Below are 121,896 nucleotides of genomic sequence, written 5' to 3' on the forward strand. Positions count from 1 at the left end.
CGAATTCCACGAGTTTGTCCACACTCCCCCTTTAGCATGACAGTGCCGGACCACACGAGTGCTGCGATGTCTGCAACAACCTGACACCTTCAGTTCACTGTCATTGATTATCCTCCATGGAGTCTCGATTTGGCCCTATCAGATTTTCAGCTTTTCCCGAAACTTAAAAGAACGCCTTTGAGGATTTAACTTTCGTAGTGTTGAAGGAGTGCAAACTGATGTGAGGTTGTGGGTCCGTCAATAATGTCTAATGTTCTACAGTGGCTGTATCAACAAATTGGTCTCTCACTACGAAAAATATGTTCGTCGCCAGGGTGACTATGTAGAGAAGTAAATATGCATACATGAAGCATAATGATGTACATTATTAATAAAGTTTGCTTTATTTGAAGAGCATTAAGAGTTTTCGCGTTAAAAATTCGAAGCCATTACTTTTCAGTGCGCCCTCTTAATTGAATTCCCCAGTTAGTATTTCATTTTATGACCACTTCCACTATCATTTTTAAAATGCCTTTATAACGAAGAACTTAATAAAAACTTCACCTTCGATGTGTCCTCCCCACAAAATTTTTGAACTGACGATCAATAAATGTCGGATTAATTTCCACTGTACCCGATCTAGCATAATGACCATTCTAATAAGATTTACTGCACTTATGCGTGAACATCAACGGCGGTACAGTGCACCAAAACAATATGTTTACCACACTTACTCATTTTGATCCTCTCAATAAACGTTTGTATGCATTTTTTCCTAAAATTTTAGATCCTGGAACGCATCTCTTCAACCATACAAACACCCCCCCCCCCCTTCCTCCCGAGGCTTTAAGATAAAAAATTTCAATTTTTTCAAACTTGTGAAAAAACTTACAATGAAAAATCATTTTTTACAAAATATTTTCTGAAATTTTGATTTTTAAAATAATTTCTTATAATCAAAGCAATAAAACTGCAAGATTTCATATAAACAACAGACGTTAACGTAGACTACGGTAGTTTTCCCAGTAGGCTTAGTCAGTTGAAGTGTTAACAGCGTTACCTGTACATCAGGTGTGCTGCATACCTAGCTTTTCCATCCCTTCGTCTAAGTATGCAAACAGCGTCTAAGTAGATCCCCTAGATACCAGAAGAGGTGAACCATCAACAAAATGAGCGATGATACATAAACGGCTGTGTAATCTCCGGAACATTTTTTGTTACATATAGTTGTCCTGTCTTGTTACTTAAACATAAAAAGAATGGTATCTATAGCAAAATTGAAATTCTCAATATTTGATTCAGGTTTTATTCGAAAACTGTTGATTAAAACCTTAAACAGAGAGATGTAGTAAAAATTTAAAAAACAGATTTACCATATAGCGTTAAAAAACACAATTCCATGCAAAAAAGATAATTAAAAAAGAAAAAAGAAAATTTAAAAAAACGCAAAACAAAAGCATAAAATATCGCTTCAAAACTTCGTCGAGTTTTTTATGTTATCCATAAACAACTTTCTTACTTATCAATAATAATAATAATAAACTGTAGCCTTTGATCAAGATGAAAGTTCTACTGAGGACAAAAAAACAATTACATAGATTTTTTTTATATTTGTGCATTTAAACTGTACTTGCGTCACAAGTAATTACATTGGTTACATAAGATCGCAAAAGTCACGTGATCAACTAATTTTTATTACTTACAAAATACAATTTACATTTTGTAAGGAAATAAAACACACAAGTGACTAACGCTGAAAGACGTGCGGTTCTAATCGTGTGCAAAGCAAACGAACAAAAACAAAGAGAAGTAGTTGTCTCTGTGGCCGAGCGGTTCTAGGCGCTTCAGTCCTGAACCGCGCTGCTGCTACGGTCGCGGGTTCGATTCCTGCCTCGGGAATGGATGTGTGTGATGTCCTTAGGTTAGTTAGGTTTAATTAGTTCTAAGTCTAGAGGACTGATGACGTCAGATGTTAAGTCTCATAGTGCTTAGAGCCATCTGAAGTCGTAGGCACACGTTTGCTCTCTTATCCAGTCATATTTTCTTTATTTGCCAATCCTGCCGGTACTGTAATCCTAATATTTAGTACATCATTTATGTACGTTACCACAACTACTGAACCGTAGTTATGGTGGAGCGTAACTCAACTCCCTAGTTCTACTCGACACACATCGGCAACAGTCGGTAGTCTTCATGACTATGACGTCATGTTTTTAAATTGCTGCCAGCTGCAACAATCAGAGTCAAAATAGTCGCGTTGTTGCTTCTCTGTTAACGTTTGAGTATTAATCCTAAAAAAAATTTAAAAAATACAAAATTCGTTAACTGTTGTTAACTTATATTAATAATATACTTTTTAAAGAGGTGCTGATGTTGAAGTAAAGTGAGGAACCTGAAATTGTCTTACCACACTCACAAGGGAACCTCCCCATCACACCCCCTTCAGATTTAGTTATAAGTTGGCACAGTGGATAGGCCTTGAAAAACTGAACACAGATCAATCGAGAAAACAGGAAGAAGTTGTGTGGAACTATGAAAAAAATTAGTAAAATATACAAACTGAGTAGTCCATGCGCAACATAGGCAACATCAAGGAGAATCTGAGCTCAGGAGCACCGTGGTCCTGTGGTTAACGTGAGTAGCTGCCAAACGAGAGGTCCTTGGTACAAGTCTTCCCTTGACTGAAAATTTTACTTACTTTATTTTCGCAAAGTTATGATCTGTCCATTTGTTCATTGACGTCTCTGTTCACTGTAATAAGTTTAGTGTATGTGTTTTGCGACTGCACTGCAAAACTGTGCGATTACTAGATGAAAGGACGTGCCTCTCCAATGGGAACCGAATAAATTTGATCGCAAGGTCATGGGTCAACCGATTCCTCCACAGGAAAACACATCTGATATATTCTATACGACACTGGTGACGGCATGTGCGTCACATGACAGGAATATGATGTCGACCCACCTAACTTGTACACTTAGCGAATGGGTAAAAAGATTCTTCTACCTTGCCCGATTTAGGTTTTCTTGTGGATGTGATAATCACTCCCAAAAAAGTGATGAAAACATAAGAGTTTGTCACATAAACTGAAAATAAAAAATTAAACTTTTCACTCGAGGGAAGACTTGAACCTAGGACCTCTCGTTCCATAGCTGCTCTCGCTAACCACGGGACCACGGCGCTCCTTGGCTCCCATTGTCCTTGATGTTGCCTATCTTCGCATGGACTACTCAGTTTGTATATTTTACTAATTTGTTTCATAGTTCCACACAACTTCTTCCTGTTTTCTCGATTGATCTGTGTTCAGTTTTTCAAGGCCTATCCACTGTGCCAACTTATAACTAAATCTGAGAGGGGTGCGATGGGGAGGTTCCCTTGTCAGCACTACAAACGCATTTTCAATAACATGTACTACTAAGCCGGGAGTACCTTTCGACTATCACAAAAAAATTTAAAAATGCGAATTTCGTGACTTTCTCTCACAATATACTTTTTAAAGAGATATTGATGCATAAACAAAAGTCTGAACCTGAAAATATTGGCTATGACACTCATTCTGAAAAGTGACATCTAGTAATAAGACTTAAAACTTTTGGGTTAAATTTAACTGAAAAATTTAAAACATTTATGGAATCTGGTAGAAGAATACATTAAAAAGAATATTTTTTTCACAGTTTTAAAATATATACAGTAAAAGACTAGATTCCAATACTTTCAAAAGGCGGGCATACAGTACATTACTGCCCCCCCCTCCCCCCCACCCTTTGGTACTGCAAGGGTTAATTAATGCCAGATTTAGTGGTGATCAGCAAAAGACTCGAAGGAAAGGACACGTTTTCACAGTGGAGCAACAAAATCCAGAGAATGATTGTACTGATAAATAAAACAACAAGGGTGAATATTGCAAACAACCACTGAATGGGTACCCAAAAATTGACTTTAATCAACCATAAGATTTCCACAAAACTAGTAAATTTTGATGTTTACTAACCCACTGGGTTTTCCAACACCTTTTTGGCTTATTGAAAACATTTCTATGCTCTACAACTTTTCTTCTAGAAATTTTTTCATCAAATTGGTGAATATTCAGACACTGCACTTTTATTGCAACGAAACAAGTTTTTATCAAAATGTGAGAAACAAGCATTTTCTGATGTTTCATGGAAATAACATTGTTTCATGAAAGCAAATTATAGATACATTCAAATGTTGTGCTTATTTGCAGTAGTGAGGATGAAATTAATTCTGTTGTAATACAACTATCCAGTTGATTTTCAAAGGGCAGGGACCTCATACAGAACACAAACAGCATGATGACTTCCAACTTCTGGCGACAAGCAGAGATCAGCAAAAGGGGATGAAACTACCAACAAAACTTTTACAAGCTATAGTTGAAATCAGTCGTTCTATGTGTCGGAAAGAGCTGGAAAACTTGGTGCAGTAGCCGTCCTTTGCCAACATTAGCACTCTAACATTATTACAACAAATCAAAAAGTTTCCGATCGAAGGCTACTAACCCCTTGCATACATATCAGTGCTTATTTTAGGTCTTCTGTGATTGCCTAGCCAACACTAGGCGAATGCGAGGATGGTTCCTTGCAAAGGCCAAGCAGCTTTCTTCTCCTCCAGTAATACAAAATCTTCCCCTGCTCACTAACTACTTATTTGTTAATTTTTTTAATTACAAAAATCTTTTAATGCCTAGATCTCATTTATGTAAGGAAACTGAATGACATCTACCTACTTTCAATTGCAAGTAACAACCATCTTCACACCATGATCATATTAAATGCAGATTGAACATAAACTGGATGTACCAGTAATAATCATCATGCAGTGACATGAATTTGTAAAGAAAGCAATATGAATAAGAGATTTGGTGCTAACAGCAGCAACAAAACTAAAGCTGCCTGTACACCATAATAGTATGAGACTCAGATTGAGCAAACTGATTATATCAGCACAAATCACATGAATTATTAACTTCCAATTGTATGACTTGCAAGTTCAGCAAAAAAACTTCATACAATTGCAAGCTAATGAATGATGTGATTTTCAATGGTACAAACAGTTTGTTCAACCTGAGTCCAATATGAGGCTCAGTTTTGTTATTACTGTTAGCACTAAATTTCTTATTCATGTTGTTTTCTATACAAACGCTTCACACTGCATTAATATTTTTACTGGTACATCCAGTTTGTGATCAACCAGCATTTAATATGATCATGATCTGAAGATGGTTGTTACTTACAACCAAAACTAGCTAGTCATCATATTTTAATTTCATGCATGCATGTCCAGAAGAACATTGCATCAAACTTTACTGACACTGTCAAATACAGGCACTGTACTAATGTATTTCATGCCAAAGGCAAGCAAGGCAATTTGGAGAGAAACTAAATAAGCCTCTGCCCATCTGGGAATCACGTAACTGTGTGAGCACTGGGGGGTAGCAGGCACTGGGACATATGGAAGTGTATGTCAAGCCTGTTTAGATAGCCAAAGCAGTTAAGGTGACTGCTTGCGTAATGCAGGTTAAGTCCAGGTCCAGCACAAATTTCCATTTGTTTCAAGTAAATTAAATAGCTGTGGTTGTACAATATTTGCAGTTTGTGAACATTTTCATGTGTGAGTACTGCTATAAATCATTAGCAGCATTTGTTCCTGCATGTATGTCTGTAGGAACATTGTATCAAACTTTACAGACACTGTCAAATACAAGCAATACCCAAATGTGTTCCTCAAAGAGATTATGCAAAAAATTGGATGTGGTTTGCTCACAAGTCTCTCAACATCTTAAAGCTACTATTACTGGAGGGACATTGTAGCATTGATACTGACCCAATGTGTTCTTTCACAATGCCAAAAGATGTCTCCACATAATTTTTCCTACATCAACTATCAGAGGTGGACAATGTTGATCTGTTGTGGAAAGAAAACAGATTGACTTAGTGGTTCCTTGTACACAGTTCTCACTCTGTCAAAGAATCCTCACCATCAAACATCATTGGAGACGTATGCCATGGCATTAAGCTTCTCAAGTCTGCTTTTTTGCCTGCAGATTTCCCTCTATGTGAGACAGTGGATGGAGTTAAGATGGAGAAATGTTCCCTGGTTTCATTTTTTGGCCTGAATTCATGAGCTTAGTGTCAATGTGCACTGCTGGTTTGGCAGCCTTAGCAATTACAACTGTAATGGTACCTTTACAGGAACTGTTTCTGGTGTAAATAGATGTACTAACATCTACACAGGGCCTTTGCATTTTTGGATTGAGAACATTCAAGTTTGTGTAGCCTTCAAAGCCTATGTTGCCTCCATGTAAGATAACAGTTGCACTACTCAAATCTGTTGAATCTTTTATTCTTCATGTAGACTGGGAATTCCTTACACCATATTGGATGTTTTCATGAACAGTAATGGAAGAAAGCAATGAAGTGCACAATGTGCCTGGATCATGAGCATCCAGGTCATATTTACCACATGTTAGCTTCCTCTTTGATGCAAGTGGTGTGTACATATCTTTGACACTGAAAACAGAGCATTGGATTCAGGCTGTATGGACAAACTATTATTAGATGTGTGAACCAAACTTTTATGTTAATTAATTGGTTGTAATGTGTGTCCCATATCCATATTTTATGTATTGGGTTGGGTTGTTTGGGGGGAGAAACCAAACAGCGAGGTCATCGGTCTCATCGGATTAGGGAAGGACGGGGAAGGAAGTCAGCCGTGCCCTTTCAAAGGAACCATCCCGGCATTTGCCTGGAGCGATTTAGGGAAATCACGGAAAACCTAAATCAGGATGGCTGGACGCGGGATTGATTTTATGTATTCACGCAATGAGTGCGATTTAAAAGTCAGTATTAAGACAAATTTTCCCAAATTTGCTGTTTATTCACGTCATAATGTTATTCATCTGCCACTCATTATTTGCCACTTTCTTTAAGTTTTTGAGATCTAAATTTTTAATTTTTACCACTTTAACACAGTTGAGTGTGTGGTGCATTTCAAAAACAATATGATATTCCTCAATCTTTTTAATCCCAGAAGTTTGGGTATTTGGCTGTATTAGCAACATACCATAATGTAACTTTTAATTGATTATATATTTACAGCAATTCCTTCCATGCCCTTTTGTATATAAAATGGGACATTATCTTGAATGAACACTCTTATGCTTCATCAAAAGTAATTATACACTGGCATTGCTCTGATACAACTACTTAGTTTCAAAGACTTTTCAGGAGGACTGTCTGCTTGAGGCCTCCTTGTAAAGTGGTAGTTAGAGCCCTGCTCTGGTCCACCCATGTTGAGAGCCTTTCCACTCTCACAAAATACTAGTGTTATAAAAGTCAACTGAGACAGAGCCCCACGTACGTGAACAAGCCTAATACAACTGTGGTGTGTTAGGTGCCACAGAGACTGCCCACTAATGAATTTCCCCATCAATGAATTTCCCCATCTCTTAAGGTTGAAGCGTTAAATAATGTACAGAGATTCGTATCATGACTTGGACTGTTAAGACAATATCTCTGTTGTTCATGAGACACAATATTTGATCATGGCACTTTGGAGTCACTGAAACATATCCAAAGATTATGGTAATAGCATCTGGTGGCACTAGCAGCTACCAGCTCAGGAACACTGAGTTTGCCAAACTTTAACTTGAAACTTTAACTTGATCTCTGAAGACTGATCTCCATAAGGTGCTCATCATTTAGCACCACTTCAGAAAATGTGTAGCTTATGGAATGACATGGCAGGGTGGCCACCCTACTGGCTGATTTAATTTTCCTGATTGTTCCATGAGTTTTCCAGAGCATAATTATATTTTTCCCAAACAGTCTTTTAGGGTGGAAGCTGAATGGGCTTGCTGGTTTTATGTGTTAATGCATAAATGAAAATATTTAACATATGCAAATTGACATTTCATTCTAGTACCAAATGGCAAAGTGAATTGCAATACACTGGATGAAGCACAACATATCAGACAAGAAATATGCCAGATATGAAGAGCACACATTTTTAATTGATCCCTAAAATAAGATTAAATTAGCTATGTGACCACCAAAAATTTAGATAGAAACAGAAACTAACAACGTGCCATTTTAAGTTTAACTAATGACCTCCTACTTAACCTTCAACTGGGTGTGATTTTGAAACTCACACAAGTGCGCCTGTGCAGCACTGACTGCTGCCTCCAGAAAATCGGCTTTTCCGCTCATGTAGCAGCCCTGTTTTTGATGTAAGGTAGGTAAAACCATTAGAAACAAATCATGACACCAAACTGAATAATGCATTCTTTCAATGTAAACTAGAAATCGTTCCTCAATAAATTATAAAATATCAAACTCAAGTAACTAAATTGAAAATATATTTCGTTATTGGTGGTAACATAACCTTTTGAAAGAAAGAACATACACCTTTTGAATACAGCCAATTTCACAAGACTACAAACCAAACCTATAATAAAATATAACGAGAATTTGACAGCCAAAATAGTACGTAGCTGCTTACACTGAGAACATTATCAGAATAAACAACATTGAGCAAGAGTACAGTAACTGAATAGACCACTACCTGTCTGAACATAATTCGTAAGTTCATAAGGTTCTCTTTCGAAAACAGAGATAAATAGAAAGCATTAGAATACATGATTTTCAAACATATCACAATCTTTACAAATGCAATATGGCGTGAGTGTTTCTTACAAACAAATTGTTTTCAATCATTACATGTGATAATTGTATGATTGAACTTTTTTCCTCCACATAGAGGACATAGCCCCTTTCTTTTTGCAGCATCTGGGGCTGCAATTGGTTGGTGTAACTCACAGTATTTTACAAGAAACAGTCGGATATCTTTTGGAAGTGTGCACATCTGATCCCTTATTCTCATATGAGCCTCTAAAAGTTTGAGCGCTAATTCACTGAGAAAGTTGTGACGGCGTATTGTGGACTCGGGGTTATTATGGAGAAACAAGAGGCCATCTTGTTGCTGTGCAGTTGAGTAAGCATTTTATCGGCTTTATTGACACCTCCCTTGGTGGAATTATAATCAGTGTTGATAATTTCTTTAGCCATCATTTCATCAGTAACTTTGCAGTCATGCATAGTAAATAGGAGGAGTACACATTTCCTTCGCTTGGTCGGGATTGAAACAAGTGTTTTATAGTACTGAAACACATGAAGACACGAACCGATTTCCTGTGATTTTTAGATAAATTCAGGGGGGATCTCTCTCTTATTGGCTTTGTGGGCACCAATGACAGTCAATCCTTTCTCAAGAAGGATATCAGCTAATGGCACACAAGTGTAGTAGCTGTCCATCATAACGTTCCTGTTGGAATGTTGAATATCTTGAAAAAGTCTTTGAACTATATTGTGGGGTTTATTTGAAACATCCCTAGGGCCTGGCCTCTGCTTTCCACAGTACATATCGAAATTTGATGTATAACATGTTTTACTGTCACATGTTGCATAATATTTCAGTCCATATTTGGCCGGTTTGCTAGGTACATATGGACAAAACCACATCTACCTCTAAATGTGAACAGCATCTCGTTGATTGTTGTGAATTCACCACAACTGTAATTATTCCCACAGTTGGCCAAAAATCTGTCATATACTACAGATGGCTGCGAGCCTGTCAGTCTTTTCTCTCTCCTCTCTTGTACACAGATAATCAAACCTCATTGATCGAAGCAATAACAGGAAGTTCTTGTAAATGCATGTCACCCTTGTGATCACCATACCTGTTCCATCACCTTTCTATTGCTCTCTGCAGTTCACATGATTCCCATGCTTCATTCCAACTAGGAATAAGAACCCAAATTACCCATAATCTCATCCTGTGTAGGGTCCTTACAGTCCCGATCTCTTGAGTATTTTACTTTGTCCCTTTTGTTAGCAATAAAAGTTTTGGTACAGTCTACAATTGTATCAATAATGTCAAGGCCGATAAATTTGAGAAATGCATCAATGGGTTTCAGAGTATCCCTGAAAATCCGCTTTGCGCTGGGAAAAATCTTGATAGTATTCTTCGTTGGTACTCTTGAAGCAGCTTTCACTGGGGGTTTGCTGCACAAAATAGTTTCTTTGTCTTTTCTGATGTAAAAAAAGAAATCCTCACCAGTATCATCAATCTCCATCTCATCTGCTTCCTCTTCAGAAACCTCTGAACTGCTGTCATGCTCATTTAATTCCACGGCCTCCTCTTCATCCTCTATATCTGAGCTGTCTATGTCTTCTTCACTATTTTGTGTCCCTTCTTGAACCTGCGTATTCTTGTCAGCGTCCAACTACTCAACAAGTTGCCTGAACTCCTCATCTGAAGTGCCACGTTTTGCCCTAGGTACAGCATACGACAGTGAAGACTAATAGACATAGATAGGTAAATATAAATAGTAGGTGCAATCATCATAAGATAGGTAGGTAGTCTATATACATATCTGTATTACACTGCTGATATGAATGTAACAATATATGGATAGATGAAATAGGTAACCCATCATATCATAAAATATTGCATGAAAAACATTGATCTACATACATACATCTACTAAATGATTCATGGTAAAAATGTTATACAACAATAAAAAACAATGAGAGCCAAAGTCTCTCACAAAACAATAACCCCTCACCAACATTCGAAAAGCAAATTTATGTGCATGAATGGTCACACACAGCATGGAGTGCTACCATAGTGGAGTACTCACGTTCAACTTTGGCTGTTGACTGCTAAAAGGAAGGAAAATGATATCTGGCGCATGGATTGTTTGACAGTGTAGCTGACTGCAGGTACTGTATGTCCCTAGATGATTCAAACACCTTTACTACCACTTATCACATACACTTCAACGTGGCAGCACAGAGTGCTGCCATGCACCCACCTGAGGGTTAAATAAAAAATACCAGCAAAATACAATTTAATGTAACTGTGGGACAAATACCTTCCTTCACATGCTGTCACCTTGTTGCAAGGCTCACATGTATAGAATTTTTTCATCTGCCACTCGACAAAACCTATCTTAGTGAGCTGTGTAATGTGAACTGTTTGTCACACTGACCACTCTTAGTGCATTTCAAACATTTTAGCATCTTTTACGTAAGATCTGTACGGCATTACAGGAGCACACAATTTTTAAAGCTATGAACTAAAATTCTACGAATATGTGACAAATCCCTGATTTTTCCTGGATCTTTACAATTCCCTGATATTTTCTGGTTTCCATGTTGAGTGGCCACCCTGCATGGACAGGGAAACAAACACTAACCCCACCCACATAGATATGCATTATGTATAGACATCTGTCATATGTTGACCCTTGTTATGCTGCATAGCTAGCATCCTTGTAGTATTATCAGTTGGTATATACCGTACTTATTACTGAACCTGTATTCATCTCATCACTCAACCTTCCAAAGCTATATCAACGTTTGTTATTTTGTATGTCGAGACTACGCTCTAAATACTAAAGCTGTTGCAGCTGTTGAGAGCCTGTACGTGTAACTGTTCACAAAATTAGAGCTTCAGCCCACTGTAATTAGTCCTTTATCAAACACACACAAATAATTTCACCCTCCAAATAGTATAGGTGTCGAGTCATCAACAGTCACATAAACAAGACTGAAAACTTTATGTGCCTGTTGAAAACTCAAGATCTCTACTATTCAGTGAGTTGTTACCTGTACTTCTAAATTATTTACATTCAGCCACAACTTTTTGTTGTATTCATCATGACCTTATGATGCCCAACATCACAAAAAGCAATGAAACGTCCAGCAACAGATATTTAATTGTTGAGCAAGATGGTTGGCCCACACACTTAACAACTTTATGTAAACATAGGGCTCTAAAACACACGAGATGGGGAACACAAAATGAATCAAATAACATACATTTATTAAGTTTATGTAGAAAGTAATTATCAGTTTTGAGCATTGACAGATGCACAGCTCAGTATTCGAAAAAGTCCAACATACTGAGTAGCCTAACACTTTGAAGATAACTATATCATCTAAAAATGTTTAGCAGAACTGCTATTTTTGACAGTACTCTCTGTGGTCTCTCACTAATGACCTCACTAAACAGTTGATGTTGAACAGTCTGGAGAATACTCCTAAGTAGTGGCTTGCTGCCCAGTGGAACTGTAGAACTGTGGGCACACAGACTTTAACTTTGTGCAAACTGTGCTGGAGTTAACTGCTATGTGAATTGCAACTGTGAAGAGAACTCCTGTGAACTGAATGAAAGTGGCCATCATATCACTATTTATCCTGTGATTGGCAGAATAATCTAGCATTCATAAAGAGGAGAATAGTGCCACACATCAATGACCCCTGTGACAGCTAATAACACTATCTGCAGATGAATTTGACAGTCTTACAGCAGAAGCGGAAGTCAGTCCCTTATTGTGAGTAACATCTACACAGCAAAAGATTGGAAGTTGAGGTGGTACCATGACTGGAGTGCCTGGATGGTGGCACCCTGCTGTGCAATATCACTGTGTAGCAGTGACTAATGAGCACACAGCACTTTCCATACCATATCAATTTTATCCTCTATCACTTACAATTACTCCCTGTCTACAGATTGATTAGCATCTCTGGTCACACTACAGTATTGTACACTGATTTGTCATTAAATTAGTGGATAGAATTTTGCAGTGTATTCCACATTTCTGACATTACTCTATTTTCAGGATTGAAAAATGCCATTCATGCCTCACCTGTTGTCACAATCTATGAAAAAAAAATCCCATTCATGTTATCACATGTCAGCATAGCCTAGCAAGATACTACGCGCACAGTGATGTGGTTGTTTGTCAGCATTCGTGGCACCCATCTGGAGGAGACTTTTTGCATTTTCTGGCCTAGATGCAAAATTGTATTACACAGCTCACAGAAATGTCAACTTTGGAGATGATGTGTTCCACTCTCCTCCAGCTATCCTCCAAAACAACTTTCTCCACTTGCTCAATCATGTCATCAGACCAGTTGGTGTGAGGCCAAGATGTCTCTTTTTTGTTGCCACATGATGTTCCGCCTTCTCTGAACTGTTGCACTCACGAATACACATTAGGCACATCCATGACACCACCAAGACATGTCTCACTCAACTGGCAATGAATTTGGTTCGTATCACACCATGCAAATAGAGAGAAAGAATTAGTGCATACTGTTCTTGTAACATTCTACAGTGCTGCTATCTCTGTCGCACATTCACAAGTGCATGCGTATTTTAAAGTGAGCCCTATGTTTCTATCTGTTTCCAATCCTGGATGGGGGGAGGAGATCAGAGGTGTTATAACTTTAATGTACCTCATAGTATGCCAATTTGTTTCAATCCTGCCAGATGAGTACAATGTGTGTAACAAAAGGCTGCATTTTCGATTAATCCTGAGCTTTTCTCCAGAAATAAAGAATGTGTTAGATTTTGAATGACATTATTGTTTATATGCCACACAACTTTTCTTCATATCACTTGAGTTGTTGTAGAACTGCCAAATCTATCACTCCAGTTCCTCAAATTAAAATAGCTAATATGGAAATCTATGTGACTAATGTTTGTCAAAAAGAATCTAGAACATTTATCATAGAATTTATAGTGGGACTGTCATGACTCATGAGGTATATGTCAACAATGGAATACTTACAGGTTGGTATAGATACTTTACCTAACAATTTTAATGGTGTTATAGAATCTCAAATAAAACTCTGGTATCAACTTTAATTGTATAACAATATATTTACTGAGTTTCACAGTGGTGTCAGGCACAAAACAATATCAACAAGTTTCAGCAATTATAAAAAGAAAAAATATTTAAAAGTCCAAACAACAACAAAAATTAGACTAAAAATTTCGTGTCAATGGATGTACAGGAAAATATCCTTTATTTTCAAAAATTTTTTCTGCAACCTTGGAATAATTAGAGTCATTTGTTGCTACTGGCCCAAGTTCAATTTCTTTGACAGCAGATTTGACTCTCAACAGCGCATCCTTGCAGAATGTTCCTGCAATCAGCACCTAAAAATAAACCAAGATCTACATAATTTATTGGACCTGCATCCATTTACCTCTAACCACTTTTCTTAAATAATGTATCTGTCTGAAATTTTATTTAAAAATCAACAATACTGTATTCCTGCAAATAGTTGTGATTATAATTAAAGTTCCAGTTTCAATGCACTGCAAGTAAAGAGCTGCTGCTCATAATGTCAAATTTGATTGGAACATTACCAAAGAAGGGGGAAACAAAAATTTTCCTAATACATGGCATTGTGAGTGTCATAATGTAAATGGGTTCAGCTACAAATGACAGCTGACTGACAATAAGACAGCTAGGGTCGAGCTGCACATTAAACCAACTGTACTGTGCATGACAGCACAAGTTTTGGATTCAACAGTTGTGGCATTGTTTGTTAAGTATGCCCATCCACCATGGCAAGCTCATACTACAGCAGATGGGAAAAATCAGTTTTTAATTGTCCTTAGGCCTACATAAAAATCTACAGTAAAATTGGTTTTTAATTGTCGTGTGACTGGCGCAAGATATGTTCAATATGCTGCCCACTGCTTTCTGCCACAAGTTGAAATCGAGGAACAGCATGTTCCACAATAGATTGAAGTGTATCAGGAATCAAATACAAATAAATCTTGTGCAATGCATGCCTTCAATTCAGCTACATTTGCAATCGGAGCACTGACCATGGCATCTTTCAAATAACCCACAGACAGAAGTCTGGATTAAGATCAGGTGATATAGATGGCCAGTCTGTAGTGAAATGATGGCTGATAATTTAAGCATTTCTGAAATGCCTCTGCAGCATCTGCTTCACTGGCTATGCAATGTGGAGAGGAGTGCCATCTTGTGTAAAAATGATCAAACCCACACATCCATACTGTTGAAGGATTGTAATGATATTAGTGTACAAAAGACTCTCATAGCATTTACCAATGGTGACAAATGACGCTACAGATCGCAGAACCCGCAGGACCTATGTCTTCAAAAGAATATGGCCCTGTGATAAATGATGCCATCAACCTGCACCAGACATTTACCTTTGCAGAATGAAGTGTTACCAGTGGATGTACCAGAGATTTTCCATTGCCCATACTCTGCAATTCTGTTAATTAACACATCCTTAGAGATAAAAATTCTGTCCACAGAATTTTCCATGGCCATCTATTGTCCACTTCCATGCGAGCCAGAAATTCTGTAACAAATGTTTGACTTACTGGCACGTCAGCATGAAGCAATTCCTGAACATGGGTAACTTTGTATGGATAGCAATGCTGGATGTTTTGTACAATTTTATGCACCGTGCTCACAGGCATGTCTGAAGTTCGGGCAATTCCCCATGCAATGCATGCTTGTACACCACCTCTCAACCCTTCCGGCAATCCTGTGACAACTTTTACTGAAGTCAGATCAATTTTTCCTCCCTCTGCCACACTGCACTTCAAAAGTACCTGTCTCTTCAAATTTCAAAATCATTTTCTCCAGACCCTTGGAAGACATTGGGCCAATGTTCGTTTTCATATTAGAGTGTCTGGAACTTCTGCAGAGCTACTGGCATGCAGCCACCATTCTTGTAAAACAGCTTTACCAGCTGCACATGTTCCTGTATTGAGTCAGTCATGCCAAGCATCTCAGGGGCAACCTGAGGAACAGTTGTGTAACCTGCATCTTTTATTTTGCATATTCTGTAGCTTACAGCACAATCCAGTGGTAAAATTTTTGTTATTTTTTTTCTTTCCATAACATTTCCCACTTCATCAATAATATTCCATTCAAATTTGACATCATTCTAAGAACTGGTTTTTCTTTCTTTTTTTTCTTTTTTTTTTTTAAGCATTTTGAAACTCAAACTTTAATTATATTATTTACGCAAAAAAAACTGCATGATAAACATTGACTTTGAGGTGCATTCTATGAATGTAAGTACATGGAAATGCTGTATAGACGCTTTACTGTTATGAAGAATATTTAAAAAGAACGGAACCAGAACACAGATATACTACCAACAATGAAAGGCATTACTAGACCTACAGTAGCAAGTGCTGAATAGTTACAGATAGTAAACAGTTTGAGAACAGTATGCAGTAAAATACACTGGCATTTCTGTAACACAAATAAGAATTTTATAAGAACAGCGTATATTCCAACCTTACCTCACTTTCTGCATGCTGCAGACCAATACAATAAGAGCGTGATGCCCTCCCCAGTACAGCTGTCATGGCAAATATATCAATAACAATATCGGCTATTCTACGGAGTTCCATTTGATGATCAACTATCTTCTGACCATGCCGGGACAAAACAACTTCAACAGCATATGGCAACCGAAGAACACAGTACTCCAACATCTGTGCTGGCACCTAAAATAAACAATTAAATCATATGGTTTGAAGATTTTCTGCAATTAGAAGATATGCTATTTAGAGTAAACTGTTTTTCTGTGTAGCTTTCATAGAACTATAATAAAGAGCTGTTACACAAAACTGGAGCTAACTGTCTTCCCAATAATGAGAATGAATATGTACACCTTTATTAGAAAATCTGTTATTCTGTCAAAAATTTCCATGGTGAGACCACGTTGACATTGTGAGACTGTGGCTGCGTGAAAATGCACCCACATTAATAGTAGCTGGCTGCTGTTTTCACTTTACTGGAAGAAGCTGTAGAATTGCAAATTACTTGATGATTCCCTGAAGCTGTATTTTGACTTCCACCTATACACACACTAAATATGTAAAGAGACCAATGTCCACAAACCAGTCCCATTTGCACAGAGTCCTTTGAAGTAGTTCTCATGTTGCATTCTTGATGAATGTAGTAACATGCCTTCTCAATTCCAGCACTGTTACTGAGAATGGATGGATATAAACTTTCTCCTTGACAAAACCTTAGAAATAGGAATATTTAAATATCAGGCAATTGGTGTGGCCATATTGAGCAAGTGATGGTTGTGACTTATGTATGACCAATCCATTAATAGGGCACGTGTCACAAACATTCATATGCTAATACGATGAGGTCCTGTCTTGTTATAGATTGGACTTCTGTTCCCCTTTCACAACTCAGAGAAATGTCCTATGATCATCCTCTACACAAAGAACAATGTGAGATGACACAAAGAGAAATATGTCACTCAGTTATTCTTAATGATGCACCCTGGCACACACATCTACTTCAACAATGCCCATAAAATTCTCACAATATGCCTTCCATGTTGTGGGATAATTAGGCCATGAGGGATTATTATAACACTACAATGCTTTTTTTGGAGAATTATATTTGTAGTGAAAAATTTATGAAAAATATAATGCATCATGAGAAAGTGATAAAAGAATGTTAAATTAGACACTAGTTTCATGTAATTCACAAAGAACAAAGCTGATTGCTGGAGTTGGTACTGTAAAATCACACACTGGATTTTCAGGTTCCCGCACCATGTTCATAGCAATACAAACCTTTATTCAGAAATTCACACTAAAAATAATTGTTTTGCTACCTCATTTTTATTCCAGGCTACACTTGGCTTATAAAACAAAACATAAGATAATGAGCACATTTGTTTCACTACTTCTGATAGCACATGTACCTGCAGGGAAGGATGAAGATAACCCTCCAAACCCAAGATCAATTTTGGATCATCCATTTGCTGACGTCTTCTTTCCCATAATTTTGACAAAATAAAACCAGGATTCATTGCTGGGTTTCTAATTTTCCTTACAGTTTCACTTAACTGGATGCCTGCATGCTGAAGTCCTATGAAGAAAACAAACTTTAAGGTGTGCAAATTAACTTTATAAGCATACTAAACATTATTTAAAATATTAGATATACGGAATGTAACAAAATGCTATGGCGAAACTTTCAGGAAACATTCCTCACATACAGAGGAACGCTTTATTTCCATGTTAGAATCCGGTTTTGTACTTCTCTTCATAATCTTATTAATAATGGGAAACACACAGAAATAGAATGTACTAGCATAACATGAAACATTTTCTCACACGAAATCTTTCAATACCATCTTAGTTACATTTGGTTAGAATGTGCAGTACGTCTTAATTCTTGTGTTCAGTGACAGTGTTTGTTTTCCATTGGAACGAAGGTAATATTGAGATGCGACAGACTTCATTGCTCTACAAGTATCAAGCATGTAGCATCAACTGTTTAGTGTTCATAATGGATTGTGCAAGCATGTAGCATCAACCGTAGTTTTCACCACGGGCTTGGTTTCCAGTACAATGCAATAGAAATGTACTGAACTGCAGAGTTGGTAGATGCCCATCTTTGTACATTTTAGCAGATGGTGACGGTCATAGTGCTCAATGTTTTTATTTGGAGGGCTTTCCAGAACAACAGTGCCTCAACAGGGGGGCACTGGAAGCAAACAATCATTGTCTTAGGGAGCACGGGGCATTTAAGCCTACTACTTGTGACTGGGGCAGGCCTAGAAGGACGAGGACACCTTAATTGGAGGAAGAAGTACTACTTGCAGTTGGTGACAACCTAAAATGTCAGAGGAAGGCAATTAGCTGCAACAGGTAATGTTGACCACATGACTGACTGGAGAGTGCTACATGATAACCTGCTGTGTATGTACCATGTACAGCATGTGCAGGTAATATCAGTGGCTTATTTTCCTGCATGGGTACACTTTGTGCGAAAGGTTCATCTGACAGTGTCTCCATCACTAGGGCAAATGTGATATTCACAGACAAGGCCTTGTTTCAAAGTGGACTGTTAATGTGTGCAGAATGTTTCCTTTTTAAGTTGAGCATAACTTTTTTTATACCTCTACAATGATAATTCTGTGTATACAAAGAACTAAACAGATTTCTCACATTTTACTTGCAGATATAAACGCTGCAGATGATATATTATGGAAGTTCAATGACTGAGGATATTAGTTTCATTATAAACAGACACTAATTGATTGTTATATTTTGTACACAAGGAAAACTTCTCACACTCATATCACTATTCATGGGCAATAACTGTTAAGGTAGACTTCTTTATTTCATGTTCTGTGTATGAAATAATAAAATTTTCACTTGTGATCTTCTGTTAGTAGATAAACGGAATGTGCTAACACTTACTGAAAATGTTGCTGATGACTTGAGTTGTCATGCTAATTCATATGACTTTTCCACCAACACTATCTAAATATGAGGGAGACGAGGACTATTTAAAGTGTACCGGTACATTAACTTGGAAATTAACAGCATTTGCTGAAACTCACATTGTACTGTTTGTCTTTTAAGAACCTCAATGAGAACATAAAACAATTTGCTATACTACTTTATGAAGCTTCTGCAAGTTTCTGTAAAACATGACAGCATAGCATATTACACCACTGTAGTGAACATCAAAGCAAGGCTATTGATATAAACCAGACTGGTATTATTATTATTATTATTATTATTATTATTATTATTAACAGATAACATGAAATATCAAAAGGGATACGTTTACATCTCTCTCTTACAAGAATAATCACAAATTAGGTAAATAATTTTAGCTTCTAGAAATTAACAAGCAAAAACTGAAGGTTAAACATCAAAGAAATAAAGACAAATGTAACTAAAAATATTAAAAGAAAATACATGTTATTTTAAAGCAAACTGTGGAAGAGGTAAGAAGAGAAGGCATAAATCAAGGCAACATGGATGGCCGAGGTCAACTGAGTACTACACTCTCTTCCTCCTATTTTTTAAATTAGTACTATTATTTTTAATTTAGGTAATTATTTACATTATCTTGCTATTAAGATCTGATTTTCTTTGCGCTTCTTTTATAATTTTTAATTACTTTATATATCTACATGATACATGATAAATACTTTATTATTGTCTTCGTGTATAACTCTATACCATGTATCTGGAGGGGATTGTCATTTCCATATATCCCATTAAATGTGGATGCCAGAGACTGGCACAAACAGGTAAGCTCAAGGTAGACACCAGTTTGCAGTGATAAGATATTGAGTACAGTGGCCAAATACTACATATCAGATAGAAAATGGAACAGCCTAGTAATAAATTATGAATCAGGAGTGCTAACAAGTGGATTAAAGAATACATAAATAAATAAGCAGATCATATTACAAGTAAAAAATACAACAAAAACTACAATAATGCTATTTTTTTAAAAAAGCTCATTAGGTCCACAGAGGAGGATCTGGAGCGACAATTAAAGCAAACATATTACAGGGTTATAACAATTAAGGATTTATGAGACAATATTCTAATACATGAATTAAGAAGAATGCTTTCATGGTCTTGTGATTCTATTTGCATATTGTGATTAACTCACAGGTTTTTCTATATTGATCAGCCAGAACATTACGATCACCACTCTACCACGCACAACAAAGTCGTGTGGGTGAGCTATGGCACAGAAGGTACATAACACAATAACCATGTAAATTGCAAGGTTTATCAAAAATTTACATACAACTTCTGTTAAATATCTAGAGGAAGGGAATGAGTTGTAGTGAAAATATTAACAGTTGACAAAGTCAGTAAAGGTTAAGTATTTACCTCAAAACCTGAATATTGAAGAATTGTCCACTCTGTAAAGTAAAAGGTGGCAGTCCTGGTGGTGAAATTTATTAGGAATGAGAATGTGAATATTTTAAAAATGCACTGTCCAGAAGGGAGTGCCACTAGACAATTTCAGAGAAAAAGGTAAGTGGCCAAAAGAGAAGTGAGTGGACAACAAGCCAAACAACTCCGAAAGAACATTTCCTCATTGTCTATGGCGCCAGATGGTCTTGCCAACTCATGCAATGACCATGCCACCAGTGGAGCAGCTGTGGAACCGTACAACTCTGAATGGCCAACACTGGTGCATACACCACGATATCAATGTGTAAATCCATTGACAAGGCCAAATCCCTTCCACCTTTAATAAGCACGCAGGGTCAGAAATGACCAGACGTGTGCTTCAACCACCGGGGCGAGGGGGAGCCAGTGACTCCAACAGCATCTCAGTTTCCGGTGTTTCCATTTTTTGCCACATCTTGTTCAGTGAATGACTGGTCCATTTGGGGCTGCAGCTGTTGCTGAGACATTGAGTCTGTCAGTGAATGCAATGTTGGAAGAAGTGACTCAACCTCCATGGGTTGCCAGTCATGTGCCAGTTCGGTCATCTGCTGCCGCTGATGATGATGGTATGGGCATAGGTTGTAACGGCACTATGGCTGTGTCCTGGATGCAAACCAGGAGCACTGGCAGTCTGCAGGGGTGGCCTTAAAGTGTGGTTGCTGAGAGGGGTGGGACTGGAAATTGCCTGCAGTGGCTTAAGGAGTGGGCATGGCTCCTGCGCAGCTGCAACTGGTTTCAGTGACAGATCAGATGCTCCTGCCCAGCCATGACAAGGAACATTTGGCATTCCTTGTGGCTGAGAATGATGCACTGTGCCCAATCCATCTTTTGGTCAAATAGGCAAGCTAACAGTGGCATCCTGGTGGTAGTGGGGTGTGTAACTAGAGCTCAGGGTTTGTGGGGTAGGACACAGCAAATCTAGGAGCCTGCACAGTGTGCGCCAACGTAGTACCTCAGCTGGGCTTCATTCATTGACTGGGGTGGAGCAGTAGGTAACAAGAAGTGTATTAAGGCCTCATCAGTGCGCACTGATGCCAGTGCCTACCTCATTTGCGACTTCAATGTTCTGACATGCCACTCGGTTTTGAAGTTCGATGCTAGGTCTAAAAGGGTGGTGATCAGGTGCTGTATGCAGTGTCATTGGCAGAATACCTAAAATTCACTGAAACAAACTGAGGTCCATTGTCAGATACTAAGGTGTGGGCGACTCCCTCTATGGCAAAAATTGTAGCAAGCACTCTGTTTGTAATATGTGCAGTTGTAGCGACTGAAGGATGTGACCACAGAGTGCAGGTGGAACAACCATGTGACGTTCAGCATCCTCTGTAGACAATAATACTACTCCCTGAACAACATTCAGTCAATGTTTCATAGCAAAATAATAGCTCTACACCAGGTCTGATCTTTTTGGGATGTTCTCTGGCCAATCACTTTGCACTATTCACACAACTCTACATGGGAGGGGTTCCTAGTAGCCACTAGTATTTGTGCAATGTCTCATCTAGAGCAAAAAACCACTTCCAGATGCTCAAACTCAGTTCTGGGGTCAATGGAGAGGCAAGATAATGCATTGGCATTTGTATGCTTAGCAGCTGGCCAAAATGAATGTCATTATGGTAACTGATCAAAAATTAAGCTCAACATAGCAAACACTGTGCCATTTTGTCTGGAAGGTGAGAACGTCGCTCAAAGAGAGAAATGAGGGGTTGGTGGTCTGTAAGTAACTGGAACTTATTCCCATGTAGGAAAATGTGGAGTTTATTAATGCCATACACAATAGCCAATGTCTTCTTCTCAATTTGTGAATAATTTTGTTGCACCTGCAGAGTGTCTTAGACACAAAATCAGTTTGGTTGCTCTGTACTGCCGGTATTCTTATGTGTGAGAATGACCTCAATCCTGTATTGTGACAGGTTGAATGCAAATGTCAAGAGCTGGCCTGTAGTGAAGATCACTAAGTGAGGCAGCAACTTCAGGTGCATTTCCAACTGCAAGAATTGTTTGTGGCACTTGGGAGACCAAATAAAGTGAATGCCTTTTTTCCTCAGATGGTTCATACATTCCAAAAGGCTTAATTAGTAACAGGATTTTCTGCGTGTCTGTATCTAGAAATAATTTCAAGTATGCATCCTTCAAATCAGTCTTTAGGAAACATGGTCATCCTGCTAACTTTGCTACAAGTTCCTATGGTGGAGAGATTGGGTAAATGTCGATCTCATTTTGTGTGTTAATCATGGTTTTAAAATAACAGCAAATTGTAATGGATCCATTTGCTTTTTTCATGATGGCCATAGGAGTTGCCCACTGACTAGCTGAGATTGGTGCAATGACCCCCAGTTACTGTAACCAGTCTAAATCAGCCTTTGCTGCATCACACATTGTGAAAAGAACTGGCTGTGCACGACGAAATTTAGACACAGCATACTACTTGAGTGAAATATGCTTCACATTCTTTGGCCCAAGCCAACAATGGCTGGAATAACTGCTTACAATTCTCTGTAAACTATGGAACAGTACTGAACTGGATACCAGGTTTACCTCATCCAATTCCTGAAACCCATGTGCAGCAAATGCATCTAAGCCAAAAATATTTACAGCGGATGGTGAACTTAAGACCAACAAAATAATTTACCATTCCAAGTTCTTGTATTTTACTCTCACAAAGGGTTTTTTTTTTTTTTTTTTTTTTTTTTTTTTTTTTTTTTTTTTTTTTTAAAAATGTCTGTATGAGATAACTTGCCCCTATGGCAGCTGCAGACAGGGGATGCCCAAACACTGATAGGTTTCCTGGTTGATCAGGGAAATTACAACCCCCACATCCACCTGGAATTTGGTCGTAATACCACTAACATTCAACTCAATCAGGAGTTTATTAGGCATTTGGTCAGGTTCTGCCAAGACTGGAGTTAGAGCTAAAACTGGTGCCCGATCAGGTCCTGTGATCACAGTGTAGTGGCTAACACTGGTACATCGGCCTGTGTTGCTACTTTCAAACACAGGCACACTGCTGCCAAGTGCCCTGGCTTATGACAGGCATAATGTGTCAGAAAAATGTGGACACTGGCAATACTCATGGTGTGTCCAACAGTCTGGACAAGATTTAAGCATCAGTGGGGACCAATCCGACACAGGGGGGGAACTTTTCTTATTATCTCAAGAACATGATCTATGTCCAGATGCCTGACTCGGTTGCATGTGTTTACTAAGTCCATTGATATCTCCTTGTGAGCAAGAAGCATTTCCTTGCATAGGACTTACACCATGCTCATCATCTGGGGGATTTTCTTGGCAGCATGGGGCAGAGAGCTGAGCTACTTTCCAACTGACTGAAAATGCACTTTGAGCTGCTGCCAACACCTCATACATTTCAGCAATATTTTTTCAGTTGTGTTTAATTTGGTGTCTGACAATTCCAAAGCTATAGACTGGACCTTCTGATCCAGTGCTAACCTGACCACTATGTCTCAAATTATAGAATCAGCATGAGAGACCCCACAATTTGTACATTTAAACTTGCATTTGTGAGCTAGGCCTTGCAGATCGGCTATCCAGCATGCATATGACTGAGCACTATGTTTCCTGTATTTGTTGCATTGTAATCACACTGCCACAATATAAATCTGTAGCAGAAATGCTCACTCAGTAGTTTGCACAGTTTAGTAAATTTTAATGTCTCAGGGTCTGTGTGCGAATGCAGCTTTTGCACAATTGTATGAAGACTGTTGCTACTCCAAAGTAACAGAGTGCTCTGGACTATGGGATCTGATAAGTTTCTTAATGCACAACATCACATAAATCTACACAGTTTTCCCACCTCTCAACAGTGTCATCAAACACACAAAATGGCACTCGATCAGCAGGCTGCATGCCCACAGCTCAGATCAGCTCCACATTCTGCTTTATCAGCTCCTGCATCTGCTCCTGCTGTAGCTGTTGCTGCACCATCATTTGTTCCTGAAGCTGTTCATGCAGTGTTATTTGACAGTGCCAAAGCTCCTTTGATCCCCCGTTATGAGCTATTTTGCACACGAGAGTCGGCTTCATAGCCCCTTTAATAACACACTATGTAGACAGGGGTGGTTTCAGAGACAATGATAAGCTGCCAAAAAGAACCTTGCGTACAATGGCAAACTGAACACAAATCCGAGAGGACAAGGCCACAAGGAATTCAAAACATAAGACCTAGAATCGTCAACAGCATATGAACAAAACCTTAATACCAAAACCACAGAAATAAACAAGAACAAGCGTGTCACTGCATGTGAACAGCACAGTTGGCAACCACATAGTGTCAGATACGTAAACACGAATGGACAAGGAATGTGCACTTATTGCTCTCATTGCCTACACTGCCACAGGGTCTCACCAACTTGTGTGGTGTCCACACCACCTGCAGTGTGGCTGTGAAACCACGCAACTCTGAATGGGCAATGCTGGTTCATCCATTTTGATATCAATGTCTGAATCTGGCGCCAATACTAAAAACCTGGAGGAAAATCAGAAAAAAGTGGCACCAACAATTTGAGGAAAAAAAAGTCTTTCGGGAGATTGTATCATCAACCAGTGTCAACAATTTGGTGGAAACAATGTATTCAGTGATTCATACTTGTGGAGCATCAAATAACTGTGTCTGATAGTGGAGCTGAGGTAAAAATAAATGTTAGCAGTACAATTCTGGAACGTGTTTGCAGGATGAGTTCCAAATAAGCTCATATTTGGTCACAGGCTAACACGCAAAGCAGTTTAAGAATATATTGTAAATGGATTCCTTTGCCAAAAGTGGCACTATGCTTCAAATAATTGTGGGTGACATTTTAAGTGAGATACAAATGAAGATTGGCATGTTGTTCCTGAACAAAGTGTGCACTAAACTGGTTACAAATAAACCCATGTTTGGTCAAAGCTATCTGAGAACAGAATTTAAAATGGATTCCTTGCCAAAAGTGACACTATGTTTCAAGCAATGGTCACTCAATGGTATTATTTTATCCCTGGGGTTAAACAAAGCTGTATAGAGTGGCATTAAAATGTTCTGCACCATATTACAGCTGTCTTTTGGAAGTTATTGGAAGCAGTATCCTAAAACAGTAAGTTTCCATAAACACGCTTTTTCTGTCAAGAAATAACAGTTAAGACTAAATATTATTCCACAACATAGAAGAATGTTTAACAGAAAACACTTGGAATATTACGTGGAAAAGTGTTTTTCATGATAATGGCTGCCAACTCTGTGCGGTATTGCATTGCAAGCCTTGGCTCTCACCCTCCTTACACTCAAGATATCATCCCAGGGACTTGACACTTGTTTAGGACCCCTTAAAATGCATCTGAGGGAGAGAATTCAAGATGTGTGAAACACTTCAGATTGATGTCTGCTTATACCAACAGACACCTTCCCACACCATATGAACCATGGGACTCCCAGAAATTTTTTAGTGATAATTAGACATTAATTTTTAAAGTATCACATCGTTCAGTGAGTTTAACTCTTTCTATTTCTTAGTTATAGATAAGAGTCTCAGTCAACTTCAAATGATTCTTGGTATTGAGATGGATGAAGTAAACAGTGAAATGTAGTGTTTTAAACACAAAGTGATAATTTTTAATGGGCTTTTAAGGCACAAAACATCTAAGGTCATAAGCACCCAGTAAAGAACCAGAGAATGCAGGGACCACGAGGGGAAAAAACAGTTGCAAGGTCCAATACAATGAAGTAATAAATGGCACACACAAATCAACAAAACAAAAAGTAACTAAAGCAGTCAATTTAAGACTAGTTAACATGCAAAAGGTGAGTAATTTAAACTGAATTCATATTTGTATGTAGCAGCAACTGTGGAATGAGAATAATGTTCTCTTAAACTCATGTCTTAATGTACAAACAAAATATCAGGACTCTATACATATTGTGAAATTATGCAGAACAACATGACACAAGACAATGTTTGAAAAGCAACACTAAAAAAACAGTGCACATTATTGAACATTCTGTAATTAAGTTCTGCTACGACATAGATCATAGCAAGACTTAATAGCAGCTCACATAATTCACAGCACTGTTCTTGGTAAATAAGACCCTCATTTATGCCATGCTATCTTCAGCTGTAACATGTATGTGGTGTGAATGTGTCACTAGAATCCACATTCCCTTAAATTGTTGTCAAAAAGGAATCCAAAATTTAATAGTGAGTGTAAGAGCCAGTCCAGTAATTTGTTTGGCTAGTTGCCCCTACAACCTTTAGCACCACATTGAACTGACCATTAATGTGCGCCATTACAAATATGTAAAACAAATGTGTGTCACATTTGCCAACAATTTTCCACTAACACATGGTACTAACTGTTGACATCACAATTAAATGCCATCTTACCTCTTCATCTACACACTTTAACTCTGTCAGTAGTAGGATGTCATTATAACCAGTAAAAGAAAGAATTTCGCGATAATTATGTTACTATAAAGTGCAATACATAACTGTACAGGATTGTTTCTTTCTAAGAGCTGTTAAAATGTTGACCACCTGATCACATAAGATTTGCACAATAGTGCATCCGACTGTCTTATATTCTCAAATATCCTTGGATATTGGTGTACAACTTCAGTGGTTGTGACAGTCCTGGCAACCAGGTACAAATGAAATTAAGGTGAGTCACACACATCCTTTTCAAAGGAAATACCCATTTATATACCTTATTCAATTTAGAGAAACTGCTTGATCTTAAATGTGAGTCTAATGCCTTAATCACTGTCCCAATTTGCTAGGTACAATACAAAAGAAAACTTAAATATCACAAATCCCTCCTACCACTATAGTATAACTGGTCTCTAGAGGGGTAACATTTAGCAGGCTTGATGAGCTGGGAAGTACATAATGTTAGGATGAATTACATGTTTAACAGACCATGCTGGAATGATTCCTCATAAAAAAAAGATTGTAACACAGAAGAAGACACAAAAACAAAATTCAAAACAAAGTGCCCTATAAAACTTTCTCACTAACCAGACGAGTTCTTCAAAACAATAATAGTTGCATCACAACAGAGCCACCTCCACGACCAGGTTACAAGAGTGGGACCAGCATCAAGCATAAAACTTACATAACATCTGGTAACATTGGTATAAAACAAAAATTCATACCCATAAGAGAAATAAAAATCCTCAAGATCTCATTCGTTCCCTCAAATATCATTGCTATTCGGGAATCTCTCAGGATACGTTCACATGCAGAATCTCTCATGTACCCTAAGCCTCCAAGTACTTGCAAGCATTCACTCACACTGTGCCACAAAGCTTCTGAACTAAATACCTGAAATATAAATTAAAGATAGATTTATTATCTTGTTTTAAACAGGAAGGTTATAAACTATGCTTAATTGTAGAACTGAATTATAAAAGGGTACTATACCACACAAATAAGACATGTCATTGCTGATAAGGAGCTTTCATGGATTTTGTTTACAAGCTTACAATAAATGTGTGGATGAAATCCTGTGTCACATGAAAATATCTTTTAATGGTAATTTTGATCTAGATACACAGAAAGAATTTATTGTGGTCAGTGCATATCACTATTGCTGGAGAGAATTAGGTTACACTGGAAACTTACTGCAGAATCCTATCATCATGCTTTCAACATTTAGCTCCACCAGAAAATTAATTGGACAGTAAAAGTGCTGAGAGATTATTTGGTGGCCTTAGAAACACAGAGAAGGAAAGAAGGAAAATGGCTTGAATTATTCTCCATTTGTCTCTGGGCTGCTTATATACTTTGCTTAATGTGGCCACACCACAACCAGGAGGCATTCTATCTCATCAGTGTACCAAGCTTTATTACACTACTATATGCAGACAAGACAACATTTAACACTGTTAGAAAAATCTCAAAAAGTTCTTGACTGACTTACTTCAAATTTGCACATGATACTCTAACAAACATTCAAACAGACACAGCCTATACGTCTTTTAATATAAAAACTGTCATAAAATTTTAACCCTGGATAGCTGATGCAAATAGGAACCAAAATTAATAATGTTGTGTAGGTCGACAATGCACCATTTTTGAACTACGGAAACTTGACGGCACATGCTCTGATTTTCTGCGAGACTGCCCTGTTGCTAGATGCTCTGGACAATGCATGACCGTGAATGCTCTGCCTGCCAGAGATTGTGAGGGACGTTTGTATGTGTGAACCATCAACCATAGCGCTGCCCGTCCACCGACAAATGGCAAGAGAGGAACAGGGCAATCCCATGGCCAATCGGAGCATGTGGCACCAAGTTTCCGGGGTTTAAAAATGGTGTGTTGTCGACGTACACAACATTAGTAATTTTGGTTCCTATTTACATCAGCTATCGAGGACTAAAATTTCGTGACAAATGGTGGGGAGCGAGGGGGTGGGGCGAAGAGAGAGAGAGAGAGAGAGAGAGAGAGAGAGAGAGAGAGAGAGAGAGAGAGAGCGGGGGGGGGGGGGGGAGGGAGAGTGGGGGGGGGGGGGGAGAGTGGAAGGAGGGGGAGAGGGGAGAACATTTCCAGGTTCACTTGTGTTTGACAAGATTATCTGAAAACCTAAATACAACAAGCAGAGTTTTGAAAGATTGAGTTATAGAACTCGTCAAAGAAGAAATAGAATTAATAACCATCAAGGAAAGTTTGTTAGTTATTACAGGCAATGACAGGAAAATATAAATGTGTGTGATCATAACCTACTACTGATTAAAGCTAAATGTAAATGAAATTCCCAATGTTTCTGTCAGAGAGATAGCAGTTATCTAATTAAATTGCTCAGTTGTGAATATGACCTGAAGTGGTTGGGAATTTAAGAGGGAAAGCATGACCTGGGAGGAAGGAGTGTGGGCAGCAAGCAATAAGGCAAAAGTCTGAAAGTAAAGGGAGGGACCAAGGAAAAATTACATGTGGAAAGCAAGTTGCTTACTTCCGAGTTCTCAGACTCTGGAGAAACACTTTAGTAAGTTCATGTCACAGTCATACTATGAATGCTCTACAGGCATGTGCCCAAATATTTCATGTATCTAAGAGTTATTTCTTCAATCAAATTTTATTATATGTAGTTTTGAGGTAAAAGTATGTTTAATTCAGATACAAAGCCAATTGTAATTTTAACTTGATATCCTGAAGAAGAAAATCATTTTAGCGAGCAAAATGGAGACTTTCAGGAATATATTTAACTACCAGTTTTCACTGTTCTATGTGGAAGGACAGGCCAAGGGAAAATTTCACACCAGTCGCATAAGAGTGGCAGTTGTACCACCACTATGAGGATGCAAATTAGGTTTGGTTTCAATACATGCTGTAACAGTCATGAGCATTAGTTACCTTTGAGATTAGACATGGTGAGTTGATGTTAGTCAAGAATGCCTTTAAGGTGACAAAGATGACATTATCAACACTCCACTGAGTTTGAACGAGGTTGTGAAATATGGCCTCGAGAAGCTGGATGTTCCTTCTGGTTGCAACAAGACCGAGCTCCACATGGCACTACTGAGAGGGAAGACTTTCATGTTCGGCATATATATGGCTCTGGGACATCTTACTGCATCTACAGCAGCAATTTCAACAGCATTTGGCGCCACAGTGACAATGAATTGTTAAAAATCTGTTATTTCGAGGCCAGCTCCAAGGTTACTTCAGGGACAGCTCTGAGCCAGACAGCCTCTAGCGTGCATTCCACAGACGCCAAACCACCACCATTTGCAACTTCAGTTGACTCAAGTGAGAGCTCATGGAGGGCAGGGAGTAGTTCTGTTCTGTTTTTTGATGAGAGCTGGTTCTGCCTCGATGCCAGTAATGGGTGTGTGTTATTTAGAAGGAAGGCAGTTGAGGGCCTTCAACCAACCTGTCTGCTTGCTAGACAAACTGGATCTGGACCTGGAATTGGAGTCTGTGGTATGATTTGGTATGACAGCAAGAGCACTCTTGAGGTTAACCAACCAACCCCGACTGCAAAATTTTACATCACTCTCGTGATTTGACCTACTGCACTGCCATTCATGAACAGCATTCCAGGGACTGTTTTCCAATAGGATACCACATACTGCTCTTGTAACCCAACATGCTCTACTGACTGTCATCCACAAAAAGCATTAACTATTTCTGTACTGACTGACCAAGAGCAACAGGCATGGAACTCCATCCCACAAACTCGCATCCACCACCTTTAAAACACAATGCATGTGCATTTGCATGCTTGCATTCAACATTGTGCCAGTTACACCAGTTATTAATGTACCAGCACTTCATATGTACATCTGGCAATGTTGCTCTCAAACAACATAAACATTGCAGAATGTTTTCTGCAACATGTTTCAATTTTTGCCCTTGAATGGGTAATGGTGCCTGCAAGCAACATATAATCTCATATACCGTGACATTCTGTTGTATCTGGTGAAAAGTTTTTGAACAGTGTGCATCTTTAGCAGACACCTTGTAATGTCGTGAGCCTCAATTACCAGTGTAGCAGTTTCCTTTGATTTAGTGGTTCTGTTTTCTATTCTGCAATGAAAGCTGCTTATGAATGAAAGGAGGAAATCTTCAAGGTGACTTACAATACAAAGGTGCCTGTGATTTACTACTTGGGGCACAGCAAATGGACTTATCTTTTCCAGAAAGAGGAAGCTTGGCTTTGAGTATCAGATGGACAACAAGACCAGAAGAAGAAGTAAACAGCAGTTTCTGTGCCAGTAAATGATAGACAATATGACAGTTTTGTTCACTGGCCAAAGTATGGGCCAAAAACCAAAGATGTAGACTTTACCCTCAGGGATGGCTGACTGTAAAATGCGGAAAATGTGGAATTGTTCTTTGTTTTGCAGCATTTTACACAGAGTAGTGCAAAATGCAACCTTTTTTTCAGCCACAGGAACATTTTAGTACTTTTATTGTAGCACCCATGCCCATTTTGAGAGAAATTATAGAGGTAACCTACTGCATTTTGAAACAATGTGTGTAAAATTGTTCACATGACCATATACATCTAATTTAAGTAACTTAATACTTTTCCTTCACAACATTTCTGTGTGTGCCAAATGAAGGATTAACCTGTGATCTTGCAATGTTCAAAATGCGAATGTTGAACAAGCCATTGTAACATTGAAAGAATTACAGAAATCCAAATGAAGGGTTAACCTGTGATCTTGCAATATTCATCACTTAAATATGTTACCTAGACAAATATATTCCTGAAATTTCATTACTCTACACTAATTATTTTTTGATGTTGTGATTTTTTTTCCATCAGTGTATTTTTTTTTTTGCTGCTCAAAATCACTGCCATTAACTGCAGATTTTAGACATCATTAGATGTTAAAAGACACAAAAAACAAACAGTGGATGTGACAAAGGGATGGTGTGTGTATGAAGCCCCACACCAATAGAGAGGAAAATGAAGGGAAGGGTCAGTGACTGGAGTTAGCTGTGTCATTTCTCCATTATCTGTCATCCCATGCATTCTGCCACCAGTTGGGACAAGGTACAGCAAACATCTGGAGCTTGTCACAGTTACAGAATACTTAACTATGGAAAAGCAATCAGTAGATCTTTAAATATTAGACAATGTAGCCATTGGTAACTGTGAAAGATATAAATACTTAGAGAAGCCATACATATTATAAAAGCGGATGTCTGTATGTACCAGGCGGCTATTATTAAAGGTCCTGAGTGGGCTGTAATTATTGTATGGCAGGCGAAACTTGTAGATATTCTTATGCATTACTGCAGAATCAGTTTATGCTGGCAAAAAAATTAGTTCCAATTTTGGCCACCAGATCCGAATCTGGCATGAAAGAAATACAGAAATGTCTCTATATGTAATGGATAAGGAATGTGACATGGCAGAAAAGGTCTAAAAAGTGACAAAGGTGTAATGCTGACTTGATTACTAACCACTGCTTACACAATTTGTTCAATATGAGCACCACAGATGTTGACAAGATGCTGTACAGTGCCAGATTTGCACAAGTGGCCAAAATTGGAACTAATTCTTTTCCAGTGTAAATCAATTCCACATTAATGCATTAGCATATCTACCATTTTTGCTGCCATATGGTAACTGCAGCCCACAATGGACCTCTGTGAGTAGCTGCATTTTAATTATAATCACCTGGTATGAAAGTTCCACATCCCAAAAATCCATTGAATATATACAGGGACTAGATGTTTGTCTGTGAATATATGTAATGTAGAATAACATGATCCAATACTGAAATGTACGTAAATGCCATACGCTAAATAAAATCTCCTCCTAAACTACTGCGTTGATTTCAGCCGAAGTTGGCACACACATCACTATCAGGAAAGAACCACTGTGGGGATAAGAACAATCTATCAGAGGGGTGGGGGTGAAAATGAAGGGAAGCTCACAATGCGCAAATAGCCAGTCTATATTCATCCAGCATTTGAAAATGAGAGCACTTAGTGACTTGCAATCAGCTTTACATGACTGTCTCACAACTGATACACACTTGACAAGTACAAGTGTCGAGCCATGTAGTTCATCATCTTTGTCATACAGGAAGCCACAAATTCCATCTACAGTGAAACATAGTAAAGGACACTCACTGTCTAAGGAGTGGATACTTAACATAATTATGTACATGGAAGATCCACAGCACAGTAAAAAATCAATTATGAACAGATTTTGAGTAAGTCTGTGCAGTGCGTAAGAAAAACTATGGATATTCAAGTTACAAAAGTTGTTACAAAAAGTGTTGTTTGCCATGTCAAGAATGCTCAATTAAATTTAAAAGATGCACATGATAATTACCTTCTATGTCACGCAAATCAAATTGTGCGTGGCATAGATTACAGTGATTTCACGGGAAGCAGTGAAACTTCAAACAGTGCTACAGAATTGGAAGACTTAAGATAATGAAACTTCAAACATCAATTTAATGATGCACAACAAACTGCAGAATAGGCCTTAAAATTTGTAGATGAGAAACAAACTTATCTCATCGTTGGTTGGTTGAATTGGAGGAGAGGACCAAACAGCGAGGTCATCGGTCCCATCGGATGAGGGAAGGACGAGGAAGGAAATCTGCCATGCCCTTTCTGAGGAACCATCCTGGCATTTGCCTGAAGCGATTTATGGAAATCACAGAACACCTAAATCAGGATGGCCAGATGCAAGTTTGAACTGTCATCCTCCCGAATGCAAGTCCATTGTATTATCAACTGCACCATCTTGCTCGGTATATCCCATTGTTCAGTAAGGAATTTGTTTTCAACTTCGGCCAACTGCGATGTGACGAAGAAATGGATGTGAGAGGAACCTTAGAAATTAGAGGTACCAAGAAAGTTCTATCAAGATCCACTAACATCAACCGCCGACAGTTGAAGAGGGTCGTTATGTATAGTAGGCAGACATCTATCCAGACCATCGCACAGGAATTGCAAACTGCATCAGGATCCACTGCAAGTGGTATGACAGTTAGGTGGGAGGTGAGAAAACTTGGATTTCACGGTCGAGTGGCCACACGTCACGCTGGTAAATGCCAAACAACATCTTGCTTGATGTAAGGAGTGTAAACATTGGACGATTGAACAGTGGAATAATGTTGTGTAGAGTGACGAATCATGGTACACAATGTGGTGATCCAATGGCACGGTGTGGGTATGGCGAATGGCCAGTGAACGTCATCTGGCAGCATGTGTAGTGCCAACAGTAAAATTCGGAGGCGGTGAGGTTATGGTGTGGTCGTGTTTTTCATGGAGGGGGCTGGCACCACTTGTTTTGCATGTCACTATCACAGCACAGACCTACATTGATGTTTTAAGTACCTTCTTGCTTCCCACTGTTGAAGAGCAATTCAGGGATGGTGACTGCACTTTTCAACACGATTGAGCACTTGTTCATAATGCATGGCCTGTGGCGTAGTGGCTACATGACAGTAACATCCCTGTAATGGACTGGCCTGCACAGAGTCCTGACCTGAATCCTATAGAACACCTTTCAGATGTTTTGGAACGCCGACTTTGGGCCAGGCCTAACTGACCGACATTAATACCCTCCTTCACTAAACTATCAATATTACAGACAGACAGTTCTGATATCCCTTAAGAACAATCAGAGCCTACAATCAATCCATTCTATCCTCTGTTATGGCCAAATGACAGTACAACTCATTTTTTCTCATACATAAAATAATTATAGAGGTGAAAGTCATGTTAAGTACAAGAAATAATCCTTTGACCAATCATGATTTGGCCACCAAGAATATTATCTGACACATCTATATAGCCACCAAATAACACTATATTAAGAACAAAAGTAATGACAAACAATGGAAAATCCAGGATGGAATAATGACAGTATTATGGAAAGGACAGATTGCTGCTCACCGTATAGTGCAGATGCTGAGTCACAGACAGGCACAACAAAGAGACTGCGACTCAACATCTCCACTATATGGTGAGTAGCAATTTATCCTTTTCATAATTTTGAACAAAAGTAATGGTAATATATAATTAACTTGTTGGAAATTTAAATTCATAATACCTTTACTATAGCAGCTTCAATTGCACAATCAGGATTTTTGTATGTGTCCAACATTCCTGCTGTTAAGTAAGCCATACTTTCCATAGCATATGTACTGCATGTCACTTTTGCAATCTTTTCTTGAATAAGTCCGAAATCTTTAATCTGCTTTCCGAACTGTTTTCTGTTAATGGCATGTTCTGCTGTTGACTCTATTAATTTTTTTAAAATTCCTGCAATATAGTAATTCATGTTGTGATTTCTTTTAATATTAAAACAATTGTATACATTCCAGAGATATGCAAGGAGATGAGAGAATTATTTAAAAATTATGCCATATTCTTGAAACTGAAGTTGTTAAAACATGTGAGATAGATACCTGCAGAAGAACTCCCCATGCTGAATCGACCACTGTTCAAAATATTCACAGCCAGTTTGAAGCCGCCTCCAATCTCTCCCAAGACATTCTCAACAGGAACTGGTGTATTATCAAAGAATACCTATTTAAAGCATAAACCATTTTATCTACGTGGATAAAAGAAACTACTAAGGCAATATAGATAATACTTTCTATACATAAAATATGAAAATTTATTTTTCACATAAAGCACCCCACATCTTGTTTTCACAGTTGGAGTGGCAGTTGAATTTTCTCTCATTTTTTCAGTAACAATTTTATTCTGTGTTATAAATCACTCATTTTCTAAGATCTAATGTTTATAACTGTTGTAGTAATTTCTGATGGCTTTCCTAATCTAAACATTAACCTCCTTGCCTGAATGGGTAGCTCACTAATAATTTTGTCCACGATTACTCCATGTGATTCAAAAATTTTTCACAACTACAGAAATATATAACAATTACACAGCAGTTTTAGATGGATGATGATCCATTGCTGACGCTGTTTGCAACTAGTAACTAATCATCAAATTTCCATGAAATGTTATACCTCTAATTGCAGAATTAATGTCACTCTAGAATAATTGTTTCTGAGCATGTAATGATGTAGGTGATACAGAATCTGCAGAAGACATTAGACATGTAACATTTCATAGAAACCTGATAATGACAAGAGATAAGTCATTAGCTGAAACCAGTTGTGGTATTGAGCAAATGGATGGATGGATGGATGGATGGATGGATGGATGGTTGGTTGGTTGGTTGGGTAGTTTAGGGGAGGGTACCAAACTGCGAGGTCATTGATCCCATAAGATTAGGGAAGAATGGGGAAGGAAGTTGGCCATATGCCTTCAAAGGAACCACCCTGGCATTTGCCCGAGTCAGACATGAGTTTGAACCATTGTCCTCCCAAATGTGAGTTTAGTGTGCTAACCACTGTGCCACCTCACTCTGTAAGCAAATGGAGCTATTGTTTGATTACTACAACCTACACACTTACTTAAATGTAAGCTATAAATACTAAAGAGAACTGCTTGTATTATGCATATTCTGCTTATGAATGAATAAAGTAAGTCCTTGAATTTAATACAAATCAAAGTTGGACTAGTTCTGACATTGAAATAAACTATGAAATTTTCTTTACTACACTTACACGACTCAACCAACATTTTCTATAGTCATTACAGAATAACAGACAGCATCTTGTACAATGGGTTATTGCAATAAGATCTATAAACAAAAATATTACCTACAGGTATGAACACAAATAAGACACTTCTTAACACTGTATACACAAAGTTCCACAACAGTGTGCTTAAGATATACTCACTGTCATTCAGTATGTTCAATCCACCACTTAGTACTACTTCATAAGTTCTTTGATCAGTTTCTGTGGCATTTGTGCATCAAAACTAATACAGAATTATATAAAGCTGGTCAGTGCTTGAATCAATCAGTGATCTTTCACAGAGCTGTCCTGCTAAGTCATGATAATTGAACTCAGCCATCATTCTCATTATCCTCATCATCATAAATAACAATAAGAACAGTGCAATAGTTTGTTCTCTTTTTTGGTAACCTACTGGGCTACCACCTAGATGTCCATCACCAGCCAATGTCAGCGATGTATGACTGGCACATATGATGCAATAGTCACTCCTCATCCACTACTGCAAAGTGTGGCCACCAGGGGGAGACACAGCAGCCGAGTGACCACGTATGACAGCTGTGCAGCCACCTAAACACACTGTATGTATGCGATCACTACCGAGCGATTGCCCTCAGTCTGCCCTTGCTCACTGTGCTATTTACTATACTAGCTAGAACCGTACTGTACCTGTCTTGCCGTGCGGCTATGCTATACATTGTACCCATTGTGAACTACTGTACTGCGTGATTGTTAAATATACTTATTCTAGTGGTGCCATCCCATATTTTTCTACGTTGTAACTGGCAATGACCATGAGCATATTTCATGTATGTTACATACTCGTGGACCCTACACAACATGCTAGTTTACCAAATGTGTCGTTGGAAGTCGTGCTGCTACAGGAGTTAGAGAGGCATAAATGTCAGGAAGCCTTGTTGTTCATGTTGCTCTCCCAGCAGTTGGCTACAAATCTGCCATTGCTCCCACCTTTGATGAGATGGTGGAAGAGTGGTAAGCATACGAAAAGTGCCCCTGGAAGCTCTTTGCCACATTTCAAGTAACGGCTTGAGCCACTGTTACAATCACTTTTCCGTCATGGATCTCACCCAGTGTGTTCCAGCTTATGTGCAAACTGGGCCCTCTCATGGAACTGACCCACCTGACCTTTGACAAAATGTGAGCCCTATTAACTACCTACTTTCACTGACACTGCCATGTCATTGCATCCTGTATAGAATGTTATCAGTGTTATAAACAGCCTCATCATTCATACCCACACATCAGTGGCTGAACTGCAGGAATTCAATTTGAAATGCTGTTTTGTGAATCCGGTAAACAAGGAATCGTTTGCAGATGAGATTGAGGATCTGATCATTCGGGCAGCCCCGGATACGGAGGTGCATTGGAAAGCTCTACAAATTGAGGACCCTACTTTGAATGTTTTAATATGGGCCCAATCCTTCAAAGTTTTCCAGACTACCAGCTGTCAATTAGGATTCTGGGGCAAGGTGGAGGCTATCACATCAGACACAGGAAAGGAATCTAACCCTGGGAACACAGCACATACAGCAACAGCAGAGTGAACATTGACACACTCTGGCTCCTTTTGTAATGAAGGAAATAAGCACAGCAAGCAGCTCCCAACCAAATGTTCTCACCCTGGCCGACACCCTCACAACCATGGGTGGGGGCTTATGTCAACTTCACTGGCCCCTTGCTGGATACTGACTGACTGTCCTTGATGCATACTCCAACTTTCTGTATGTGGTCACCTGTTGGTCCAGAAATGTGGAGGCTACAGTCGCAGTGTTCAGCATAATTTTTGCCAATGAAGGACTTCCTCTCACACTGGTGTTGGACAGTGGACCTCCATATAACAGCCAGGTGTTTGATGAGTTCTGCTGCAGAAATGGGATTCAACATCTGCTGTCTCCACCTTTCCACCCACTATCAAATGGTGATGCTCAAAAACTCTTTCAAACTTTTAAAACATAAATGAAGAAATATGGGGCCGACGCTCTTACAGTGAGGTGCTAACACTTTTTTTGAGTTCCTACAGGTCAACACCGATAGGAGAGAAGAGTCGAATGGAACTCCTCCATGGCCATCAGCCACACACTCCCCTCTATCTCATGCTGCCAACACCTGTGGGACTGTCTGTAGTGCTGTCTCCATGCTTCCAGCCAGGCACCCACATGTGGGCACTGGGCTTCGGATGCAAGAATAACTGGATTCTAGTGGTCATCTGGCAGCAGTGAGGATGTTGTGCATTTGCTCTGGTCATGGAGAACCAGACGGTACAAGCCAACAAAATGAGCTCCACCTCTGGGCCCTCCGGCAGACACACATCGTGACGATGCCACCTTTTGTTTCTCTTCCGCTGAGTCCTCTGCTATCTTCCCTCCTGCTCCTGAGTTATCGCTGTCCTCTGGTTTTCAACCCTGTTCGCCAACTCCAGCCAGAACCTTACTGTTTATAGGCCACCTGAGCTGGACCACATGTCAGAAGATCAGGCTTTGTGGCCCCAGCTGACCGCCCACACCACTGTAGCTCCCTTTGGTACAAGATCCTGATGTGGAAATGGAGAGGTCTCGGCTACCTGTGTCAGAGCCACCACAACTACAGCTGTGATGCTGGGCAGGGATCTTCTGGATGCACGCTCTCTTCCACGCTGCTGGGAGCCGGCAAAACATGAGAGGCCGCTCGACACTTCCGAAGACATCGGCCTGGTTCAGAGCACTGCCCTGGTGCCCAGTCTGGCGGGGGTCAACTCACTGAGATGCAGCTCGCTGCTTCCTCATGGAAGAAGGGACACGGTAAATCACTGGACTAGCACCTAAATGTTGGGCACTAGCAGACATCTCCAACATCAGCTCTCAATATATGACTGGCACATACGACATGGCCATCGCTTTTTGTCCACTACTGTGAAGTGTGGCCACTAGTGAGACACACATTGGCCAAGTAACATAGCACGATGGCTACACAGGTGCATCCCAGCATCACCTGTGACATGCTTTCTATGTACGTGATTACCACCTGGCGATTGCCCTCAGTCTGCTCTCGCTCATCAAGCTATTTACTATGCTAGCTAGAATCGTAACATACCTGTCTTGCCGTGAGACTGTGCCATACACTGTATCTGTTGTGAACTATTGTCCTGAGAGATCGTTAGATATACTTATTCTGGAGGTGCTATCTTTTTTATATGTTGTGTGTTACAACAACTTTGTAGTCTAATACTTTTAACCCCTGAAATTGTCATGGAGAGAGAATAAGAACACCAATTTTTAAAATGTACTACAAATGAATGTCAGGAGTCCTGCTTATTCAGGAGTAATTTTCAAACTATTAAGTATAATATTAACACTATATTTTATCCCAAAAATACAAACTTGTGGATGCAGTGACTGGTAATTATTTGTGGATGCAGTGACTGGTAATCATTCTGAATTTCTGGTGAAGTGTTCAGTGGTTTTATTGATATCAGAATAATGGCTTTTATATGCCTCTATAACAGCTGCTTTTAATACTGTCATCTTGATTTTTCTGGGCTCAATATGTAGAGGTCTTAAGCCTCTTTTTAGAGTATGACTTGAAAACTGGTTCTTGAAAAATTTATATGTGTGTATTTAATAGTGTGTCAGCTCAGCTGTTGCATTGTTTCCATTACAATCTTCAAAGAGCTACACTTATGACCATTTTCACTTTCACTCTCACACACTTAATGCCCCCTTCTTGTTCAACTGATCAAAACCCCTAACACATGAGCAGTATTCAGATAGAGGCCAAAGTCAAATGTTTTAAAAGCAATTTCTTTTACAGCTGACTTGTTTTCTAGTATTGCAACAAACTTTTGCTTTGATTACAACTAAACTCAGATGAGTATACACTCATTTAGAGGCCAAAACCTGTGTGTGTGCAATATTCACACTGCAGGTTGCAAGAAGAGCCAAACAACAGTAATAAAATCAGATGAGAACAATTATATTATGGAAATGTTTCTGAACGGCTAATGTAGAGAAATGGCAAAACACGTCATGATGCAGGTATAGTGTTAACGTGTGTCACTGGATCATGAGGCTGATGACCAACAAAGCCCCAGAGAATATTTTTTCACCCCGCCCCTCTGCCCCCCTTCTGAGTAAGTGTTTAAGAAGGTCAAACAGCTGAGGCCATTAGTCTCCTGTTCACCCCCAGGACAGAAGCACTGTACACAATCTGTCTGCCTGTATAGAGCAAATTGTGTGTAAGTCTGAGAAAGTGTTTGAAATGTTTCTGCAGGGTGTATCGGAGGTGGAACACGGGAACCAACCTGGTATTCATCCAGTACCATGTGGGGAAACTGCTTAAAAATTAAATTCAGGCTGGCTGTAACACCAAGCCCTCATAGTTAATCTGTCAGGCAGATTTGATCCGTGGCTGGCATACCTCCCCATCCGAGAAGCAGTCACATTAACACACATGGCTACCTGGGCAGGTAGTTTTGTTTTCTTTACTTTAGTTGCTGTGGTACATATTGTCTGAAATGATAGCTACACAGTCAACACTAGGATCCTTTAATGTAAAAAATGCCGAAAAAATTATAAATTAGTTAATGATAAATTACGGAGTATATTAGAAGATAGTGACATAGTGTCATAATTATAAACTTACAAATGTGCTTCATGAAACTGCAGAGACAGAAGATAAAGTCAATAACAATGATCAACAACCTGTGGTGGGAACACTAAATGAATCACATGATTTCTGCAATAAGAAACCATGACATAAAACAATATCTGTTTCCAAGATGACAAAATGAGAATGTTCGAATGTTCACCATACTGACAAAACAGGTTTAGGCTACTGCTCACAATAGTGTCAGTATGAATTTGAAGACACAAATGAGAATCTTGAGAATATATTTCTAAGAAAATATGAGTATACGAAGGACGGTCAACAATTTGTCACTGGACACTTGTAAACATTAAAGAACTACTGGTCTTCTTGAAACTTTCACTACTTGTTGTAAAATACCTTAATCTATGAAAAAGCTACTGGAGTAAAGATACAATGTTTGAAAATAGGGAAATACCAATGAATATGACAGCTTCTTACACTCATTACATTTCACTAAAAATCCAACACCTGCACACCTGTAAAGAGATGTTTAAGTATACAAGATCATTTCACCAACATAACAGCTGAAATACATTATCTATGAAGAAACTATGTTTAGACAGCTCTATCAACTTCTGGAGGGCGAGATTTTCATTTAGACAATATATGAGATTGCTGAGGGAGATGGCAACAAGCCAAAAATACATGAAGCTTTATTTTATTGTCATGACCAGTTTCAGGCCATTATGCCCATCATTTATTTTAGTATCGTGTCAGAAATGTCAGTGATGAGTCATCTGCTCCTTATCATGATGGAAAAAAGATACGATTAACTTCAGGCTGACATCATACACAAGTCATTTCCAATAACTTTTAAAACATATAATACCATAAGAAATTTAAAAATTGAAAAAAATATTTTTTTGTTTATATTAAAAGTCTCTGGATAATGTCTTAATTTGGATTACATTTGTGTTCATTTTCTTGTATGGCATCAATTAAGATGTCAAATAGTGCTACTGCTAAAGTATAGGTATGCGTTTTCAGAATTCTGACTGTTAGGGTTCCATGTTACTAGGGTTGGAGCTTTAATAGTGGCAACAATTTATTTACAACTGATACAAAATGTCAAAGATCTGGGATATATTTAGCAGCACCAGTTGTGTTAAAAGCTTGAATGCAGTAGCCTACTGATCAACGAACTTCCGTAACAGTTCTGAAGTGAATGCCATGAAGTGCTTTCACCATCTTAGGGATCAAATCGAAGTCACAAAGGCTTCAAGTCCTAGAAGTATGGTGGATGGTACACCACAATCCAGCCACTACTCAACCCCATCGACTGAACAAATCAGTCACAGCTTGTGCTGCATGTGACTGAACAAAATGATGTGCAGTAAGTGTTGCCACTTTCTTCTCAAAGCTAGTTGCAGAGTGTGTTGCAAAAATGTACAGCTATACAGAACAGTGATAACCTGCTCTGGGGAATGGTATGTGCTATGATAACACTAACACAGTCACACACGAGAATCACCATAACTTTCACATTGCTGGTGTTCTGATGAACAATTTGATTATTGTAGTGACCTGTGATGATGCCATTGGCTTCACTAGTACTTCAAATGTGGCCCATGACTCAGCATTGTGATATGGTGTATCTTTTACATTTAGAGTGTTCTGAGTTACTACAAGCAGTGTCATATCGTATCCATTTCTGCATTTCCATCGAATTATGCATAACATATTGTAATGCATTTTTCACATGGCTTGGCATTTCTCCAGAATGTGAAGCAATTGTACATGCGTAATCTTGTCTCTTGCACTAGCTCATGAATCATTTGGCATTGATCACTGTTCAGTAACACAGTATAAGGAGAGACTTTTACACTGACATGGGGATGATCTGGCTGACATCTGTCTGTCACAGTTTGATATCTCTTATTGAAAGCTTCTAGAAATTGAAAAATTGGTGATCTTTTCCTTGGCTCCATCCCTAGTGTCCATCATTGTAGAGGCATTCAACTGGGCATGCTGTGTTGGATGAGTATTGACATATATCAGCATCTGAATTCACGTCCTCTAATCCCTCATTGTTCATTGTTCACAGTGTCTTCACCTTCAATTTTCTCTGGTACAAAAATCTCATCTCCATCAGTGAAAATAGTTTCTGACTCAATGTTGGCATTCACCAGAAACTCCACGCCGATGGGATATGTTCAAAAATATCCTTCACGTGGGCATAGAATATTACCTCAATGACATGATAAAACTGTGGCAAATTGGAATGTGTATGTGCTAAAATGCAACACAGAGCAGCAACAACTGTGCCCAAGTGCTGATTTTTCGCCACTTCAATGTTGGCATGTTTACATTTATCCAGAATAGAAATTATTGTGATGTCAGATTGAACCCTTCCACCAATTTAGGTACTGTAACAGTTGGCACGATACTGATACTGCGAATCGACTGAGATTTTGCTTCAGTTACTGTCTAGCATCTTTTTCTCAAGGATGGAGCCACGAGGCAGTGGGGCAGTTGGGAAAGGAGCTGCCAACTGACAACAGCAGACAGCGTGTTTACTGTCTGTGGCGAATAATGGTGGACTGGAGGAAGGTGTTCAGTTCACTAAGTGTATCGTGATGGTGTGCTGCTGTAAGCTGTTGAGCGTCATTGTATGTTCTGATGTTACAGAACCGGAATTGTATGAAATCATCTGATATGTGGATTTTAGAAAAGTAATATGAATGTGAATTGGCACCAGCATGGATTCCTTAAGTTGTGGCCAGTGGTTGATACAAGTTGTGTTGAGGAACATTCTATTGTCACTTGGTTTTTAGAACACTATCTGGTCGGGTAGTGCTGGGCAATTTCACGGTTTCTGAAGCACTGCTAACAACACTGCAAGTAAGGTGCTATAGTAGATTGCTGTACTGAGCACACGTTGTACGGGTTTCTTGTGTATGAATCTTCAATCTGCTGTGTTGCAATAGGAAGCTGGGAGGACGAATGTCTCAGTATTATGAGTGAAGGACTACTGGTTCTTAATCAGCTGGATGGATGGCATGTTTGGAAAGATTCTCATTCCAAGATGCAGTTGTGGAATTCTAACAGATGCACTGTCTCATCAATGAAAGATACATTGAGTAAATCACTCTGTTATTTTAGTGTCTTATGCATGCAGCTGTAAGCATTCATTAACAGATGTTTTACTAATATAAAATGTTATTGTTGGTTGTGTTATGGCAGACACACTCTGGCAGTTTATTAATTTTAAGTTGGGTGGGGGAGGGGGACGGCTTCAGAATTTATGGTATGGATAACTTTATATGTTTTGGTTTTCATGTACTGGATCAGCTGTTCTCAGAAATGCTTGTGTAATATTCTCTTGACCCTTTATGGGCTGCTGTTTACTATGGAGGAACATATTATCCTAAAAGTCAGCTTTGATAATATTTGCATGTTACGAATTCAATTTATGGTTTCAATGAATTAAATGTATGTCACTATGAATTTTCTCCCCAGTTAACTCAAGTGTACTTGAATTTCCATGGCACACTATTTAAAATGAAATGTCCAAGAAAACACAGATATTTTGTAAATCCTAATAAATCGTGAAAAAGAGGAGAACAAATTGGGAAAAGTCATACCATTTCATGAACGAAGAAAAAAAATTGGATATGAAATTGACAAAGTTGGATAAGGGTCATTTTGACCCTTCTGCTGTCCTAGTGTGAAATGCTGGCTGGTGGTGTGGTGGGCACATTAAGCATTAAGGAAAGTATATACACAGAGCAGAGATGAATATGGAATCATTCTAGCTATGATACAGGCCAAAAATGGAAAATACACTGACAAGTGATTTTGACAAAGGGAAGATTGTTACGGCCCAGTGCCAGGAAACAAGCATCTCACAAACAGTGAGCTTGCCAGCTGCAAGTGTGTAAATGTTATGGGCAACTATGGAAAGTGGCTGAAGGACGCTAAAACCACAGTTATATGACAAAGTGTTGGCTGTTCACTCATCATCACAAAACGTGGAGGTCCGAGGCTTGCCTACCCTGTAAAGCAGGACAGACAGTCATGATAAAGTACAATGTGGGTGCAGGTACATGTATTCTGGAGCACACATGGGACCTATGCATAGGCATCTAGTACCATATTTCTCTGGAAACCTACCACAGACCTGTTGAATTGATGACATGCAGAATTTCTGCTATTTCATGGTCCAGGGGTGGAGCAACAAATTATTAAGTAGGCAAGCGCACACTGTTTTCACTCATCAATGTAAGTTGAAACTAGTAATATATATTAACTGTAAGTTTCCCATTTCAGACACCTTTGAAAGTTATTTATGGACTCTCTTAGTAGTTTAACTAAAGCAATTCCGACTATACATACATTCTGGTTTATTTCTTATTCCTTCTATCCTTTTGCAGTCTGTGTATCTGAAACATAAAAACTCAAACTTATTCTATGTCTTCAATTCCAACTTGAATCTTTTCTTTTCTATGTGGTAATTACAAAATTATCAATAGGCACATAAACAATATTGATAGCATTGACAGCTTTTGGATGCAACCTTCTTGAGAGCTGATAGAATACACATACACTTGCACAGCTATATAGTTCCAGCTGATTACATTGTACTGGCACTGCAGAGCGAATGGGACTGCACAATACAGTCAGCTGGACTACGTAGCCCTGCATAGTTCTGTTGAAGGACTCATCTGAAAGCTATTCTTGTGTTTCTTAGTATCTCATGACATATTAGTTCATCGAGCAATTCATGAGTGTCCTGTTGGTTATAGTGGCCAGCTGTGCACTATCAGCAAAAATTGAGCACATCCTTAAAAAGCATTTAGTATAAACTGTCTTCTGCCCACCAAATAGAACACAAGCATTATTGATGAGCTCAAAAACTGCCTGTTTACAGAATGCTGGTTATACTAGATTCCACGTCAATGTGGCAAGAAATATTCTGGGCAAACAGTGAGCGCCACTGAAGATCGCTACTGAGAACACCAGCAGCACACTTGCCTAGTGTACCCATGAAGTCACTGGTTGCGGAGCACTGTTTGTCTGAGACTCAGGAGATAAGTTATGAACACACCAGGATTTTAGCAAAAGCATTCAAATACTGGGACCACTGAAATACAAACAAGGGACAACCTCATAAACTGGGACTGCAGCTATAATCTCAGCAAGGCTTGGGAACCACCACTGAGTCTAATTAAGGAGAAGACACTCAGCAAACACAACAAGCTGGCTGCCAGAGTCTGTGCAGTGCTTAAAGCCACACTGCCACATCTGGGACACCCCACTGGCTTTTGCAAATGACAGTTGCCCACAAAATTGTCTACTCAATCATCAATGCCTGCCATCATGTGCAGACAAGAGTTTCAAATGGACTGCAAGGGAATGAGATAGAAGTCAGCCATCCACACCAAGTCAGCTCATCTGTGCACCTGATGGTGGCAACATGTTCAATTGCTGAAATATTTTGCCAGCTGCATACAATGAACAAGCATTACACCTGTGAACTGTCTGATTTTCATGACTATGAGCTTCAGACATACATGGAGTTGTTACCTTTACTCCTTCCATTAATTACATTTCACCAAGGTCTTCCCACCACCACAAACATAATATACTTAGCCCAAGGAATTGCATTGACCTCACTACCAGCAGCCCACACTATGGCGTATATCGTATCAAAACTTGCATAAATAAAAATATCTGGCACAAAAGTTTGGGAAATCCTCCTCAATGAAACTATCTATCACGAGACTGACACAATCACTAGTACAATGAAGTAGAACATAGTCTCATTTGTTTCACTTCTTATAAGTACTACAAAACAGGATTTATAAGTATTAACAAGATCTGCAAATGAAGATTGGAGGACAATGGATCCTATAAATCCAACAAGATGTCAAAGCACCTTAACTCGAGATAGCAGATGCAGAGAGAAGCATAAAATTAACTCCAATGTTAAGACGGGCAAATTTTTAGCAGAAGTGAAAGTTAGAATGACTTTAGAGATTTCAGGTGAATTGAGGAAATTGTGGTCAAAACAAATGAAAAGGTACTGGGTGAACCACATGAACCTTCAAAGAATATCTGAATGCGGAACAGCTCAAGTGATCTAATGTGACCAAGGAAGAAGAAGAAGAAGAAATGACAACGATGACGACGACAACATTCAACACAAATGACTATTTTAATTTACTTTCTTCACATCTTTCCTGAAACTTGAAATTATTCTTTCATTCTAAACCCATTTTGCGTTGAACTTTTATCATTTACAATTATCTGTAAAAACCACACACAAACAATGTAGTATGCAGTTCAGTGAGCAGCCTTCCATTGTCACATCTACTGTACTCCACAACAACAGTAAAACATGATGAAAATATATGGAAATGGCTTCGTCGTTTGTCTCCATTCACTCAATTTTGCAACTGACCACGTGCACACCTGTGCACGTGCATGCATGCACTCACACACACACACCCACAGTGTTTTATATGTATGTAGAAACAGTTTACTACCGCACATGTATTGGACCCTCTAATTCCAAGCTTGTCTTCTGGTTTTCCTGACGTTACACCACCAAAGTCTCTCTCCACAATAAAAGCTGATACAACTTCTTCCTTCTCTCCTTTGTGATTTTCTACCTAAAATAAAAAAGTAAACTATGAAATAACATAACTAATATTTCACATGAACTCCATTTTATACTGAGAATGGAGTTCACATAAAACTCATCAACTGTCCAAGAAAATATTATGTTATATAATTATTTACTTGAAATATGTTGATAAATCTGAGAAGAATATCATTAAACATCTTACCTCTGCTTTCGCAAAAACTGTAAAAATGTTTGCAAGCCCTCCATTGCTAATCCACAGCTTGCTACCGTTCAGAATCCACGACTTCCCATCTTCAGATAACTTTGCACGTGTCTGGATTGATGCAGCATCAGAACCACTGGAAGGTTCTGTTAAACAGAATGCAGCAATCCACTCACCAGTTGCTAAATGAGGTAGGTATTTCTTCTTCTGTTCTTCAGTACCAGCAATCAGTATTCCCTAGTTTTTTTAAAAAAGAAATCACTTCAATGAAAGATGTTAGAAGTAACTAAATAACAGCCATAGAGTTCCCTAAGTGTACAATGGATGAGATATCACACATTTCAGTGCTAATAATAAAGTATTATTAATGATAAACATAGGTATTACAACTAAGTAACTATTACACGAGTACAACAGGGATTGCAATGTGAACACATTTTCAAACAGCACAATCCCAGAATTCATACCTTAAATACTATTACAGGTAATCCTTTTGGGCTAGTTTATAAAGCAAACATTTAGCAGGAACTTTCCTTTGAGATGAAAGTGTGTTTAATTTGTAGTGTGTTCTGTTGATTTGAAGCAGGCACGAACGTAATTCTCAATATTTATTCCCGACAAAGTTACGTTAGAAGTAAAGTAAACAGGCTCCAAATACTTTTTAAGTGGATTTTTTTTTCCATCTTACATCGTACACACTGTCATGTGAATACACACAAACACGTACCAGATGGTACATAAGGAATCATAAATTGACAATCAGCATATATTAACAAGTGTATCGTTAAACAGTGTAAATTACACGGGCAAGTCTGTAATCATCTGATATAGTCTTTGGGTCATAATGATTGTGAATCACGTATTTCGTTTAACAAAGGCCTCTGTCACCAGATGACTTAGATCTCTGTTACTATAAGTCATAAAAAGGGTAATAGAAGGACCACTAATATGCAAGGTTGCACGTGGCAGTATGGAGTATATTTAATATTTTGGAAGATGAATGGATACTTTTAAGTAGCTATAGCAAAGTTTCAGTTCCAACTGTCAAAAACCTACATAATACTGACTTTTAAATCATTGTCTTTAAAGAAAAACACATGACCATACTGTATTTTTTTCCTTTCCTTAGGAGCTAGGAGGGTGGCAGCCCCCCCTCCCCCTTCGTGTATGGGTACCCTTGCTTATATTTGTTACAGTTCTGGGAACCCCTCATGTATTATATCCCTGAATTTAGGGCACTACAGCAATATCATAAATCTCAGTAACCGACACTTTGGCACGTAGATGATATACTAAAAGGTATCACACCCAACAGACTACAAATATTGACATAACGTTGACTTTTACATACAAATGACCTACGAATATATACAGTAGGTATCATATAATCATACTCCCCATGAACCATGTACCTTGCCGTTGGTGGGGAGGCTTGTGTGCCTCAGCGATACAGATGGCCGTACCGTAGGTGCAACCACAACGGAGGGGTATCTGTTGAGAGGCCAGACAAACGTGTGGTTCCTGAAGAGGGGCAGCAGCCTTTTCAGTAGTTGCAGGGGCAACAGTCTGGATGATTGACTGATCTGGCCTTGTAACAATAACCAAAACGGCCTTGCTGTTCTGGTACTGCGAATGGCTGAAAGCAAGGGGAAACTACAGCCGTAATTTTTCCCGAGGGCATGCAGCTTTACTGTATGGTTAAATGATGATGGCGTCCTCTTGGGTAAAATATTCCGGAGGTAAAATAGTCCCCCAATCGGATCTCCAGGCGGGGACTACTCAAGAGGACGTTGTTATCAGGAGAAAGAAATAGCATCAAACCAGTCTCAGGACTGAAGACCACAACAACAACATCATATAATATCACAAATATGAAAAATATGTTATAATATCAGAGTGGCCAACATACAACAGCTATAAGCAGTATTGTTACATATCTTATACCTCCTAAGCTCATCAATTGTCATGTAATCTAGACCTCAGGCACTACTTACAGACACAAATAACAAACAAAATGGTTCAAATGGCTCTGAGCACTATGGGACTCAACTGCTGAGGTCATTAGTCCCCTAGAACTTAGAACTAGTTAAACCGAACTAACCTAAGGACATCACAAACATCCATGCCCGAGGCAGGATTCGAACCTGTGACCATAGCGGTCTTGCGGTTCCAGACTGCAGCGCCTTTAACCGCACGGCCACTTCGGCCAGCAAATAACAAACAACCAAAATGTCTATGTATAGTTGATTAAGCATCAGATATCATACCACATAGGATAATGCTATGAGGGAACTGTTGTGTGATATAGAATCCAAGAACATAGTCACATATGATATCTGTATATCTATTCACAACAATATCAGAGAGATGTTACACAAATAGAATAAATATATGGTATCAATGGAGAACTAGGAACATTGACAAACAATACCATTATTGAAACTATTACATCATGTGATGTAAAACATAAGTACAAGATAGTGAACCTCAGGCACTAAAACATTGTTAATATAGTGACCATAATAAATTTTAAGAAACCAAGTATACCAATTTCCAATAATGTGAGGGCAATGTTAGAATATACAGGGAAACACACAATATCACTAAAGGTACATTAATGTTGCCTTATGATTATAATATTGCAGTTGGGTTAGCATTTGCAATAGAACATAAGCACTGCATAGTTATCTTATAACCTAGATCTTGGTCATAAGAAAGTAAAATTAAAAGAGCAACCTAACTTTTGGTGAAGGAATGCCTTAAGTATTTAACAATGTCAATACTATATTTTCTTCCTTAAGTTGTCCAACACATTTATCAGCCAAATCCATATGAAAATGGGCAATACACAAACAGGAAAACTCTGGTACCACACGCCACTGAATTTGAATCCACGCCAGACGTCATGGACGTCGAAGACCCATAGAGGTCTCTGCACCGTAAGCTGTGGCGGCGCGCGCCTCCGGTCCGCTTTTAGTGTGGGGACACCACAGTGGAACACGTGATCCCAGCGGCCAATAGTGGCGGCCCCGATAGCATACTTAAGCGCCGGCCTCTCGCTCAGCCAGTCAGTCTGATCTCGCTTACGTCGGTTTACACCTTGCTTTGCGCTAGACTGCTTATTTCCTGGTTCATGTTCGAGTGGACGTGTTTGTTTCCTTGTGACTCTGTTGTTCGGTCTTGTTGTATTCACTCTGTCCTTCGTTGGTTGTGTTCGTCCTCTTCCGTTGTGTTGTTGTTCACGGGCCTCTCCGCGGGTCCCGCCGCGCCTTCTGTCATTGCTACCCTGCGACCGTCCTGGTCGCAGTTACAACATTTTGCCAACGAGGTAAATGGTGGTCGTTCTTGGTATGGAGGCGAAGTTGGTCTGTCTGCTGGAGCAACAGCAGTAGCTCATGCAGCAGCAGCAGCTCCAGTTAGACATCTTACAAAAGTCGCTGCAGTTGCTAACGGACAAAGTCGATGCCCGGGACGCGTTACCGCACCAGCTTCAGGGCCCTCGGGTGTCCAATGCTTTCCCGCGTCTGCCATCGTTTCCACCCTTTAATGACGCTAAAGAGGACTGGAAAACCTACTTACATAGGCTGAAACAACATTTCACGGATTTTCAAGTCACGGATGACTCGTTGCAGCGGTCGTTGTTTTTGTCTTGGGCCTCTCTGGACACGTTCTTTCTTCTCCGCAAGTTGGCACCGTTGTCCGATCCTGTGGCTCTCTCTTTCCAGGAGATCTGCCTTTTGCTGACAAACTATTATTCCCAATGCTACCATGTAGTCGCCTCTGGGGGGAGTTCCACCAGTATCATAAACAGCCTGGTCAATCGTATCGTTCCTGGATCACGGACTTGCAGGGTCTCAGCCGTCGATGCGATTTTATGTGCACCAATCAGCAGTGTAAGGCTTCGTATGTGGACTCCCTGATCCAGGATGTGGTGGTTCAGCTGGCTCCCGACCCCGAGGTCCGTACTGCAGCACTGAAACTTGACAACCCCTCCTTGGAAGACATTCTCCGCATTGCCCGCTCCTTTGAAATTGCTCAAGCAGCTTACAAGCGTCTTATGGTGCGACCGCAGGTGGCAGTGATCACGGCGTCCCGGCGGGTTCTGCCCTCGCGATGTCACTGTGGCCTGATCGACAGGGACCAGCGATGTTGGGACTCTTCATGTTCCGACGTCTCTACGACGTCGGCGCCTTCGGTCGCCCCTCATCACCGGTCGCTCGGCCCACTTCTGTCTTGCCAACAGTGGTTTACTGCCCATTTGCAGGCTGACTGTCCCCACCGCTGGAAAACGTGCACGCTGTGTAACAAGGAAGGCCACAGCCGATCGGTTTGTTTTAGTCGGTCGACTCGATCCCATCCTGCCCCCCATGGGCCTCAAGATACCGTCCGTGCTCTGCAACCGGTCGTCCCACAGGATGACCCATCAGTGTGGAAGCTTTTCCTCACACTCCGCATTGTCACAGAGGATGTCAGTTTTCAGGTCGACACTGGGGCCACCGTCTCCCCGATTAATATGGCGACATATATACGGCTGGGCTCTCCTGCGTTGTCGCCTCCCTCTCGCCGTTTGGTTGCCTACGGAGACGGTTCCATTCCCCTTCGTGGACAGTTCGTCATCCAGGTCACATACAAGCATGTTCTGCGGATCCTTACCCTCTTTGTCGTCGACCGTCCATTGGCTTCGAATATTTTTGGCCTGGATGCGTTTCAACTGTTTGGCTTTTCAATTTCCGATGAAGTTAAGGTTGTTTCCACGGCTGTTCCCTTTCAGGACTTGGACGATCTGTGCTCCGTTTTTGCGTCATTGTTTGCACTGGATCTCGGCTGTGCCTCTGGCTTTCAGGTGCACATCACCCTCCGGCCGGATGCACAGCCTCGCTTTTTCCGGGCCTGGTGGCCTTACGGCCAGTGGTCAAGCAGGAACTTGATCGGCTCCAGGCCGCTGGCGTGCTGGAACCTGTAACCTATAGTGCATGGGCGACACCACTGGTGGTCGTACGGAAACCCAATGGGTCCCTACGGCTGTGTGGGGACTTCGGTGCTACAGTCAATTCTCAGTCCCTCGTTGACACTTATCCCATTCCCCGACAGGAAAACCTTCTTGCCAAGCTTGCTGGGGGAGAGTATTTTTCCAAGATCAACCTGGCTGAGGCATACCACCAGTTGCCCGCGGATGCTGAATCTCATAACATCATGGTTATCAACACGCCTTTCGGATTGTATAAGTACAAGCGCCTTCCCTTTAGTGTCTCTTCGGCGCTGGCCATTTTCCAGCGATTCTTGGAGCAGCTTGCCCAGCCTATCCCTGCATGTGTGAATTATCTGGATGACATCTTGGTCACCGGGTGCTCCCGCCAGGAACATTTGCAAAACCTCAGCGCCTTATTTCACGCTCTGCAGTCTGCTGGTCTACGCTGTCAGCTGGACAAGTGCTGTTTAATTCAACCGGAAGTGGAATACTTGGGCCACTGGCTTAGCAATGATGGCATTCGCCATTCGGGTCATAATGTCGCGGCCACTGAGGCCCTTCCTCGTCCCAAGGACTTATCGGAACTGCAGGTGTTTCTGGGCAAGGTTACTTATTACTTAAAGTTCTTGCCCCAGGCTGCCTCCGTTGCTCAACCCCTCAATCACTTGCGTCGCAAAGGGGTACCTTTTGTTTGGACTCCTACCTGTGATCAGGCTTTTGTCCGCTTAAAGGCGATGCTGAAGTCCGCCCCTTGCCTTACTCCCTTCTCTCCGGACTGCCCCTTGGTTGTGGTAGCTGATGCATCGGCATACGGCATTGGGGCCGTCCTCACGCACCGGGATGCTGATGGCTCTGAACAGCCCATCGCTTATGCCTGTAAGACGTTGACCCCAGCAAAACGGAACTACTCCCAGATTGGAAAGAAGGGTCTGGCGATCGTGCTTGCCATCCAAAAATTTCATTCCTATCTCTTTGGGGCAAAGTTCACCCTCCTGACGGACCATAAACCCTTAGTTACACTTTTCGGACCCTACTCTCACCTTCCCGAGCGAATGGCGTAATGTCTCCAGCGCTGGGCATTGTTTTTACGTAATTACGCTTACACCATCCAGTATAAGCCCACCGCCCACCCTGCTAATGCGGATGCTTTGTCATGTCTCCCAGCAGGTCCTGATCCTGCCTTTGACCAACAGGAGGTCCTCTGCCTTCACACTGATTCTGCCCACCGGGATGCGCTGGACGGTCTTCCTCTTATGGCTGCTGACATTGCTGCGGCTACCCGCCACGACCCTGTCTTGCGGAAGGTTCTCAACTATGTGGTCCATGGGTGGCCGTCCTATGTCACTTGTCGGGTGGCCGTCCTATGTCACTTGTCGGATGCAGTCCGATTTTAGCCCCTGGCGCCACCTGTCCCACAAGTTCTCTGTGGTCGATGGTGTCCTTCTGTTGCTCACGGAGTCAGATGCCCACCGGGTGGTCATCCCTCTAGAATTGCGGCTTCGGTTGCTCAGTTTGTTACACTGCGGGCACTGGAGCATGTCCCTCCAACCACGTCGGTCCTCACCCTGTTTCTGAGCACCTATCACACTACACCAATTGACAGTCACAGTCTGGCAGAGCTCTTTCATGGGCGCCAGCCGCGGACCCTGCTCCATTTGCTGATGCCATCCTCCTCCCGCCCTCACTCCTGGCCCTCACAGTGGTAAGCCCCTGGCGCGGCCGTATGGGCCCGTGAGTACGGGCGCAAGGCAGGTTGGACACCCGCCACGGTCGTTGCAGCCCATGGGCAGCGTGTCACATCGGTGCAGATGTTGAAAGGGTTGGAGCGGCACCATCATAATCAGCTCTGCCCTCGTGCTGTCTCGGGCCTCGGGCCTCGCGCCGCCACCTCTTTCCCTACCTTCTTCGGGTACGGACGTGATCCTCGAGTCACCATCCCAGCCCCCGGATGCTGTCTCCCCGCGGGCCTGCCGCCGGCCCTCTCCCCCTCCAGGTGGATCGGCGGCTCCCTCCCCTGCCCTGGACTCTGGATCGGCTGTCAAGGATACCTCGGTCGTCCCTTCCTCCCCACCACTAGCGGTTAATACGCCCAGCTCCTCTTCCCACTGTCGCCCACCTTGGCACCGTCTGGGGTGTTTCTGCCCCTACGCGCAAGTTTCAGGGGGGAGGGATCTGGTACCATGCGCCGCGGAATTTAAATCGTCCCAGATGTCATGGATGTCGAAGACCCATAGAGGTCTCTGCACCATAAACTGTGGCGGCACACGCCTCCGAGGCCGCTTTTAGTGTGGGGGCGCCACAGTGGAACACGTGGTCCCAGCGGCCAATAGCGGCGCCTCCGATAGTGTACTTAAGCGCTGGCCTCTCACTCAGCCATTCAGTCTGATCTCGCTTACGTCAGTTTACACCTCGCTTTGCGCTACACTGCTTACTTCGTGGTTCATGTTCAAGTGGACATATTTGTTTCCTTGTGACTCTGTTGTTCTGTCTTGTTGTATTCGTTCTGTCCTTCGTTGGTCGTGTCCGCCCTCTTTCGTTGTGTTGTTGTTCGCGGGCCTTTCTGCGGGTCCCGCCGCGCCTTCCGTCATTGCTACCCCGCGACCGTCCTGGTCACAGTTACAACAAAAACAATTTAACTTTTTTTGAGTATGAGGGTATGAATCTAAATCCCCTTAGACACTGGCTGCAAAAGGCTTACACATCAGGAGCCAGAAAGGTTAGAAAGTTAATCATTTTAATTGTGGAACCTCAGTAAAGTTTACAAAAAAAACTTTTATTCCCTAAATCTTTCTATTCATTCAAATTATTGTCAGGTTGTTGCTTGAAGTTGCAGAAAATCTCAGTCTCTTCTAGTAGATTCACATCTTAAACTTTACTAGTCTTGTGTATCAGCTTCATGTTATTTTATATATTGCCTATTTTATGTACAGAAGACATGCACACTCAAGGCTGAGGAACCAGAAAGGCGGGAATGTTGCTGAAATCTGGTATTTAATTTTCTGCCTGTCTGCCCAATGTAGAACTTAATCATATTGGTCACAATCTAATCTGTATACATAGGCCTGATCACATGCTGACTTCTGTTTTAAGCTGTTCTGGAGCCTAGTTTTCGTGTCGTTCTTTATCTGAAACATTATTCTGACATCACTGTTTCTAAATATTTGATTAATAGTATCAGAAATTTTTCCCACATACAGGAAAGATACATATTTAGTTTTATTGTTATTATTATCTTTTACAAGGGTGATTTCTTGATTTCTGTTTCACCATTATACCCATTAGTTAAAGGTACATATCCAAGTGTGTCCAATTATTCATTAAAATTGTCTAAAGACATTGGTATTCTATGTAGCCTTTCTATCATGGCATTAAAATATGTATCTTTATATCTGAATGGATGGCATGATGATAATAGTTGTGGTTGATTTCCTAAAAATGTTTAAGACATATTTTTTATCTACTTTAGAAATTTGTAGATCAAGGAAGTTGCTCTTATACCTCTTTTTCCTTTTCTACAGTGAATTTCAAGATGGAGTGTGCACTATTAAATGAGGTGTATAATTCTTGAACATCGTCATTTCCATTCATCAGCAATATAGTATCATCAAAATACCTTTTATAATACTTCATATTCTTCATTAATTCTACCTTGCTGCTCAATACGTCACAATTTATGTGATCTATAAAAATGTTAGCCAAGGTACCAGCTAGGCAACACCCCGTGGCTCTCTCTTGCAGTTTTTTATACACTGAACAGCCAAAGAAACTGGTACTGCCTAATATCATGTAGGGCCCCCACGAGCACGCAGAAGTGCCACAACATGACGGGGCAGGGACTAATGTCTGAAGTAGCACTGGAGGGAACTGACACCATGAATCCTGCAGGTCTGTCCATAAGTCTGTAAGTGTAGAAGTGGGTGGAGATCTCTTCTGAACAGAAAGTTGCAAGGCAACCCAGATATGCTCAATAATGTTCATTTCTCGGGAGTTTTGTACCCAGTAGAAGTGTTTAAACTCAGAAGAGTGTTTCTGGAGCCACTCTACCAATTCCGGACTTGTGGGGTGTCCTGCCGGAACTGCTCAAGCCATCAGACTGCACAATGGACATGAATGGATGCATGTGATCAGACAGGATGCTTATGCATGTGTCATCTGTTAGAATTGTTCTAGATGTATCAGGGGTACCAGATCATTCCAACTGTACACACCCCACACCATTACAGAGCCTCCACCAGCTCCCACACTTCCCTGCTGACATGCAGGGTCCATGGATTCCTGAGGTTATCTCCATACCCACACATGTCCATGTCCACTCGCTCGATACAATTTGAAATCAGACTCGTCCGACCACGCAACATGTTTCCAGTCATCAACAGACCAATGTCAGTGTTGACGGGCCCAGGCAAGGCATTAAGCTTTGTGCAGTGCAGTCATCAAGGACTTTTTACGTTTTTGCTGTTAAAATGTATAATTCACCAATCAAAATAAGGGATGGGACAATACTCCTGACATTAAAAGTTAATAAATGTTTACACATAACCCTATGTACATCGTTCATTGCCTTTATTACAAAGAACGGAAGGACAGCAGGGTAAAGCTATCATTTCTCTCTCTCACTCTCACACACGCACACACACACACGTGCTCGCGCAATAAGCTGGTATCAAAAACATTGTCCTTATATTATCGCTTTTTAATGTAACACTCTTTATAATCCGTGTCAAATCTCTGAATATTATTGAAGAATGATTACTGATAGCAAAATTATTACTGAATGTATTGAACAGCTGGCATGTGTTTCTTGATGATAACTGTATTCTTGAAGATTAAACTGTTTTCACTGAAAAAAAAAGAAAAAAAAAGAAGGGAAAAATGCTTTATCATCAGATGGAGTGATATTTGAGACAGACTATAGTTTTCTATATTGCCCCTTTCTTTATCTATGTTCACATGACTGCACTTCTGTGATAATAAAATGAACACACTAATATAAAAAAGATTTAATAAGGAAGAATCAATGCCTAAGCTGCTGCAATCGTTTTATTGCAATACTAGTGGATTTCTAAAAAATTGGCAATTCTTGGAATCGTGGAATTGCAATCTGTAGCAAGTGAAAAATTTAGCCTACAGGCTAGCTACTTACTATAAACTATACTTTATTTCAAAAATTGTGTTTAAATTTTAGTGTTTTTTCTTTTTTTATTATGGATTACCCCAATAATTGACATCATTAAAGATGTAAAAAGTTATGTTTATGGTTCAATTTATTTCTGCTAATAACTCTCCCCTAACTCTCAAGCAGCTTTTTCATCTTGGTTTCCCAATCACTTAGGAATGAGTGTTGCAAAACACCTTCTCCAATACAAATATCAGCTTAAATTTTTTTTATAAGCCCCACTTATCAATTAATCTTCAAAATGCACAAATGCCCAGGCATTTATTCTGGGCATTTGCCCCAACTTATAAATGCCCAGGCATTTTACACCATTATTACCACATAACAGAGCCTGAGGTTTCAGTATCTTGTACTCATGTTTTACATCATGTGATATAACAGTTTCAATAATGGCATTATTTTTCAACATTATTGGTTCTCCAGTGATGCCATATATTTTTTCCATTTCTTAACCTATCTCTGATATTAATGTGAATGATATACCAACACCCTATGGGACTATGTTCCTGGATTCTATATAACATTAGTGAACCTGAAAATGCCTTTCAGTTACTGAAAGTTGTATGGGAATTGGATATACGTCCCAATCTCCCAATCCCCCCGCCCCTCTGACCATCTCCTCCTCCCCCTCTCTTTGTCCATATTGTTATCCTTCCCCCCTCTCCCAGCCTCATCACAGCCTCCTTCCTCTCTGTCTATCTACTCCTCCTCCCCCCCCCCTCCCCTTTGTCCATCCCCCCCTTTTCTCCCTCTCCATGTCTCCCCCCTTTTCTCCATGTCCATTTTCTCCCCCTCTCTGTGAATCTCCTCTCCTTCCCCTCTCTCTCTGACTTTGGGCCTTGTTTATTGTTATTGCCAATGAAACCTTGATTGGGAATTGAGGTCACTTAAAATGAATGGGTGAACTGGTTAGGATCATCAGTATACGTGATATGAGAGACCTCTCCTGCTGCTGGATCTGTGAGGATAGTAGCTTCAATGATAGTGTGTCATACAGGTTTAATCTGCAAATGAGTAGGATCACATTCAGATGATTCAGATTCAGTAGCAGTATTCTAATCATACGCTGATAAGCCACAAACACAGTTTCCTTGTTTTCTGTTAAAACAGACTGCAAGGAAGGAAACGAAACAGCACATAGCTGTGTATTTAATTTTTATTTACATTTTTTTATACATAGAAAACATACATACGGCGGGAACAATTTGTCGGCTGGTTTAAATGCCCTCGTATCATAGTTAAAATTGACTGCAAGAAAGGAAACATAGCTGCACATTTTCACAGCACAACATTTTCTTTCTGGTGGTTTGTTTTAACAGGAAATCTCTACATTGTTGTTTAAAAAAATACATCATATGTTCGTCTGAATGTTTATTAGTGTATTGAATAAAAATTTGAAATAAGTTGGTCAAGCATGTTTTGAAACTTGCTAACAGCTTTCCCCTATTACGTACTATATATATTGAAGGAATATGTAGCCTATGTCCATCCAGATGTTTACTAGAATATTACATAACAATTTAAAGTAAATCAGTCTAGAACCAACAGAGATTTTTGCTAAAAATGTTTCTCCTATATAGCTTAAGTCTGTCCAAATATTTATTAGATCATCATCAATCAGTCAAGAAGTTTGAGATTTTTGTTAACTATGTTTCCTTATAAAAACAAATGTAGCCTATGTTCGTCCCAATGTTTGTCAGAATATCACGTTGAAATATGAAGTAAATTGGGTAAAAGCTTTTCGAGATTGTCAACTGCATTTCCCCTTAATGTACTATATATACCAGCTGATTCAAAAAGAAAAAAAGAAAGAAGAGATTTCAATTGTTTATTACAAACTATGAGAGATAGAAACACATGTTTCTGGATAGAGGAAGGTTGAAAGTTTTAACACAACTTCATTGTTGGTTGGTTGTAGCAACATGCCAACTATGGCACAAGAGATCATTTTGTATGTGGCAATTTGCATGAAATCAATCCATCTTTCAAGTGCAAAGTGCCTTCCACCATCGATTTAGTGAGAAGCCGCTGCTGCACACGCAGATTTATGATTAGCATACAAAATTCTTGGAAGCTGGTTGCATATGCAAAGGGGACAGCACTGGTAAGCCACACATGTCTGTTGAAAACGTTGAGTGTATCTGAAATGCATTTACGTGGAGTTCTCAGAAGTCCACAAGTCTGGCAGGCGAGGAACTTCAACTTCCGCAAACAACAGTGTGGTGCATTCTGAAATGACACCTGTATATGAAGCCTTACAAGTTGCAGTTATTGCAGCAACAGCATCCCAGTGATCATACCAGAAGTTACAAATATTGCATTCCAATTCTCCAGGATATGGCAGAGAATACTTATTCTGAATGACTCATCTTTTCACATGAATCAACATTTCATTTATCAAGTACAGTGAACCAATACAGTGTAAGACTTTGGGGGGAGGGGGGGGGGGGTTGTCACAAAATCCTGGAATCGTCGTCAGACATGAAAGACCCACTGAAACTGAAAGTTTTTTTTTTTGAGGAAACTGTGACAGGAATGTCATACCTCAACATGCTGCAAAATTCGTTGTTTCCTCAACTTTATCAAGACTCCAGTTTCATTTTTATGCATGACGGCACCCCACCTCACTTTCACCTTGATGTGTGACATTATCTTATCATTCTATAACATTGGATTGAAAGAGGTGGACAACAAGATCTTGTTCATTGCTTTTGGCCTGCCAGGTCACCAGACTTCATATCTCGCAATTCTGTGGGGGTACATAGAAGACAGAGTCTTTGTCTTACTTACGGCAGCCACACTTCAAAAGCTGAGAAATTGAATTGTTGAAGCTGTTGATTCAATAAACAGGTACCTGCTGATTCATGCATGAAATAAAATGGACTACTGCTTCGATGTTTCTGGAGCAACGTATGGTGCTCATGTTGAGTGTGTGGTATAGTGTCTGTGTAAACACTATTCAGTGACATGCACAATGTGTTCCTATCTTTCAAAGTTTCCTTGTAATAAACAACTGAAATCTCTTGGTTGGTTGGTTGATTGATTTGTGGGAGGGGACCAAACAGCGAAGTCATCGGTCCCATCGGATTACGGATGAATGGGGAAGGGAGTCGGCCATGCCCTTTCAAAAGAACCATCCTGACATTTGCCTAAAATGATTTAGGGAAATCATGGAAAACCTAAATCAGGGTGGCCAGATGCTGGTTCGAACAGTCGTTCTCCCGAATGCGAGTCCAGTGAACTAACCACTGCGCCACCTCACTCGGTTTGAAATCTGTTCTTTTTTTTCGAATCACCCTATATATCTCTCTCTATATTTATATACCATGTACACTTAGAAAGTGATGCACAATGAGGAATTGATCACAAACTTTATATCCGCACAGGTATTGACGGAAAATGCAAAATTGTAAACTTTGGCAGCTGGCATATGCATGTGTAGTGCTGCAGTGCAATTTCACTGCACAGCTGGCGAGGATGGTAAACAGGGGACATGTAGATACCAGGGCATAAAGTCTTTGCAAATTTCATTTTGTGTACTCAGCTGGACACTAATAGTGCCAAGTAGACGGGGGTGACAAAATAATTATTACATGAAAGCTTTGATTAGTAAACCTGTCTAAACCATTAGGCAGCAGAATAAGTTAATGATGCAAGGATGCAGACATGTATGTGTGGGGTATGATTTCTAAGTTCTATGTGCAATACATTTTCAGATATCACACTAATGGCCATTAAAATTGCTAAACCACGAAGATGACGTGCTACAGATGCAAAATTTAACCGACAGGAAGAAGATGCTGTGATATGCATATGATTAGCTTTTCAGAGCATTCACACAAGGTTGGCACTGGTGGCAACACCTACAACGTGCTGACATGAGGAAAGTTTCCAACCGATTTCTCATACACAAACAGCAGTTGACCGGTGCTGCCTGGTGAAACGTTGTTGCGATGTCTCGTGTAAGGTTGAGAAATGTGTACCATCACGTTTCCGACTTTGATGTAGGTCGGATTGTAGCCTACCGCAATTGTGGTTTATCGTATCGCGACGCTGCTGCTCGTGTTGGTTGAGTTCCAATGACTGTTAGCAGAATATGGAATCGGTGGGTTCAGGAGTGTAATACGGAATCCTGTGCTGGATCCCAACAGCCTTGTATCACTATCAGTCGAGATGACAGGCATCTTATCTGCATGGCTGTAACGGATCGTGCAGCCACGTCTCGATCCCTGAGTCAACAGATGGGGACATTTGCAAGACAACAACCATCTGCACGAACAGTTCGACGACGTTTGCAGCAGCATGGACTATCAGCTCGGAGACCATGGCTGCGGTTACCCTTGACGCTGCATCACAGACAGGAGCGCCTGCGATGGTGTACTCAACTGCGATGGTGTACTCAACGACGAACCCGGGAGCATGAATGGCAAAACGTCATTTTTTCGGATGAATCCAGGTACTGTTTACAGCATCATGATGGTCACATCCGTGTTTGGCGACATCATGGTGAACGCACATTGGAAGTGTGTATTCGTCATTGCCATACTGGCGTATCACCCGGCGTGATGGTATGGGATGCCATTGGTTACACATCTCGGTCACCTCTTGTTCGCATCGACGGCACTTTGAACAGTGCATGTTACATTTCAGATGTGTTACGACCCATGGCTCTACCCTTCATTCGATACCTGCGAAACCCTACATTTCAGCAGGATAAGGCACGACCGCATGTTGCAGGTACTGTACGGGCCTTTCTCGATACAGAAAATGTTCGACTGCTGCCCTGGCCAGCACGTTCTCCAGATCTCTCACTAATTGAAAACATCTGGTCAATGATGGCAGAGCAACTGGCTCATCACAATACGCCAGTCACTACTCTTGATGAACTGTGGTAGTGTGTTGAAGCTGCATGGGCAGCTGTACCTGTGCACACCATCCAAGCTCTGTTTGACTCAATGCCCAGGCGTATCAAGGCCGTTATTACGGCCAGAGGTGGTTGTTCTGGGTACTGATTTCTCAAGATCTATGCACCCAAATTGCATGAAAATGTAATCACATGTCAGTTCTAGTATAATATATTTGTCCAATGAATACCCATTTATCATCTTCATTTCTTCTTGGTGTAGCAATTTTAATGGCCAGTAGTGTACAATCTTTAAGGAAATAAGTACTCAGATTCCTCAGGTATGGCAACCACATAAGTTTATCATCAAAAGTGAGGCCCAAAGGGCCCGCAAACACAAAAATTTTAAATGGTGTCGCCCATTTTACAATCAGGGAGCTTAAAAGAATGACAGTAACATTAAAAATTTTTGGGAGGATTTCTTTATTATATTTAGGTATTGCAACATGCTTCAAAGGATTTTGTCATGACCTGAAGCCTTGTTGCATAGTGCAGCCCCATTTGTACTTCTCAACAATCACTCTGTGGATACAGGATGCAGAATCCTGGCTAGCAATGGCAGTGATTTGAGTTAAATTCTCTGTCACTGTTTCTGTAAAGTCTCTCTTGTCAGTCATGATGTTCTCATACTTCATTGCAGCATTAGTATGATACACCACCTTTCTCCACTGAAATCATCCCAACAGCTTCCGATACTTGTTGGTTTAGTGCAATGGCTGATGGAGCTAAGGAAGTGCTGCAACAATCTCTTCTCCCTCTACTTAATTATATAATGGCACTTCGCACCCCCCCCCCCCCCCCCCGCCCCCCACAATCATCCAGAAAGGCTAAGATTGCCTGCACTTCAACCTCCACATGTGCACTTGCCTGCTCCCAACTGCAGAACAACATCAGTCATTCAACCAACATACAGGCTGTCATCATAGTTGTCCAGAAGACTTTGGTATAGATGCTACACTGGTGTCTTAAGCTAATGATTTGTTTCACAGATTTCTGGACACAGTTTCTACATTCTAACACAACCAATTGGCTATATGGTGTCAAATTTGTCTTGCCAAGCACATAACTTTGTGGCTTTCTTATGAGCACTGTTGGGTCTGGTAGAGTATAAAGACCAGGAAATAATGCAGTAGTGTGTGCATGGACTGGAGAACAAAGGCTAGATCAATGGTAGAGAATGGACCTGTAGCAGTACTGAAATGTATGTTCTGCCCAATTTTCAGAGGGCACAGATCACCTACACTGTCACTTTACTTGGAACATGAATTAAAATAGCAACTTTGTAAGTCTACATGCTTTTGTGGCTATTGTCACTGATGGTAAAATCATCTAGGTTATCAGGTGTGTCATATTTCTCTTCAAATTTTTTCTTCATAGTGTGAAGTTATGACTCCTCTGCTGAGACCACCTTCAGGATCTTCCAGTGTTGCTGATAAGCTGTTAACTGTCTAAGACTAGTGTTGTATTCACTTTTTTTAAAAAAGGAGTTTTCCTACATTTGTTCTGTAGAAGTGAAGTAACTGGATAATTTTTTTTCAACTGCTGTTCATGGACCATTGCTGTTCAATAGGTATTCCATAGCAACCAACTGAGAAAGAGTGGAGGAATGTTTACCAAAATATTACCGTTGTGCTGCAGAGGTGGCATCTTGGTATTTGTTAGGCTGGGTATTTACATACTTGATGGCAAGACGACACGAAGTCAAAATCCTGTAGCTGTCCTATTTATTGAAATAACTTTTGTTCTTAGAGATCTCAACCATGTCTTGGACTTTCCTTTTATAGATGTTACATTCTTTGGCTAGCATTTGTACATTACTAAAATCTACATCCTGGCAGTGGTTGTCCTGATGTTCTGCCACCACACACTTCACATTTTGTTTTAAATATGCATGGTGTTAGTACTCTTTACTATATTTTTAATTGTTTTCTCAGTTTCCACTATACAGGGTGTTCAGAATCTCATTTTAGAAACTTCTAGGACTTTTAGTAATATTCTGAATAGGAGACCATGTCCGGAAATTTACTGTTTCCATGCTACAGCCATTAGAAAACATGTTTGCTAGGTAGGTATGCAACAGGGTTGTCACGATGGGGAGTGATTATGTCAGATCGGATTTCATTTAACATGTATCCTACCTCTCTGACCTGGTTTGAGCCTCATTCACATGTCTGTGAATGTTTGAGCAAGCACAGATTTGCAGAATACACCAATATGATCCTTCTGAATGGCGAAGTTTACAGTAATGAAAGAGCTGCTCGTCATCTTTATCAAGATCGTTCTCCACAACATCCAATCCATCGCATACCCTTTTCACCTCGGTAGCATTACTAACATGTTTTCAAATAGTTGTAGCACAGAAATGGTATGTTTCCAGACATGGGTTTGGTTTCAAAATATTATCTACTCACTCTCCTCTCCAAGTCCTAGAAGTTTGTTAAAGGAATTTCTGAATACCGTGCATACATTTTGCTGTATGCTGCACACTGCTTCACAGACTTCTGCAGTGTGCAGGTGATCACGTGTGTACATTTTGTGTTGGAAAAAGTCTTATTTTGTACTGACTGAAAAATGTTGCCTTCATAACATTTTTCCAAAGAAAGTACCTCAGGAAGTGTTGCAATAATCTCTTCTTGCTCTTCTTAGTTATGTAATGGCACTTTGCCCTTATCAGGCAAAAAGACAGATTCTGAACAGAAGGCCTGCACTTCGACCTCCTCATGCATACTTGCCTGTTCCCAGTTGCAGAAAAGCACCAGTCATTCAACCCACATACAGGCAGTCATTACAGCTGTCCAGAAGACTGGTGTAGATGCTACAGTGACATAGTGAATCATACTCCAGAAACAAATGGTAACCTTACAGAGTGCGATAGTGGTTCCTCATTCTTATTATCAGCATAATTAATATCACTTCGTTTGAACACCCTATCTATGGAAAACTTATCACAGCCATTACCCTTCAGTGTCTCCTTTAAGAAATACAGTTTTGATTTGAAGCTGTTATTGTTACTGATATGGCAGGCACACAGAGTATTGACCATTGCTTACTTCTGGGTTGGGTGGTAATGTGTATTGTATGTACCTAAATACCTATTTCTGTGTGTGTGTGTGTGTGTGTGTGTGTGTGTGTGTGTGTGTTGGGGTTTATGGGCGCTCAACATCGAGGTCATCAGCGCCCTGACACACAGTAAAAGGAACGAATGTGGAGAGACCTAATAAAACTGAAAAACACACTCAAAGCAGGAAAAAAGGGAAAATACGACCTGAGAAGGTAAAACCTAAGGTAAGGGATAACATAGCGACAAGAATGACACAGGAAATCATCATTGTCTGGCCACTTACATAAAATATGGGCGAGCTTGTCACACAGGAAACAAGTTAAAATCCCCTCCCTAAAATCTTTGTAAAAAGATTCGACATGGCACAGAACTTTAAAACTTTAACCACATTCGTCCGAGTGTTGCCTAAAAGAGTTGGCAGGTCCGCTGGCAAGGCAGCCGCGGCCCGCTGGTCAGAAAATAAAACGCAATCCAATAAAACGTGGCGCACAGTGACCTGGACGCTGCAAGCACCACACATTGGAGGGTCCTCTCGCTGGAGCAGGAAGCCATGCGTCATAGGGCTGTGGCCTATTCGAAGCCGAGTGAGGAGAACCTCGTCCTGTCGATGGGGCTGAAAGGAAGTACACCACACACGCGTTGTGGGCTTGACTAGACGGAGCTTATTGTCAGTCACTTCCAGCCACTCGTCCTTCCACCGACACACGACTCGGGAGCTCAACAGCGAGGTGAGTGCGTGCAAGGGGATAGCACACTGAGATACGTGTGGATCAAGACACGCTTCCTTGGCTGTGAGATCTGCCCCTTCATTCCCAGCAATGCCAACATGCCCCGGAACCCAGCAGAAAGCTACAATCTTCCCCAGTCGCTGTAGTCAGAGGAGGGCATCCTGGATGGTCTGGACTACTTTAACTGCCGGATACAAATGGTGCAATGATTGAAGGGCACTGAGGGAATCGGAACAGACAAGAAATTTAGGAGAGGAAGAATGTCTCATCTGCTCCAGCGCCCGCAAGATCGCAGACAATTCTGCATCAAAGACCGTGAAAGGCGGAGGCAGTCGGACCTTAAGGACACGATCCGGAAAAACAACTGAGCAGCCAACGGAATCCCCTTGTTTCGACCCATCCGTAAAAACCGCTACATAGTCGTGGTGCTCAGATAAAACAGCAGAAAATGCTGCATGAAAAACGGTGGCAGGAGTGCAACCCCTCTTGTACTGCAATAAATCTAAAATCACTCTGGGCCTCTTCAGTAACCAGGGTGGCAGGCGGTTAAAACCCTGGATTTGGGGTTGTACAGACTCCACACCGAGCGACTCTAGAACACGTTGCACATGGATCCCAAATGGCAACGTAGCCCGGGGACGGTGGGAAAAAAGGCGGTCCAGAGGTGGATGGGCAACAAGGCGGTGAGCAGGCGAGCTGGGAGCCGCAAGAAACTTACAAGCCTGGCGCACCAGAAGGAGCTGCCGCCGGATGGTAAGTGGCGGTTCGCCAGCCTCAGCACAGAGACTTGGTATGGGACTGGTCCGATAAGCACCCGTGGCCAGTCGAATCCCAGCATGGTGGACAGCGTCAAGGATCCGCAAATAAGACGGCCTCGCTGACCCATATACTGTGCACCCATAGTCCAGCCGTGAACGCACAAAAGCCTGATAAAACTGAAGGAGACGCGCCCTGTCCGCTCCCCAAGACCTGTGGCTGAGGCACTTGAGGATGTCCAGTGCCTTCAGGGATCTGGCTTTCAAGTCACATAGGTGTGGCAGCCATGACAACCTGGAGTCAAAAATTAGTCCCAGAAACCGCACTGCATCTCTAAAATGTAGGACAGCATCCCCCATATGCAAGGCAGGCAAAGTAAAAAGACGACGAGAACGATTAAAATGAACACAAACACACTTATCGGCAGAAAACCGAAAACCTGTCTTTGCAGCCCACTCCTCTAACCGCCGCACTGTTAGCTGCAACTGACGGCTCACGGTTGCAACACTGGAGGAGGAACAGAAAACAGCAAAGTCATCCACAAACAAGGAGCACTGTACTGGACTCCTCACTGTAGACGTTATACTGTTGATGGCTATGGCAAAGAGGGTAACGCTTAAAACACTGCCCTGGGGGACACCGTTCTCCTGCTCAAAGCGATCAGACAGTGTGTTACCAACGCGGGTCCGAAAAAACCGCTGAGACAGGAAAGACCGAATGAAAATGGGGAGGCGGCCACGAAAGCCCCATTGATGCAGTTGTGCAAGAATACAGTGTCTCCAAGTAGTATCATATGCCTTGCTGATATCAAAGAAGATACCGATACAGTGATGCTGACGGAGGAAAGCCTGCTGAATAGCCGCCTCGAGGAGTGTCAGGTTGTCGACTGTGGACCGAAATTTTCGGAATCCACACTGAAAGCGGCTAAGGAGCTGCCTGGTCTCTAGCAGCCAGACCAGACGACGGTTAACCATTCGTTCCAGGGTCTTTCCGACACAGCTTGTCAAGGCAATACTACGATAACTACTGGGACATGTGCGGTCCTTTCCTGGTTTGAGGAGAGGGATGAGGATTGCCTCCCTCCACGAGGTGGGGAAAACTCCCGTCCGCCATATGAGATTAAAACATTCGAGGAGGATTTCCTTTGACGCCGCTGGCAGATGGCGAAGCATGGAGTACCGGATGCGGTCGTAACCTGGTGCGGTGTCAGAAGCCGCAGTAAGTGCCGATTCAAGTTCCCACATGGAGAAAGGGGAGTTGTAGGCCTCAGAATTGTTTGACCGAAAGTCCAACTTCGCTCGTTCGACAGTCGCACGGTAGCGACGAAATGCTGGATCCAGGGTTGCAGTGGCAGTACTTTGTGCAAAATGCTCTGCCAGCGTCTGAGCAATGGCTCTGGGTGTTGTTTGGAGGCATCCCTGGTTCAGGACTGCAGCTATTGGTAGACGGCTGCGTTTGCCGGAAATCCTCCGGATGGCTTCCCATACTTTTGTGGAACAAGTGGAACGGTTGATGGAGTCCAGGAACTCCTGCCATGACCTTTTCTTGCTCTCTTTAATGACACGGCGTGCCCTGGCTCTCGCGATGCGAAAGGCGGTAAGATTGACTGCTGTTGGGCGGCATTTAAATCGGCGAAGAGCCGCACGCCTGTCCCGGATGGCTGAACGGCACTCATCCGTCCACCAAGGCACAAGGCGCCGCTTAGGAGGGCCAGAAGACTGTGGCATGGACAGGTCAGCAGCATGATGGATCACAAGTGTGATGTGATCCACCCATTCCTGTACGCTGTTGTGGCGTTCAAAGACAGCCAATCGAGTGAACAGAGGCCAGTTAGCCCTGCCAACCATCCACGATGGTGGCCTCTGCTCCAGCAATACACCATCCAGGAGATGAATGAGGATGGGGAAGTGATCGCTGGAATGAAGGTCGTCAATGACCTCCCAGTGAACAGAGTCGGTGAGGGCGGGAGAGCAGAAAGATAGGTCAATGGCTGAGAATGACCCAGTAGTGGCAGAGAAATGAGTTGGAGTACCTGTGTTAAGGATGCACAACACTTGAGATGTGAGGAGGCTCTCCAAAATTCGACCTCGAGTGCAAAGAGAAGAGGAGCCCCACAGGACATGATGGGCATTGAAGTCTCCCAGGAGGAGAAAGGGGCGGGGGAGTTGGTCGATAAGATATGTGAGAGCGTCTAAGGTCATTGCATCCAGAGGGGGTAAATAAAGGGAGCAAACAGTAAGCCTTCGACGGGAATGAATTGCAACTGCAACTGCTTGCAGGTCAGTATCCAGGGGGAGAGCAGAGGAGTGGTGGTCATTATTGACAAACACGGCGACTCCGCCTTTGGCTCTGTCTCCAGTCAGGTCATCTTTGCGATACAACGTATAGCCCCTGAGTACAGGAGCATCAGAGGGTTTTAGATGTGTTTCCTGTAAACACAAGCACAGGGGGCGTTGCCGTGCTAGGAGGTGCAGTTCCTCCACATGTGCCCGGAATCCATTCATGTTCCACTGTATAATGGGAGCCATCGATCAGGGTGGGAGGACCTTCAGTCTCACTTTCTGTCGGGGAGGAGAGCCCACAACAGGTGGAGGCTCAGTTTTGGGGCGAGATGATTGCCCCAGTCTGACATCAACCTCCATCGCCTCTGAAGAGGAGTCGAGAGAGACGTCAGAAAGAATGACATCAACATCAGCAGACTGTAGAACTTCAGTCTCCTTGAGCGGTCGAGTCTTCACCTTTGGTTTGGGCTTCGATTTTCTGGCCAGAGGTGGCAGTGGAGCCAAAACCCCAGAAGCAGTAGGGGGTGTAGCAGCGCTGGGCATTGCACAAGACTGGACCTGGGAAGGGGCAGGAAGTTCCATGACGTCAGCTACCACGGCCTGGTCAGAAGGCTGGGGAGGAGCAGCAGGCTTCACAGGAACAGCAGCAGCACACGTACATTGACAAACGCAGGTGCTAGTGCTGACAGTAGCAACCTCCGTTTGTGTAGCGGCATCAGTTTTCAAGACTGGCTGTTTCAGAACGGAAGAAAAGGAAGCAGCGAACGTGGGCGGCTGCAGGGACTTGTAAATTTTCTTTGCCTCACCGTACGGGATGCGTTTGGTGGTTTTAAGTTCCTGGATCTTCCGTTCCTCAAGGAAAACTCTACATTCCCTACTCCACACAGGGTGATCCCCAGAGCAGTTGACACACTTGGGAGGAGAGGAGCAACCAACTCCCTCATGGGCGGCTTTACCACAGTTCCCGCAAGTGGCTTCCCCTTTACAGCCGAGAGTAGTGTGTCCAAAGCGTTGGCACTTAAAACACCGCATGGGGTTGGGGTAATAAGGCCGTACACTGAGACGTAGGAAACCTGCCTTCACATGCTCGGGCAATTTGGTGCTGTTAAACGTAAGGATGAACGAGTCAGATTTCAGGAGAGCACCATCCACCCGTTTCATAACTTGTTGCACGTCGACAATTCCTTCCCGGGACCATTCAGCCTTCAGTTCGTCTAGGGGAATATCAACGAGATCTCGGCAAGTCACAACACCCTTGCTGTAGTTCAAGGTGTTGTGAAATTCAGTCTCAATCGCAAACTCCCCAAGAAATTGTGCCTTCTGAAGGTTCTGGACTTGCTGGAAGCTAGATGTTTCAACCAACAAGGTGCCATTTCGCAAGCGCTTTACAGATTTTAATGTACCAGCAATACCTTCTAAGCCTTTCTGGATGTAAAATGGCGAAACTTTTTCAAAAGTCCCATCTTTTCTTTTTATTATAAGAAACACATTCTGCGAAGCAGCATGCGTTCTGTTACTACTACTACCTGAATCAGGAGGACTGGCTACACGAGCCCTCTTGTGAGATTGGGTGTTAGAACCTACCAGCGGCCCACCCTTTCCGCTGGGAGGAGAAGAAGAAAAGTTCGAGGGTTCCATCTCGGTCCCACGAGCAGCTAGGGAACTAGGAGTCCACCTAGACAGAGCCCCGCATGCCTAGGTAAGCCGTATACAACTGAGGTGCGGCAGACTCCCCAGAGGTCGCCCGCTAACGACTGTTCCACCTCAACAGCCATGCATCTCATCGGCGCGCAGCACACCTTGAGATTGAGGTTTTTTTTTATAGAGGTGTATTCCATCCTCGCGACCCGGGCGGTCAGGCCAAGATCCCCATTCCCTGAGACACACAACATTCCACCGCCGCGCCGCACGGTGGTCGCTGAAGTATGCTCAGAGCTTACGGTGACGGGGGACTGGCGGCGCTTACCAGTCCCCAGCTCAGGAACCCCGGGGTCGCCAAGCCCGTACCCAGCAAATGAATGCTGAGCCCCTGGGGGCACCTATTTCTGTTTGTAGGCTTTCTATACACTATTTCCTAGAAAACTGTCAGATCTTCTATAGACCAACACATCTAAGAACAGAAGACTAGCTTCACATACTATCTCCAAGGCTGTAAGAAATAGTGCTATCTTTGATGTCATAACATACTGATCTTTTACTCCTTACTTATCACTGGTGTCTGGAAATTTTGAAACTGAGCAAAAGTTTTCCATGGAGAGAGCATTGCCTGGCAGTGTAATGGTAACAATATCCCAGTGATAGTAGTCATTCACTGTATTGGTGTGTGCAGTAGAATGGTTATTGGGCTGCATCATGGAGCACGAAGGTGTACTTAGGAGTTAAAAGTGTTATGTCAGTTCACAGTAGAAAAGCGAGTAATTCAGTTATAAGTTATGAGATTAAGATTGAACCACTATCATGTTTGCGAATCAGTAATATTAATGGAGAAAAATATTGATAGTAGAATGTAAATGAAAAGGGCTTCTGTGATCAGTAATTAACTGCTTAAGGTGTATATGCAAGGTAGCAATAGTTACTTCAGTATGAATGTAAAACAAGCTAAACTGTTCACAGAAGACTGAATGAGTTTAGGCACTGTAAGGGAAGGGTGTTACCGGTAGATGCTGCAGGGACAGTAAAACGAAGTAACTTGACTTTTGCTATTGTTATTTGAAGGTGACATTTTCCATTTTCAACTGTATAACTTTAGTACTTAAGAAATGTAAGAGACACTTGTTCCTATTAGATACATGGTCAGGTGTATTTCGTAATGAAGCATTTTCTGTCAGTAAAGCCACCAAACCCAATAGATGCAAAAAATGCATTAACAAACTAAAGAGACTGGAACAAACGTATTACAATGTGAAGTTCAATTTTGAGGAGAATGTCATTTAAGAAATTGTTGAATTTTTTTTTATTTTTCTTTACTGTGTCACTTTAACAAATCCACATAGCGGACTCAAAAGAAGGCTTTAGTGGCACATTGTTCACTGACTGTTGCTTGAAGTGCTCCATAAAAACGTCAGTTGCTACTGGCTACAACAGTGAATGCATAGCAGCACAATGATATTATTCATAAAATTCTCCTTTATATTTAAAATGACTTGATTGTAGACAGTATTGCATCAGTTCACACACATCTTGAGCAATTTTATCCCATATCATCTCCACAGTTAGAATTTTAGAAAATAAAGATTTTAGATGTAGAGGAATATTATGATGTTTGGGAAAAGAGATGATTTGTGGCATTTGTCATTTATAAAGATGGCAATACTGTTGTGACTTGGCAAGACAGCCAAGCCACTATGATCGGTAGCCGAAAGGCACGCGTTTAAGCTCACGCAGGCTGGCGTGAGGTCTGGAACAGTTAAAGGAGTTGAGTCCAGTAAAAATAATACGTAGCTGCTGGAATACTTAACTTTAATCCATAATTGGTGAACATCGGTCTGACAGTACATGCATCACAAGATAAATAGCAAATGATAATGGCGCCTTGCTAGGTCGTAGCAAATGACGTAGCTGAAGGCTATGCTAACTATATTCTTGGCAAATGAGAGCGTAATTTGTCAGTGAACCATCGCTAGCAAAGTCGGCTGTACAACTGGGGCGAGCGCTAGGAAGTGTCTCTAGACCTGCCGTGTGGCGGCGCTCGGTCTGCAATCACTGACAGTGACGACACGCGGGTCCATCGTATACTAGCGGACCGCGGCCGATTTAAAGGCTACCACCTAGCAAGTGTGGTGTCTGGCGGTGACACCACAAATACCACCTGCAACCCACTCTTTACTAGGGTTGCACTTTTCGTACAGGTTATCACCCATCACAAAAGTGGTGCCAGTTTCTTTAAAATGTGTCTCCTGGAAGCAAAGGTACAGGGATCTTCCTTGTGCTAAATATCTTAACTCCTCCACAAGGTCCCTAATCTCATTAATGATCCATTGCAGTATGGGAGCCATTTTAGCATATAAAGTTTTTCTCTGTCTTTTGGCTTCTAAAGCTACTTTCATCATAGATACTTTGAAGACCTATAGACTCTGCTGATAGACTAGCATGACATAGTAGTTGAAATGAAGTCAATGTGGGCTAAAGGTTTTAGTCCAGGATTTCTGGTTCTGTGCCCTTTTCCAGTTTAATATTTCAGTTTTGAAACAGGCAGCCTGACAGACACATTTTCTGATTTTTGTGTTTCAGTCGGTATGGAAGATATAACAGTCTTTTGCTCACTCGTATCTTCTGTGTTTGTGAATGATCTCGTAGGTAAGACTGGCTTAAAAGCAAGTGTGTGTTGGAAAGGGCATTTGCAAACACTGTCACTTGATCCAGCTTACACAGATGTTTTTGTAGGGATATTATTCATTTACATATTTTTTAAGCAACAGCAGCAAATTTCAGTTGACATACTGGTGGTTTTATCACCTGATTGATATTTTTCAATTCAATATAAGTGATTCATTGTGTGAGCTTGATTTCCTGAATTTTATTTTCTTCAACGAATGCCAAACACTCATGAAAGCAAACTGCTTGATTCACAGCACATTTTATGCAGAATAGTTGTGTATCGAATATAATTAGAAATTTGAAAATACCTGCCAAAGCAAAGATCATGATTTATGAGGCATTATCCGCCAATTTTGATCTATAGATCAGAATGTTGGACTTTGACAAAAAGATCTGAGCAGAATACAAGCAACAGAGGTGCACTTTCTATGAAGGATTGTGGACAAAACAAGAAGGTACAGGATAAGAAATGAAACAATATTACAAACCCTGCAGATCAAGCGCCTAAAAGAAACTACAGAGAGTAATAGGCTTAAAAGGTTTGGCCACATTAAAAGAGTGGGATCAGAAAGACTTCTGAGAAGAGCCCTAGAATGGACACAATCTGAATGACCACAAACAAGATGGAGAGAAAAAAGGTCTGCAATGGATGGGGATTCTAACTTATAGACTGTGGGAGAAAAGAAACTTGGAAGAGTCTTTGTGAATGACCTGCATAAGCAGATACATTTCATGAAGAAGAAGAAGAAGAAGAAGAAGAAGTACTTTCACTGACCATGGTGTTTCAGGTTGGTGTGCCACTTTGTCACACCCACCACATGTTACAGTGTTGGCACTCAATACACCTTCAGTCTGGCATATGATTGCACCTTAACACACAAAAAACCAGTTTTGATGTATTTTGGTACCACTGATATACCGACAGTGAGTAGAAATACAGCGGCTTTCTCTACCTCACCATTCACCTGCTTCATTAAGTTACTCATATCAACACTGCTTCCTTTCCATTCACTTTAAACTTTTTTGGATAACAATCCTCATGAGACTTCTATGTCGTACAGCCCCCTGCTGAGCTCAGAGAGTTGTGAAGTTTCACAGATACTGAATATTCACCAAACTGTTTCACCTTTTGTAACTCAGTGAGAGATGTTCCTATGATAAATGTTCTATTCCTACACTGGTTTTCTGATCTGACAGTGCTTTTGAATACAAAAGATACTTTTTCAAAAGACCCAATGTCACCTTCCAGCATAATGAGACTTTTGTACACACTTTCTTACAGATCATCAGTTTAATACGAGCAGTATTTAGCACACTTTCAAATTAAAAATTTTCCCCCTCCACAGGTTTTTAGCATTGTTGCAACCAAGCAAATATCCCCACTCTCTATAACATCTACATCTACATACATACTCTGAATTCCACCTAAGTGCTTGGCAGAAGGTACCCCATACCATTACTAGTCATTTCCTTTCTTGTTCCATTCACAAATGGAGAGAGGGAAAAATGACTTTCTAATGTCTCGAAATGAGCTCTAATTTCTTGTACCTTATCTTCATGATTCTTATGCAAAATGCATGTTGGCAGCAGTAGAATCATCTGCAGTCAACTTCATATGATGGTTCTCAAAATTTTCTCAATAGTTTCCCTTTAAAAGAACATCACCTCCCCTCCAGGGATTCCCATTTGAGTTCTCGAAGCATCTCTGTAACGCTTGTTGTTAGAAACTACCAGTAACAAATCTAGCAGCTGGCCTCTGAATGGCTTTGAAGTGTTTCTTTAATCTGATCCAAACACTCGAGCAGCACTCAAGAATAGGTCACAATAGTGTCCTATATGCAGTCTCCTTTAAAGGTGAACCACCCCAGAATTCTCCCGATAAAATAAAGTCGACCATTTGCTTTTCCTACCACAATCCTCACATGCTCATTCCATTTCATATTGCTCGGCAACGTTATGCCCAGAAATTTAAACAATGTGACAGTGTCAAGCAGGACACTACTAATACCATATTCAAACATTACGAGGTTGCTTTTCCTACTCATCTGCATTAACTTACATTTTTCTACATTTAGAGGTAGCTGTCATTCATCACTCTGGCTAGGAATTTTTGTATAAATAATTTTGTATCCTCCTACAGTCACTCACCTTAGACATCTTCCTGTACACCACAGCATCATTAGCAAACAACCATAAAATGCTGCCCACCATGTCCGCCAGATCGTTTATGTATACAGAAAATAATAGCAGTCCTATCACATTTCCCTGGGGCACTCATGACAATTCCATTGTCTGTGATGAAAACTCACTGTTGGGGCCAACATACTGGGTTCTATTAAGTCTTTGGATGCCTCACATATCTGGGAGCCTACTCCCTATGTTCATACCTTTGTTAACAGTTTGCAGTGGGGTACCGTGTAAAATGCTTTCTGGAAATCTACAAATATGGAATCTGTCTCTTGCCCTCTATCTATAGTTTGCAGTATATCACGTGAGAAAAGGGCAAGCAGAGTTTTGCATGGGCAATACTTTCTAAAACCATGCTGGTTCGTGGACAAAAGCTTCTCGGTCTCAGGAAAATCTGTTATATTAAAACTGAGAATATGTTCAAGGATTCTGCAGCAAACCTACATTAGGGATATTTGACTATAATTTTGCTGGTCCATTCTTTTTCGCTTCTAATGTACGAGAGTCATCTGTGGGTTTTTTTTCCAGTCACTTGGAAATTTGTGCTGGGTGAGAGATTCATGATAAGTGCAACCTAAGTATAGCGCCATTGGTATAGCGTGCTCTTTGTAAAACTGATCCGGGATTTCAGCCACACCTGGCGACATATATATATATATATATTTCTTTCTTTCTTTCTATAACAGGGACGTTTATTACTATGTCGTCCATACAGGAATCCGTTTGATGGTCAAATGACAGTATGTTCATATGATTCTCTTGCATGAATGATTTCTTAAATCATTATTTTGAAACTTTGGCTTTTGTTTTGCTGTCAACTGCCCCACCACACTGGTCAATGAGTGAATGGATGAAAGTCATGTTTCAACAGCATGACACATGGTTTTTCTGAAGTATGCATAGAGCTTATGGTTACAGAAAACTAACAGTATTCACCTGCTTCCAGCTTGGGAAACTATATGATGCTGAACTGGTAGAATTCCATGAGGTGTTTGGCATTTGGTACAACCCAGGCAGTACGTGTAGCTTACTCCCTACATTCCTAGTTGTTGACTGCCACCTTCCTGATGACTCCACAAGGATCCCTTTTTCACTTTAAACCTATCAAAAGCCAACAACACTTCCACTTCAACCACTGCCACCAATTCAACATCAAACAAACCCTTCCATACACTGCAGCCACTGATGGATCCTGTGTGTCCTGGCAAGCAGATCACCTTCTCCCAATATGCTAAAATTTTAGCCAATGCTTTTGCAGACAGAAACTAACCACCCCATCTGGTTTCAATCAGATGATTGCACATGTTGACAATCAGCCACACAGCTCAATACCACATGGGAAAAGAACAACTGAATCATGTTTTCCATCAGCTTTGACTAACTCTTGTCATGACATGAAATGAGAAACATTCTACTGAACATCCTTTCACTCCTCCCAAAAATTGGTATTCAGCAACCGCTCAATGCAGAATTCTCGTCAGTCGCTATGTCCCAACCATTCCCACCTCCTGAACTATGTATGGGTCACATCCCTGTGGAATACCCAGATGCAAGACATGTGCTATACATGTGTCCATCAGACCCTTATTTAACCCCATCTCTGATAATACCTATGCAGTGAGATGCAGGATGACCTGTGAAAGCAGCCACATTTTACACTATCATCATCACAACCTCTGCCTTGTTTTCTATGTGAGTATGACCACAAATATGCTGCCACGCCATATGAATGATTAGTGTCAGACAGTGGCCAAATGCCAGGACGACCATCCAGTTTCAGACCATGTATGTCTGCCCACTGCTCAGCATGTCTTACATTTTATGTAGTATATTTTGCGTCACTTATGTACTCACATTTCACTTTTCTTCTTTCATTAATTATTTATATTTTAACTTGCACCTATGTCTAACGACTATTTCTTAGCCTATCTGTTTTTATTACCTGTTTTCTAAGTTATAATTCACATCCCTTCTCACCATATTGTTAATTTCTTCTCACCATGCTCTTCCCTCTAACTAGGATATTTCACCATCTATTCTGTCTCCACTGTGCTGAAAGATGATTTCTCTTTTTACTTTATTTAAAATCAACTCTGAATTATCATTTGATACTTTTCCAACTCTACCTTCTCTGTCCTGTGTCATATTCTCTCTACTATGTTCTGAGCTCTCCTACCATTACCAAGGATCACAGCTTCACTCATACCTTCTTAATCCATACAGCAAATACATATAACAGTTTGCATTTATGTCTCTTGTAGTAGCATTTTGACAAAAATGTAAATTCAAAACTTTAAACTTCATTGCAGTTCCCTCTGCAGGTTCACTGCTTATAATTTACATGTAAGGTGGGTAGCTATGCCTCACTGTGGAATTGTGCTGTTTTGTATCTTATATCATTTAGGAAATTGGCATAGGATAGCATGAAAATATTTATAAATGTCAGCGAAGTATGTTACCTTCAAGCCAATTGCTTGATGTGCTGCAAGTGTGACAGCTATGGAGCCATCAAGAGCTATGACTTCTCCGAGCCGAGCATACTCAGTTGCATTCAGACCAAGGCCACCAAATTCAACAGGAATTTGTTGTCCAAATAGACCTAATGACTTCAGACTCTCTAAAATTTTATCTGGAATTGCTCCTGATTGGTCTATTGCTTTTGAGTCAACTGAAAAATAATTAGAAAAAAGTATCACATTAATTAGTATACTGCATGCATGACATACTTGGTACAATCGTACTTGAAAACAATTTCCTTAAAATTACTTAAACCTGTATAATTGAAGATATAATATAACAGCAACACCAACAATGTAGTTCTACATTTTATTGTGGTGTGTGTTTAATCTATTGTTGGAAACCTGACAAAACAAAAGTATTATGAAATCAACAGAATGGAAATCAATGCTATAAAATGTAGCTGATCTAACATTATAAGCCAACACTTTACCAAGTAAGATATCAAATACTTGATTTTAGCTTGTCTTAATTCATTTCATGTCCACACTATATTATCATATGTCCGTCCCCATATGACACTGTTCGAGACTGGCTGTTTTTCCACAAAATTCCATACAAGAAAATCTATAATGGTACGCAGATTGGTTGGTTCAAAGGAGGGGGGGGGGGGGGGGGGGAGGGACCAAACTGTGAGATCATCATCCCTTGTTCCCACTAAAATAATTACACAAGGGAAAGAAGAAAAGAAAGGAGACAAACAGCACAATAACAGGAGACTGGAAGAATGAGAAGAACGACAGAAGGACAACCAACACTACTATGGACAAAACAGGAAAAGAAAACTACAGAGAGAAGCAGGAAACAGGTAGGACAGATAAAAACAAAACAAGAGAGCAGATGACTGTGGCTGGCCAACCACGAGAATAAAAAGAAAAAGCCAGTCACTCTGCGACACATTAAAACATCCAGCTTAAAAGCATTAGAGTGGAGAACACAAAGGGACAAAGGACATATGCAAAAACTTATATAGAATGATAAAACCCATCGTCACATATAAATTGTAAAACTAAATTAGCCGATGAAGCATTGTCAGCTAAAATTAATGGCAATGAGTTCGGTAACTGAAGATCAATCGCAGGGCAGCCAAAGAAGGACAGCTCACCAAGATATGGGCCACTGTCAGCCGGGCACAGCTCCGGGATAGGTAGGTCATCATGGTGCAGGTTGGTTGATTGGGGTTGAAGGGACCAAACAGCAAGGTCATCAGTCTTTCGTTTCAAAGGTGGTCCATTCGGACAGATTTACGTCTCAGAAGAGTCATAACGGGGAGGGGGGACCATGTAAAAGTGCAGTCGTGTTGTCAATGGTGAAAACAAAAGGAGGGAAGTCAGCAATTGGGCAACCCCAAGGCTATGCTAGAGGCAGGAAATATCCCACCTTTGATGCAGTACAGGCAAGACCACCTGCTATTCAAAAGCGTTCAACCGCTAGAATGTAAAACTGCGTATTGTAAAAGGAGACTAACCAAATCTAAAAAGTGATTAAAACAGAGTAAAAGGGAGAGAAAAGAGGATCTTGGCCAGGGAGGGGAGTCAGGAATCTCCAAACACAGCTTACAGTGGGAAACACCCCAACCCTCACCGCCCTGCCCCTACTCCAGAGGGAGATTAAAAACCTTAGAACTGGAAATAAAAACCACTTTCACAGAGGAAACTGAGAACCAGTTCAACCATCCGAGAATCATCTGCCAATATTAAAGGTACAGTACGGGAAAGTCTGTACTTAGTATGCAGAGCCAAAAGAAGGGGGAATTCCACCAAAATGTGGGCTACTGACTGGAAGGCTCCACAACCACAAAGTGGGGGTGGCTCATTACGCAAAAGAAAACTATGGGTCAGCCTGGTATGGCCGAAGCAGAGACGACACAGGGTAGTCGAGTCCTTTCAGGAGAGGCAGAAGGTAGAACGCCACGGGACAGGTGTCACCTTAAGTGCACGAAGTTATTAAACAGGGAGGTAGCCTCCCAAGAGTTGGCACATGACTGTGAGCAGTGGGATTTGAAATGAAGCCGCAAATGCGCCGCAGGAGAGGTTACAGGGAAGGGGGGTAAGTGATTGCTCCCCCAGCCAAACGATCAGCAAGCTCATTACCTGGGATACCCACATGGCCAGGGACCCAAAGGAAGTCAACAGAACAAGCAGCATGGTGAAGATCAGTGAGACGGTCATGGATGGCCGAGACCAAGGGATGGCAGGAAAAACACCGGTCAATAGCCTGAAGGCCACTCATTGAGTCCATACATAACAAAATGTTGTTGTGTTGGGAGTGTATAATAAAGATAAGGGCCTGAGAAACTGCCATCAATTCTGTAGTAAACACACCACAAGCAGTTCGCACGAGATGATTTTCCATGCCAACAGAGGATGTGAAGGCATATCCCCACATGATCAGCAGATTTAGAGCCATCGGTGTAAAAAACAACAGCATCCCGAAACTCCCATAACATTCAGCGGAAAACACAACGGAACACCAATGGGGGAACATAATCTTTCGGACCTCGGCGGAGATCCATCCGAATCTGGTGCCAAGGAACTAACCAAGGGGGGTGTTGGGAGGGAATGTGGGAGACAGGACAAAGAAGGAAGCTAAAAATCATGGCGAAGAGATACAAGGGCATCTGGACAGGTGTCCGTGGACCTGATGCTGGGGCAGTGGCAGGAAAATGGGGAAGTGGTCACTACCACACAGGTCGTCATGTGCTCTCCAGTGGATAGATGGGAGAAGTCCTGGGCTGAAAATTGATAAATCAATGGCTGGGTGACTACCATGATCCACACTGAAATGTGTGGCGGCCCCAGTATTTAAGAGGCAGAGGTTGAAATGAGACAGTAAATTTTCGACATCTCTGCCTCGGCCAGTAAGTATGGTGTCACCCCACATGGGGTTATTGGTGTTGAAGTCTCCCAAAAGCAGGAAAGGTTTAGGGAGTTGATCAATCAGTGCAGTCAATATGTTCAGGGGTACTGCACCATCTGGAGGCAGATATACACTGCAGACAGTTATTTCCTGTGTCGTCATTCTGAAAGCCACAGCTTCAAGAGGAGTTTGAAGAGGCACAGGTTCACTACATATCGAGTTCAGGACAGACACAAACTCCACCTGACACTTGATTATAGTCGCTATGGTTCCTGTAATATCCCTTATAGCCGTGGGGGGCAGGGGTCCGCATCGCTGGGAACCATGTTTCTGGAGGGCAATCAGAAAGCAGATGTAAAGCTTAACAGTTGCCGGTAGCTCAGCCAGGCGATGGAAAAAACCGCCACAATTAAACTGGAGAATGATGTCACCTGCTGCCACCGACTTATTGCCTGAGCAGTCTATATCCATTGTGTCTGAGGATCTGGTGAGATACAGGTTCCTCAGCGGACGCCAGAATCTCCACCTTATCCCCAGATGATGAGCTTGTAGGTAGCGGTGGTGTGGGTGCCACCGCAACTCCCTGGTCTTGGGGATCATCTTTTTTGGATTTCTCTGCTGCTCTTTGGGTTTCCCTGGCTGGGAGGACTTCACTGATTCAGTCTCCGGGACTGAGGATGACCACGAAGCCCTACGACCATCTGCTTTTGGGCTCTTCAGCCACTGGTGGGTGAAATCTTTCCCACTAGCAGAAACCTCGGAAGGGAGGGATCCAAGGTACCCCCTTCCTAGTGAGAGGAGCCGAAGAAGACTTAAGATTCTCCGGAGCAGAAGTGGGGACTGATATCCCAGATGGTTGGGGGGATGTTGCTCCTGAAGTAGGTGATGCAGGAGCAACAGAGAGGGGAGTGCCCCCCACCATTAGGGGGCAGGTGTAGTCTTCTGCTCTGAGAGGTGACTGAGTTTGGCATAGCTGATGGGGCTAGAACTGTTGTAGTGGCAGCAAAAGACGATATCATACGTACAGGATGTAGGCGTTCTAATTTCCACTTAGCCTCAGTGTAGGTCAGTCGGCCCAGGGTCTTGTACTCCATAATTTTCCTTTCTTTCTGGAGAATCATCCAGTCAGGCAAGCAAGGCGAATGGTGCTCTCCGCAGTTGACACAGATGGGAGGCAGGGCACATGATTATTGGGATGTGATGGACGTCCACAATCTTGACATGTGATGCTGGAAGTATAGCAGAAGACTATGGCTGAACTTCCAGCATTTAAAGTACGCAATTGGGAGAGTATGTAGGGCTTTACATCACAGTGGTAGACCATCACCTTGACCTTCTCGGGTACAGTGTCACCCTCGAAGGCCAAGATGAAAGCACTGGTGGCAACCTGATTATCCCTCGGACCTGATGGGCGCGCCGGATGAAATGAACACCTCACCGCTCTAAATTGACGCACAGCTCGTCATCAGACTGCAAAAGAAGGTCCCTGTGGAAGCTAATAGCTTTGACCATATTTAAGCTCTATGTGGTGTGATGACAACAGAAACATCCCCCAACTTCTTACAAGCATGTAAAGTCCATGAATGGGCAGTAGCTGCTGTTTTTATCAGGACTGACCCAGATCACATTTTGGACAAACCCTCCACCTCCCCAAACTTGTCCTCTAAATGCTCAACAAAAAACTGAGGCTTTACCGGTCATGAAAGATTCCCCATCAGCTCTCGAACATACAAGGTACTGGGGCGAATACGAGCCGCTGCCATCCTTAGCCTGACGTTCCTCCCATAGTGTGGCGATGGAGGGGAACGATTTGGGGCTGTACTTCTGTGCGTTGAATAGAGCCCATGAAAGCTTAGAGACTGCTGGTGTTTGACCACCAGCTATGCTTCATCGCGTGTCATCCACTCTGAAACCACCCACTCCGACCAGGAGCCCTCCCCACAGGCACCACCCAGCCACAGTAAAGGCCACCTGGTAGGATGGCCATTGCCAGGAGTCCTGATTCCCCAGGGTGACAGGCACCTACTTCTCAGCATACGTGGGGAGTTAATGGTGCAGGCATCAGCAGAGCAATCCCTGTGTGGTCAGGGGGCTACAACCACCAGGGTACATGGCTACCGTGCTGGATATCAGGTGCAACCAAGCATCCAAGTCTATTATCATTGTAAACATAGAAAACGATACTGCACAGTTGACAGAAAAATATGCACCCAGTAGGATGACATTGCCCAACAGCTGGAAAATGAGTGGAAGTGCAGATCCATGTCAACACAGGATGCAGAAGGTCTCGGTACACAATGGACAATGCACCATTTAAGGTGACCTTCCCCAATTGGCTCGCTCTATGGGAAAATTTTGAAAAAATGGAGGTCAAACCCTACAGCAGACCATCACATAAAGGCCGAAAGGTGTAAGACTACTTTTAGTCACCTCTTATGACAGGCATGAATACCTTGGGCCTATTCTGACCCCCAGACCCACAAGATCACGAGGAACCATGGTGCAGCAGGAAGGGTCTTTGAATCATTAACTTCATTATGTTTATGCTTTGTACACATTGATTATGAAGATGACTGACTCATTGTGAGAAAATCCCCCATGATTGCCAGTGTCTCCGATTGCGTGCCCCTTCCAACTGGGGTCCGCTCCATAACGGGGCGCACCTACCTTAGGTAACTGTTCACACCTCAGGTCACACCTCCCAAACACCCGACAGAGGGACCAATCGGCAATTTGGAAAGGTTGCAGATCAGGCATTCACCCCTCCCTAGACCTGGCCTGTACCAAGGGGTACATGCCTACCCTGCCTGTCGACCCGGGGTACGGAATTACGCGTTATCCAGTCACCTGTTATGTCTCAGTCGTGTGGAAAAGCCTTCAGGAGTGAACAGGAAGGAAGAAGAAAAAGAAGAACTTCAAACACCAAAGCAGAGGTGCAAGAGGAGAAGGGAAACAAAGAAAGGAAAAGGGAGTGAAATACAATGATGAGACGGTTCTTACATCAGCGACTGACAATGCAGAACATTCCCAATAACACCACAGACATGTTACCCAATGGAGGGGAAAAAGAATAGCAAGAGGATAGACATGCAGCACAGAAGAGAAAAAATGCTGCAAAGGCTGGGGTCCCGTGGTAGCCATGCACGAACCCGTCAAAGAGTGGCCAGCTCCCTGGGGGATAATAACATACAGCCGAATTAAATCAGGCAATGCTGCGGCAATTAGGTTAGGAAACGAGACACTAAAAGCAGTACATGGGTTTTGGTATTTGGGCAGTAAAATAACTTATGACATAAAATGTTGACTGGTAATGACAAGAACTGTTTGCAAAAAAAAATGTTAGCATCCGAGAGATTTTAGTGTTACGAAATATTTTCTGAAGGTATTTGTCTGGAATGTAGCCTTTTATGGAAGTGAAACATGGATGATAAACAGTTTAGACAAGAAGAGAATTAAAGCTATAGAGGACTGCTGAAGAATAGATGGGTAGATCATGTAACCAATGAGGAGGTACTCAATAGAATTGACAACACATTTGTGGCATAACTTGACTAAATGAAGAAACCAGACGATAGGACACAATCTGAGACATCAAGGGATAACCAATTTGGTTTTGGAAGTAAGTGTAGACAAAAATTTTAGAGGGTCAACAAGAGATGAGGAACACTGAGGAGACTCAAAAGGATGTTGGTTACAGTAATTATTCGCGGGTGAAGAAGCTTGTACTGGACAGAGTAGTTTGGAAAGCTACATCAAGCCAGTCTTCAGGCTGAAGACAACAACCTTCGTTAATAGACTGAAAACTCCATGCACCACTTCCGAGTGACCAATGGGGAGTGTGGGGGAAAAATTATGTGTTGGTTGTGAGATGCAGCTGGAGCATGGACAAAAGATGGACATTCTTTTAGGTAAGCACATCTTTCCTCTCCTCTCTCTCTTGATGGTCCATGGACTTTGTTCCACTACCGAACAACACCTGACACAACCAACCTGATGGGCTGGTGGTCTGGTTTACAACCCCAGGACACAACCGACTGTGCACAGTGTACTAGAATATAGTAAGAATATTGGCTTTTAAACCTCTTGTTTTATTTAAAACTCTCCCTTTGGAGATCCACTCTCTTTGAAAGTCCTGAAGTCACCATTCTGCATCTGTACAGCTTTCTTACAATTCTTCTTTTTCTCCAAGCCTTGTGATACAGCCCTCTCAAAAGTTTGATTGGATATATTTCTTCTAACTTTTACTGGCCTTACCCCATATCATCACGGGGTTGGTGTTTATTCTGTTAGGCAAAGTTAATGGTAGATGGTGGCCAGAGCCGTTCCCATCCCCAGTACAGAATTTTTGTACCCCATCTGTCTGCATCCAGTGTTAGCCAATGTGAAAGTGTGGGAAAGTTTCCAAATGTTTGTAAATTGTGTAACCGAGGGGGGACAAGTGGACCAGATCTGAATTCACCTAGTTGGATGTGGCAAACTGCCTAGAAAGCACATAAAGGCTGTTGGAATCCTGGCTCTTGTCATTAATCCACCTCGCTGATACAATCTGGTGCCAGCACACGTCATCGAATACCAGAAGTGGTGAGCTAACATGCACTGTTATCGGTGGTGGAGGTGGTGGTGGAGGTTGATTGACTGGTAGGTTTGTTTGTTTGAGGTATAAAGGGACCAAACTACAAGGTCATCAGTCCCTTTCTGACACAAACAAGGCTCAGGGTAAAACGATACCCAAAGTACATTTGGGAAAGTAAAAGTGGACAAAGATGCAGAACCACACCTAAAAAGAAAACAACTGGAAAGCACAAAGAATGGGGAAAACTTACACCACAAGAAAAAGCAGAAGAAGGTACTAAAATCATAGAGAAGAAGGTTGGTTGGTTGGTTGGTTGGTTGGTTGGTTGGTTGGTTGGTTGGTTTAAAAGAGGGGGGAAAGGGACCACACTACGAGGTCATCGGTCCCTTGTTCCTAATAAAACAATGCCATAAGTGTGAGAATAAAATAGACAAGACATATAAGACAAACCGGAAAGAAAGGAAAAACCACAAGAACAAAGGAAAGGAAAGGAAAGGAAAGGAAAGGAAAGGACCACTAAAAGGAACAAAAGAGAACAACAAAACAACAGAGAGATGCAAAAAACAGTTAGATGAGAGTAAAACAAGGAAGCAGATTACAGTGGCTGGCCGACCACGAAAATAAAAAAGGAAAAGCCAGCCACCCTGCAACACATTAAAACCTCCACCCTAAAAGCACTAGGGTGGAGGACACAGAGGGACAAAGAACAAGCACTAAAACTCAGATCGAATGATAAAACCCACCCTCACAGATGAAATGTAAAACCAAATCAGCCGATGAAGCGTTGTCTGCTAAAATCAATGATAATGAGTCCGGCAACTGAAGATGAAGTCGCAGGGCAGCCAAAGGAGGACAGTGCAGAAGAATATGGGCCACTGTCAACGGGGCGCCGCACCGACACTGAGGTGAGTCTTCACAGCGCAGGAGGTAGCCGTGGATCACCCAGGCATGGCCAATGCGGAGCCGGCAGAGAACCACGGAGTCCCTGTGAGAGGACCTCATCGAGGACTTCCACACATTCGTGGTCCCCCTTATGGCTCGCAGTTTGTTGTGTGTACTGAGATTTTGCCGTTCCATCTCCTAAAGCTGAAAAAACTTGCAGCGTAATAACAAACACAGGTCAGTTGTGGGAATGCCCATCTCCAGGAGTGGTTTCGTGTAGCCTGTTTGGCCAGCCTGTCAGCAAGTTCATTTTCTGGGATTAGCACGTGACCAGGGGTCCAGATGAACACCACTGAATGACTGGATCATTACAGGGCATAGATGGACTCCTGGATGGACACTACCGAAGAATTACAAGGGTAGCACTGGTCAATAGTTTTCAGGCTGCTCAAGGAGTCAGTACATAAAAGAAAAGACTCCCCAGGGCATGAATGGAGAAACTGGAGTGCACGAGAAATGGGCACCAACTCTGCAGTGAATACACTGCAGCCATCGGGTAAGGAATGCTGTTCAATATGGTCGCCGTGAACATAGGCAAAGCCAACGTGGCCATCAGCCATTGAGCTGCCTGTGTAAACCACTTCAGAGTCCTGGAACATGTCAAGAATCGAGAGGAAGTGACAGCAGAGAGCCGCAGGGTTAACTGAGTCCTTAGGGCCACATGAAAGGTCCACACGAAGCTGCGGCCAGGGTGTACACCATTGAGGCATACAGTACATGAACGGATCACAAGTAGAGATGATGGTAAAGGGAAGGACTCCAGTTAGGAGAGAAGGGACCGCACGTGACCCGCAATCGTTAGCCCCGACCTGGGCCACTGATGCGGGAGATGGACTGCCATGGGTGGGAAGAGGAGACAGTAATTTGGATGCTCAAGGGAACTACGAATGTGTGCTGCGTAACTGGTGAGCAATTGTGCACGTCTGATCTGCAGTGGAGGGACCCCAGTCTCCACCTCGAAAGCCAAGATGAAGGAACTGGTGGCAACCTTATTTTCCCTCGGAGGCGATGGACGAAATGAACACCTCGCCGCTCTAAATTGACGCGTAGCTCATCATCGGACTGCAAAAGAAGGTCTCTGTGAAATATGATACCTTGGACCATATTTAAGCTCTTATGTGGGGTAATGGAAACAGAAACATCCCCCAGCTTGTCACAAGCGAGTAACTCCCACGACTGGGCAGAGGATGCTGTTTTGATCAAGACTGACACAGAGCTCATTTTGGACAAGCCCTCCACCTCCCCAAACTTGTCCTCTAAATGCTCAACAAAAACTGAGGCTTCATCGTCATGAAAGATACCCCATCAGCTCTCGAACATACAAGGTACCGGGGCGAATAAGATCCACTGCCATCCTTAGTCTGACATTCCTCCCATGGTGTGGCCAGGGAGGGGAATGATTTGGGGTCATACTTCTGTGCATTGAATTGAGCTCATGAATGTTTAGAGACTGCTGGTGTTCCACCACCAGCAAGAGATGATGGACTATTCTTCATCGCGTGTCATCCGCCCTGATGCCACCCACTCCGACCAGGGGCCCTTCTTGGCATACATGGGGAGTTAACGGCACAGGCATCAGCAGAGCGATCCCTGTGTGGTCAGAGAGCTACAACCAGCAGGGTGCATGGTGGCCCCACCACAACAGATTGGCTGCCACGCTTGATATCAGGTACAAAGAAGTCCATGGTCTTCGCCGATGCACAAAGCGACATTGCACAGTGCATGGTGGAAAATGCACCCAGGAAGGTGTCCTCTCCCAAGAGATGGAGAATGGGTGGGACTGCAATGTGACAACGAGAAAATGGCTCTGAGCACTATGGGACTTAAAATCTGAGGTCATCAGTCCCTGACAATGAGAAAGTTGCCTACAGATCTCAATGCATGGTGGACACAAGGCACCATGTAAGGTGCCTTTCCCCAATTGGCTCGCTCTTCGGGAAAATTTTGAAGAATGGAGGTCAAACCCTACAGGGGACCATCACATAAAGGTCAAAACATGTGAAACTCCTTTCAGTCATGTCTTACAACAGGTGGGAATTCCTCGGGCCTATTCTAACGTCGGACCCACAGGGGGAAGAGCAGAAGGTCTGGGCTGGCTGATCACAAGAATAAAAGAGGATGAGCCAACCACTCTGCAACACACTAAAACGTCCACCTCAAAAGACAAGGCAAGATGAACACATGAAGGAAAAAGATGAACACCAGGACAAAAAATGCAAAGAAAGGGTGATAGAGAGTTAAAATGTAGGAAGGTGCAGGGCCCGGAGAGAAGGCCAAACCCACACCCTTAAAAGAAATTTTGGAAATTTGTGGTAAGGTCTTATGGGACTAAACCGCTGAGGACATGGGTCCCTAAGCTTACACACTATTTAATCTAGCTTAAACTAACTTACCCTAAGGACAACACATACACCCATGCCCAAGGGAGGACTCGAACCTCCGACGGTGGGAGCCGCGCAGACCGTGAGAGGACACCTCAGACTGCATGGCTACCCCGCGAAGCCCCTTAAATGATATGTTAAAAAACCCCCTCATGAATAAAATGTTAAACTAAATCTGCTGTTGAGTCACTGTTGCCCAACACTGAATGTAGTGTGCTGGGAAGGTTAAAATTCCATCGCAGAGCGGCTAAAATTGGGCAGTCCAGCAAGATGTGGACGACTGTCATAGGGGAGCCACAGCAACACCAAGATGTGTCCTTGCAATGGAGGAGGTAACCACATGTTAGCCACGTATGGCAAATGCGGAGCCAGCAGAGAACCACCGAGTCCCTGCAAGAGGTCTGCATGGAAGTCTTCCACACATTCATAGTCTCCTTAATGACACACAGTCTGTTGTTCGTATGGAGACTATGCCACTCTATCTCCCAAAGCCGAAAAACCTGGTGGCGTAATAATGAACACAGGTCAGTGACAGAGATGCCTATCACCAGAAGCGGTTTCCATGTAGCTTGTTTGGCCAGCCTGTCTGCAAGTTCATTTCCTGGGATTCCGACATGACCCGGGGCCCACACAAACACCACTGAACAAATGGACGTTCCAGGGCATAGATGGACTCCTGGATGGATGCTATCAAAGGATGATTAGGGTAGCACTGGTCGATAGCTTTTAAGCTGCTCAGGGAGTCAGTACAGAGAAGAAATGACTAGCCAGGGCATGAACGGATGTACTCAAGTGCACCTGATATGGCCATCAGGTCTGCACTGAATACACTGCAGCCATTGGGCAAGGAATGTTGCTCAATATGGCCTCTGTGGACTTAGGCAAAGCCAACACGACCACCAGTCATCGAGCCGTCAGTGTAAACCACTTCAGAGCCCCGGAACACGTCAAGGATCGAGAGGAAGTGACAGCGGAGAGTGGTGGGGTTAACTGAGTCCTTAGGGCCATGTGAAAGGACCAGGCGAAGCTTTGGCCTATGTTTACACCATGGAGGTGAACGTGAATCGACCTCGAGTAGAGGTGGTAAAGGGAATGACTCCAGTTCGGGCGGAAAGGAACGGACATGAACCGAAACTGTAAGCCCTGACCTGGGCCACCGATGCAGGAGATGAACCGCAGTGGTTGGGAAAACGAGGTGGTATTTCAGATGCTCAGGAGAACTACGAATATGTGCAACATAACTGGTGAGCAGTTGTGCATGCCTAACCTTCAATGGAGGGACTCCGGCCTCCACCAGGACACTGGTCAGTGGACTTGTCCTAAAAGATCCCATCGCTCATCGAACACCACAGTGGTGCACAGGATCAAGTAAACGCAACGCTGAGGGCACTGCCAAACCATAAACCAGATTCCCATAGTCAATGTGGGATTGAACAAGGGCTCTTGTAGAGCTGCAGCTGTGTAGAGTGATCTGCACCCCAGTTGGTGTTGCTCAGGCAGCAGAGGGCATCGAGGTCCTGCCAGCACTTCCACTTAGGCTGACGAAGGTGAGGAAGTCAAATCAATCTGATGTCAAAAACCAGTCCTAAGAATCAATATGTCTCCACTACATTGCATGGGTCATCATTAAGGTAAAGTTCTAGTTCTGAATGAATGGTATGATACCAACAGAAGTGCATGACACACGATTTCACGGCTGAAAACTGGAAGCCATGTGCTACAGTCCATGAGTGTGTCTTGTGGATGGCTCCCTGTAGGCGCCGCTCAGCAACAGCAGTACTGGGGCAGCAGTACGAAATGCAGAAGTCGTCTACATACAGAGAAGGTGAGACGGATGGTCCGACAGCTGCTGCTAGACCATTAATGGCCACTAAAAATAGAGATATACTCAATACAGAGCCCTGCGGGACCCCATACCCCATTCTTCTCGATATAATGGGAGGGGGGGGGGGGGAACTATGGGAGGCACCAACTTGGACACAGAAAGCACAGAGCGACACGAAAGTTTGGATAAAAATCGGGAGCCGGTTCAGAGACCCCACTCATATAATGGAGCAAGGATATGATGTCGCCAGGTCAAGTCATAGGCTTTTCATAAATCGAAAAAGAAGGCAACAAGGTGTTTCCATCTGGAAAAGGCTGTTTGGGTGGCAGACGCGAGTGACAAGATTATCAGTGGTAGAGTAACCCTGGTGGAAACCGCCCTGGCATGGAGCCAGTAGGCCACGTAACTCCAGGAGACAAACCAACTGCCAACACACCAAACGTTCTAGCAGCTTACAAAGAACGTTGGTGAGGCTGATGGGCCGATAGCTATCCACATCAAGCTGGTTTTTACTGGGTTTGAGCACTGGCATGATGGTGCTCACCCACCGTTGCGATGGAAAGATACCATCACACCAGATCCAGTTGAAGATGATGAGGAGATATTGCTTGAAGTCGGATGAGAGATGTTTAATCATCTGACTGTGGATCCGATCTGGATCAGGCGCCGTTTTGGGGCAATGTGCAAGGGCACTGAGGAGCTCCCACTCTATATATGGGGCGTTATAGGGTTCACTGTGGCATGTAGTGAACGAGAGGACTTTCCCTTCCATCCGCTGTTTGATAGTGCAAAAGGATGGCGGGTAGTTCTCTGATGCAGAAGCCCAGGCATAGTGCTCAGCAAAGTGCTCGGCAGTCATGTTTGTGTTCGTAAATAACACGCCATCGATGTTAACGCCAGTGACACCTGTTGGGGTCTGGTACCCAAAAAGACATCTGATGTTGGAGAATGTTGCCACATACGTCGCTGTACAGCTCGCCTACACTGTTAAATGGCTTCAGCAATTTCCGGTGACCACCAAGATACTGACTTTCGTCGGAGTCACTCTAAGAAACAAAGGATCACATTTTCCACCACAGTAACGATTGTTCTAGTGACCCACTCAACCACCACATTGACGGTACCACGTTGGCGAGATTTAACAGTGACAGCAAAGGTGAAAGCTTCCCAGTCTGCCTTGTTTACAGCCCATCTGGTTAGGTGTCTGTGGGCACGACGCCAGGGGAGTGACAGGAAGATGGGGAAGTGGTCACTACCACACAAGTTATTGGGGACTCTCCAGTGGACATATGGGAGAAATCCTGGGCTGCAAAGTGATAAATCAATGGCTGAGTAAGTACCATGAGCCATGCTGAAACGTGTGGGGAGGCCCCCGTATTTAGGAGGCAGAGGTCGAGCTGAGACAGCAAATTTTCGACATCTCTACTTCGGCCAGTAAGCATGGCGCTGCCCCACAAGGTGTTATTGGCGTTAAAATCACCCAAAAGTAGGCAAGGTTTAGGGAGTTGATCAATCAGTGCAGTTAATACATTCAGGGGTACTGCATCATCTGGAGGAAGATATACATTGCAAACAATTATTTCCTGCATCGTCCTTATTCTGACAGCCACTGCTTCAAAAGGGGTTTGAAGGGGCACAGTTTCACTACAGACTGAGTTTTGGACATAAACGCAAACTCCACCTGACACTCGATTATAGTCACTACGGTTCCTGTAATATCCCTTATAGCTGCGGAGGCCAGGGGTCCACTTTGCCGGGAACCAGGTTTCCTGGAGGGCAATGCAGAAAGCAGGTGCAAAACTTAATAGTTGCCATAGCTCAGCCAGTTGGTGGAAAAAACTGCCGCAATTCCACTGGAGGATGACATCATCACGAGACTGGGAAGGCATGAAGCACACAGGGAGGCAGGTTACACCTCAGGGTCACCTGCTGCCACCGATTGAGTATTTGTATCCATTCCCCTGTGGAAGAGGCATCAGTGAGATATAGGTTCTCAGGGGACACTAAGATATCCACCTCATCCTCAGGTGCAGAACTGGTAGTGTGTAGTGGTGTCTGGGCCACCTGGGGGACCTGTTTCTTAGTCTTCTTCTTCGTTTGCTTAACCTGTCGATTCTCTTCAGGGGGTTGCTGGGAGGACTTCTCTGAAGTAGCTTCAGGCATGGAGGAAGACCATGAAGCTCTTCGTCCAGCAGCTTTTGGCTCCTTTAGGCACTGGTGAGTGTCTGCTGTGGCATTAGTGGAGACCTCGGGAGAGAGGGTCTCAAGGGACCCCTTCTGCACGAGATGAGCCGAAGGAGGCTTCTGCAGCTGGGGGGAGGTGACTGGTGTCCCCTGGATTTGGAGGGGGGGGGGGGGGGGCGGCCTTGCTCCCGAAGTAGATGCTTTTGGAGCAACGGGAGAAGACGTGCCCCCAGCCAACTGGAGGGGGAAGGAAGATGGGTGGCCCTGAGGGCCCACTGGTGTAGCCTTAGATGATAAGTGTAACGGCGTCATCACTGGTGATGCCATCATGGTGGCAGCATAAGAAGATAGCATGGGAACAGGGTTTAGTCTTTGATATTCCAGTTTAGCCTCATGGTAAAACAGCCTGTCCAGGGTCTGATACTCCATAATTTTGCACTCCTTTTGGACTACTGGGCAGTCTGGCGAGCAGGGGGAATGATGCTGTCCACGGTTCACACAGGTGGGAGGAGGCGCACATGGAGTATTCGGATGCAGCGAATGTCCACAATCTCTACATGTGGTGCTGGAAGGGCACCGGGAGGACATGTGCCCATATTTCCAGCACTTAAACCACCGCATAGGGAGAGGGACGTAGAGTTTGACGTCACATTGGTACACCATCAGGTAATGAATCACTCTCAAAGGCCAAGATGAAGGCACCAGTGGCAACCTTATTGTCTTTCGGTCCCCCGTAAATGCGCTGGATGAAATGAACACCCCACTGTTCTAAATTGGCATTCAGCTCGTGATCGGACTGTAACAGAAGGTCAAAATGAATAATAATTCCCTGGACCATACTGAGGCTTTTGTGGGGAGCGACCGAAACAGGAATATCACCCAGTCTGCCATGAGTAATGCCAGGAACTGGGTTGGGGATGCCATCTGAATCAAAACCAACTCATTGTGCCATTTGGACAGAGCTGTCATTTCCCCAAACGTATCCTCCAGGTGCTCAACACAAAACAAAGGCTTCATTTCCAGAAAGGAGTACACATTAGTTCTGCTGCACACAGAGGAGGGTGGTGGAGGGGGACAGTGGGGGCATGGGGGTGGGGGGGACGGAGAGTGGGGAGTGGGGTTGAGTTGGGGGGGGGGGGGGGAGGAGGAGACAGCTAGTGTTCAACGTCCCATCATCAGAGATGGAGCACAAGCTCAGATTAGGGACGGGTGGAGAAGGAAAGTGGCCACACCCTTTCAGAGGAACCATCCCACCATACCATTTGCCTGAAGCAATTTAGGGAAATTATTGAAAACCTAATTCTGGACGGCCAGAGGCAGGTTTGAAACGCCCCCCCCCCCCCCCCCCCCCCCCCCCCCCCCCGCCGAATGCACTATCAGGGTGGGTCGTTTAATTGAATATCATTAACTAAATTATGGCCACAATGTATACACAGAGTTATGCTATGTAACGAATATTAAAACAACACAATGAAAGTCTTTGGAAGCAGCATTTATTATAAAGTATATACATATTGCAGCAGTGTGAACCAAAAACATGAACTGAACTATTACCTATTCATTCTGGTAACATTTACATGAAGGAACCGTACTTTGGAAATTTCAACTAGAACAACAGGAAAGTATTTTTGGAGTTTTCATTTTTTTTTATCTTCTGCAATGACTGAGCATGGTGGTGCAGTGGTAAGACACAAACTTACATTGGGAAGGATGGCAGTTCAAATTCTCATCCAGTTGTCTAGATTTATATTCTACATGGTTCCCTAAATCTCTTAAGGTAAATGCCCAAATGGTTCCTTTGTAAAAGGCATGGCTGCTTTCCTTCCTGCCCTTCCCCTATCTATAAAGACCTTGTCATTGGTAGCACAGTAAACTCTAACCAATGAGAAAAGCATCTAATGAAATAAAAAGTAAAAGTCTGTCTACCAATTTGAGAAAAATCATAAGTTTTTTTGTCTTACATAAAGTCAGTAAACTGATCAAAGACATCTATCCAGTCACTTAAGGATGATACGAGCATCAAAAGGAGGATGCCACAGATGAGGCTGAAATGGAATTCCATTTATCCAAATTGTTTTGCAGCAGAAAATCATACTACAATTCCTCCTTCCAGTTGTCAGAAGGATTCCAATATGATGGATATTCAAACTAATGATAAAGCACTCCGTCTTCAGGCCACGAGTGGCCTACCGAGACCATCTGACCGCCATGTCATCCTCAGTGGAGGATGCGGATAGGAGGGGCATGGGGTCAGCACTCCGCTCTCCCGGTCGTTATGACAGTATTCTTGACCGAAGCCACTACTATTCGGTCAAGTAGTTCCTCAATTGGCATCACAAGGCTGAGTGCACCCCAAAAAATGGCAACAGCGCATGGCGGCCGGTATGGTCACTCATCCAAGTGCCGACCATGCCCGACAGCGCTTAACTTCGGTGATCTCACGGGAACCGATGTATCCACTGCGGCAAGGCCGTTGCCTGAAACTAGTGATAGCAAACTAAAAACTCAACTACACGCCATTAAAGAAAGAAAAGGATCTTACAGTATGTTTGTATGATTCTATACTCACTATGTGAAAGAACTTGTTCCCTTCCAGCAAAAGTTTACCTTAGGATGCTCGAGGAATGAAGCATTATAAGTGAATGGAAAACAGCACAGATCATTCCTCTTACAAAGATGGACCATCAGACAAATGTAAATCACTATAGGCCTATATTGCTCAAGTCGGTCTGTTGTATAAATACAAAAAGTGGATTATGTTTGCGTGTTAAGACCTTTTTCAAAACAGAAAATCCTCTCATAAGAATCAAAATGGATTTAGGAGAATTTTCATTTACTCCACTTGTTCTATTCACCTATGGAATTCGTATGGCAGCAAACAGAGCTGCCTAAGTTGATTCCACATTCCTTGACTCCCAAAAGGCATTTGATACAGTTCTACATAGATGCTTAGAGAACAAAATACCAGCCTATGGTGTACCAAACAAGCTGCCATCAACCTGAATGTTGCTTCAAACACTGAAATGCTTGACTAGCCACAATCCTATTGCCTTCCTTAACCTTTGAACTGAGTTACCCAGCCAGTTATTGGAGGACCTACAGATTTGCGTGGACTCCATGGTGCAACTCAGTATTTTTCAAATTAACAAAACTGTCAGATGTGAAAGAAGTGATGACAGATAAAACTCTCAGAATTGAATGGAATCATAGCAGATAGAAATAAGCACATAGTAAACTACTTAATGGGTACAAATCATGATTGTTTTGTTTTGTGGCACAAAAACAACTAGGGTCATAAGTGCCCATGTCATAACTGTAGAACAAGAAGACAAAGAGAGGTTTTAAAAACTACTACATGTTAATCCCAATCGACGCAAGAGAAGACAGCTAAAAACAAGCACATGGAGAAATGTCTATAAAATACGCCATAGAGAAACGGAGGTCCTGAACTACAGATTAAATGTCCTTCGTCATATAGCTACAACGGATAAAAAAGTAAAACGCGGTCGACAGCCCAGATGTCATTTGATAAAATGGCTGATAATTCAGACGGCAAACACAAATGAGAACATAAGTGGTTAAAAAATGGCATTCCATCAAGAAATGGCGGACCATCAAAGGTTGAACACAATGAGCACAAAGTGGTGGGGGAGCACCACTTAAAAAATGGTGATGGCTAAAAAGACAGTGCCTGATACACAACCCAGCTAAAATGATCTCAGCATGGAGAGAGGGCCGAGAGGTCATCCAAGCCACTGGAAGAGGCTTAATAACCTGGAGATTGTTCCCACGAAGGGAGGACCAGTGGTGATGCTAAAGTGACACTACCCTCTGACAGATGGCAACACAGAGATCATTGGGGGAATGCATGAACTAGTGAGCCAAGGTACGAGGACTACAGCCTTGGCAGCAGCATCAGTGGCCTCGTTTCCTGCCAGACCGACATGATCAGGAACCCACACGAACATCACAGCAGCTCCATCAAGGGTGAGCTAGTAACAGCTTTCCTGGACCCTTTGCACTAAAGGAGGGACAGTGTATAGCATACGGAGGCTTTGAAGGGCACTGAAAGAGTCGGAGCAGATAACGCAATTGAAAAGTGTGTATCGCCGGACGTACTGCATTGCCTGATGCAGGGTGAAGAGCTCTGCTGTAAATACTGAACAGTGTACCAGAAGCAGATATCGAGAAATGTCAGTGCCAATGACGAAGGCACACTCAACACTGCAGTCAATCCGAGATCCATCAGTGAACACAAAGATACTATCGTGAAGTTCCACGTGAAGGTTGTGAAACTGAAAGTGATAGAGCGAGGCTGGAGTAGTGTCCTTAGGAAGCGAATGAAGGCCAAGGTGAACACTGGCTGCCACACAAAGCCAAAGTGGTGTAGGGTTCACACCCATTGGGAAAGTGGCAAGCGGCGTGAAGCCAGAGCATGAGCTGAAAGCGAACTCCAGGAGGTAACAGACAAGAGGGACACACCCCACACTGGTGATCAAAGGAGCCTGCAGAAGGAGGCATAGGATTCGTGGCCATACATGGCAGACAAACGGCATGCATATCTGCTGAGGAGAAAGTCACACAGGTAGGACAGCACTAGTTCGGCAGCTTCTGCATACAGACTCTCAACCGGGCTAATGTAAAAGGTGCCAGTGGCCAAATGGATACCACGATGGTAGACAGTATTGAGACACTGTAAGATGGACAGATGTGCAGATGTGCAGATGCATAAATGAAACACCCATTGTCTAGTTTCAAATGCACAAGAAACCAGTAGAAATGGAGGAGGGTGGTTCGATGTGCTCCCCAGAAAGTGCCACTGAGGACATGTAGGACACTGAGGGACTGGCATACATATACATATACATACATACTCCGAAATCCACCATATGGTGCATGGCAAAGGGTACCTCGTACCGCAACTAGCATCTTCTCTCCCTGTTCCACTCCCAAACAGAATGAGGGGAAAAATGACTGCCAATATGCCTCTGTACAAGCCCTAATCTCTCTTATCTTATCTTTGTGGTCTTTCCGTGAAATATAAGTTGGCGGCAGTAAAACTATACTGCAGTCAGCCTCAAATGCTGGTTCTCTAAATTTCCTCAGTAGTGATTCACGAAAAGAACGTCTCCTTTCCTCCAGCGACTCCCACCCGAGTTCCTGAAGCATTTCCGTAACACTCGCGTGATGATCAAACCTACCAGTAACAAATCTAGCAGCCTGCTTCTGAATTGCTTCTATGTCCTCCTCAATCCGAACTGCTAGGGATCCCAAACGCTCGAACAGTACTCAAGAATAGGTCGTATTAGTGTTTTATAAGCAGTCTCCTTTACAGATGAACCACATCTTCCCAAAATTCTACCAATGAACCAAAGATGACTATCCGCCTTCCCAACTGCCGTTACATGCTTGTCCCACTTCATATCGCTCTGCAATGTTACGCCCAAATATTTAATCGACGTGACTGTGTCAAGCGCTACACCACTAATGGAGTATTCAAACATTATGGGATTCTTTTTCCTATTCATCTGCATTAATTTACATTTATCTATATTTAGAGTTAGCTGCCATTCTTTACACCAGTCACAAATCCTGTCCAAGTCATCTTGTATCCTCTTACAGTCACTCAACAACGACACCTTCCCGTACACCACAGCATCATCAGAAAACAGCCACACGTTGCTATCCTCCCTATCCAAAAGATCATTTATGTAGATAGAAAACAACAGCGGACCTACCACACTTCCCTGGGACACTCCAGATGATACCCTCACCTCCGATGAACACACACCATCGAGGACAACGTACTGGGTTCTATTACTTAAGAAGTCTTCGAGCCACTCACATATTTGGGAACCAATCCCATATGCTCGTTCCTTAGTTAGGAGTCTGCAGTAGGGCACCGAGTCAAACGCTTTCCAGAAGTCAAGGAATATGGTATCCGTCTGATACCCTTCATCCATGGTTCGCAAGATATCATGTGAAAAAAGGGCAAGTTGCATTTCGCAGAAGCGATGCTTTCTAAAGCCATGCTGATGCATGGACAGCAACTTCTCTGTCTCAAGGAAATTCATTACATTCGAACTGAGAATATGTTCGAGAATCCTGCAACAAACCGATGTTAAGGATATTGGTCTGTAATTTTGAGGATCCGTCCTTCTACCCTTCTTATATACAGGCGTCACCTGAGCTTTTTTCCAGTCACTCGGGACTTTACATTGGGCAAGAGATTCGCAATAAATGCAAGTTAAGTAAGGAGCCAATGCAGTAGAGTACTCTCTGTAAAACCGAATTGGAATCTGTACGAGACTTAAACAGCAGTATGTTTATACGATCCTCCTGCGTGAAAGATTTCTCAAATACTAAATTTAAAATAGCAGCTTTCATTTTGCTGTCTTCCGTTGCCAGGCCAGACTGGTCAGTGAGTGACTGGATGGAAGCCTTCGACCCGCTTACCAATTTTACGTAAGACCAGAATTTCCTTGGGTTTTCAGCAAGATCTTTTGCTAAGGTATGACGGTGGTAGTGGTTGTATGCTTCATGCATCGCTCTTTTTACAGCAGCACGAATTTCTACTAACTTTTGCCTGTCCTCATTCTCTCGATCTTTCTTGTATCGCGAGTGCAACTGTCTTTGCTTCCTGAGCTTTCTCTGAATTGCGCTGTTAATCCACGGTGGGTCTTTTCCGTCTGTAACCCACTTTTTTGGCACATACTTCTCCAATGTATGATTTACAATGTGTTTAAAATTTGCCCATAATTCTTCCACGTCCATCGTACTGGAAGTAAATGAAGTCGATTCATTTACTAAGTAGGATGCTAACAACTGCTTATCTGGTCTTTCTAGTAAGAATACTCTCCTAGCCTTCTTGACCGCCTTTTTAACTTTCGTAACCATAATCGTAATGACAACATCATGATCACTAGTCCCTGTCTCAACACTGACTCCATCAATGAGGTCTGGTCTGTTTGTGGCTACCAGATCTAAAATATTTCCATTAGGCGTTGGCTGTTGATTTAGCTGCTCAAGACAGTTTTCGGATAATGTGTCCAAAAGTAATTCACACGACGGCATGTCTGTACCACCTGTAATGAATCCATAGACATCCCAGTCTATACTAGGTAGGTTGAAGTCACCTCCGACTAATATAGCATGATCTGGGTACTTCTGCGATATGGAATGTAGACTCCCTTTGAACGATTCTAGAACTGTCGCAGTGGAACCTGGTGGCCGGTAATAACACCCAACAATTAACTTTATTTCTCCTAGCCCTGTTAAACGTGTCCAGATAACTTCACAATCACACTCTACTTCGACCTCAGTAGACACAATATTTTTGTCAACTGCAATGAAGACACCACCTCCTACGGTGTCTAATCTGTCTTTCCGATACACGTTCCAACCCTCACTAAATATTTCAGAACTTCCTATCTCAGGGTTCAGCCAGGTCTCAGTCCCGAGAATAATTTGCGTGCCACAGGCTTCCTGGAGGGCAGTAAATTCAGGAACTTTATTCCGAACACACTGAAAATTTAGTGCTAATATCTTGAAAGCTGAAGTGTCTTTACAATGAGCACGTCCTGACTTTCCTGCCTGCACGTCGACTGGTGAGTGTTCATCAGGACACCTTGCACTACTGCCTAGCCTAAAAAAAAAAACCCACGTGTGCGCCACAATTACTCTGCTATCCGAGTAGCCACTTCCTTTGTGTAGTGCCGACCCCTGACCTATCTAGGGGCGTCCTACAATTCCCCACCCAATAGCACAAGTCTAGAAATCTGCAGCCAAGACCATCACAGAGTCAACGAAGCCACTGGTTGAGACCCTCCACTCGGCTCCAAACCAAAGGACCCCAATCCACTCTGGGAACGATGCTGCAAGTAGAGAGCTCTGCTTGCACCCTTCACCAAATCCCCCAGCCACCTGTACGAACTGAGGATCGCGTCAGAACCCAAGCGACAGGCATCATTGGTGCCGATGTGAGCAACTACTTGCAGACAACTGCACCCCGTATGCATGATGGCCGCAGGCAAGGCCACCTCCACATCTTGGATGAGGCCCCCCGGCAGACAAACCGAGTGCACATTAGAATTATTTCCAGTACTGTACGCTATTTCCTTAAGGGACTCCATCACCCGCCTAACATTGGAGCTCAAAATAACCAGCAAGTCTTTGCCCCTGTGTGCCTGCTCGGGCCCTGTTGAAGGAGCGGCCAACTGCCCACTGACAGGATGAACGGGCGGGGCCAGCCTCCACATTGACCCTCCGCCTCGAGCAACGCCACTCACCCTGAGGTAAGGGCGGCCCCAACTCGCTGGGTACACTAGAAGGTGCCTCGGCGGCTGAGTCAGCGGACGCAGCAAGCGACACCTGGGGTGTCTCAAGCGACGCACCAGACCCTCCGCCGTCGCTGCACTTCTAGGCAGCAGCGGGCTGCTGGGTAAGACACATTGAAGGACCAAGAAAGTATCCTATTGAGCATTAGACCCAGGAGTTACATATTTTCAGTGACTGGAAGAGCAACAGGCCCAAGATCTTGGTTTGTTGGTTTGGGGTATAAAGGGACCAAACTACAAGGTCATCAGTCCATCTTTCCTGATGCAAGCAAGGCTCAAGGTAAAAAAACACCCAAAGTACATTTGAGAAAGTAAAAGGGGAAAAGGAATGGGGAACCACATCTAAAAAGAAAACGAATGGAATGAACATGAAACAGGGAAAACATACACCACAAGGAAAAGTAGAAGATATTAAAACCATAGAGCAGATGGTCTGGGCTGGCTGATCACACTAATAAAAGAGGATAAGTCAGCCACTGTGCAACACATTAAAATGTCCACCCCAAAAAGACAAGGGGAGATGAATAAATGTAGGGAAAAGATAACCACTAAGAAAAAACAAATGCAAAGAAAGTGTGACAGTTAAAATGGAGGGAGGGTGGCGGCCTTGGAGAGAAGGCTAAATGTCCACCCTTCGATGGTGCAATAAAAAACTCCCTCATGAATAAAATGTAAAACTAAATCTGCAGTTGAAGCATTGTCACCCAACACCAAAGGCAGGGTGCTGGGAAGGTTAAAAGTCTGCCACAGAGGGGCTAAAAGTGGGCAGTCCAGTAAGAGATGGACAACCATCATTCGTGAGCCACAGAGACACCGAAGTGGGTCCTCGCGATGGAGGAGGTAACCACGCATCAGCCATGTGTGGCCAATGTGGTGCCGACAGAGAACCACAGAGTCCCTGCGAGGGGCACGCACGGAGCTTTTCCACACATTCGTAGTTTCCTTAATGGCATGCAGCTTGTTGTGCGTACTGAGGTTATGCCATTCCATCTCCCAAAGGTGCACAACCTTGGAGCTATCTGTGTAAACCACTTCATGGCCCCAGTGCATGTTGAGAATAGAGAGGAAGTGACAGCGGAGAGTCGCAGGATTAACTGAGTCCTTCGGGCCACGTGAAAGGCCCAGGTGAAGCCGCGGCGTAGGTGTACACAATGGAGGTATTCGTGAATGAACCTAAAGTATAGGTGGTAAAGGTAAGGACTCCAGTTCAGAGAAAAGGGGTCGCACATGAACTGCAATTGTAAGCCTTGACCTGGGCCACCGATGAGGGAGATGAACCACCGTGGGATGGAAAATGAGACAGTAATTCGGATGCGCAGGAGAACTATGAACGTTTGCAACGTAACTGGAGAGCAATTGCGCAAGCCTAACCTGTAATGGTGGGACTCCGGCCTCCACCAGGACGATGTTCACTGGACTCGTCCTGAAAGCTCCTGTCACTAGGTGAATGCAACACTGAGGGTGCTGCCGAAGAATAAACCACACTCCCATAGTCAAGATGGGCTAGAACAAGGGCTCTCTAGAGCTGCAGCAGCGTAGAGCGATCTGCACCCCAGTTGGTGCTGCTCAGACAGCGGAGGGCACAGAGGTGCTGGCAGCACTTTCACTTAAGCTGACAGAGGTGAGGTAGCCAAGTCAATCGGCAGTCAAAAACCATTCCTAAGAATTGATATGTCTCCACTATGGTGAGTAGATTGACATTAAGGTAAAGTTCTGGTTCCAGACGAACGGTACGACACTGACAGAAGTGCATAACTCACGACTTTGCGACCAAAAACTGGAAACTGTGGGCTAGAGCCCATTACTGTGCCTTGTGGATGGTTCCCCATAGCAATACCAGTACTGGTGGATCAGTACGAAATGCAGAAGTTGTCTGCATACAGGGAAGGTGAGATGGACTGCCCTACAGCTGCTGCTAGACCATTAATGGCCAATAAAAAAGAAGCTCTGCAGGGCCCCATTCTCCTGGATATGAGGGGAACTATGGCAGGCACCAACTTGGACACGGAAAGTACGAAGCAACGGGAAATTGTGAATAAAAATCTGGAGTGGGCCTCGGATACCCCACTCATATAAAGTGGCTAGGATATGATGTCGCCAGGTCGTGTCATACGCTTTTCATAAATAAAAAAGATGGCAACCAGGTGTTGCAATCTGGAAAAGGCTGTTCGGATGGCATACTCAAGGGACACAAGATTATCAGTGGTAGAGTGGCCCCGGTGGAAGCCGACCTGACATGGAGCCAGTAGGCCACGTGGCTCCAGGACCCAACCCAACCGCCGACACACCATATGTTCCTTATAAAGAACAGTGAGGCTGATGGGTGGGTCGATAGCTATCCACATCAAACTGGATTTTACCGTCTTTAAGCACCGGAATGATGATGCCCTCCCACCATTGCGATGGAAAGATGCCATCGCACCAGATCTGGTTGAAGATGAGGAAATGTCACTTGTAGTCAGATAAGAGACGTTTAATCATCTGACTGTGGATCCAATCTGGCCCAGGACCTGTATCGGGGCAATGTGCAAGAGCTCTGAGGAGCTCCCACTCTGCAAATGGGGTATTAATGGTTCACTGTGGCATGCAGTGAACGAGAGGACTTTCCTTTCCATCCGCCATTTGAGGGTGCACAAGGCTGGGGGGGTAGTTCTCCAATGCAGAGGCTCAAGCATAGTGCTTAGCAAAGTGCTCAGCAATCGTGTTTGCATCGGTAGATAACACATCACTGATGTTAATGCCAGGGACACCTATTGGGGTCTGGTACCCAAAAAGACGTCTGATTTTTGTCCACACTTGGGAAGATGACATATGGCACCCAACGGTCGAGACTTATCTCTCCCAACACTCCTGCTTCTGTCTTCTGATAAGCTGGGGAACGTGGGCATGGAGCCAATTAAAGGCTATGAGGTGCTCCAGGAAAGGATGCCACCTATGCCGCTGTAGAGCTCGCCGACGCACCGTAATTGCCTCAGCGACTTCCGGCGACCACCAAGGGACCACCCTACATTAGGAGCACCCTAAAGGGCAAGGGATCGCATTTTCTGCTGCAGTAACGATTGTTGCAGTCACCTGCTCAACCATCACATCGGTGTTCCCGTGTGGGGCAGAGTCAACGGTGACCGCAGAGGTGAAAGTTTCCTGGTCTGCCTTGTTTAAAGCCCATCTGGACAGGTGTCTGTGGGCCTGATGCCGGGGCAGTGACATAAAGATGGGGAAGTGGTCACTACCGCACAGGTTGTCATGTGCTCTCCAGTGGAGAGAAGGGAGAAGTCCTGGGCTGCAAACTGATAAATCAATGGCCGAGTAACTACCACAAGCCACACTGACACGTGTGGCGGCCCCAGTATTTAAGAGGCAGAGGTCGAACTGAGACAGTAAAGTTTCGATATCTCTGCCTCGGCCAAGAAGCATGGTGCCACCCCACAAGGGGTTACGGGCATTAAAATCTCCCCAAAGTATGAAAAGTTTAGGGAGTTGATCAATCAGTGCAGCTAATACATTCAGGGGTACTGCACCATCTGGAGGAAGATATACATCCCAGACAGTTATGTCCTGTGTCATCCTTATTCTGACAGCCGCAGCTTCAAGAGGGGTTTGAAGGGGCACAGGTTCACTACAGACTGGGTTTTGGACTTAAACGCAAACTCCACTGACAGGGGTCCGCAATGCCGGGAACCAGGTTTCCTGGAGCGCAACGCAGAAAGCAGGTGTAAAACTTAAAAGTTACCGTAGCTCGGTGGAAAAAAATGCCGCAGTTCCACTGAAGGATCGTGTCATTGTGAGACTGGGAAGGCATCGTACAGTCAATGAGGCAGTTTATGCCTCAGGGCCACCTGTTGCCAGCGACTTATTGCCTGAGCAGTCTACAACCACTGTGTCTGAGGGTCCAGCAAGATCTAGGTCCTCAGCGAACGCCAGAATATCGACCTTATCCTCAGACGCAGAGCTTGTAGGTAGCAATGATGAGGGTGCCACCACAATTTCCTTAGTATTAGGGGTCTCCTTTTTGGACTTTTCTCGCTTCTTCTTGGGTTTCTATTGCTGGGAGGTCTTCACTGATTCAGTCTCCAGGACTGAGGATGATCGTGAAGCCCTACGACCAGCTGCTTCTGGGCACTTCAGCCACTGGCAGGTGTCATCTTTCCCATTAGCAGACACCTGGAAAGGGAGTGACCCAAGAGACCCCTTCCTAGTTAGAGGAGCTGAAGAAGATTTATGCTTCTCCGGCTGAGAAGTGGGGACTGGCGTCCCCAATGGCCCAATGGTTAAGGGGAGGGGGGAGGGGGGGCAGTGCTCCTGAGGTAGGTGGTGTGGGAGCAACAGGGGGGAAGTGGGGAAGTTCCCCCCACCATCAAGGGGGTAGGTGTAGCCTTCTGGCTCTCAGAGCCGACTGGAATTCACAGAACTGATGAGACTACAACTGGTCTCATATCAGCAGCGTATGAGGGGGATCATAGCCACAGGATGTAGGCATTCCTCCCATGGTGTGACCAGGAAGGGGAATGATTTAGAGTAGTACTTTCTTGCATTGTACTGAGATTGGGAATGCTTAGAGACTGCTGGTGTTTGATCACCAGTAAGTGATGATGTGGTATGCTTCATCGTGCATCATCCGCCTGATGCTACCCACTCCGACCAGGGACCTTCCCACAGGCGCCACCTAGCCACAGCAAAGGTCACCTGGGAGGATGGCCATTGCCAGGAGTCCCGATTCCCCAGGGTGATGGGCACCTACTCCTTGGCATACATGGGGAGTTAATGGCACAGACATCAGCAGAGCAATCCCTGTGTTGTCAGAGGGCTACAACCAACAGGGTACATGGCGGCCCTACCACAATGAACTGGGTACCATGCTGGATATGAGGTGCAAAGAAGTCCATGGTCATCATCGGTGCAAAAAGCGACACTGCATACTGCATAGTGGAAAATGCAGCCAGGAAGGCGTCCTCGCCCAAGAGGTGCAGAACGAGCTGGACTGCAGTGCAACAACGAGAAAGTGGGCTAAAGATCTCAAGGCATGATGGACACGATGCACCATGTAAGCCGCCCTTCCCCAATTGGCTTGCTCTTTGGGAAAATTTTGAAAAATGGAGGTCAAACCCTACAGGGGACCATCACATAAAGGCCGAAACATGTGAGACTCCTTTTAATCACCTCATACGACAGGCAGGAATACCTTGGGCATATTCTAATCCCCAGACCCACAGGGGGTGGTCCCAGAGAGCTGTCAGAAGTTGGCCCACACGATTGAAGAGGGATTTAAAAGAGCTAGTGAATGAACCAGCTAGATTTTTTGCTATCCCAAAGAACGCGACAACACTGTGCATGCAACTGTTTATAACAAATGCAGTTTCCTATTGTAGGATGACAGTTAAAAACGCATTCTACCTGGTCATCACAACTGGGGAAATGTTGTTCATCATAGGTCGCCAGCAATGAATAAAGCCTCCAGTTGGCCTTAGTAAGCTGCCATTTGGGTGTGCTTGTAGGTGGGATATGATACAGGAAACAGACAGCACAGGGGAAATGGTTGCTTGAGTATGTGTCAGAAAGAACGAACCACTTGAGACGATGGGCAAACTGGGCAGTGCAGAAGGGTAGGTCCAAATGGGAATAGGTGTGCATGAATTCTGAAAGGAATGTGGGTGCTCCTGTGTTAAGACAAAGGAGGTTAAGTTGATTGAGAAGGTCAACCAAGAGGGCACCTCTGAAACAGGTTCTGGGAGAACCCCAAAGGGGATGGTGCACATTAAGGTCAAAAAGCAGCAGAAAGGGGTAATATAGCTATCCAGTAGGCTGAGGAAGTCTGTCCTGGTGACATTGAATGACAGAGGGATGTAAATAGTACAAAGGGAAAAGGTCAAGTGAGGAAGGAACAGGCGAAATGCAACAGCTTGAAGGTGGGTAGTTAGGGAGTTGGACTGACTATGAACGTCATCCCGTATGAGCAGCATGACTCCACAATGAGATGCAATGCTGTCTGGAAGGTCAAAATGGACCAGGAAGAAATGTGAGATCTCAAAGCGATCGTCAGGATGCCATTTTGTTTCCTGGAGGCAGATAACAAGCAGGCACTGCATTTCTAAGAGAATCTGTAAATCCTCTTTGTTTGATCTAAGGCTGCGAACATTCCACTGAAGGAGAGCTATAACGAGGAAAGGGGAGCATGGAAAAAATGAAGGGGTGTCACCTCGTCAGCCTTCAAAGACTCTCTGCTACAGGGAGCAGAGGCTGGAGGGATCCTGCTCCGTGAGATCTAAAAAGACATCAGCAGTCGCCCTCTGTCGATCTGCGGAGTCCAGGGCAGAAAAATGGTTGGTGGTGCATACGGGCGACATACAGGCATACAGGTGAGCGTATCACATGGTGACACCATCGAAGAGGATCTCAGAGTTGGCGAAGGAGACGACCATTTGCCTTTCTTTGACTTCTTGGAGCCTTTCCGGGTGGCAGAGGAATATTCAGATTTTTGTCATCTGGAGGGACAGTCTTTGCAGGAGTATTACTTCTGTCCTTTCCAGCCTGCCGGTTTTGTAGCAGGTGACTTCTCCCCGTGAGACGAAGTTTGGTTGCTTGTTGCAGAGCTGGACAAGGAGACGGCAATGCTAGCATTACACTGGGTGATTTCACAACTGCAGTGCTGAATTTGATGTTGCATGTCTGCATGGGCATGTCCGGCGTAAAGCAAGATGTAGCAAGAACAATAATATAAGTGCCAGATGGTAAAAAGCAGGGTTTGCAAATAGCCAATAACTTGCGATCAACCGGGTAAGGCAATCTTCCTTTACCCATACGGCCGGGACAGCCCACTCATCAAGATACATGGGACAATCTTAAGAGGAGGCTGCATGGTTGCCATTGCAGTTGATACAGCAGGGAGAAGGATGCAGACAATTGCCCTCGTGGGCATCTCTACCACGGGTTACACATTTGGCCGTGTGTTTACAGGACATTTGAGTGTACTTGAAATGATTATACTGGGAGCAGTACATCAGGTTCAGAATGTACAGTTGGACTGTAATAACTTCATAGCCTGCTTTGATCTTGGACAGAAGCATCACTCTATCAAAGGTGAGAAAAAGTGTGTTTGGGCACTAAGGATGAACCTACTTCCTTCATCACCTGAGAGACTGCAATGACACCCTCATCAGAGGGGTACATTTTTTATTTCTGCCTCGGTCAGACCATCGAGCAGACTAGTGTAAATAACACCATGGAAAGAATTCCATGTTCAATGGGTCTCGACACAAACAGAATAGCGGTGGAGGAGCGAAGCTGCAAGCAGCAGTTGTGCTTGAGAATCAGAAGTAGCCTCAAAAAGCAAAGTGTCATTGCATAAATGAGAGCAGAATTTCACAGGGCCGGCAATTGCATCAACAGCTTTCCGAATAAGAAACAGATTTACTGTTGCAAAGGACTGACTGTCTTCAGTATGCGAAACCACGAGGAAGCGTGGTGCACATGGGAGGGTCTTGGAATCGGGAGCTTCATTCCGTTTAAGTTTGGTAGATGTGGACTGCAAAGATGACGATTGGCTCATTGTGAAAAATTCCCCCATGACTGCCAGCGTCTCCAATGGTGCACTCCTTCCAACTGGGGGCTCACCCACCTTAGGAGATTGTTCACATCTCAGGTCATACCTCCCAAACACCTGACAGAGAGATCAATCGGCAAGTTGGGAAGGCAGCAGCTCAGGTAATCATCAATCCCTAGTGCTGGCCTGTAGCAGGGGGTACATGTGAACTCTACCTACCAACACCGGGCTAGGAATTACACGTTACACAGTTATCCGTTATGCATCAGACACGTGGGTCAGTCTTCAGGAGTGCACACGAAGGGAGAAGAAAAAGAGAAATCTCAAATGCTAAAGTGGAGGAAGGTAGAAGCTGAACACAGAATAAAGGAATGAAATGCAGAGGAGAGTATTCTGATACTGACTACCAAAAATGAAGAATACATTTCCAAAAACAGCCCAGACACATTCCCCAAGGGAGGGGAAAAAGAACAGCAACATGATAGACATGCAGCACAGGAGGAAAAAGATGCTGCAAAGACTGGGGTCCCGCAGGAATCAAGCAAGAACCCGCCTAAGAGCAGCGAGCCCCGGGGGAGAGGGAGGAGGGGGTGGACACAGTCATGAACCAAAAATTTAAAATGAAACAATCATATAAAACAAAATGTATGCAGATTCATTGGTAGACTGCTAAAAAAATTGAGGCATTGTGCATCACATAGATGCTTACTGTTAAAATTACTAGTATACACACCAAGGGTCAACGGAAGTGTCCAATTCCACCCGTCTGCTTTGACTCATGACATAATGATGGTGGTGTGTGAAGTCACTATGATGCAGAGATTTTGACTTGGTTGTGTTCGTAGATGTGGTGGTGCGATTGGTGGTACCCTCTGGTGGTGTATGTGCACTTGCCAAGTTTAAATTGTCGTATTGGGTTCATTTTAGATTTGCTTGTGATCGTGTTAACATGGCTTTGAGTTTACGTAGTTTCTGTGGTAACGTGGGTTGTGGAAGTGTTTTCAGTGAGTTATTAAGGTTTTTTTTTTGTTTATGTGTTAGCTGTTTTTGTTGGGTTTTATTAGTTTCGTGTTTGTTGTGCAGAGAAAAGTTTAATTTGTTTTTTTGTTAGGTATGGCTATGACAGTGAAATTCACAAGTGTACAATTGTGTTCGAAGACGGGTGAAGATACGATATCTGTTGTAAAATTTCTGCAGATGTTTGGTCTTATTGAAGAATATGTTAGGTGTAATGTTTCTGGCAACAACATGAGGTTTATGAGAGTTCCAGTGGCTCGGACCAGCAACGCGTATACGGGGCGTCATCAGCACAATAAAATCTGCTGGCCGAGAGATCTAGGTTGCCCACAATGGAGATTGGTTTGCTTACTTATTTTGGATATAGGTCCTCTATAGGTTTTTCTGCACATGAGAAGTTGTGTGAGAGAGAAATGTTTTGGATTGGCTTTCATTTTGTCTAGAGGTTTATTCAGAGTATGTCAAATATAGAGGGAAGTTGGTCGGTTGGGTTGTTTTGGGTAAGGAGGCCAGACAGCGAGGTCATCGGTCTTATTGGTTTGGGGAAGGACGGGGAATGAAGTCGGCCGTGCCCTTTGAAAGGAACCATCCCGGCATTTGCCTGGAGGGAATTAGGGAAATCACGGAAAACCTAAATCAGGATGGCCGGATGCGGGATTGAACCATTGTCCTCCCGAATGCGAGTCCAGTGTCTAACCGCTGCGCCACCTCGCTCGGTGAAGTTGGTCGGGTCAGGGGTGGTTGTTGAAATTGATGAATCACAGTTTGTTAAGAGGAAGTCTCAGAGGGGCAGCTCTCGGGCAGGTCTGTGGGTGTGGAGGGCTGTTATATCGGTGGTTGGGTATGCTGATTGTGTTTTTAGGGTTTTGCAAGGTCATAGTGAGAGGGAATTGGTGGGTTTGATTGAGGAATATGTTGAGGAGGATAGCACTATAGTTTCTGATGCATTTTCGTCTCTTAGGGGTTTGGGAAAGAGGCGCTCTTCCAAACTGCAATCTCATTTAGATGATTATTGCTGGCAGAAGAGTGCCCCTGAGAATTATTGTATTTTTCATGGTTTTTTTAGGGTTGTGGGTAGGATGTATAGGCCAAGGGTGGTGAGTTAATGGGGTTGGGTGGGTGTTGAGGGGGGGGGGGGGAGGATGTGTAGGTATTGTTTGTGCAAGTGGGGTTGATGGGGCAAGTTATGGTTTGAGAAGATAATTTGAGATTATGCTTGAGAGGACCAGATTCATTGCAGTTTTTGTTTTTGTAAGGTGTGATTGATATTGGTTAATTTTTGTGATTTTTCTTTGTTAGTGGTTTTTTTTATGGGGATCAGTCAGGTGATCTGGAATTGGTTTATGGGTGGCAGGTTAAGGGTGTTTTAGGAGACTTTTTGTTTTTGGTGAGTGAACATGGTGGCCAACCTAGATCGTATTGCCGAATGCTGTTGTTGGAAAGGAATTTTTGTTTTGGTTTTATTCTATAGTAATTGTGATGTTTTGTTGTATATTTATGATAGGTCAGTTGTGTTTTAATTGATGTAATGAATGTGGGTTTTTTGAGATGTTGGGGTTTTAGTTCAACTTTTCAGAGGTGTGGGTGTCAGTTTTTTTTTTTGGAATCAATAGCCACGGTTGAGCTATATAAGTCAAAGGGAATGACCAATTCCACTCTTCAGAGTTGTAGGGTTTGGACTCTGGGAATCGATAGCTGCGGTTGAGCTATACAGATCATAGGAAATGACCAATTCCACTTTTTGGAGTTCTGAGTGTTGGTTTTTTTGGTAGATCAGAGGAAATGTCCGATTCCTGTTGTTTTTGTTGGTGTAGCGGTATGCTGTAATTTAAGTTTTTTTTTTCATATTGTTTGTTATGGGATCGTGCAGTGTTTTTTATTGTTGTATGTTTAGTGGCATTCCAGAAGGGCCCGGTTCCACCAATCTACTTTGATCCACAATGTCACCAATACGGCAGAAACCACAACTTTCAGTGACAGTCAGGTCAAAATGGTGACAAAGAAGTCACTATGTATATATGCCAACAAATGCAAAATAACAAAAATGACAGTAATGTCTCACTCCAAAAATAAAATGAAACTAATGTGATAGAATCTGACATTTCCCTTGACCTATATCGTTCAACTGCAGCTATCAATACAAAGAACCCAACTCCTACAACTCCAAAGAGTGGAACTTGACATTACCTTTGACCTATATAGATCATCCACAGCTACTGATTCCAAGAAACCAACACCTACAACTCCAAAAAGTTGAACCAAAATCTCAAAAACACCATACTCACAACATCAATTAAAACACAATCAACACACCATAAATATACAACAACAAAACTTCACGGGTCGACAGAAGCGTCTGATCCCACGCGTCGGCTTTGACCCGTGACGTAAGGGTGGTGTTGTGTGTGACGTCATGATGGCACGGAGTTTGGTTTGAGTGTGGCTGTCTCCAGTTCTGTTTTATCTTATTTTATTTACTTTTCTGATCTGTTTGTTCTATCTCGTGAGATTTTTTTTTTTATTTAAAAACTCTTATTACTTATTTTAATTATCTGTTTCCTCGAATTTCTGTTTTAGTTTATTATATTTATCTTTCTGATCTGTTCGTTCTATCCCGTGAGACTTTTTTTTTTTTTTTTTTAAAAAAGACAAAAAACACTAATCAGCTACTGAAGCATCTTTATCTTCTATGGGTTGCAGGGGTTACGACCCCTGGGGAGGTGGGTGGGTATTCATGCATGGCTGTCTTCACTTACACGTTGTAGCTACGCAAGGCGTCTAAATTTGTTTATATTTAGTTTGCCCCCCACCCAAAACACCTCATTTCCCGCGCTTGTCCTGTTAGTGTCATTAGGCTTCTTGTGGAAAGTGTGTGTGTTTGTTTTTGTTTCCACCATATTTGTGACGTCATGGGTCAAAGCAGACGGGCGGGATCGGACGCTTCCGTATTTCCAACTTCACAATTACTACAGAATAAAACCAAAACAAAAATTACTTACCAACAACAGCCTCCGCCCCAATACCATGTATGATGGCCATCTCTCACTCACACACACAAAAAAAAAATTCACAACCTGCCACCCATAAACCAACCCCAAACCATCCAAATCACACCCACAAACAAACCAGCAACAAAGAAATGACACTAAAGTTAACCAAAGTCAGTCACACCTTAAAACTCCAACCAAACTGGTCCTCTCCAATATAATCTCAAATCATCCTCTCAAACCATAACTTGCCCCATTAAACCCACCCCCACAAACAATACTCCCAACCTCCCTTTCCAAAAACCACACACAAAACCCCATTAACTCACCACCCTCGGCCTATAAATCCTACCCACAACCCCTAAAAAGAAAAAAAAAGTTAAAAATACAATAACTCTCAAGGGCACTCTTCTGCCAGCAATACTCATCTAAATGAGGTTGCAGTTTGGAAGAGCGCCTCTTCCCCCTTCCTATAACGCTGATTTAATCGCCCCCTTCCACCCCAAAACCCCTCTATCGTGTTAGTACAAGCCCCAGTTTCATAATACTTACACGTAATACTGTGATTAACTGCTAAATCATTATAACCTCTCTTCCCCTATCAGACGAAAATGCATCAGAAACTATAGTGCTATCCTCCTCAATATATTCCCCAATCAAACGCACGAATTCCCTATCAATACGACCTTGCAAAACCTTAAAAACACAATCAGCATATCCAGCCACCAATATAACAGCCCCCCCCCCCCCCCCCCCCCCCACACCCACAAATCAGCCCGAGAGCTGCCTGTCCCATACTTCCTCTTACCAAACTGTGACCCATCAATTTCAACAACCACCCCCGACCAAACCAACTTCCCCCTCTACTTGATATACTCTGAATAGACCTCTTGACAAAACGACAACCAATCCAAAACAGTTCTCTCACTCACAACTTCTCATGCGCACAAAAACTTATAGAGGACTTATAATAAAAATAATAACTAAGCAAAACAATCTCTCTCATAGCCAACCTATATTTCTCGAACCATGTACAGTGACTAATCAACCGCCAGATATTATCGCGCCAACGGGTGAGATCGGATGCTTCTGTCGACCCTGCCTAACATATTCTGCAATCAGACCAAACATCTGCAGAAATTTTACGACAGGCATCATATCTTCACCCATCTCCGAACGCAATGATATGCTTATGAATTTCACTGTCATTGCCATACCTATAGCACAGCAAAAATGAAACTAATAAATCCTAACAAAAGTGCCTAACACACAAAAAAAACCCTTAATAACTCACTGAAAACACTTCCACAACCCACGTCACTGCACAAACTACGTAAACTCAAACCTGTGTTATCACAATCACAAGCGAACTTAAAATGAATTCAGTACGACACGTTGAACTCGGCAAGCATCCAATTCCACCCGTCGGTTTTGACCTGTGACGTAAGGCTGTTGTGTTGTGTGGTGTCACAACGGTGCGGAGTTTATTTTGTGAGAGTGGTGTTTTTGTAGGTGTCATTTTGATGTGAACGGTGGTGCTCTCTGGTGGTGTGTTTATGTGTTGTGTGTTAGGTGATGTTTTTGGTTTAGTTTGCGTGTGTGGTGTGTTTATAGGTGGCTTATTGTTGTGGCTGGTGGTTGTCTCTGGTGGTATGTTTATGGGTAATGTGTTATGTGGCATATGGGGTTCATTTGCGTGGTAGCATTGCACGTGTGTGGTATCAGTCATGACTGTGCTTTCATTGGAATATTTTTTGGTGAGTTAACGATTTTGGTTTTATTATGTCGACGTTATTGTAGTTTTTTCCTATTCATTGTGTGTGAATTTTGGTAAATTGCTTTGTTTATGTCTTTGGTAGGTATGGATATGACTGACAAGGTCAACAGTTTTCAGTAGACGGCGATGATGGGGGACAGTGCGTCGTCTCTAGTAAAATTTCTTCGACTATTCGGACTTTTGGATGAAGTCGTGAAGTGTTTAGTGTGTCATGAAGAAATGAGGCTTACTAAAGTTCCAGCTTCTCGGACCAGGGACAGCTGTATGTGGAGATGTCGTAAGGATAACGGGTCAAGGGAAGTGTTCGATTCCAATGTTGTTGGTTTTGTGGTGTCACCGCCAGACATCACACTTGCTAGGTGGTAGCCTTTAAATCGGCCGCGGTCCATTAGTATACGTCGGACCCGCGTGTCGCCACTGTCAGTAATTGCAGACCGAGCGCCGCCACACGGCAGGTCTAGAGAGACGTACTGGCACTCGCCCCAGTTGTACAGCCGACGTTGCTAGCCATGGTCCACTGAGAATTACGCTATCAATTGCCGAGATGATAGTTAGCATAGCCTTCAGCTAAGTCAATTGCTACAACCTAGCAAGGCGCCATTTATCCTTTGCTATGTATCTAATGAAGCATGTACAGTAACAAGAACAATGTTCACCAATTGTGGATTAAAGTTAAGTATTCCAGCAGCTACGTACATTTCTTTACAGCATTCTTTACGTATCCTGTTTCAGACCTCACGTCAGCCTGCGTGAGTTTAAGCGCGTGCCTTTCAGTTACCCGTCACTGTGGATTGGCTGTCTTGCCAGCCCACAAGAGGTTTGTTGTGTTTTTTGAAGTAGTTATGGTTGTGGACGTGGTTTTAGTTCTGCGTTTTATGATTTGGTATCGGCAGTTTTTGTTGACCTATAAAGGTCAAGGGAAGTGTTCGATTCCAATGTGTGGTTCCTGTGGGTGTTCCAGTATCAGGAGTTGCTGTCGGGCTATATAGGTCAATGGAAGTGTCCGATTACAGAGCATATTGTGTTTAGTGAAATTTGGGGAGGTTTGTGTTGTTTTTTTCCGTCGTTTTGTGTGGTGGTGTGTGTCTAAATTCGTTTATATTTACTTTGTCCCCAGCAAAAAATCCCTAATTTCACCCGCTTGTCCCGTTAGTTTTTTTGTGGAAGTTGTGTATGGTGGTTTTTCAATGTTTTTTCGTGTTTGTGGTCATGTTTACATAAAGACGTCATAGGCGCCATATTGGAGTCGCAGTCTATGGTCGTTTCCGCCATATTATTGACGTCATGGGTCATAGCAGACGGATGGAGTCGGACGCTTCTGTATTTCCCACCACCAGAGGGTACCACCAACCACACCACCACATCTACAAACACAACCAAGTCAAAAACTCCGCGGCGTACGGACGTCACACACAACGTCATTATGTCACGAGGCAAAGCAGACGGGTGGAATTGGACGCTTCCATTGATCCGAAAATCGAGCTTATATCTAATATTACCGCGTCATTATTGACCCGAAAATTTGTGGACGGAACACACAAGAGGGGAAATACAGAGTATCCTCGACCACACAATTTAAGGTATGTTACCAGTACGGTTTGAGACGTAATGCGAATATTTGTTATATAGCTGGCACTGATCTTATCGACACATTATGTCACGGCACTTAGTACAAAAGCCAAGAAAAATATGAATCATAATTTTAGGATTCCCTGGGTGACAGGCATGTTACACTAAGTCCAATTTCAACAGTAAAGCAAGTAAACACTGTTTTACCATCGCAATTTACAAAACAAACGAATGACAAAGAGTGAGAAGTTATGGTATCCTCGAATTGGGTATCTAGATAGTGAATGCTACTGTAAAAGCATCTCAACGAGTCGCATGTATTCGTTCGTTCTACATTTTTCACCCACCTTCGGAGAAAAACCGTTCGACGGGTGCCACGAGTTCATTAAGACACTGCAATTCTTCTTTGTCCAAAACTTCTGGATACGTTAGAACATTAGTGTCAAAATGTCCTAAAAATAAGCCCTTCACGAATGGTGGTCTGTCTAATTTCGGCTTTCCACTTATTTGAGCCTCAGTAACGGTATCAGTTTTTACAATAACAGCATCTTCCGTAAGTTTTTGAGACAGCTGACGTGATACCCGAGACGAACTGATTACTCTTCGCGACAAGTGTCGCAACTTACTAAAGCTCATCATTGTATTCTTAACATAACAAGTGTCATAAACCTTATACACCCACTTCCCACATGCACACAACTCACACTTCACAGATGTTCACAATGTTTACAAACAACGTGGCCACAGTAAATGTAATTCGAAGCTTTGAACCACTACCAACGTGACAAACTGATTGGAGGAAACACTAAATTAAACCACAACGTTCAGCTTGTTACATACTTGAAATATTACTGACAGTCACTTACATTTTAAGATATTTCAAATTTGCTCTTAACAACCAATTTTGTTGATTCACCTACTCTATGTCTGTTTAATTTTATAATAAAGCAACAAATAATTTCGTATTGCTAATAGCTTTTTTAGTTTTAACAATGATTTAATAGTGATACCTATTAGCTAACATTTTAAGGTCAATATATTTTTTGCGCCTACGATTAATTCGTCCGCCTCTAATCTGTGCCAAATGCTGATCGTTAATCTTTGCCTACGTAGTAAATAGCTATCCTTTTTTTATTGGTTGATTATACAGAAGTAAGTTTTATTTCTTATAATTTAGTAATATAGTGCGCGCATTGCAAGTATTGAAACGTCATATTGATTACAGTGGAATCTGATTTTCATTTCTAAGGTATTCGTCAGGACTGTCATGTGATCATAAATCAGTGCATACTAATAATTGACCAAACTACTTTTCGTGTTTACTATAGTCCTGTGACGTTTTACTTTGTACGTCTTGCACGTTTTCTCCTTTTTTTACGTTTTGTGTCATTACGAGAAATATATATAAAATTATGTGTTATTTGGGACAGACAAGAAACTTTCTTCGGTTATCAGATTAATCCTACAACTTTATGAGAGGTATTGCCGAGGCACTACTTAAAATATTATAAAACCGAGCAGGTTATTTATTTTTAGAAACTTGATTTTGCAGTATATGTACTCTCTGTGAAAGACTAAAGTAAGTGGTCAGAGAATGCAACATACAGAACATAAAGTTGAATTGTTTGTGAAATATATCCCAACATCTTTCAAAATAAATACCAACAGTAGCAAAATTTATACTGAAATGGAAGTACATCTTGTCAGTTGAAGTTGAAGGTGAAGCAGTCATGCCTAATGCTGCCTCTAGTTAATTAGTTAAACTGCATACCCAATACATATGTCCTTGTGATGTGAAACTCATTGCTTCGTTTAAGAAAACAGCTTACTTTTCATTTTTATAATGAGGTAAAGTACATCACCCACCAAGTATTCATTGTCTTTGATTTTATTTGTCCTTATACTATTCAGCACAACGAGTGAGGTGATGCAGTGGTTGGCAAACTGTATCCATTCGGGAGGACGGCTGTTCAAATGTGTGTCCGGCCATCCTGACTTAGATTTTCCATGTTTTCCCTAAATTGCTCCAGGCGTGTACCAGGGTCGTTGCTTTGAAATTTTCTTCCTCGTCCTCGAATCAATCTGAGCTCATACTACATCTCTTGATGATCGTTTCAATGGGACATTAAACCCTAGATTTTTTCCCATGTTTCTTTAGGGGAATTTAGGGCAGGAAGTTGACAATGGTTTTATCAATTGGAACATCCCCATTCACCTTAGCATCCTGGGTAAACCATGGAGAATTCATGCCAGGATGGCTGGACAGTGTACAAAACCTGCTACTCCTGAATGCAAGTCCAGTGCATTAACACTGACTTAACTACCTCGCTTTGTTTATGGTTTGGAAAATTACCACATGTACCTAGTCTACAAGGAGCTTACAACATGAAAAAGAAGTGTAATCATTGATATACTTAGAACATTTAACTTTGTAATATTACACTTCTGATAAATGTACACATATGAGCACATTATATGCTGAAAACATGAGCACGTGTCAACTCTGTATTTATCACAACTAATGTTGTAACAAAATGCCTTCTCTGATTGTTTATTTGTTTGTTTTTTAGTTCAGTCCGAAGACTGGACTGATGCAGCTCTCCATACTACTCTGTTCTGTGCAAGTCTCTTCATCCACAAATAATTACTGCAAACTTCATTTTTTTGAACCTGGTTACTATATCTGTCTCTTGATCTCTCTACAAAAATTTTAACCCCTACACTTCCCTCCAAAACTAAATTGGTGATCCCTCGATATATCGGAATGTGTCCTGTCAACTGATCCCTTATTTTAGTTGAGTTAAGCCACATTGTTTTTTTTCTCCCCAATGCTATTCAGTACCTCATCATTGGTTATATGATATACCCATGTAATCTTCAGCACTCTTCTGCTGAACCATATTTCAAAAGCTACTATTCTCTTCTCATCTGTACTGTATGCCGTCCATGTTTCACCTGCATACAAGGCTACACTCCATACAAGTACATTCAAAAAAGACTTCTTAACACTTAAATTTGTCTTCAGTACTAACAGTTTTTTTTTTTTTTTTTTTTTTTTTTTTTTTTACAAACAATTTTCTTGCCATTGCCTGTCTTACATTTCATATTGTCAGTTATTTTACTGCCCAAATAGCAAAACTCATATTACTTTTAATGTCTTGTTTCCTAATCTAATTGCCTCAGCATCACCTTATTTAATGTGATTACATCCCATTACCTTGTTTTACTTTAGTTGATATTCATCTTACAGCCTCCTTTCAAGATACTGTTTGTTTCATTCCACTGTCCTTCCAAGTCCTTTGCTGTCCCTGACAGAAATAATCTAGAACCATTGGCAAAGCTCAAAGTTTTTATTTCTTCTCTCTGAGCTGTAATTATTATTCCTATTATTATTATTATTTCTTTACTTTCTCAGACGTTAAGTCTGGTTAAAAATGGAAAGTGACGCGGACCTTGATCAAGCGTCACTTCCTTTTAACTGTACGGTATATGCTATATTGCATTTAGGAACTTTCGGGTAATTGAACACGTATCAATAATTACGGATTTCTGTAGTTGTATATATAAGTTTGGATGTAGCTGTATTGCATTGATGTACTGGTGGATATTGTGTGGTATGACTCCTGTAGTTGATAGTATAATTGGTATAATGTCAACTTGATCCTGATGCCACATGTCCTTGACTTCCTCAGCCAGTTGGATGTATTTTTCAATTTTTTCTCCTGTTTTCTCTTGTATATTTGTTGTATTGGGTATGGATATTTCGATTAGTTGTGTTAATTTCTTCTTTTTATTGGTGAGTGTGATGTCAGGTTTGTTATGTGGCGTTGTTTTATCTGTTATAATGGTTCTGTTCCAGTATAATTTGTATTCGTCATTCTCCAGTACATTTTGTGGTGCATACTTGTATGTGGGAACGTGTTGTTTTATAAGTTTATGTTGTAAGGCAAGCTGTTGATGTATTATTTTTGCTACATTGTTATGTCTTCTGGGGTATTCTGTATTTGCTAGTATTGTACATCCGCTTGTGATGTGATCTACTGTTTGTATTTGTTGTTTGCAAAGTCTGCATTTATCTGTTGTGGTATTGGGATCTTTAATAATATGCTTGCTGTAATATCTGGTGTTTATTGTTTGATCCTGTATTGCAATCATGAATCCTTCCGTCTCACTGTATATATTGCCTTTTCTTAGCCATGTGTTGGATGCGTCTTGATCGATGTGTGGCTGTGTTAGATGATACGGGTGCTTGCCATGTAGTGTTTTCTTTTTCCAATTTACTTTCTTCGTATCTGTTGATGTTATGTGATCTAAAGGGTTGTAGAAGTGGTTATGAAAATGCAGTGGTGTAGCCATTGATGTATTTATATGAGTGATTGCTTTGTGTATTTTGCTAGTTTCTGCTCGTTCTAGAAAGAATTTTCTTAAATTGTCTACCTGTCCATAATGTAGGTGTTTTATATCGAAAATCACCTTCCTCCTTCCTTTCTGCTTAATGTGAATCTTTCAGTTGCTGAATGTATGTGATGTATTCTACATTTGTGGCATTGTGATCGTGTAAGTGTATTGAGTGCTTCTAGGTCTGTGTTACTCCATTTCACTACTCCAAATGAGTAGGTCAACATTGATACAGCATAAGTATTTATAGCTTTTGTCTTGTATCTTGCTATCAATTCTGTTTTCAGTATTTTTGTTAGTCTTTGTCTATATTTTTCTTTTAGTTCTTATTTAATATTTGTATTATCTATGCCTATTTTTTGTCTGTATCCTAGATATTTATAGGTATCTGTTTTTTCCATCGCTTCTATGCAGTCGCTGTGGTTATCCAATATGTAATCTTCTTGTTTAGTGTGTTTTCCCTTGACAATGCTATTTTTTTACATTTATCTGTTCCAAAAGCCATATTTGTATCAT

The 121,896-nt window shown here is 42.5% G+C and overlaps 1 protein-coding gene across 1 annotated transcript; it reads right to left on the minus strand.

Moving 5' to 3' along the window:
* Positions 1–13,703: 13,703 nt before the first annotated feature.
* On the minus strand, positions 13,704–117,696 carry LOC126470184 (complex I assembly factor ACAD9, mitochondrial-like). The gene is made up of 10 exons (XM_050097841.1): positions 117,330–117,696; positions 78,938–79,146; positions 48,100–48,336; positions 47,797–47,922; positions 35,477–35,597; positions 35,119–35,330; positions 27,743–27,911; positions 17,589–17,755; positions 16,156–16,362; positions 13,704–14,007 (listed from the first exon to the last, which is right to left on the minus strand). The coding sequence occupies exons 1-10, from the start codon at positions 117,619–117,621 to the stop codon at positions 13,834–13,836; spliced, it is 1,914 nt and encodes a 637-aa protein (XP_049953798.1). The 5' UTR covers positions 117,622–117,696; the 3' UTR covers positions 13,704–13,833.
* Between the last annotated feature and the right edge of the window lie 4,200 nt (positions 117,697–121,896).

This window comes from Schistocerca serialis, chromosome 3 (genome assembly GCF_023864345.2).
Source record: "Schistocerca serialis cubense isolate TAMUIC-IGC-003099 chromosome 3, iqSchSeri2.2, whole genome shotgun sequence".
Classification (NCBI taxonomy): Eukaryota; Metazoa; Arthropoda; class Insecta; order Orthoptera; family Acrididae; genus Schistocerca; species Schistocerca serialis.

What these genes read in the sequence shown, in the direction of transcription:
- LOC126470184 (XM_050097841.1), bottom strand. Translation starts at nt 117,621, where the DNA reads ATGATGAGCTTTAGTAAGTTGCGACACTTGTCGCGAAGAGTAATCAGT. An exon ending in CATGGGGAGTTCTTCTGCAG is followed by an intron (nt 35,331 to 35,476) that starts GTATCTATCTCA and finishes ACTATATTGCAG; the next exon opens with GAATTTTAAAAAAATTAATA. An exon ending in TGCAGCATGCAGAAAGTGAG is followed by an intron (nt 14,008 to 16,155) that starts GTAAGGTTGGAA and finishes GTTTATTTTTAG; the next exon opens with GTGCTGATTGCAGGAACATT.